General features: G+C 39.2%; 5 protein-coding genes across 5 annotated transcripts; all 5 read left to right on the top strand.

Annotated features, from left to right (window-relative positions):
- The first annotated feature begins 30,417 nt into the window (after positions 1 to 30,417).
- On the top strand, positions 30,418 to 46,432 carry ncaph (non-SMC condensin I complex, subunit H). The gene is made up of 18 exons (XM_028457681.1): positions 30,418 to 30,545; positions 31,430 to 31,652; positions 31,815 to 31,905; positions 32,964 to 33,056; positions 33,262 to 33,379; positions 33,689 to 33,828; positions 34,353 to 34,542; positions 35,018 to 35,100; positions 36,034 to 36,221; positions 37,274 to 37,419; positions 38,144 to 38,250; positions 40,792 to 40,911; positions 41,425 to 41,532; positions 43,068 to 43,211; positions 43,584 to 43,694; positions 43,769 to 43,845; positions 45,576 to 45,651; positions 46,217 to 46,432. The coding sequence occupies exons 2-18, from the start codon at positions 31,435 to 31,437 to the stop codon at positions 46,274 to 46,276; spliced, it is 2,070 nt and encodes a 689-aa protein (XP_028313482.1). The 5' UTR covers positions 30,418 to 30,545; positions 31,430 to 31,434; the 3' UTR covers positions 46,277 to 46,432.
- A 4,901-nt stretch (positions 46,433 to 51,333) lies between these two features.
- vamp8 (vesicle-associated membrane protein 8 (endobrevin)) lies at positions 51,334 to 64,512 on the top strand. The gene is made up of 3 exons (XM_028457686.1): positions 51,334 to 51,693; positions 61,181 to 61,339; positions 62,731 to 64,512. Exons 1-3 carry the CDS (start codon positions 51,679 to 51,681, stop codon positions 62,917 to 62,919), a joined length of 363 nt encoding a protein of 120 aa, XP_028313487.1. The 5' UTR covers positions 51,334 to 51,678; the 3' UTR covers positions 62,920 to 64,512.
- A 6,791-nt stretch (positions 64,513 to 71,303) lies between these two features.
- Positions 71,304 to 83,521, top strand: vamp5 (vesicle-associated membrane protein 5). The gene is made up of 3 exons (XM_028457687.1): positions 71,304 to 71,562; positions 80,898 to 81,041; positions 82,815 to 83,521. The coding sequence occupies exons 1-3, from the start codon at positions 71,560 to 71,562 to the stop codon at positions 82,956 to 82,958; spliced, it is 291 nt and encodes a 96-aa protein (XP_028313488.1). The 5' UTR covers positions 71,304 to 71,559; the 3' UTR covers positions 82,959 to 83,521.
- A 1,127-nt stretch (positions 83,522 to 84,648) lies between these two features.
- On the top strand, positions 84,649 to 120,230 carry gcn1 (GCN1 activator of EIF2AK4). The gene is made up of 57 exons (XM_028458308.1): positions 84,649 to 84,706; positions 88,907 to 89,009; positions 89,089 to 89,152; positions 89,224 to 89,355; positions 89,490 to 89,598; positions 89,682 to 89,780; positions 90,323 to 90,457; positions 90,558 to 90,735; positions 91,159 to 91,233; positions 91,586 to 91,714; positions 91,878 to 91,928; positions 92,007 to 92,105; positions 92,626 to 92,799; positions 92,967 to 93,119; positions 93,202 to 93,294; positions 93,378 to 93,453; positions 94,607 to 94,766; positions 94,973 to 95,162; positions 95,240 to 95,364; positions 95,507 to 95,685; positions 96,656 to 96,749; positions 96,827 to 96,940; positions 97,531 to 97,729; positions 98,025 to 98,177; positions 101,013 to 101,194; positions 101,291 to 101,371; positions 102,239 to 102,382; positions 102,507 to 102,631; positions 102,850 to 103,039; positions 103,127 to 103,197; positions 103,403 to 103,568; positions 103,643 to 103,837; positions 104,316 to 104,562; positions 104,694 to 104,815; positions 104,928 to 105,042; positions 105,332 to 105,511; positions 105,646 to 105,866; positions 105,941 to 106,009; positions 106,347 to 106,485; positions 107,008 to 107,204; positions 107,773 to 107,915; positions 107,996 to 108,113; positions 109,171 to 109,386; positions 109,517 to 109,681; positions 110,081 to 110,242; positions 110,320 to 110,412; positions 110,492 to 110,635; positions 110,753 to 111,022; positions 111,229 to 111,342; positions 111,941 to 112,171; positions 112,250 to 112,443; positions 113,560 to 113,674; positions 113,753 to 113,849; positions 114,730 to 114,878; positions 117,574 to 117,684; positions 117,876 to 118,094; positions 119,781 to 120,230. Exons 1-57 carry the CDS (start codon positions 84,650 to 84,652, stop codon positions 119,904 to 119,906), a joined length of 8,052 nt encoding a protein of 2,683 aa, XP_028314109.1. The 5' UTR covers position 84,649; the 3' UTR covers positions 119,907 to 120,230.
- Positions 120,231 to 122,119: 1,889 nt separating this feature from the next.
- On the top strand, positions 122,120 to 134,843 carry rab35b (RAB35, member RAS oncogene family b). Its single transcript, XM_028458309.1, has 6 exons — positions 122,120 to 122,440; positions 129,133 to 129,183; positions 129,272 to 129,395; positions 133,586 to 133,710; positions 133,808 to 133,932; positions 134,562 to 134,843. The coding sequence occupies exons 1-6, from the start codon at positions 122,389 to 122,391 to the stop codon at positions 134,688 to 134,690; spliced, it is 606 nt and encodes a 201-aa protein (XP_028314110.1). The 5' UTR covers positions 122,120 to 122,388; the 3' UTR covers positions 134,691 to 134,843.
- The last annotated feature ends 6,307 nt before the right edge of the window (positions 134,844 to 141,150 follow it).

A 141,150-nucleotide genomic window follows, 5' to 3' on the forward strand; every position in this document is an offset into this window, starting at 1 on the left:
TGCAGAGCTCTGTCTGTTTATCATCCAATGCATTAATATAATAAATAATCTTGCGCTGTTGCACATTAACAGTGTCAGCAGCTTCCTGCCTGAGTTCTCTCATTCCTGTCAACAGGGTTGTCTTTTGTCTGAATTATGGATTTTAATTATTTTAAACTTCAGCAACCTGGCCGGGACTAAATTATGAAGTGGATCAGATCTGAGCAAGTATAAAAGCTCCGCCTCCTGCTGTGCGCTGCACTAAGTCACTGTTACTCTTCAATGTCATCATGGATTTATATTTATTATATTTGTTTAAGATCATAAGCTGTTCCTCCATTCATTGTAAAAACACTCAGTCTGCCAGATCTCTTCATTGATTGGTCAGATGCTGCATTCTCCCTCCCTTTCATGCGCACGTAGCGAGGCTGTAATCACTTGGCTTATATTAGCGTGTTGTGATTATAGGTGATCGACGGTCGTAAGTTGAAGCCAGCTAACGGAGATGAATCAAATCTACATTCATAGTATAGGACCCTTAGGAGCTCTCTTGGGGCCTAAGATGCTTTGTGAATTACTTAATAAGGAAAACTTCTATGAAAAATCTTAAAATTCGAGGAATTCTAAGACTTTTCTAAGAGTGACATCACTAAGAGCTACTTTTAGCCTTCGGATGCTTTGTGAATACGGGCACAGGAAGCTAACGTTTAAGTGACCTCCAAAAGGTGAAGTGATGCTACGTTACTTTGAAACTTTTAATACTCGCCTTGTATTCTCTTGTTGTTCCAGTGTTTCCTCTCACAGTTTTCTTCTAACTTCACCCTTAGATTCTAAAATACAGTTGGGTATCTAATGCTGTCAAAGTCTTTGAAAGCAGTGGATCCTTCATTGTGGTAAATGTTAGATGTGGATCTTTATCTGTTACATTTTCAACTACATCGTAACAATTCCTGATGGATTTTACAACCTCCCAGCATTTCAGTGAAATATGGGTTATTTGCCAAACAAAACACTTGATAAGATGAGTTCACCTACAAGTAATCTGTAATTCTCTGTTCTTCAAGAAGAGCTTTATTTTTGGTGGGTGGGATGTCCTCCCCCTCTCGCCTCTCTTCCTGGGATAAGACTCTATTATACTGTAGTTTTCACTTCCTTGTATCACTGATGTATACAGTATACTGCAGGATCTCCACTTTAACATTTTTGATTTTGTCATTTAGGGTCATTTTTGTGGGATTGTTTGTGGGGGAAAATGCAGGATTTAGAGAATAATTTCAACAATTTGTGATTACAAGTCATGTGAGTTCTTCCAAATACTTTCAATGAATCTAGGGACTAAGATATCTTTAATTGATTTATTAGGTAATTTGTTTGTTTTTAATGATGGATGTTTTCTCTGTGATCTGTACGTTCTCATACGCGACAAAAACTCAACTACACACCAATGATTGACATCTTCTGTTCATCTATGCAACCCTGAACGCTCAAGACGAAATGATGCTCTTTGATTGTTTCCGCCTGTGCCTTGTAAAGTCGTTTTTTTGTAATGTATGTAAATGATTTGCTTTGTGTTCATTGGTGACAGTCTGCTTTGAACCCTGTTAAGTCAGAAAGAGCTACTCACTCATTTAAAGATTAGTCCAAACCCACATTTTATGGTCTGAGATGAAGAAGAACATAAAGGAGCAGTTAAAGCAAGTAAAAGAGATGAAGGAGGAAATATGCTTAAATGTCATCTGTAGTGCCTTCATAAGTGTGAAAGAAGAAGATTGTGAAGATGCTAATGAAAATAATGACAATGTTTAGGGTGATGACTGTGAGGAAGAAGTTGAGAAGATAATGAGAATTATATAAATTAGACGGTGAAGATGATGATGTTAAAGATGATACGCTTCTGTCAGTATGCCCCAGGGCAGCTGTGGCTACAATGTAGCTTACCACCACCGGTATCACTGTTGTGAGTGACTGGTGTGAATTAATGATGGTTTCTGTAACGTGTTTTGAGTCTCCTCATAAAAAGCACTATATAAATCTAAGTCATTATTATGAAGTCAAAGGTTAAGATGTTAAAAGATGATGATGATGATCAGGATGATGGTGTTAAAGACGATCAAGATGATGAGCACCTTGAAGAAGTTAAATAGTTAGTGAAAAAGAAGATGAGGATTGTAAATATGTTGATGATGATCAATGATGGTGAGTTTGCAAAGAAACTTTTGACATTTTGTCAAACTGAAGTACATCGATGTTGCAGCTCACACACACACACACACACACACACACACATCCAACAAAAGCTAAAGTAGAAGCAAATCTTTGCAAATAGAAAGTAGTTAAATATGCCATCTAGCCCTGTATCACCTTCATTAGTTATATTCCAATACTTTATTTTCTCAGTACTTTGTACACTAAGAACAACACAGACAATCAATATTGATTAACTTTCAGGCATTTTGTGCACGCAGCCGTTCTTTGTTTTACATTTTCAGACTGATTGCAGTTTCTTTTGATTACATCGAGGTAAGGATTTATTATTGGAGCCGTCATTAAGCCACATGTATATTCCTGCAACTCACAGGGTTTCTGAATTCAAACAGAGCACTGAGGGAATTATGCTGTCAGATGCCAAAACAGAGGCACAGTCACATTTTCGGATTAGCACGATGACTGTGTGACTTCACACTGACTGGTCATCTGAAACCACACGCACACACACATACACACACACACACACACACACACATGAGCAACACACAAGCAATATGCAACTTCGTAATCAGTGTTAATTTATGAACGTAGCTGTTCTATGCTGATGCTGCTGAACATGTTGTAGACCTAGGTCTATTTTTGTACGACCCCCAAAAATGCACCAAACGACAAGGCAGTTTTCCACATACAGTATATATATATATGCTATAAACGCTGAAAAATTTTAATCACTATTCATTTTTTTGTTTTTGCTGAAACTGTATTGCGGTCTGTCCCCTTGTTCCTGCATATTGAGTTCCAAAGGGAAAATAATAATACATATCTGCCTCCCTGTAAAGGAAATGTGTATTTAAAAGAAGCACTTTTAACAAATATTGAAATTTAGTTGTTGTTTAGCCCAATAACTTTGCTGGAACAGAGCTTATACGTTCCATTCATATTTTCATTTTTCAAGACACAAAACACAGAGTTTTAGCCAAAAACAGTGATTCATTTTTCATATACATATATATATATGAAAAAACAAGTCCCTAAGAGGTACAGCCAGATGCCCATACCTGAAGCATTGGAAACTGCCAAACAAAGGCTCCAAGCCTTGGCCAGCCGCCTAAAAAGGTACACGAGAGACAATGATGCCAGACAAATAAACAGGCTGTTCGCAACTCAACCAGCGAAAGTGTACGCTCAATGGCAGGGGAGCAATAGCAGAGCAGACCCACCAAGGCTGGAAACTGAACAGTACTGGAAAGGCATATAGGAGAAAAAGGCAGCACACAACAGTGAAGCACAGTGGCTGGTGGCTCTGAGAGAAGACCACAGCAAGCTCCCTGAACAGAATCCAGTCACTGTCACAGTGGCAGGCATCCAAGAAAGAGTCTCAGGTATAAAAAACTGGACAGCACCAGGCCCTGAAATGATACACACCTACTGGCAAAAGAAACTCACGGCATTCCATGAGTGCTTGGCAGCACAAATGAACCAGCTGCTAAGAGATGGGTATCACCCTGAATGGCTAACCAAAGGGTGCACAATCCTGATCCTGAAGGATCCCTAAAAGGTTATAATCCCATCCAACTATCGGCCAAAAACCTGCCTCTCCACAACATGGAAGCTCATGTCTGGCATCATAGCTCAGAAGGGAATTGGTAAAAATACCAGAGGTGCCAAACACCAGCTCCTGGTTGACCAAGCCATCGCTAGAGACTGCAGAACCCGAAACACTAACCTGAGCACTGCCTGGATTGATTACAAGAAAGCCTACAACTCAATGCCACATACTTGGATCATTGAATGCTTGGAGCTATACAACATAAACAGGACTTTAAGAACCTTCATTGCAAACTCGATGAGGTTGTGGAAAACCACCCTTGAGGCCAATGGCAAGCCACTTGCACAAGTTTCCATCAAATGTGGCATATACCAAGGAGACGCCCTGTCCCCACTGCTGTTCTGCATAGGCCTGAATTCCCTCAGCCAAATAATCAACAAGACTGGCTATAGATACCGACTCAGGAATGGGGCCACCATCACTCACCTCCTCTACATGGATGACATCAAGCTGTACACTAAGAATGAGCGAGACATAGACTCACTCAGACATTGGGATGTCATTCGGACTAGAGAAGTGTGGTCGGATGGTGACTAAGCGAGGGAAGGTAGTCCACACAGAAGAGGTCTCACTCCCAGAAGGAACAATAGCAGACATTGAGGACAGTTACAAGTACCTCGGAATCCCACAAGCAAATGGCAACCTTGAAGAGGTGACAAGGAAAGCAGTTACGGCCAAACAACCTCCAACGAGTAAGGCATGTCCTAAGAAGCTAGCTCAATGGCAAGAACAAGTCCCGGGCAATAAACAGCTACGCCCTGCCAGTAATCAGATACCCTGCAGGAATAATAAGCTGGCCAAAGGATGAGATACAGACCACAGATGTTAAAACACAAAAGCTCCTAACCATGCACGGAGGGTTCCACCCCAAATCCAGCACCCTGAGACTGTGTGCTAGCCGTAAGGAAGGAGACTGGGGACTAGTGAGCTTGGGAGCCACTATCCAGGATGAAGCATTCAAGATCCATAAGTACATCAAGGACAAGGCTTTAACAGATGACATGCTCAGTGAATGTCTCAGACAATGGGGAACAGAAGATGCGATGCCAAGCAAGGACAAGCCCCTACATGGGATGTACCACCGAAACATAACTGAAGTGGCAGATATCAGGACATCATACCAATGGCTAGACAGTGCTGGACTGAAGCACAGCACAGAGGCACTCATCATGGCTGCACAAGAGCAGGCATTGAGCACCAGAGCAATAGAGGCCCAGATCTACCACACCAGACAAAACCCCAGGTGTAGACTGTGCAAAGAGGTCCCTGAGACAATCCAGCACATACAGTAACTGCAGGGTGTAAAATGGTGGCAGGGAAAGCTTACATGGAGCGCCATAACCAAGTGGCTGGCATAGTGTACAGAAACATCTGTGCAGAGTATGGGCTGGAAACCCCAAAGTCAAAGTGGGAAACACCTCCAAAGGTGGTAGAAAATGACAGAGCTAAGATCCTGTGGGACTTCCAGATACAGATGGACAGAATGGTAATGGCGAACATTGTGGTGGTGGACAAAGAGCAGAGGAAAGCTGTTGTGGTTGACATAGCAATACTGAGTGACTACAACATCAGGAAAAAGGAACATGAGAAACTAAAAAAATACCAGAGGCTCAGAGAAGAGCTGGAGAAGGCCTGGAGGGTGAAGGCATCAGTGGTGCCCGTGGTCGTCGGGGCACTCGGGGCAGTGACCCCCAAACTGGAAGAGTGTCTACAGCAGATCCCATGAAATACATTAGACATCTCGGTCCAGAAAAGTGCAGTGCTAGGAACAGCAAAGATAATGCGCAGAACCCTCAAGCTCCCAGGCCTCTGATAGAGGACTCGAGCTTGAAGGAAAAAGAGATCGCCCGCGGTGGGTGAGGAAGAGTTTTGGTGTTTTTACAGTACATATATATATTCCAAGTGAGGGATATGGAAACTTGAAGATGAATCTTAATGTGAATCTATTTGTGCAGTCTTCCTCTGATACTGTGAAAGAACTCCAAACCAGCGATCAGTTCCACATGTTTTGGTTAGCTTAGCATGTAGCGACAGTGCTGGGCAGGCTTAAAGGGTGTAGGGGCGGGGCTATGTAATCAGGGTGGATTAAAAATGGAAGAAAATAGCCATTATTGGTCCCAAATTCGTCATGTAAGCTAGAAATAACAGGTGTCCATAATAAAGTGCTGAGTCATTGAGGGAGTGAGACCATGTAAATTCAAACCCGTTTCCTCTGTCTGAGGAACCATTGCCCTCTTTAACCTTGGTAACAAGCTGATGATAAACCCAGAGTTAATAAAAAGTCCTGTATAGTGTTTGTCTGTTGTTAGTGTTTAATCAGTCGCTCAACAGGAAGTGGTTGCGCTTCAGCACACACTTATCGTCCCATCAGAAAATGAGTTTTGTGCTTTGTGTGAGCTCGTCGGACCGACTCGTGTTCGGCAGCTGCGATTGATTATTGAAAAGACGAGTAGCTGAGATTGATCCAACATTGTACGAAGGAGAAAGGGATTTCTGCAACTGCGAATGTTAATTATTTTATATAATATAATATATATATATATAATATATCTTATCCAGCAGCCATTGATCACTGCTCATAAACACTCTAGGTTTGTCCTCACCTCATCCGTCTCTTCTTATTTCCTTTTCATCTTCTTCATACTCTTCATTCTTTTCTCCATTTTTCTCTACCTCTTCATCATCCAACTCATCTCTTTTTTTCCTTCTCTTTTGCCTTGATCTTCTTTCTCTTGCTCATTCTTTTCCGTCTCCTCTTTTCCTTATTACCCTCCCAGATCCTCTCTCTCCTTCTATTCTTCCACCTCTTCTTCCTCTTATTATTCCAGATCACCTTTCTTTCCTCTTCCCCTGCTCGCCATCTTCCTCTTCTTCTCCCTCATACTTGTCATTTTCTTCATTATCCTCCTCCTCTCCTTTCTCTTCTTCTTCTTTCTTCTCCTTCTTTTTTCCCTCTCATCTTTCTACTCTTCCCCTTCTTTTCCTTAATTGTTTTTCTTCCTCTTCATTCTCTTTCTTCTTTCCATTCACAAGCTTGAATTCTTCTTCCTTCTCTTCCATACATGTCCTCTGCTTTTTCCTTTTCCTCCTCTTCCTCCTCATCACAGGCCAAAGAAAAGCTATTACAAGTGTTTCAGAAGGGATTTGTCCATCTGTCTCTTCGCTCCATTTAGCATTGATAAGCATTTCCATTAGGTTAATTGAAAGTTTTTGAACAAGGAGAATAAATTATTCCACAACCACAGTAATCTGTTCTCGCTTAATAAAAACAGTGAGTGCTGAGCCAGTTGCCTGCTGTGAGTCTCAATGTCCATAGATACTGTATAAGGCATTTACAAGATATTCCTTAGGCTTAACAATCCACAACTGGATAGTTTTCAGAACCCCAAAATTTACCTCAAACACAAGTTGTGATCCAAACAAAGGAAAATGAAAAGTTTGAACCAAAATTACTTGTTCTCCCCATACATGCGTGGGTTTTTTCTTCCACCTTTCAAAAACATGCATGTTAGGTTAATTGGAGTCAGTACATTTCCTGTATAAATATGTACTTGAATGTGCACTTTAATGTTCAACACCAAAGTGCACATTAAAGTTAATGATACTACTACTCTATTCATTTTGAGCCAACATTCAAATAAAGATATTTCAAGATCATTTCCACCAGAATATCTCTCACATCTGCTTAATTGTTATTGTCCTTCGTGGTCCTCTCTCCTCTTTATTGTCATCCTGTCCACCAGATGCTACTCCCCCATATTCATTGGCATATAATTCAATGGTTTGGTCAAACCTCAGGGACCTATTGTTTCAGTACTACTCTAAATCTGGACTGTAATTTACAAAACAAGCTGTTATTACCATTGACAGTGCTGGACCAGATGCAGGTGGCCATTCTATGGTTAACAAAAGCCTGTGGAAGTTGGAAGGAGGATCACGCCTATTTCTGTCCGTGCAAGAAACCTTGCAGAACATGCAAATTGCATAATTTTCCTTATTCCTATTTTAGTGAGCTACCCTGTGTCATTAGGGATTTGAAGACAGCACATTATACTACCGGTACAGCATGAGGTATGGGGAGTATGTCTGAGTGGTTGGTCTCACAGGGAAACATGACCAGTCACAAAAATAACAGTTGAACTTTTTGTGCATGCCACCATGACTTCCGCATTTGTTTCGTGCTGCGGACACGACTTTTAAATGTTTTTTGATTCTAAGTTATTTCCTGTGGTTGTGTCTTATTACAACACTTCATTCAGGGTGAGAAGGCTTATGTTAAGGTGATAACTCACATTAAAACCCATTGCTATGCAGTCACCAACAGGAAGCGCCCTAACATTACGTGACACGCAACACAAACTCGACTCACAGCACATGACCATTAGATGCTGTGTGACACAGAATGGTTGCTGTGCAGCATGTAAAATATGCGGAAATCCTGTTGCCAAGCACACAAAATTAATCAAAGTCTTTTAGCTTCAAGGGGAGGCACCGAGAGGCAAAGGTGTATGTAGTCATAGGTCCAACAGTGAACAATTTGTTGGAGCTCTAGGTTTAGCAAAAAGAAGAAATAATAGGGGCATTTGAGGAGCATGGCAAATTGAAAACAGAGCGTGTCAAAATATGCCACACAGAAGAAACAGAGCTTTATGCAGTAACAACAGCATGCAGAGTGCCACTACCCATAATACTCAAGGTTAAGGAGGAACTCAGGAGGATGAGTGTTTAGGAGTGATTGATAAGTCACCCAACCAACTGACTGGTGCAATGCAATGGTGCCAGTGGTGAACTCAAAAGGAAAAGTGAACATCTGTGTAGATGTGAAAAAAGTGAAAGAACAAGTGAAAAGAGAGATTCATTCTAACCACTACTGAGGAAGTCCTGGCCAAGCTGGCAGAGCAAAAATCTTCTCCTCTCTTGATGTGTCCAGCAGGTTCTGGCAGATCCCTTTTCACAAAGAAAGGAGCTTGCTGACAACCTTCCTAACACATACTGACTGCCTTTTGGCATTACCATACCACCTGAAATTTTCCAGAGGAAATTGCATGAGATCCTATCTGACCTTGATGGGGTGAAGGTCTACATGGACGATGTCATTGTGTAGCTCACAGGAGCATGACGCACAACTGGAAAAAGTTCTAGAAAGGACGAAGAGAGCTGGACTGAAATTAAACAAGGGAAACTGCTGCTTCAGAAAGCTCCAGCCACAACTTCCTGAGGCATGTGGCGAACAAGAGATGTGTGCAGCCGTACTCGAGGTGTACTTGAGGTGATTGCAGACAGCAAATGCCAACAAATGCAACTGAACTGAAACTTGCACTGGGGATCAGAAAGGATTTTATTCGCCAGGTACAGTTTAAAAACAGCACAAGGAATTTAACTCAGTAGTTGGAGTGAAAGACACATATTTACACACCAGGGAGCCATTTGCGTTGCCCCCATATTTAGATGAAAAGGTGGGACAAAAACAGGAGGAGAGGTGATGGGGAAAAGGCAAGTTTGAAACTGAATACCCTATTGGAGTAGACAGTGTTAAACTAAGAAAAAAGACCTTGGCAACATGTACATAAAGGCACACCATGGACTTTCTGACACAAATAGTTGGCCCATATGAGTTATTTTAAATGATTAATCAGGCCAATGTACAGCGCTTGACAGTATCAATGCTCCGAGCGGGGCTTCCCTCTTGAAATACCGACTATGTAAGTTTGGAGAGACGGACTGTCTTTGGCCAGGTCATGTGACCTGGAGAATGCCTGGAGAACTTTTCACTTTACGGCAGTCACGTGACCACAAGCTCAGATATATATAGTTCCCACATGACATCACAACGTACGGGCATTTCCCGACCAGGCGCCATTGCTGTGGGCAGCTGAAACAAGTGTAGCCTCTGTTTACAGCCAAAAGAGCACAATATGGTAGTTTTGTGTTGGGTTAATGGTGCACTAATAGCCGCGATAGTTCAGTTAAATGTGGATTCTTTAGTAAGGGAAGTCGGCAAGTCAGATCTGTAACTTTGAGATAAGGATTGGCTCTCAGCCCCGCTTCGCACAGGCTGGGCTCACACCGTGGCTACAGTCTGGCAGTGGTGGCTGCTCCTCTAGCCCATACTCCAGCCCATAGACTGTAGCCGCAGCGCTAGCCCAGCCCCACTCGTACCCCAGCCCCGCTCTCGCCCCAGCCCTTAGAGCCAATCCTTATCTCAAAGTTACAGGTCACCTACTGTCTGCATACACAATCAAAAGACGAAAGGAGGCTGGCCTGACTGACTGTTGATTTTTGCGACAGTGCTGCAGCGCTTGTGGCCACTCGGGGCGCTTGCGTGAAAGTTACGACTACAATGAGGTTCAACATTGCAGCAGAGTATGCGCCTGATAAGACACTGTTGAAAGCACCACAGACAGCGTCACAGAGGCTGATGTTTGCTATGTTTACTCCATCATAAACAGCTTACCCGCATCCTGGTGGAAAATGAACTAGATCAGGATAGCCACTCTATCAGAAGAATCAGAAAGATGACTCCAAGCAGTGGTAAAGATAGTAATAAACTGTTGGCCAGACTAAATTAGCCATCTACACTCCTTAGTGAGACACTACTACCATTACGGAAGGGAGATCTTACAGCATGACCAGCTAGTCATTGGAGGAAGCTGCATTGTGATACCTCAAATAATAAGAAAGCAGATACTAAGTAAAAATCCATGAAGGGTACAAGGGCATCACCAAGTGCAGAAAGAGAGCACAAGCATCAGTGTGGTGGTCTATTGGTGGATTTAAAACAAAGAGAAATGTGGGTTCTGTTGTAAGAATAAGAGGGCACAGAGAAAATAATGTAAAGATTCCTGTAACAAAATGATCCCCTGTTGGCCTTGATGAGCTTCCAAGCAACATCTACTCTGTCGACTTGTGCAAGCCCAGCAGAGCTTTCCATGGGCAGGAACATTCATACAACACTGCCCACCCTGGACTGTAACCTGACATCTAAATGGCGAGACCTGTCTCTCATCAGGCAGAATGTTTGAATGCAAATTGCTGTTGTGAAGAAAATAGGTACCGTTAAAATCTAATGTCTAATTATTCTTAGACAGAGTTACATCCAGGAATAATAACACCCCTCAGTTTTGTTTGAAGAAACTTTGAAAGGGAATGTGTCAAAGAAGTAAGTTGATTGAGCATCTTCACTTACACAAGATCTTTGTATTACATACGTCTAGGACAGGGGTCTGCAACCTGCAGCTCTGTAGCCTCATGTGGCTCTTTGACTCTTTTGCAATGGCTCCCTATAGCTTTCAAAAATATTGAAATAATTCATTATTTTCTTACAGAGGGTATTCATGATTAATGATTTTGACACCAAATGAAATCACGATATCACAATTTGTTAACCTAAAAATAAATCGCATGGTGCAATAACTCGGCAACCTTCCTACTTCACCTCCTGAAACATCTACAGACCATTAACTTTCCCTGCACCTGTGGCTCACCTTCAGTTTTAAATTCCTGGTAAGATAACTAAATCAACTAAATGACTATTCTGGAAGTAAATAAAGACTTTAATTGTGTGGGGACTGATTTATTTAACTGCCAACATGCTGGCTAAATATGCATGCTTGATATGTGGCAGTAAATTAGCATTTAGCATGTGTTGACTGACATTGTGTTGTCAAATTAATGTTATTGTTTTGTATCTACTGTATTATCTAAAAAAAAAAAAATCTATCTATATATATATATATATACTGTATATATATATGTATTTATATAACATTATTCGATAATTTCAACTGTATATAATTTTCTTCACTATGTTGTCATTAAAAAAGTTTTTTTTTTTTTTTTCGGCTCCGTAAGGACATTAATCCAGGTGAGATGAGGCAAAATGGCTCTTTTGAGAGTAAAGGTTGCAGACCCCTGGTCTGGGAGGAGCCCTGTCATTGACTGGGTGTTCAGGAAGAACGTAGGCTGCTGTGCGTGCGTAAAAACACAGAGTTGTTGTTGCACGGTTTGTTCGGACAGTGAATAAAAGGTCAAGAAACTGAATGGCTGCGGCTGTTGTTTTTGGACAGAGGTCACATCCCATTATCGACTCTAAAGCTACAGTGGTTCACTGTCAGCCAGGAGCAGGCTGTTGTTGGCGAGCGGAGATGTTTCACGTTTCATTGATTTAGGAGGAACAGTTGCCAACCTCATTTCCTGGCAGTGCGAGCCAACAGCTGCACTTTGATGATGAAATTCATGCAAATTTAGCGCTGATGAGCAGAAATGTGAGGACAGAATAGGGCAGTAAAGTACGTAGTGGAGACAAACTGAGCTTTGAACAGAGGCGAGGTAACGAGTCAGACAAGTAAAGTAAATGCTTTTTTTCACTCTAGTTGGATGTTTCTGTTAGTGAGTTACTGTAAATCAAAAAGGGTGTATTTAATAGGCCTTTGTCCTTTTTATGTAGTTGACCCACAGGTCCTACATTCAGTCTCATCATCTATACCTGCTTATCTTGTATTTAACACAGGGGATTCTGGAGCTAATCTCTCCACAAATTGGGCGTAAGGCAGTGAAAACTCCTTGGATATGACACCAATCAATCGCAGGGGTGTTAAATAGTACTTTGCACTTTTGACAACAATTGTTTGCATTTCCCAGTGAAGCTGATACCTCTTTCTAGAGGTGTTCAGACAAATGAGTCCCCGGGCATTCAAACAGTTTTTAAACGGTTTGGGAGAGACTATTATGGGGAATATGAGGGAGATGATTGTTGGGTTTTAGGCCTATGTTATGTGTTTTAATTATGACATGTATTTGTTTCTCTATGATAGTATTTATTATATTGTTGTAAATATTACTGTAAGTGTATCTTTTGAAAATAGTGTGGTTGTCAACTTTTTGTAAAACTAATCACGCCTCTTTGTAGGTAGCAGATTGATAATTCCATTGGAGGAAACTATGTAAGTCTGCAATGTCCCTTTTCATCAGACTGACTGTTGTAGTACTGGTATATTTGATTAATTTTATGGAGCCAGGTTATTCTGTGTCACTCAGTTTTGTTTATTGCCATTTGCTGTGAAAAACCACATTGGCAAATAAGGTGCAATAAGGTCAAAGTGCACAGACAACATTTAGGTGGACACACAATGCACAGATTTGAAAGACACAAATGAAACATGAGCACGGTCATGATAAAATCAATAAAAGTAGATCAAACTAAAGTGCATTGTTTAAAGTTGATACAGCCTGTGGGGAAAAAAAAAATCTCTTGGCATGGCAAGATGTTGTACACTTAATGGTTGTCTTTCCCAGAGGGAGAAGTTCAAACAGTCACTGGCAGGATGGTGAGTGGGGTCATGTCCATCCATCCATCCATCCATTTTCAGACCCGTTTTGTCCTATTGCAGGGTTACGGGGGTCTACCGGTGCCAATCTCCGGACAAGCAACGTGAAATTAATAATAAATATGCAATGTGTTGATTTGTAAATAAACTGTAAATATATTAAATAAACACAAGTGCTTCATATACCCATTTATGTTTTTATTTAGGCCGTATATATATATATATATATATATATATATATATATATATAACTGCGCAAATATATATATATATATATATATATATAATAGGTTATTATGTATCAAAATACTAGTTTTAGGAGTTGCTGCTTTTACTTCTCAGAACAACAAGTAAAGCTCAGATGATTAATGAGTGTCACATATTGTGCAGCTGTTTGTTAATAAATGTCCCTGTGTGGCATTTTGCATCAGCAAATTTAACCCAGAATTGTCTTTCTGGTGAGACTTTATTTGATAAAATTATCTAGATTTATATCGTATATCACCATTTTGAGAAAAAATATTGAGATATGAGTTTTGGTCCATATTGTCCAGCCCTAGTAGGAATGTTCACAACATTTCATTGTTAATCAAGGGTGACCTACCAGATTCTATTGTATTCAGTCAGTGGTTGACAAGTGGGTATTTTAGATTTCTTGTACATCTATCTTAAAATATAAGGGATACTGGAGCTTGGTTGGGTGGGTGGGATGGATCGTAGTGGGCGCCAGAAAATTTCCCTTATTTTCAAATCCAACACTTGACAGGTATGGTTTAAAGGGCCCAATCATTTGTCCCGCCCCCGGCCCGGCTCTGATTTGTTCTGCTACTGTCCTCAGGTAACGCCAACTCTGACCATTTCATCGGCCAACGAGCACTTCTGACATCGCTATCATGTGGCATGCGGATGTTTATGTGCCGTAAAGTTGTGTGTGCGCATGCGCGGGCAACCATGCCCATCTGGCACGCTGTTTAACCTACCTCTACCAGCAGGACCATTGAGCCGTTAACCCTCCTGTGAATCTGATGATGACGATCGGGATGCCACAGTGGGGCTGGGCCAAGATGTTGCAGCTGAGTCTCGGGAAAAGTTTGGCATAGCAGCAAGGAAACTGGCAGCCTATCTGAGCAAAACACCAGAATAGTGTTTTTCTAACCATTTTTTGCAAACTCCAAATTTCTGCTTGCCACTCTCCTTGACCCCAGATATAAGGCCAGCTGATTTCTAGACAGTGTTGATGTGGAGGCACTGAATAGGGCATTACTCCTCAAAATGGAGCTCTGTGACCCTGTGGCTACACCTGCAAATAAACACAGAAGAGACACCTGCCACCAGCAGCACTTCAGTCTTGTCTTTCTTGTGGAAAAAGAAATCGGCTATTCCAATGAAGACACATTTACCATCAGGTGATGTGAAGGCCTACCTGGCAGATGGGGACATCAGCCTTGTCAATGACCCAGTGAAATACTGGTCAGGCAAGCTTTAGTGCTGGCCCAATCTTACACGCTTTGCACTGCAGCATCTCAGTTGTCCACCTACAAATGTCCATTCTGAGCATTTTTTTAGCACAGCTGGAAATGTGACCAATCCACAGTGTGAAAACTTAGACCCTAGCCATGTGGAACAACTGGTCTTCATTAAAGTCAATGCAGATCTGAAAAACAGCGTCGGACTATTTGATCCGTAGCACACAACTCGTTTTTAAAACTACTCAGAAAGTCACTTTTCAGAGGGCTATAATTCTGAAAAACAGGCGAGTTTGGGAAAATAAACCTCAAATACTATGTTGTTGGGGTTCTTAGAAGAAAATGGAGATGGGTGAAAAATATCATTATACCGCACCTTTAATGGAGTTTAGTTACTCTTTAAGGAAGCTGTAAGGTGTGCTATTACTTCTCTGTCACTTTTTTGTGTTGAAGCAAAACCAACTACTTAAACATTCATTTATAATGTCGCTCATATTAAATACTAGAAGTTGTTCTATGTCATTATGGAAACACTGGGGTTATTACAGCAAGAGCACAACATTAATATAAAGGATAGAAATGACAGTTACTACAGAAATTGTAAGTAGCAGAAACAATACACGATTCATGTGATTGACAAATCATGCATTAAAACTAAAATCATCTTCAGACAACAACACCAAACTTGTTTACATATAAACCATCCATGATATACCTGTATATAGTTAAAGTGTGAGATCTTGTGGAGGAAATAGTAGTTGTGCACCAGGACGTTTCCCATTTTAATATGTTAGTGGCACTGAACCATGGCTTTGATTAGTGGGAACCGTGGGATATGTTTTATTACTATTCATGCACTGAATTATTAATTCTTGGTTATTACCTTTGAGCGCCACTGAAAAACAGCACCATGGGGTTCAACGTTTGCAGTCTCAATCCTGTGCTTAGGGTTTGGGTATTTGACTTTTCTCATAATATTACAAATGTTCATAATTCTGCTTTCCTGGTGTTTTGATCTAAATTTGGTCAATTTGATTTAGTAAATGTGTTTTTCATTCAAGGTTTAATTGCAGTTTTTTCACTGAGGAAGTGGCTCGTCCTTTCCTCGCTACCTTGCTCTCCTCTGACGCCTAGATGTTCTACGTCCTCACCGGACTCTTCATAAGTCAGGCGCGGCTGCTGATGAACCCATGGTCTCTTTCTCTTGATCAGATTATTTTATCATGCAATAAGCCATAAAACTCTCTCAGTGTCACTTACATATACCATCCAAAATGGAATCATCAACAAAAATCATGTGAACGTGTGATTTCCCAGCAAATAATCTATAGTGAGTGTGCACCATCTTCACTGTTTCATTTATTGTAGACGATGCAATCACTGTGAATTATTGTATATTAATGTACATTTTTGTGTATAATTTAAAGTGTATGTGTCTTTTCTGTTTCATTCTTGGCTCCTTTTTAACAAACCCTCTTCCTGAGAAGTCACCAATGTCATTATCAGTCAGCATGCTGGGCCTAATTACCACAGCTCTGCAGGCCCCTTCCCTTATGAGTTTCGGCTCTCGAGGCTCCCATGGAGAGCCATGTTTGCTGACAAGGTGGAGATAAAGCCTTTTAAAGGCTAATGCTGTTAACAAGGTTGAGGGTTATGTATTTTAAGGGTGTCAAAACACCAGTGAAAACTATGGTAAAGGTGTAAATCCGTTCTGAGCTGCATCGAAGGAGTTATTACTCATTAGAAAAGATCTCATCAATACATAATTTATCTACTGCATGCATTGGCAACCTTTACTGTCATAAAAGCCACATAAGCTCCGCCCACCATATAAACAGGCATCTGAGAGCCACAGATCAATAATTTTGAAATGCCAGAACCATTAGTGGGAGGGGAGGGGGTGTTGTTGGGCCATGCATGGGGGGCAGCCAGGGCGAGCAAAACTGCATGGATCTTGAGGATTAGAACGAGGGAATGACATCCTTCAGGTGTGGAAGTGTGTGTGTGTGTGTGTGTGTGTGTGTGCGTGCGTGCGTGTGTGTGTGTCACATCCTCCAACTAGAGACTGATGCCTGCCTGAGGAATAGACCCTCTGACAGGACCAGGACAGAAGGAATGGGCCGTGTTGGCAACCCTCCCTCCGTACCACCGGTACAATTTTAACACGACTCAGGGAACTTTTTGGCAGATTTACTCTGTATTAATGAGAAGAATGAATGAGTGTTACTAAGTGAACAACTTTATAAAGGTTTTAACAACCTTACTCAGCAGTATGGTGTGCATGTGCTGATGTCCTGCTGAGCTTTCATGCCATCAATAATTGCTCTGTAGCTTTTTGTCTGACCCCTGTTCTAGTGTAAGCTATAATTTGTTTGTCGTTTTTAGGTCTAACTTAATTCTAATATTTAATGTGTCCACAGTTATTCTTTTCTTCTTCTTGCTGCAATTTTCTTTTTTGCTACATTTGCATCTTTCAATTTTCCATCTTTCTGTATCTATTAAACTACTGTGAGAGGCAAATGTTTCCCACAGGGACAAATTAAGTCTTATCTAATGATTTTACATTAATTTTCTACCTCACTAATTACCATGAAGTCAATTGATGAAAGTATTTGTTCTGTGACTAAGCTTTTGTTCATTTATTCAGGTCAGGAAAGTCAAACTCACTCTGTTTTTGTGATTTGGATTTCAAGGGGGCCAGATTGGAGAAATACAATAGCTTTTTTGTAAAATGTATATTTTTTGCAGTAGTTTATCATTTATAGATACAAAAAGCTAATTAAAGTAATACGCAACCCATCACATGAATGCACATTAGATGATAGATGTAAAGTGGAATAATAAAACTTTGCTACCAATACTTGTCTTTGGATTCATTTATATCAACTTATAGTTTCAAACACAACTATTCGTCTTTATAAGTAGGCATCGCCATATTAGAGATTTAAGCAAAATCAGTGTTCTCGTTGTCACGTCAGGATGGCTCTTCATATTTCCACTCTAATTAAAAAGTCTATCTTGAAATAGAACTTCAATTTCACATTATGATTTTAGACGTCGGCGGAACCAAATAAGATTTTTTTTTTTTAATTTATTCAGTTCATTTCCGACATGGTTGCAATCACAGAAATTCATTTTGACATTCAGAGTAAAATCACATCTTTGGTTTTTTTTTTTTTTTTGTCCTTCTGCATGTCGGAAAGGGCGACGGAAAAAAGCATTATGCTTATCCAGATCCGTCCCCTGATTTGAACACAGATAATTTTACATCAAACCTCGTTTCTTCCCTAGTCAAACATTCTCATCTTCTTCATAATTTCATCTTTTCATTAACGTTTTTTTTTTTTTTTTTTTGTCCTTTTTTATGTGATGTGTTCACGTCTGCAGTCATTGTTCCTGTTGTTACTCCTCCTCACTGTCCTTTTTTTTCGTATCTCCTCGAGCTTTCTTTTCCAGTCGTTGTTTACGTTCCTCCAACTCTCCAAACGAAAAGTTCTTCTTCTCTCGGAGTACCTTCATATCCTCTGAAAGTCTCCTCAGCATACGATGCATCAGAAAGGCACATGCTCTATACCACCAGTTCCAGACCAGACATGCTTTGTGTCCCATAGAGGCTGACATGTCGGTGCTCACTTTACTGTCAAGATGGACAGAACAAATCAGCATTTCTGGAATGAATGAATCACGGAAACTGTAAACATTTGTTTTGAGCAAATAATTCCTTTTTTTTGTCTTTTTTAATCTAGGCATCTTCTGTTGACTTCTAGCGCTGTTCTTGTTTTTTTTTTAGTTTTAGCTTTTCTTAGTTTAGAGATTAATAAAAAATGTCAGAAAGAAATAAGATGGATAACATCTAAACTGGAAGGTCTGGACAAGAGACAAACAAAGATGATTAATGAGCATCAAATAACTTTCTAAGATGAGAAAGTATTTGAGAATATTTTTGACAGTCCATATTGAGAGCTTTTTGCTGTGCGATATGAAAAATGTTTGTGTGTTTTTTGCAGTAGCTTGCAATGTCGATGATGATACAGCAGTAAGTTTGGGAAACTGCAATGCAGCAAACACAAAAAGTACAAGTTAATCTTTCCATCCTGTCACTTTAGTCTATTTTATCAATTAAAGTCTTTTAATCCGTTTATGTTGCTGAATGACAGCTCATTCTTCCTCGGTCATCGCTGATTAACAGCAGGAAGCAGAGTTCAAATGAATGATGATTACTCTGCCAAACTGTAATACACAGAGCAAACTTAGCATCACAAATAGAGCTGGTCGATTAATACGGTGGTTCCAAAATTGGTGACATCATTACCGGGGGGTGGGGGCGGGGATGCAAGAATGAACGGCCTTACTGAACATTGAGCATGAGCATTTTTACTCTTCTGAAGTACAGGTATGTATTTGTACATTTTATGAATTCTAAAGAAGAACAGTCCATATTTGAATGTTTTTCATTGAAGGTTACATTTTCTAGCCATTATGTTGAATTTTAGTTGCAAATTTTCTATTTTTCGAAGGGGGGCACATCAGAAAAAGTTTAAGAACCACTGCAATAAAAGACCTGAGTTAAAAAGTCAAATATTTGTACTGAATTAGGACTCACAAATCCCTTTAATGACTCAAGCAATCCCTCGTTAGACCCGCCTTGCACACACCAAGGTAACAGTCAGGACTCAAATAATCAGATTTAAGTTTTTACTGGGCAATGAAAAAAAATTACGACACAAAATGAAATGGCATACTCAATAAATACGGGGATTCAAATTACTCAAATGAACTAGATCTATGAAGTAAGTGATTCATTACCCAGATCCATAAAATTAATCAAAATTACCAGAACTAATGACAAATGACAAGGTTACCAATACAAATCTGCTTAGTGTTTTGAATATGGAACTTATTGAATGGCCCTGCACCATGCATTAAGCATCACGTGTATATGTAAATGACATGACAAATGGCACATATTGTCAACGACTTTTGAACCCTAAATTGGCCCAGTTTACGGTATTTCAGTGGATTTTTTAAACTGTGACAGGTTTGTGTTTAATAGCATCTCATTAAATCCACAGTGTTTAATAATGACTGTTGACAAGGACACACAATCGGTGGATAATTGATTTAGCTTTCGAAACATATGCCAAAATGTCGGATGGAAAATGCACTATTATCCTTTTGATAATGGGAGGGCTGAAGCTGAAAGAAATAAGGTGGTTTGCTGAAAAAGAAGAAATTCCATGGATTTGTCAGCGATCAGACTGAATCTTATGTAACTCTTGTTAGATGAGACAGGGAGGATATTTGTTCATGGTGACAGGTAAACAAGAGGATTGTCATAAGCACAGAGAAGATTATTATTATGATTTTGTTCACCTGGGAGCGTTTCAGAGCTCCTGTGGATCACTTAGAAACCATTACACCTCCTGTTGAGTCCCAGTTTCTGCAGCTGTGCCGTGAACACATTTGAAAGTTGGACGAGATGTAAAACATTAGAGTGTTTTCTGTAATAGTTTCTGCACTATTTTCTGTGACTTCAATGTCCAGATTGACCTGTTTCTCGCCAGTATGTCAGTCAAAATGGCTTGGTGCGGGGCTATAGGTCATTCTGTGAGTTAGGCAAGAGTGGACTTTGCTGCCTCCCCCAATATATATATAAAAAATTACAACGTTTTTTATGTTTTGTTTGTTTTTTAAAGTCTATGTGTACACATTATTATTTATTTTAAATGAAGACGTTTTGTTTTGTCAAGTTTTCATTAATAAAAACCTTCGTTTCCTTCAGTTTTTTATGAGCTGAAGCAATACGCTGCACAGTAAATGCAGATAACCTTTTACATTTGATACGACGTGGCCAAGGTATGTGAAGTTGGTAACATTCTCACCATGTGTCTCCTTTATCTAAACAATGGACCTCAGATATTTTTCCTCTTGTGTAGCATTGAAACACAATGTCTTCGTTTTTGCTATGGAAATTGTTAGCCCAAATCCATCTTGTCTCTCTCTCGCAGATTTTTTTTATTTATTTTGGGTAGGGGGGTGCAATTTGTTACCCCTCCAGCAGATGGTGCCCTAGGTGGCTGCCTGTGTTGCCTAGCAGCAACCAGGTAGTTCCGTAATCTGGTGCATCCATCCCATCCTCATCCGACATGGCAGAGTTTTCTTTAGAGGAATATCAGTGTTGAGTGGCATGTATAGTTAATCAGGAAGCAGTAGCTCATTAGTCTTCTGCTGATCCACTGAGCATCACAACCATGTATTCTGTATAAAGAAGGTCAATGTTGGCCTCAATAGCAACTCTTGACTTGTTCATGGATCTCCACCTACCTCTGGGAAGCTATTAGGTTGGAAGCTGCTTCAACTCATATACACACTGTTTGCTTTCCCCTGATTCCCGAAATATTATCCAAGCTAATTAAACCTACTCTACATCATGCATTATCGTTTAAACCAGGGGTCTGCAACCTGTGGCTCTGGAGCCTTATTTGGCTCTTTGACCCTTTTGCAATGGCTCCCTATAGCTTTAAAAAAAAAAAAAACAATGAAATAATGAGTTGTTATTTTCTCACAGAGGGTATTAATTATTAATGACATTGACAATGAATAAAATAATGATATAACAATTTGTCACCCTAAAACAGATAAATCACGTTGTGCATTAACTCTACCACCTTCCTACTTTACCGCCTGCAAAATCAACAGACAATCAACTTTCATTGCACCTGTGGCTAACCTTAATTTTTAAAACCCTGGTAAGATAACTACATCAATTAAAAGAATATTCTGGAAGAAAATAGAAATTTGAATTGTGTGGGGAACAAAATCAGCTAATTACCAACATGCCGGTTAAATATGCATGCTTGATATGTGGCAAGAAATTAGCAATTAACGTGTGTTGACTCCACCGACATTATCATGTGTTATCAAGTTCAAATTAATTTTTTGTTTCCCTTGAAATACATTAACTCAAAAAAAAATTCGTTCAGATAAACTGAAGTGCGTAAAAATTTGAAGATGCAAGATACTGTTTTGTTGTTATTATTTTATTTTAAACTGTTTTTAAGATGCCATTTACAGGATCAAAATAAATAACTAAATCAAATTAAATGAAATCAAACATTATTTGATATAATTTTAACCGTATAGACTGTATTGTCTTCATTGAGAGGGTATTTTGTTCGACTCCGGAAGGACTTTAATCAATGTGAGATTAAGCAAAATGGCTCCTTTGAGGTTAAAGGTTAAAAACCACTGGTTTCGATTTTCTGATGTTTGATTTTTGATTCCCTGCTGGGAAACGACTTCACCATGACGTCAGCATCGGCAGCATGTCTCCACAATCAATGAGCAATGGGTGATTGACACAAATTACGCCGTGATTCAAGCAGCAGCAACGAGAGATGCATAATTCTCCAACTGCTTCAATTAAAGCTGCAGACAGCATGGGACAATTATCAGTATCTCTACAATTTAGTTTTATTTTTATTCAAAGTGTGATGTGTGTGTGTGTTTTGTTAAAAGAGAGACACTCACACAAGCGGTAAAACAGACGATACACAATAAGCATGCAGCAATCGACTGTCTCACAAGTTTGCTTTAAACTGCAGAAGAAGGGTTAGACCAGGGGTCACCAACATGTTTCACGACAACACTGAGACAAATGTGTTCAAGTTTTGCAGATGGATATCATTAAAGGTGCTGCAGATTTGGTGTTTAGATTTTTTTTTTCCAGAATTAAAAAAAAAAAGTTAGTGAAGTTTCATAAAATTTTACATAATGTTTAAATTGTAAGAACATTTTTCGGTTAGTAAATCAGAAATATGATGATTCCCAATGAAATGTTTCAGAAGTGCTAATTTGAAAATGAAACATCGACATGAATTAAAGAAAAATAAAGTGTTGCATGTTGAAACTTAAGCATTTCCTAACTTTTTAAGTAGATGCAAAGTCTGTCTCCCTTATCTTTCCCTCTACTTAAAGTGAAACTGCATAATTGTAGCAGTATTTCTGTGTGGATCAAACTGGTAGCTTTTTGGATTGTTCAGTAACTTTGAAGAAGCTCACGGTTTCAGAAAGGTTGGTGACCCCTGGGCTAGCACAATGTGTAGAATGACATATAGTTAATATTATAGCATGTATTATTCTTTTTCTGGTCAGCACAACACAAACTTCAACAAAGAAAAACGTGATAAAAACTAAAAAAAAATGTATTCAGTTCCTTTACTGCATCACTGTCAATGCACCCCCCAACAAACACAAATATACGTACATTTGTCTGTCTTATTTCATACATTTTTTGACTTTTATGCCTATTTATATATTACTACCAATGTCTCAAAATATATTACAGTAAAATCTGCATTGTATTAATGGAGAGTGATTCCAAACTGTTACCAAACGTGTTATTTATTATTTCATAAAAGGTGCTATACTATTTTTCTAAAGTTTTCAGACATTAAAGGATTAGGCTGAATCTGCTTAACTTTATTTTTTAACCTCTGAAAAATATGAGAACATTTATTCACATGAGCTGAGCGATATAGAATAAGATAATGTGGTTTTAAATGGATGCAGAAGAAGGGTTTGACCAGGGGTCACCAACATGTTTCACGAAAACACTGAGACAAATGTGTTCAAGTTTTGCAGACGGATATCATTAAAGATGCTGCAGATTTGGTGTTTAGGTTTTTATGTTTTTTTTCCGAAATTTATAAAAAAAAAGTTCGTTTCATAAAATCTTACATAATGATTAAATTGTGAGAACATTCTTCGGTTAGTAAAAGAGTAGTTAGTGGTTAGTAAATCAGAAATATGATGATTCCCAATGAAATGTTTCAGAAGTGCTAATTTGAAAATGAAACATCGACATGAATTAAAGAAAAATAAAGTGTTGCATGTTGAAACTTAAGTTTGTGTGGAAATATAAATGTATCAATACTGTGCCTCACCATATTCTCACCATAAAAACAGTCACAGGGACGGGATGAGCCCAGAGATTTCATATATCAATGCAACGTTTATTCGTCTATTGTTATGTGCATGCCAACACAATTTTCTAACTTTTTCATGCTATTTGGAGCTAAAATATGCTCACCATGAACCAAACCCCTGCTGCCGATGTGAAAGACAGAGACCTTGTTCACTGCACTAACTCCAGTTATAGAAAATAATGTGGTAGTGCAAATAATAAGAAAAAAGGTGCATTTCTATTCAGTTTTTAGAGAGACGAGTCATTGATAGTTAAATTGATCATCATCATTAAAGATCGACTGTGCTGTCAGCTGCAGTTAAATACTTAACCTGAGAGCAAATAAGCGAACATTCATCTCTCAAATTCCACTTTTAGCAGCTTTAATCGATGGATCTAGATATTAAATCAATATACCAGCTGCCACCACCTGCTGTCATGATCCCAGGCATCAGTATTCATTAAACCGCTTTGAGAGGATGTCAGGGAAGGAATAACTTATCTTCGACTGTTCCTGAATGTGATAACAGAGGTAATGTTGGCGAGGCTTTCGTTTGATGGATCAGTTCTGGTTCTGAAGTAGAAACCCAGGAGGTCTCCTTTGGGTGTGTTTGGAGTAAAGCCATAGCAGTCATTAGGGGTAGATCTTCACTTTTAATCAGGAAAAGAAAAAAAACAAATAATGAATATATTAAAAAAAAAATAAATCAATTAATGTTGAGATTTTTTATTTGGTCTATTTGTTCTGAATGTAATTTCAACCATTTTGGTGATTTGCATAATGTGAAATTGGAGCAAGTTGAAGGTTACCTGCATCAATCAATCAAGCTCATTTCGCACAAATAGGCTTTTAATACCAACATATTTGTAGCTGTACAGTTTTGCAGGTTTAAAACCAGAAGAACAGATATATAGAAACAGAACCAACCCGTTCCAGCCTTTTCTGTGAGCATCTGAGCAGCGCTCTCCTCAGCAGCTCTCATGTATGTGCATCACTTCCCCGCCATGTAATTTCATTAAAAGCGTTCAACCAGCGAAGAGTGCATCTCTCTCTCACAGCTCTGGATCTCTGCCACGTCCTCTTCCAGGTGGATTTACCTCACAATCAAGCATGAGCTGATGACTTCTGTCTAAAGCTGCTATGCTAAACAAACTATAAATATATAGTGTGCTCCTCATATATAGATAGAGCGATATAAAATAATGTGGTTTTAAATGGATGCAGTTTAATTCTAAAGCTTATTTTGTGCTGATATACTCAATGTAAGAGTCCCTTCTTTCCCTGTTTCTTTAACTGTCTGCCTCTCACATAAACTCCTCTATGCACAATATGCCAATGGACACACACACATTGTTGCAAGTGTGTGTCTGATATGCGTTAGAGATAGTCAGTCTGCGTTGAACGCTGAAAAACGATTCTTTCTAAAGTTTGGGGCACGACTAATCTGTTGAACATCTCCAACAGCAGCATAAGGTACAATAGAAAGAGGATGTTTAAGTATTTCTGCAACACAGACCGTCACATCCTGCCCCAAAACAAGCCACGTCACAGACTTCTGTCCTTTAGAGCAGTGGTTCCCAACCAGGGGTACGTGTACCCCTAGGGGTACTTGAACACATTGTAGGGGGTACTTGGAAACATCGATGAATCTATTTCCAACATGCTGAGTCATTTTTAAGCCTTTTTCAGACACTGTACATGCTCATCCAACAGCTTTTACACCCGTTGACTATAAACTGCATTAATGGAAAAACAATATTGTGGCCTTAATATCCTACTAAATTGTCACTAATGTGTTATACACATTACTAAAAATGGAGGTAAATATATTCTCTGCTATACAATAATTGTAATGCACAAAATTGATCTTTAGTGTGCGTTAAACAACTGCAAAACAAAGCATGTGCATTCGTGAAAAACCCTGCAAGAGTTCATTCATTATGATACTGTTCTGATTCCATATGTTGAGATGCGCAAAAATATCAAGGTGGGATTTTTGTTTCACATGGCCCAGCCTTAATCTTTACACGACTCATTAGAGGAATATAATTTTAAATCTATAAAGTCATAATAAAGCTATTTTGATGCTCAAAACAAATGTAAACCAATATGAACCTGAATTGACTGTTTTATCTCAAAATCCTAAGTTTCCAAAGGGGAAAAAAAAATAAATTTTTACTCACTTTTACAATGTTCCACTTTCCATTTCAGTTCAGTTTAGTTTCATTATATTTTATTTCATTTAATCTATTTTCTTCAGGATAGAGTATAAAAAAAATGTTTTATAACAGTTCACGTGTGCACAAAAATGGTAGTGTTGCCATGAGTGGTAAAATGGTAGAATGATAGAACAGTTTGGCTGCTCCTGAGTTGAAGTTGGACTATATGTAGCCTGCGTACCGCCTGTTGAATATCCCTATTGTATGTATTGTTCCTGTTAAGTAAAGATAAATAAATAAATGAATACATCCTGGGAGAAGATAGATCTATTAAACGAGCAGAGCCTTTTGCAGAGCAGCCCTTTATGTTTACTGCCCTGCTGCATGTCGCCATGAATGTGAGTAAATGCTTTCATGTTTATGCATGTGTGATGCGTGCACGCTCGTTTCTCTTTTAATGCCATGGTCATACATCACAGTAAAGTGGTGCTCTTTGGAGGGGGAAGAGGCTTCATTACATAAAGACAAAGCTGCTGTTGTTCACAACAAAGACAAATTAAAAGGAGTTTGAAGGAGGCGGTGCTCAGATCAGAATCTATATACAGTAAAAGGAGTGTCCAGTACAATTGCACAATAAGTAACTTTTGTCTGCATTATCATGATGAAAGTGTCTATTTGTACGGTTGCCGTACGACAACCCTCTGTGGTATTGGTACGGTTACCAAAGTACACGTATGTAAGGGTTAGGTTTAGGTTTAGGTTATAACCCAATATTGCAACAACTTTTAGGGTTAGTATTAGGGTTAGTGTTAGGTTTAGGGTGAGGTTTGGTCTTAGTCATGCAACCTAAACTGACCAACAATGACTGACCTTTCATGTGACCTAAACTGGCTACATGGGGCTCTGCGTACGGATAGAATGTCGGTATATTGGTACGGCAATTGTACGAATAGGCACTGCCTATCATGATTGTTAATTGTGTAAGCAAACAGTCCCAGTTGCTCAAGTCGACTGGTTGCTCGTGAAGTGTATTAAACATGTGATATTAAAGGTTTATATTCCTTTTCATAAATAATTGACTCTAGTCAATATGCACATGACTAACATTATGTGTTTAAACCAGAGGCCTTGATTTAAGCAATTATACCATGAGGTATTCCACAAGAATTTGGTTGTGTTATGATAATGTTGGAATAACATTATCTTCAGACTTTGTGTCTACAAATTCCATCTTTGCGTAATAAATATTAAGGCTCTGGATATGCAAAAGTTGACACTAACTTGGTGTGTAGCTCTCTCAGGGAAAAAGAATGTTTATTCAGCTTGTTACTCAATCAGTGGTTCACTAAGACGTATAATGATTTTGTGGATCAACGTGCAATCATTAAGTTTGTATTCCAGTCCAAGTTTTTATTTGATTAATGGACTGTTTTCCTTATATTAGTGCCCAGAACTAATAATATTCCTTATATGGTGATGAGCTAATGTTAAAAAGATGACTCGGGAAGATATTTACGGTTGGTCTTCCCTGAAAGAGCTCAGAATTTGCATCGATCAGCCCGCAGCTCTGAGCAGGTCTCATTTTTTGTTACTTGTTTAGGACTTTTCTTTGTATCAATAAACTGCCTATTATTTACAAATCACATGTCCCGAAGACTTTTTCTACACCACCGTTTTGCCATCATCATCCACTCCACAAGATGCAACACTGGTATGGCGTTCCTTCTCAGACAGCACATTTAACGTCTGAAATACATGGAACACAAAGATTCATCTTCAAGTGTCCTTATTATCCCTGACCTGGAAAGACACCATAGGAAAATGGAACAGCGACTGCACAGGCTGCCAAAAAAAAAGTTGTGAAAGATGTGGTAAAGACAGTTTTTGGTTTCATAAATGTCATTTATTGCAGTTCTTCACAGCTACAGTAATAGATTGCGCGCACAAGAAAGAGGAAAATGTTCTTCTTTCCCAGGGCCACCCATAAACAACGGAGCACTTTGTTTTCTTTAACAATGATCATCATGTGGTGTGAGAATTTTACAGACCTCTTGAAGCATTTTTTTTTTTTTACAAATGAAAAAAGATTTGACAAAACAAATGTTGGCTTAGAAAAAAAATTCTAAATCCCTAAAAATGTTTTTTTTTTTTTCCCCACTCATCTTTTTGACATAACAAATGAAAATGTGAATGTGTTTTTTTGTGGGGAAAAATAGTTTTTTTTTTAATTATTATTAATTATTGGTCATAGAAATTCAAAATTTAGTTTCATCAACTCAATCTGCCACAGTTACCTTTAGGTCGCACATGCCTAAAGTTTACCTGTTTGATTCTGAGCAGTGATCTTACACGAGGTCAGAAATCTTCAAAAAACATAGAAGCAGTAAAGGGAACAACAAATAGAGGGCTGTTGATGTTTGATGGGAGCACAAACCTCTTTTGAAAGGATGCACTTGCTTGTGGAGAGCCCACAGTGTACTCCACTTGTTCTCTTTCATCTCATTCTTCACAAAGCACTCAACCACAGAGTAGTGATTGGACCACTGCAGCTTCCTTTTCCCCACTTTCATTACACTCACTTCTTTTCAAGCTACCTGCAAAGGGCAAAAAGCACTGTATACAAACCAGTGATTGGTCCTTTAGCAACACAGAGCGTGAGGGCGAGTGTGTCAGAGCTTTTGGTTCAAACTAATTCAAAACCTAGATAAATAGCTCATTTAACTCACAAGATGTAGCTCAATTCATTAAAGATAGTCTCACAGAAACCTGAATACTATAACAACGTGTTCAAAAGCTCTAAAGAAATGTATTCAAAGTTAGTACAGCCATGTCATCGTACACATGTCAGTAGGCTGCTAGAAACTGTGATGTATTCCTGCTCCTCAGGGATGGGTTAAGTGCAGAAGACAAATTCCAATAATGTACTAACATTACATGGCCAATTAAAGGCGACAGCCCGATTTAATCTTTAATCTTAATCTTAATCTTAATGTGTTGGCTGTTGTGGCCTTGTACTTTCCTTTTTAATACATTTTAACCTGAGGTCAAGGAGCACTGTTGCTTTTCCCACCGGTGCCTTTTAATATTCCTCTGTGAAAATTGTCTCCGAAGGACTGAAAACGAGTTATCTTAGAACTGAATTGATAAATATGTAATTCTACAGAGTGCTCAACTATCCTTGCAACCTATTCATGCAGCCCCTTGTGGAATTGTGTTTTTGGCACACACACAAAAAAAGACCTACAAAATACACTAAATTACAGAAAAATAAGCAAAATGACAACAAAAACACAAAAAACTAAATCATACAAAACAACAATATAGCCTGTATTTAAGTTTAAGCCTTTTTTTTATTTTATTTTTTTTAACATATTTATTTGACTTGCTTTAACAGTTCTGTCAAAATGCAATTTTAGAAACATTTTCCAAACTCTTGCTACAAAAAGGAAGTTAAATGTATTTTAATGATTGGAAATATTGTCCAAAATGATGCAAAATAAATCAAATTATTAGTACATAGTGTAATATAAAGTTAATACTATTCAAACTCTACTTTTCACCTATCCTTAGACTAACTAATATCTTATCCAATGCCAAACTACATTATAATTGTGTCCCTAAACTAGTAGTTATCTGGAAGACGATACCATAAGACACAATGACATTAAATATAATAAATGATACAGAAAGCTGTTCTCTACTACCATCTAGTGTACGTTTTCTCACGTCGTTCCTCCTCCTTAAGTTAATAACCATCAGTCTTGCTTCACGTCTTCTATTTCAGTCTGTGATTGCTTTGGAATTTATAGACTGTGTTTGGCATAATTTCATCACTAGTCTGGCTGATATGTGATGATGAATATCTTGTGAACAGATGCTAATCATCGAACTCTACTTACAGTGATGAATTATGTTTTATTCATACAAAGATCCTGCAGCAAAAGTTGGCATCGTTATTGAATCATATAGTAGGCCTAAGTACAATTATTTTATGAAACAATAACATAAATTTACACAAAACAGCCAAGATGCACAAAAGTCACTGTGAAAAATTCACAATATCACAGAAAAATACGCAGGACAAAAACATTTACACTAAAATAACTGAAAAAACTAGAAAACTAACAAAACACACAAAATGACTCCAAACAGACACAAAACAACAACGAAAACACATACTATAGGAGACACATATTAAAAAATGACTCCAAAAACACACAAACTGACGAAAAAGAAAAATATTGTTAGGAAGAAAAAAAAAAAGGGGGGGGGGGGGGGGCGTTACAAAATTACAACAAAGACACACTAAAATTATTTGTTCTTTTATGTATTTTATGTATTAATGCTCAGGTTGGTCATCATTCCAAATGCTGACATGATAGTTGATAACGTGACACTCAGATCAGACAATCACATTATTTATTTATTTATTTATTTATTTATTTATTTATTTATTTATTTATTTATTTATTTATTTTATTTTTTTTTTATTTATTTATTTGAAGGTATGGTTGTGGTCTGCTTAGTTCAGATCTTATTTCTGTATATTTTACTCAAATTTCTTTGTAAATCATGCGTTTTTATGAATGTGATAAACTATTTTTGTCAACGTTTTCCGGTTCCTATGAACAATTCCACGTGTTGACGAGCAAAAAACGGTGTTTGTTGGGCGTGGGCTAACGTCATGACGTAGGCTTTAGACGTAAACCGTTCGGTTGGCGGCGCAAGAATTCAAACCAAGAAAAGCCGGAAATCTAAGCCGTGCTGTTTGTGTACTTCATTAGACTTTTTAATCCGTTTTTAGCGAGGATAAAACTCCTCCGTGCTCAAAGGTACGTCGGTGAATGCCAGATGTATAGTTTCAAAAGTTTTATTTTGTGAAGAAAACATATTTTCAGACTTATCTCTCTTGACTGAGCGCATTAGCATCGTTAGCTCATCCGAAGCTAACAGTCATGTACTAGTAGTTGTTATTGTGTTGATTATAGTCATTCATTACATCACTGAACTCTCTCACAAACATACACAAACAAAACCGCGTATAATATGTATATATATATATTAGGTTCTATTTTATCTTGAGAATCTGCATGCTTGTTCATTTTTATCGTCAAGCATGCATGATTTTTGTCAATATTTTTTAACTCGTTCTCATTCTCAATGAGCTTTATGAAGAAATTCGTGACCTTTTCAATGACCTTTTATATTTTAGGATGGGATAATGGGGACTTGTTTTTGTAATGTTTACAAAACGTAGAATGCAGAAATATCAGAAGAAAAGAAATAGTCAAACAAATATTATGTCAATTATAATTTATCCGTTTTAATTATAGCTTGTAGGACGGATAATAGATTGTTTCTGTCATTGTTTGTGTTTTTCTCCAAACTGTATTCAAATCATCTTTTTTTGGTGTTCAAGCTTCATTGATTTTTTGATTTTTTTTTTTTTGTAAAGTTATTCTCTTGTTTCCTGCTAAACTTCCTATGGTTTGTAGTGGGCACTTTCCATATATTAGTATTCAAATAAAAGTACAGCAATTAAAAGAAAAGGCCCTAGAAAACAGTGGGAAAGCAAATAGTAATAAAAAGTTATACAAATATTGAAACTTAAATTAAAACACTGACCTGTGATCTGGATGAGCAGCTGATAGTTAAGTTGTGTCTTAATTTTAAAAGAGTGAATCTTGTTATTTTAATGGATCTTTTTCATTTTCAGCTCAGATGAGTGCTGCCTCCACCCCTCTCTCCAGGGTTCGCGCTGGTTGGGCTTCATCCTCCCTGAAGGACAGGGGTCAATCCCCAGCAGCCTGCAGCACTCCACTGCTGGCTGCTTTTCCTGGAAACGATGACGAGCAGGAGCGTCGTCAGCGCAGAAGGTCCAAGGTTATCGACCTTCAAACAGCCACAGACTCATCCTTCAGTGACTCTGTATCTCACAGGTTGGAGGGGAAAAATTATCCCTTTTATTGTGTCGTGATCTCATTTTTGAGTGCATGTTTTTTTATTATTATTATTTTAAGAATGTGTTTAAATATTTCAGCCTTGAGCGTTTCATCACATTGTTTTGAATTGTTTAATGAATGATTTGGTTTTGTTTGCAGCACTGTGGGGACTCCTGCTGCTGTGCCAAAGCTGTCAAATGCACAGATCTCTGAGCATTATTCTACCTGCATAAAGCTTTCCACTGAAAATGTAAGTGAGCATTGGATTTACTTGTTGCACAGTTTGGAGTCGGACACAAACACACCTGCTGTTGTTTATGCTGCCCGATCTGGTCACGGACTTCCCAGAAATCGTCAAGACTCAAATGATCTGGGTTACGGACCTAGGCAGCAGAAAAAAAATAATTTTAATTTATTTGTTATTTAATAAATGACAATGATACAAATTAAAAAAAAAAAAATAGTGTTAGTATATTGGTAGGGATTTTAAAGAGTCAAATGAACCGGATAATTTTAAATCAGACAGTGACTCAGGTTAACTAAATTGAATCTAATCATTCCACTGTACTAGTACTGGTATACTGTATGTGTGCTTTTGTTTGCCTATTCCAATCCTCAGGTTTTTTGGGGGCGTGTTTATCTTTAATTCCTTTGTCATGTTATGTAAATCTGTATTTTCTTGTTGTTAAAATTTGGGCTTTAATGCAAACTAAGTCCTTCATTTTATTTCAACTTCATGTAACTATGTCTGATGCTCTTCTACTTCTGATTTTCTGCTGTTTGTGATTGTTGTCAGTGTTTACATCAGTACCATTATTCACTTTTGACTAGAGGTTGACCGATATATCGGCCGGCCGATATATAAAAGTAATGATAATAATAGCATGTGCATGGGAGAGGTAGAAGCCAAAAGGCTTGCAAATAAAAAGCCGATATAATGGATAAGGACATAATATAATAGTGCCTGATCAAATATTTTTATCCTATTATATCCTTAATCGGATAAGGATTTTTGTTTTACTTGGTTGTTAGTGTATTTAAAGTTCAATAAATGTTGAGTTTTATTGGTGTATTTAGTTTCTAATATATACATATTATCATATGAGTGTTTCAATTGTCTTTCATAATCAGAGTTTTAAAAAAAAAGAAGAATATCGTCCTCAATATCAGCTTCCAAAATCGACTTTAGAAGTTGGCCATCAACTAAAAAAAGTTTTTGAAAAATCAGTTTCTGCATCGGCCTTTGAAAATCACATATTGGTTGACCTCTACTTTTGACATAAAGGCAGTTTTGTTGTTGTTTTGCAGAAAATCACCACCAAAAATGCTTTTGGCCTCCACCTGATTGACTACATGGCTGACATCCTCAAACAAAAAGACTCCGAGCTCACCAACTTCAAGGTTTTTTTTTTCTTCACAAATTTATGAACAATTTGATCAGTAACTTGTTTTTGTTCCTAAAGTTTTGACCTCCTAATGAGGTTAATGTTAGAGAGTCATTTTTCTTCACTTACTGCCAGTTAGTCATTTTAAAAGGTCAACATTTTATGTTAATCGGTCAGCAAACAGTGTGGTTAATGTCTGGGTTGTGTGCGTCTTTCTTAAGGTGGCGGCCGGCACTTTGGATGCCAGCACAAAGATCTACGCTGTGCGTGTGGATGCTGTTCACGCTGATGCTTACAGAGTTCTGGGAGGTCTGGGAGCTGAGACCAAACCTGGAGAAAGTGAGGAAATAATTATTTTAAAAAAACTGTGATCTGGGAGCCTCGTCGCACTTCTGATTTGAATTTGAATATATTGATTTATTAAAAGGGACAATGCACATTGATAAACAGACATGCTGTAAAAGAGTCAGAGTTAGCCAAAATAGGCTAGTTTTTTTCTGGTGTCCCTGGCCAGATTTTAAAAAGCAACCTAAAATGTAAAAGGTATTAAAATAAAGAGAGAGTGCTACACGACAAAAGAGAAAATGTATGACAAATAACAAAATATTACTGATAAATGCTACCTATTACCTATCTCTGTTCTCACAGGTCACGGATCAAAAGAAGATGAGGATGAGGAAGGAAGAGAGGTGGCAGCTAAGCAGCCCAAAAAGAAACGGCCACCAAAGAAGACAGTGGAGCAAAACCTGAGCAACATCAACAGCGCCGAGTCCGAGAGGAAATGCGAGGTACGGCCTGAATTTCTCTGTGTCACTGTTGTCTAATAATGCATAGGTGACCAATCATTTTAAACTTCTGTGTTCAACAACAAAAAACAAAGATTTTCACCAAATTGTGAAATTTTTCAACAAATTAAAAAAACATTTTTAGGAAGTTTTTCTTTTTGTAATTGTCAATGAATAAAGTATTTTGCTATCTATAAACAAATAAGACGTAGTTCACATTTCTTTATTTATTGTATTCTTGTAGTTCATTACATTTTTAACATGGCTTTAGTAATGTCCCAAAAAATGTTTAGACTAAACCTAGCAATGAGGATCCATGTCAAACAAAATCAGGGTTTTTCTGGTATTAAATCTTAATGTTTTCTTGCAGATTTGACATGCATGCAGCTTTTACTCTAGAATAAAAGAAATTTTAGTCATATTTTTAGCTGTCATTTCTAGAGCATCTTTCCTGGCAAGTTGTCTTTACTCCTAAAATTCCTCCGTCCCTACTGACGTGATCAGGTGTTTGGTTTTTTTCCACCCAGGTGGACCCCATGTTCCAGAGGATGGCCTCGTCCTTTGATGAGAGCAGCACGGCCGGTGTCTTCCTATCCGTCCTCTTCAGTGAAGACAATCGGTGCGAGCTGCTGTTTCCCTCCAACATGACGCTGCTGCAGTCCAGACCCTCATACTCTACACCACCTTCACAGACCTCCCCTGCCTCCCCATTCATGGGTAAGAATAGTTCAGGGTTGGGGTTTGAGTTTTTTATTTAGGTCACTTTAAAAAGAGACCTCATCTCTTTTAGTACCTTTGCACTGTTGTACTTGAGCTTTCTTATACATGCCTTTAACCACTCTTAATATTTGTGTGTTTTTAATTTATTAAGATTTTATTGTTCTGTGTTTATGTGTCGTAATACCACTCCAGGCTGCTACAAATGTTGTTGTATGACTTTGTACAATGACAATAAAAAGCTATCAATCTATCTGTCTATTTCTCTATTCTGCCTGGCTAAATAACAGGTAATTCAAATGTAAATATGAAATAGCATTTTTAGACTGAGAAGAAAATATCCTGGGTAATTATGATACCCGCACAATGATTTATGGTGTTAAAGAGCGTCATCAACAGAGGTGATGATTATATTTGAGGAAAAAGCTCACCTTTAGTAATTAACCCTGCATCCTCTGGACTCTGTGTCTTTCAGCTGGGCTGCAGCGCTCCCAGGAGAAAAGCTCCATCTGCCCCTCGCTGCAGGACTTTTCCTTCACGAGCTGGAACCCAGAGCAGGTCAGAAGATCACGCACTCACACATGCATCCCTCAATCTTCCACCGCAACCTGACCAAAGGGATGGTTATATCGTAGATTTATACAAAGAATATGGAGCAGTTTAAACCTCACATTCAAACTGAATATCACAGATTTGTAAATTAGGTTTAATGATAAACCAACATGTCTAACAGAGGTGAATGTTTCCTTTTTTACTCATTTAGCCTTCATTAACATATTCAAAAAGTAATGTGAAATCTGAGCATCATCAGACCGTGAAGACGCTTTAATGTTTCACTACGCTCAAAATATTACCATAAGCAAACTAAAATGCATTTTTTATAATATTTTTTTTGAGGATTATAGCTACGAAATCAACTGTTGATCACACAGTTCTTCTGGTTACCTTATGGGTCATTGTTGCTGAGAAAGAAAACATTCATTGATGTACCCTCGAGTGTTAGACGCACCATGACATTCATCATAGCAAAAAATGATAAAACTTTGTTATTCACTGGCAAGCACCCGCACGACTGCCCATATTCACTTTTTTATGTGCTTATGAGCCAATTTGAATATTTTATGGTGGGTTTTTTCTCTTCACTTGCACAGCAGCTGTCAGTTAGGTCTCTGTCAGAGATCTGAATTCATCTGGAAATGCTCCAAGACCAGCGCTCGAGAATGAGATCATTTGCATGCTCACATCAGTCCAAACAAACCAATCCTAGAGCAGTTAAAACACCACGATTGGCTAGTGTGAACGTACCCATATAAACTTTTTAGGTTTTCAGCTAAAATTTTGCTCCTTATTTAAAAAATTCACCGAAAGTGTTATTATGAGTTCTAAACTTATCTATGATCACTGTTTATAAAGTTCAGTTCATTTTGTAGCTTGGACTCCTCAGTTTAGTCGAATGAAGCATTCCGTTCCTACTCATACATCTTCTCTCAGACCACAAACCAGTTCCTGGACAAGATGAAGCAGGGCGAGCACGTATTCGACCTCAACGCGGATCCTGAGCCGGAGGACAATGACTGCCCAGACTTTGATGCCGACTATGACGAGGGCGGAGGAGACTGTGAGGAGGGAGCAAAGGAGGAGAGGGAGCGCTGTGAAGCCTCCACCTCTGGGAAAGGACGGTAAAACAACCGGAGAAAGACTTGATTTTGTAGGATGAGCTCATGAATAATAGCTTTGTTGCCATAACCAATTTAAAAGGTGTTGTATAAACAACTTTAATTCAAAATGTACTGCAGCATAAATAAATGTACCTTTAGGTTTGTGTGCTCAACGCAAGAATAAACTGATTGTTCTTTGGGATGATGGTCAATTTTCACATTTTGTTCACCAATGTTTACTGTCATCATTAACAGAGACACACTTGTGATTTAGACAATGAGAAACAAACAGACATCTGATCTTTTCTTTGTTTAGTTTAGTCCTTTCAGATTATGTTGCGGTTTTGTTACTTTTTTTATTTTCTCTCAAAAATGGGCTTTCTGTAGTTCCAAGCAATTTGTCCTTTTCCATGTTCATTGTTTCTGTTTTCCGCTAAAGACATGAATCCAGGAGGGTTTCAATTGAAATCCCCCTTTTTACTGCTGACAATCATCTACACTGTATGATTCGATTTGCTTGAAAAACAACCAATTCTGAAATTAATAAACTTTTTTCCTGTCACCTTTGAGCTATTCTAAATGTGCTGTAAACACATACAGCGCCAAATCAAGTTCATGGAATTACAGTGTTCTATGCCCATTTGGCATGAATTTTAGTACGATTTATGTAAAATCAGTCTAAAAACTGCTGGATTAGTGTCCCTCCAGGACAAGTTTTGGACACAGCTTTATTTAACTATTTGCTTTCAATGGTGGGAAATGAAGTAGCTTATTCCCTTCAGAGGGAACCTATAGATGAGCGATGCTTTTTACATGGTTAGCTAATCCTTGCGTTGTAGGTGTGCTTTCTGAAACAGTGATATTTTTTGTGTGTGTGTGTGTGTGTGTGTGTGTGTGTGTGTGTGTGTGTGTGTGTGTGTGTGTGTGTGTGTGTGTGTGTGTGTGTGTGTGTGTGTGTGTGTGTGTGTGTGTGTGTGTGTGTGTGTGTGTGTGTGTGTGTGTGTGTGTGTGTGTGTGTGTGTGTGTGTGTGTGTGTGTGTGTGTGTGTGTGTGTGTGTGTGTGTGTGCTTCAGAGATGTGATTCCCATCGGAGAGGGAGACATTGCCACCATGTGTCTGCAGCTGTCCTCCCAGCCCAGGGAATACTCATACTTCAGCCCCAGGACGATGGCAGCGTGGGCCGGACCCGGATACTGGCAGTTCAAACCAAAGCACAAACGTGAGTGTGAAGAGATGCTTGGATGATTTGTGACTGCAGTGAGCAGAAGTAATGAGCTCAGAGCAATTTGATTTAATCACAAACGCACAAATAGGCTGTGAATGACACATTTGAGCAGGAAGAATTATGAATAACCCACAAAGCCTCTGGTTTCTCTCCCCACAGAGCACAGCCTGGGTACAGTTTTGTTAGCAGTTAATAGGGATGTACATTGATAAGGATTTTACAATTCCGATGCTTTATCAATTCCTTCTTATCAATCCGTTTTTTTATCGATTCCCAAATAGGCTGAAAAACAAGTAGTACATGAGTACAGAAAAGAATACAATCTGGTTTCTTAAATTAACCTCATCAGTTACTTGAAACATTTGTTTGTAAAGGAACAACTATTGTCCTGTAACATTAAAGGACAGCATTCTGTAGAAAAACAAGCCCTTTTCAAAATGAAAGCACCATATCTTTCAATTATATATGGCCCAGGGAATCAGTGAGACACTAAAAATTAGTCAGCGTAAATCTTTCACTATTAAAATGAACTATTCTGCAAGCAAAGACACTGCAGTGCACTCTAGCTGTTCTGCTTGGTTGAGGTGATGAGCTGTTTGCATTTTTATCAGGTAGGTAAATAAAAACATCCAGAGTGTTTAATGATTTCAGAGCTGCCTGTTAAAGGGTTTTACTGCAAATGTGTTCCTTCATCTGATCTGTGTTTAATTTACTGCAGTGGACCATTTACCAGACAAAGAACCACGGAAGAGGAAACCCAAGAAGACCTTTGAGATCGACTTCAGCGATGATGTCAACTTCGACACGTACTTCCGCACCACCAGGGTAAGAAAGATAATTCACCTACTAAACATATAAATCCAACTTGTGTACAAGCCACACATTTATGCGATAGTTGATAGATTTTAGTTCAGGGGTCAGTGAAGCCCCGCCCCCTCAGTGACAGAGAACGGTGCCAAACAGCAACGTAACTCATGCCATTGAGTATCGACTAGATCAGACATGAGCAATTGGTGACCTAAAGGCGACATGGGAATTGATAAAAATTTAGCGATTCCGATTCCATTATTGTTACTGCTTATCAATTCGATTCATTACCAATTCTGTTATTGATTCTCATTGGGTGAGGGAATTAAATAATACAAATGGATTTGTTTACTTTAACTTTTTATTATATTATCTTTGTCTCTTTCATTTCCTGCAGGGATATCAGCTCTCTTTTAATCCACCAGGTATAGATTGTTTTCACTGGATAATAATATATACAAAAGCACTATATAAAATTGATGTATTATTATTATTACAACATATGACACATTTTGGCTACAAACATTTGAGAATATTTACAGTGCTCCTTTTGAACTTCAACAACTTGATCCAAAACTAATTCAGACATAAAACAAATAGTTATTCTGTAAAAAAAAGAACATATTAACCAAAAATACAGCCGCACTTATTATGTATTTAAACGGTAAAGCTTTAGTTTAGCCTTTGTTTACATTTCTATAAATGGACCTTCAGAGACGCCGTCCCTGTTGTTACATGTGACGTCATCAGCCGTGTGTGTGAACCAGTGTGAAAGAGCAAACTAAAAACAACGATCAGCACCAGTCTGTCTCCAGTGTCTGATTACTTGTTATGAGGACATAAACTTGCGACGAGGTGTGTGTTCTTGTGGAAGTTTGTTGTTTTCGGAAGAAAAGTCCTTTAGAAACTTTAGCGCGAGTGTACAGAACCCGGAAGTGAGTAGCGTAGCAACAGACACGCTACAAACACAGCACGGAGGACAGCGCAGCTGTGGGTGGAGGAGGTGGATTCTCCGCAGTGGACAGCAAACATCTATATGGTGGAAGAACTTCATTTGGCGCTAGCATAAATACAATATACAGGACCTGGAGGAGTTTATCGTTACGTATTTGCGACGTAAGAGGAACCGATGAGCGGAATTGAAATACAAGCAAACAAACAATTCTTAGGAATTGGATTACTGGGAACCGGTTCTCAGAAAGAACAGTTTTCGATTCCCATCCCTAGACTTGCAGCACTCTGTCTAGTTTTGTGCGGCTCCCAAAGCAAATACACAAACAGCCACAATAACACACAAAATTAAGACAAATTGCACAAAATGACAAAAGAGACAAAACGCCAACAAAAATGGACAAAGATCTTTGTTCTTTCTTGATTTAATGTTCAGATTAGTCAATATTCTAAATGCTGACATAAATTCTGATGATGTGGCCCAGAGCAGACATTTAGATTTTTGTGGCTTCTGCTGTAAATGAGGTTGATCGTCTCTGGACTAGTTTGCCAAAGCCTCTCATTCTGAGCCACAATGTGGGATGTTGCAGTGGAACATGGCCAAACCTGTACTGGATGAGTGATGTTTTATATCAACTCATGCCTCGTTTAAACTGGTAACTAAACCTGAGTGTCCACTGGTTGTGCACAGATGTTGGTCATTAGTTAAAATGGACACCAGTTTCACCAAAACTGTTTCTGAGCAAAATTACTCGCAATGTGAACGATTATAAAAGCAATCATTATTGACCCATTATAAAAGAGGTCTGCGACCCACTTTTGGGTCCTGGACCATGATTTGAGAATCTTTAGACTTCAAGCACAAATAGCTAATAAATAAATTATAACCATCTGTTTTATGTGTTCCTGGCTTTTTGACTTCATCCTTTCATGCACCTCTATTTGAAAGTGACCTAAAAAGACATTATGATCAATATCCTAATATCTTATAATAAATTGTTCTCTAAAGTACCTCTCCTGGGACTCTGTACTTACAGTCGTCTGTACAATCTTATTTTCACCTCCTTTATTACCATTTGCCAACTGATTCAGAAGTCAAAGTTGTGTTGTCAGAGTCTGTGACTGGAGTTATTATTCAGCTACTGTGGGACTTTATTGAGCCGTCGTCGTGGCAACGTAGCTTCTTGGCTCTCTGGGGCAATTACATTTGATGGAGCCTGGGCGTCTTTTATGTGTCTGCTCTGCAAATGCAGTTTTTAAATGTCTTGAGTCCTTCAGTAAGATAGATCTCTGACTGTTTTAATGTCGCCCTAAACATTACATCGATCATTTTTCTCTGTGTTCAGGCTGAAATGAGACTTTGGCTCAGCGAGGCCATTTAAGTCCATTAACCTGCAGGACGTTCTGTTCCCTGCTGACTCTTTTAAAAGCTGGATTCAATTTTTGGGTCAATAATTAATGTAACAGACACGGCAGAAGGGTTTTACTGTGTGTGACTGTAACTACATGTCATATTAGTTTATCACTATTGTTTGGACATTTCAAGGATTAAATGTCATTGTGTCTGCATGTGTTCTCCTCCTCACTCTCTCTATCGATTGTCCGCAGGCCGCCACAACAAACACAAAGTCTGCGCTAAGCTCCAGCAATAAGAAAACCAATTTACCTGCAGACTACCAGTTTCCCCCTGAGACGCTTTCCCAGCTCAGCCTGAAACCCTGCAGCTTGGTGAGACATACACACTGAAACAGAAAAGCACCAGTGCTGCCTGATGCAGATGATGATTTCCTGAACATTTGGGAAAATGTGAATATCTCTTTAAAACCACAGATTGGATTCATAGCTATTTAAATTTGCAGCAGTTCACCTTTGTTCATCTGGGTTTGATTCCCGACTAGTATCTGGCAACACTGCCTACAGCAGGGAGACTTCCTGATATTCTAGTTTTTCCTCCTAGATTCAAACAGTGTTGCCAGATTGGTTGTTTTTAATCTGATGTAAAACAGATTTATTTAAAAGCTTTCTTTTTTAACAACTGACTGGAAATCAAGCTGTTCTGTGCATATAAAAATGTAGCAGTTATCATAAGCCTAAAAATTATTTTGTATTCATGATGTATTCATTCGCCCTTGTCTGCTTTTACTCTTCCTACGTAACCTATTTTTTCCATTTTTTTTCTACCCGATCCACCCACATTCCCTGATCTGATGATGGGATGTTGTCTATTGTCCTTTGCTTCAGTTAAGTCAGGAAGGCCAGAAGAGGTTGTCGGGGGAGCTTGGTGAAGGTATCGGAGATTACGACTACAACAACGCTAATGACACCGCCAACTTCTGTCCAGGTCTACAGGTCTGTAAATTAATTTAAATTAAGTCTATTTCATTTATGTCGCACCGATACAACTGTCATCCTACGGGACTTATTATAATACTTTTAAATAAAGTCCAACATGATTGTGCAGTATTCTGACTATTTAAAAAAAAAACCTAATTCAACAGGAAGTAACCTACACTTAGTTACGCTTAGTTTATTCTTTGTTGGGTCCCTATATAAACATTTTTGGATTGTTTTTTTCTTTAGATTTTGAGAGATTATAAAAGCTAGACTCTTTGTGTAGATTGCTTTGTAATAGTTTGATTTTTAAACTAGTGAAACAATGTTAAACAGTAGACGGTTTACATGACCTCCTTTGTAGAGCGGGGCGATAGGGACCATTAGCTATATCTCTATATATTTTTTTCTCAAAATGGCGATATACGATATGAATCTCAATATCTTTAATTCAAATAAAGTCAGGCCAGAAAAACAATTCTGTGTTAAATGTGCTGATGCAAAATGTCACACAGGCACATTTATCAACAAACAGCTGCACAATATCAGCCACTTTTGGCTTTTTTTTCCTATAAGGGACAGCACGTGTGAGTGAGTTGTGTATTGTGGCTTGTTTAGGCAAAGGTTTAGGTTAGGACGCACTCAGCAATTTATCTAAGTGAGCTTTTCATGCTGTTCTGAGAAATAGCGAAAGCAGCGACTCCTAAAATCAGTATTTTAATACAAAATGAGCTATAAAAAATGTAAATATCTATATAGGAGAAATTATTTTTTATATTGCCAAAATAGAAAACTCTTGAATCTCGTTATATTGCCCAGCCCTACACCTTTGGTTTTCAACCAAAAAAAAATTTGTGTTTGTTCCGTTGGACCCTCACAATTATCTGACTGTGGCTCCATCGGGGAAGTATCATGTGTTTTAATGTTTAGTAGATCAATTATGTTCTGGATAATTATTGGTGTAAAGAAACTATTTGCAACCAAAACAAAATCAGACATTGATTGACGTGGGTGAAGTGAGTTTATTAATTAAGGGTTGCAATGACAAAACAAAGTCTGATGTCTGATCATATGTTGCATATTTATACCAGAGGCCCTACAAGCCACAGATGTTTTATTATATTATCATTAAAACTTTAGATTAAGAAGCTCTTTTTCAAGCAAGACCTGAACAAGATAAAAGCCAAATGAAACCCATCGACATTTTCACAAATATAAAACTAACGCACGCACCATTGATCATTCTCAACATTGAGTATCTGGATAGTTGTAATATAGATGTGAGTTTTCAGTCACTTTGCATTGTAATTAATGAAGATGCCGTTTTATCCAATTCAGTGCAAACAAATTGAATTAATTCAAAATGATGAACAAGTAAAAACCAGCCTTTCTGTGAGCAGTCATGTGACATATAAAACAGCATTTAGCCTGAGAGAGGCTTAGTGTGTCTGATGTTATACCCCAGAAAGCCTCGGAGTGACCTTCAGTTAAATAAAACAAACACAAGCATCTTCATGAAGGAAAGATCTGTGAAATATTCCATCCCCTTTCAGGGAGGAGACAGTGACGACGACGCTGAAGGCTTCACTGGTTCAGACGACTCTCAGCCATTGGTGGAAAGTATCCAACCGCCATCGCAGGATCTGGAAAACGTGTCCACTTACGGGGAGGAAGATCTGGTGCCGGAGCCACACAGGGTGAGTTTCGCTTCTCACCCAAAAATACTGGTCCACACAGCGACTAGTGTCACTACCCACATGTTGATTCTCTACATGTGGGCCCGGACCCAAGAGTGGGTAATAAACCAAAACCTAAAAAAAAAGGTTGTGCTTTTATTTTGAAATAGACTACTATCTATTCCTTCTTATGACAGTCTGTTTGATACATTTGTGACTGAATGTTTTGCTTTGAACAGATTATCTGATCTGTAAGCAGTAATCTCTACATTTCTTCTGCAAAAAAGACTTTTTCACTTTACATTGGGGAATCTCTAAATGTCATGAAGGCTAGAACGAACAGAGCAATGTTGTTCAGTCTTTTTAAGACATGTTCCTCTTTTTTCTGTGCAGGTCAACAAGATTGAGATAAACTATGCAAAAACAGCAAAGAAAATGGATATGAAGAGGCTGAAGAACAACATGTGGACACTGCTAACAGAAAGCCCAGAAAAACCAACAGAGGTAGATCCAGTCCAGATCCTCTGTTCTCTTTGTTAAAGGTTTTTTTCATCGTTTTGTTCCTCGTTTTCCTGCAGACCGTTGAAGATTCTGAGAAACCAGGAGTTTGTGGAGAGAAAGTCTTCAGTCAGACGACGAAGACACTGCTTAACAGGTATCAGCAGATCTGCACAGAGACTAGATTCTACTCAGACCTGTCGTTGAAACACCAGCCTCAGTCTCAACACTTATTCTTATTAATCTACAGAATTCTGTGTTCTATGAATAAACAACACAGGCTGTGACAAACACTAACTGTACACATTATTATAAGCACTTTTTCATCACACAAACCAGAGAAATGTGTGACGTGATGACGAGATTTGACATGTTTGCTACACCTGCTAGATATTCATCCGGTTTCATTGCTGGTGATCTCGTTGCTGATTGGTTGCCCTTCTTGCGAGGACTTGGATTTATTGCTGATCCAGTGCGTCCTCATTTCAGGTCCCATAGGTGTTTTTTTTTTTTTTTTTTATCTCGCGTGGCCTTGTTACTGATTTAATTTAATTGCTGTTTATTCTGTCGGCCTTGTATACATTTGTCGCTCGTCTCACTGATGGTTTTCTTGCTGGTCCCATAGAGCAGTTGTTCTCAAAGTTTTTTGGCTCAAGTTCCTCTTTCTCTTTTTTCTGAAACCAGGTACCCCCTTCATTTATAAACAACTATAGAACATAAAGATGAAATGAACGAGTGATAACACACATTTTAAATGATCTCATTTTGGAAATAAGTGGAAAGAAACAGTATTCAGTGCCGTGGTTCCTAACCTTTTTAGATCGTGACCCCATTTTCATACCAACGACATTTTTTTCTAGAATTAGTTTTTGATCGTGTTTGAGCTCACATATTTATTTTGACTGCATTTTAGTTTAACTAGATTCACAAAGTGAAAGTATAGAAATACAGTTGTTTAAGATTGTTTTAATTAAAAAAAAAAAAAAAGAATAATTAAAATATTTCAAAAATCTATTTAAATTTTTCTAAAAATTCAGGCGACTACACATGGGGTCCCGACCCCGAGGTTGAAAAACACTGATATAGCGGCTCCTGAAAAGGTTTATTTTTTATAGTTTTTATCATTTACGGTCATTTCACGGCTGGGGAAGGACCAAGACTGACACTTTATTTGTTCATTTCTCTCTCTCTCTCTCTCTCTCTCTCTCTCTCTCTCTCTCTCTCGTACCCTCTGTAGTACCATCGCAAACCCCTAACGGTACATGTACCCCCATTTGAGAAACACTGCCATAGAGTATTGATGATAATAATGGAATGCGGAATCTGTGACAAAATTCATTCCTGCGTTAACGTGAACGACTCCAGTCTCAGATGGAGCTGGATCAACATCCTCCTCATGGAGTCCAGGACAGAACTGAACATCCTGATCAGTGAGGAATATCTGTCCCTCAATCAATATTTATTTATCAAAGCATTTTGTAATACAATATTTAATCCAGCACCAAGTGCTTCACATAGAAAACAAATACATCATCATTACAATAAACACAAAAAAGAGAAGAAACAAATTCTATTCCTAGTCTCTGTCCCACACACACACATTTGATCGAGAAGCATCTCACGTCCATCACTCGCCCACAGGTCAGAGAGAACTGAGGTCAAACTGTATTGATCCACTTTTTCTTCAGACAGAAACATCAACAGACGCTTTTATGATCTGGATTTTCACTTTGAATTCAGGTTATCGATGCAGACAAGCAGAAGATCTGTCATCATACTTTAAAGGAAGCTTTGATGTGATTCTCCGCACCAGCTGCTACGTTTTTACCCAGCACGACTCTAAAAATAATAATCCATGCATCTTCCTTCTTTCCTCTCCTCGTGCAGACTGCCCAGCACGATGGCACAGAACTTGTCAGTTCCTCTGGCGTTTGTCGCTCTGCTTCATCTCGCCAACGAAAAGGTGAGTGACAACTGCATTTCCAGTTTCCTACTGGTTTATAAACCCACTGTGAGATCATCTAATCACATTAAAGATCAGATGGTGTTTTAACAGTGCCACAGTGGGGAAATATGGTCGTTACAGCTGCCACAAATACATAGAAATAAGAGGAAATGACAAGGAAATAAAAGGAAAGCCTATGAAAAATAGTCGGAAAGCAACTTATATTTCACTTTTCAAAATTAATTGTGGGAATATGTATGTAAACAGTCTTTCTGTGCTTTCCTGTCTATTCACAGTAACGAGAAATTATTGTACGTTCACAGAGACATGTAGTTCATATTTGACTCACTAGATGGTGCTGCTGGATGAAACATCCACAGATATGTCTGGTTTAAAACTTGCTTCCTCAAGTTTAAATGAAGAGATGGTGATTTATTGTCCCAAAATTATTTTAAGCATTAATATCTATACATGTAAATACTTCCACAATGAAAGAATAAGCAGCCATAACATTATGAACACTGAAAAAGAAGGTGGTCTTAAAGTGGAAAGTTGAGTAACTTGTTTTTCCTTTTTGTGTCAGAACCTGGAGCTGGTGAAGGTGGACGACATGTCAGACATCATCATCCGACAAGGCCACTGAGGGATGATGGGAAATGCTCATGCTTTACTCTGTCCTCGCGTTCTCTCCTGTTTAGTGCTGCTCGTCTCTAATTCTGTTTATTTTAGACAACGTGTCAGCAGAAATTTTAAAACCTCTGTGTATTCTTTTCATTTTTTGCTTTTTGTAGATATTTTAACCAACAAAGAAAAACAATTGTCAAAAGAAATAAAGTTTTGTTTTTTTTTTATGTGTGTTTTTGAGGTTTTATTCCTCAGGGGAAGAACTTTTAATTCAGATAATAAGTTCACTCATAAATGTGGATGAAAATGAATTTGCAAATATGTCATAGATGAGTTTAGGTTCACATCATGTTCAAAATATATATTATATGATTAATTTTCTTTGTATCGTTTTACAGTTTTCTCATTCTTCCTTATTTATAATTTTTTGATGGTCAAGTTTTTCTTCAAAAATAGTCTTTTAATTGGATGTTTTTAAAAATATTTTAGTAAAAGGAGCAAGCGGGTCAAAAAATGGATGGATGGAAAAATATAATTCACATTTTTACGAGTGCAAATGCTTGCTTTTTTTCAGCACTACCTTTTGATTTTAAATATGGCATAGCTTTATTGATTTTAATGGTCTTGGTGTGCGCGTTGCATACGTGCATTGATTTTTATGTTGAATCCTTGATTTTTGTTATAGTTTCAATTTTTTTATATGCTGGAGAGGTTTGAAAATTTTCTTTACCTTAAAGATGAATTTATTTTTGCAATATTTGGCTCTTTTTATGAACTTGTTTCAATATTTTTTTATTAGTTTGTTTGTTTTCCTTTTTTAAATTATTATTTTACAGTTTTATAAAACGTAAAAAAAATCTTATTTTACGTATTTTGTTTATTTACAATTTAAGTCAGGGTTATGTTGCTGTGTTCTTAGTTTTTGTCTTTGTGAACAGTGATTTATTTCTTACATTCTTATGTAATATTTTTAATGGCAATCAATAACTTTACAGTCATTATTGCAGTGTGTATGTATGGAATGAGGTTTAGCCACTTAAGCCCAAGTTGCAAGTTTGTGTGTGAGAACAGTACAACTTAAGAGCATTAAAAACACTGAAGATGATTAGTTTGGCTGCAGAAAACAGGTAGTGTGATTCATCTTTAATGGTTATAATAGTCTGCACTTGTACATATTTGCACTGCGTGTCTGGAATGTGAACCGCCTGCAGATGAATGAACGATTTCCCGCACAGCCACGTAAGGACTTTATTACATCACCACCTCGTTCCTGATTGGTTAGAGCTGAAACCGGTCGGACCGGAGGTGAATTTGCGAAACGTAAGATATTAGAGGAAGGCTCCGCCTTTCTTACCGTTGATTGGCCAGAACGACTGTTCTCCGATTGGCTATGGTAAGGTAGGGAGTGACGTCATTGGAAAGTGTGCGTTAAACTAGAATTTTCTTTCTTTTTTAAAATAACCATCTATAATAACTTGTGCATCGAGGAAAACCTTATGAAAAATAATTTTCTACACAGCGAGTGAGCTTTAAAATATTAACAATGACAGCGAAGATGTCATGAAATCATGAAAATACGGTTTAAATGTGTTACAACAAATATGAAAGAAAATCCCAGACAACATTATAAATGGTTTGTTTACATCTGAAAACAGAAGGTAAGTTTTAAATTTGTGTACTGTTTTAAGATTATTTGTTTTGTTCAGTATTTACTTTTAATTCATATTTTTTGGCTTAAAGATACCTGATAAAATCTGTGGGATTTTAAAGAATATCACAAGTATGTGTATGCAAAAACACCAGGAAATTTTTCTAAACTTTTCAGGTTAAAAAAAAAAATGTAATTTTAGTTTAATTTTGTCCATTCTTATTTTATGTATCATACAATGTATTATTTTTGATGAAATTAACTTATTTCTTAAAACATTTATTTACGGAAAGCTAAAACAGCTTCACAGACACACCTCAGTAGTCAGTACTATACCGCCCACAGGTGGAAAGATAGTTAACAACATTAAGGGAAATGGATTTCAAAACAAAAGCATGAAGAAGGATGAGGAAATATATCAAATGCACACATTTCATATTTTAAAGACAAACAGGCATTATAATGAGGTGGGAAAACGCTAACAAGAGAAACAACTAATATTATTTAACAGATATGATATGGTGCTAAACTCACTTCATACAACTATAGGTACAGTTTGATGCAAATTAAACAAAAACAAAAAAATGACATTACAGAATGTAAGCTGCTAGCAAAACTATTCAAAACTACACCATAGTGCAGTTACCATAGAGCTGCTTTGAAAAGATGCAAAACAGACAGTAAGACAACTAGGATGCAAAACAAAACAAGCACTAGGTAGATATAAAGAAGCCTATCTGAAGCAAAACAATGAAAAGACACAAAACTACTATAAACATCCACATAAACCACTTTACCAACCACAAAATAAGAATACAGGATTGTCACGGCAAATTTGCGGTTGACCTCATTTGGATACATGATATATTGCTCTGGTTGAATGATGGAGTCCAGGCGAGGCAAATAGAAAAATATAGGGAACTTGTAATATTAAAAAGCAAAGAACTTCAACCATTTGACCCTCTCTCATGGCAGTCTATTCACTGCGTCAAAACACAGAACAGCTGAAGGAGGAGAGAACCTCCAGAATGATGAAAATCAATACAGTGCTCAACTGGTTGCCTGTCTATCAACACAGAGCGAATATATATGTAAATGAAAATTTATATATATATATATATATATATATATATATATATAAAGGCAGCTTTACCTTAATACTCCGAATTGGTGTTTGAGGATCAACCGATGGTTCGTGGTCCAGTCTCTGTCCGAGGGGCAGACCACCGTGGGGCAGACTCGGAAGTCCCATGCCATAAAAAACTGGCTTTGGGGTTTTAAGTGCGTCCACTCTCCAGTGCTGGTCCACGGCAGAAGCCCCCCAGAGTAGAAGATGGATCCTGTTCGTGATCGCCAATTTGTCACGGCAAATTTGCGGTTGACCTCATTTGGAGACATGATTTATTGCTCTGGTTGAATGATGGAGTCCAGGCGAGGCATTGATGATTTTATAAAAAAAAAAGGTTTATTATAAAACTAAATAAAAAAAGAGTATAAAGATGGACAAAATTAGTGACCGCCCCGGGCGGACGTCCGATGACAAGAGTGGCCCACAGTTCTAACTCATCACGTACATTCCCCCTCAGTCCCCCTCCCTCCTCCCCCCAGGAGATAAAGAGGACAGGGTGAAAGAAGAGGGTGAAAAGAGACAGTTTCTTCTTTAGATCAAAACAACCAGTTCTCTGGTATCTCCTGATTGTCGTGAGTGTTGGAGGTGTGTGCGTGTATGGTGTTTGTGTGTATGAATGGATGTGTATTGGGTGTGTATGTGTGACTATGTGAGTGTGTGTAGGCATGTGAGTGTGTGATGCCACTGTGTCTGAGGGATAAGATGTGTTTTGGGAAGCTGACCTCGAGAAGTGAGCAGAAAACATGAGACAGCAGAAATGAAAAGTCTCAACTTAAAGCCTTAAAAAGAATAAGGTCTATGAGTAAATATGTTAATAAACATAACTAACAATTTTTGCCCTGACAGGATGTAAATCTATAAAACAAGCAGAACAACCACCAAACAAATATGAAGACAAAACTGCAAAGGATTACAAGTACTCAAGTTACGATTATTGAGTTGCTTTTATTGGTACTTGTACTTTTTGAGTATATTTCTAAATCAGTAATTTTACTTGTACTTAAGTACGTTTCAAAAGAAGTAAAGTAATTCATTACATTTCTACACCCAACTACTGAGTAAATAATTTTTTCTTTTGTGATTATTTTCTTTTGGTTTTATTGTCTATTGAGGGCAGATTGAACATTATCCATATGTTCTTAGTCGTGCCATTTCTGATCAACGCCCAGTCACTGCCTTTGGTTCAGGTTGTGGTTTCTACCAATTATGTTGTTACCTACATGGCACATTTGGCATGGCACTGTTTTAGAGTTTGTACATTTAGCTAGGGTGCCTGAGAATTATTATTAATATTATTTGTTTTTTAATTAAATTCATTGGTGTTATTTTATTATTTTTTTAAGAATTGGAAATTTTTATACAGAGGCCTTTGTAGAAAATACACTAATTCCAGTTCCAATTATGCAAGATTTGGTTTCTTCCTTTTTATGTTTATACATGAGATGTTTACTGTATTCAAGGAAGCCATGGCAATTATAATTATTTATTATTGTTACCAAAATGAACATGGATGACAGTAACTAGTTACTTTTAGTTTGAGTACTATCTAACTGAGTATTTTATGTATGACTTAAATGTATCAAGTAACAGCACATCTACATTTCAACAACCTGTGACAGTATGTTCATGCACTCAAAACATGCCCTCACCACACATAAGGTATATATAATAAAAATATACTAAATGAGTAAAATAAAACAAAAACACTAAACAATATCTATTCAAAAAGTACACAAAACGACAACACAAATGCACAAAAATATGCAAAAAGGCTCTAAAAACACACAACATGACTCTGAAAAACATACATTACAGAAAAATACACCAAACGACAACAAAAGTATGAAAATGACTCAAAATACACAAAACTAAATATTTATACAAAAAATACACAAAATGACAACAGAAATGCACAAAACTACACCAAAAATGATACAAATATGCACAGAATGACTCCAGAATCACACTGCAATAGCAACAAAAAGCAATAATTATCTAAAAAAAAGGCACAAAAGGACAACAGAAAGATACAAAAAAATACAGATCATGACTCCAAAAAACATGCATTATAGAAAAATACACCAAACAAAAAAAATATAAAAATGAATTAAAAAAAACCAACAACAAACACATTTATCATGCGCATGTCTCATAGAGTTAAATTATTTGCACCCACAAATATAGCCCTTTATAACACTACAGAGTACTGAGTATGTACACCTCTTTGTACATCCAACCTTCACACACATACTCATTTGGCCATAACTGACAACTCTACTAAAGCTCCTCCCACTATGTGAATACATACTGTACTAGTATCTAAGAATTTACCTGTCTGTGGTAATGCCAATGCTAGATATTTATATATATTTATGTATTATATAGCTCTGTCCCATTACTGTGTGCGTGCGTGTAAGTGTGTGTGCGCGCGCGTGTGTGTGTCAGCAGGAAGTCGCCTCGTTGTGTGTGAACACAAACTTTACAGCAGAGTTCGGACCGAGAGGAAACAACACAACCAGGAAGCACAAAGTCAGGAGGGAAACTATCGACTTTCTGCGTCCGAAAGCTTCTTTTTAAGGTGTTTAAAGTGTGTGTGGAGGGTTTGTCCTTCTCCCAAACCTCTGTACACTCGACCTCCGACAACATGAACCAAGACCCGGTGAGTTAAAGTGTCTTTCTCTCCTCCGTCTTCCTCCATTACACACCGCAGATCAACAGGTTCACCTCCACCTCAGCACCTGTCCGTGGTTCTCTTTCTACTGCTAGCTAGCTACTTATCTGTGTGGATAAGCCGTTAACTAATCACTAACTGTATTTTTAACAAGTTTTAGCGCTCAAACTTTGTCTAAAGACACCGACTGTTCCTCCATTGTGTGCCCCAATACTCCATCATTGTGCCGCCACCAGGTTATACAACATATAAAAGTTAAAAATAAAGTTAATATATAGCAGAAATAAATATATCCCTGACAAAATTGTGTTTTTAAAACGTTGGCTAGTTAGTCCTAATGTAGCAGGTTATGTTTTCTACTGTGGAATAATTTTCTAATCTTAAACCAAACACTTACTACGTTTGAGCTCATATTGACATAATTACTTACTTTACGTTAATACATTTACCTTTAACATACGTTTAATTGAAGTACAGGTAAACGAAATCAATGACGTCATTAGTCACATGATTATTTTTTTCACCTAGGCAACCATATAAATACTAACCAACATGTTCATTCTGATCGGAAAATACCACAAACATAAAGCAAAATTCTCAAAGTCAATAACCATAATAAAAGTCTTCTTAGCTGAAATAAACAATTATATAATCTCTGCCAAACATTCTACTAATAATAAAGCAATATTCTTTATAAATTGATACAGCGAATACGTCACTACAACTTCTATAGAGGGTTTTCACAGCGCGCCATCAACCCGGAAGTCGCCATTTTGGAGATAAGTAGTTGGTTCACAAACAGCACACAAATGAGCAAATCCCGAATTTTGAGAGGAAATGGTGAACTATTGTCGTGTTTTTGGCTGTACTAATCTATCAGACTGTGAAAAACGTGGAGTTTTATAGACTGCCAAAAGTCCTAACAGATCAGAGAAGAACAATGTCTGCATTTTATAGTCAGTAGTTCGACATCAGGAGAGCAGTGATATGAGACTAGCTCACCGTTGTTGCACCAGTTATTATTGGTGTATATGCAAACACCGCCCCCCTCATCTCCCGTCTTACATTTAAATCCAGCTTCAGGTAGTCCAGTTTGTTCTCCAGGGAGTGGACATTAGAACGCGGGATGGAAGGAAGTGGCGTTCTGAGGATTAGCTTTTAGCTTGGTTGCTAGCCCCGCTCAGCATCTCCGCTCCTGCTTCCGATCACACCGCTTACATCTCCTCCGCCGGCGGACACCGCTGGTATGAAGCTCCGCTGCTTCACAGGTCGCTGGATGTAGCCGGCGTAGCATTCCGAGGATCGAGGTCCAGAGTAGTCGCATCTAACAGACTATAACTGTTTGATTTGCCTAAATCTACGATTGCCTGGTGGTCGTATACTATTTAAGAGTAACTTCGCTGCAGGTTCACTGTGAAATTATTAGAACTGACTGAGTTATCTGCCGATATATATCTGTTGCGCGAGCCTCTGCAGCCGCAGTCTACTTGTATTTAGGATAAATTCTGGACAAACTACTGTATTTTTGTGTCTTTGTGCCTGGCTGTATGTCTTTTTCTGTCTTAGTGTGTCACATGTAAAATGTTAAAACTCATAAAGTTAAAAAAAAAGTTAGCTGAGATAAAAGGTGCAATACCATTATGCTTAATACCTGAAAATACAATCCATGGAGAGCAGAGGTGTATTCCATAAAGGAGGGTTAACAAACTCTGAGTCTATCCATAAACTCTGGGTCAACATACCCCGCGATGGGATACTCTGGGTATCGGATTCCATTACAGCTGGTATGAAGTGGGTCAATCAACCCTGAGTGTGAAAACCTTGGGTTACTGACGTGCACGCGCGCGATAAAAAGCCATCATCAATGGATCGAAGATGAGTCGAGCTGCCATGGCAACCACCCTGAAAATAGTGATTTATTCACCGTAATGGGTGAAATAAGCCGGTGTTTGAGGAATATGAGCCTGTCCTAAAGGTGCGTTCAGTCTTCAGTGACACGTAATTAGTCACACTTTTTGGTCGCTTCATCACTTTATTGCTTCAGTGACGTGACAAGAGGTGAATAATATGAATAAAATGTGTCTGAGGAGACGTGGCAGCAGCATAGGATGGCTGCATAGAGAGCCCTCCTGTTACACTGGATATTAAGACAGTAAATGCCGCTTGATATTGCATCATTTATATTGATTTTTAATGTAATGTCGCCAGAGTCATCTCAACATCTTAAAAGATGTCATAAAAAACACTGAAGCGGGACGCGAACCCACGACCCATCGCTTCCAAGAGCAGCGTCACAACTCACTGCGCCATCATAACTTCAAAGAGCCATGATCTACAGATTTACCTGTATAACAATATAAAACCATAATCGAGCCTTAAAAGTGGATTCATTTTAATGATCATCTCTTCCTTTATATTATCCACAGGTTTGTATTCAGGGAACTTTACTACAGACGTCAGTAGATGTTTTAATGCAGATCACCCTCTCAGTGACTTTCACTTAATGCTCTGTATCCACAATGTTATAAAGAAAACTACCGTTTGCACAAAAAAAAAAAAAAAACGTAAAACAACACAACATTAGTAATGATGTGAACACGTCTGTGGTGTGTGATGTTACTAATGTGTTTCAGAAAAAAGTGTTAAGGTTCATTAAAGTGGAGCCAGGTAGAAACCCAGGGTTTCTTTGATAAAACCTGCCAGCGACCAGGTTTAGTTCACGGACAATGTTGCCATGGTAACATACTCAGAGAAGAACATACTTCGCGTTTAGGAATGAGATACTCAGAGTTTCCCTCATTTGAGCCTGAACATACTCAGAGTTTGAACATAACCCGCTTTATGGAATACCCCTCGGGTGTTCTCAGCCAGAGGTGACAAAAAGTCGTTTTCATTATGTTCTACCCCAAATCTCAGATTTTCCTCTTTATTTAAGTTGTTTTAGCACTTTTCTCTACTTTTTTCTTCATATTGTTTTATTTGTTTCTACGGACAAAACTAGGATGTTGTGTTGGAGTTACTTCTGACGTGTCTCAAGCTGAGCTTTTGAGCAGTCAGTTGCACTGTTTGTAGACAAGACGCGATCGCACTACCCAACACATGTGAGTAGCAGATAGAGCGGTAGTCGAGTCAGGGAGGAGGACATTGAAGCCATTTATAGGGCAGAAAATCAGAGAAATAGCCATTATGGAGTGCTAACTCCAGCAGCCTGACGCACTACCAGCATCTAAGAGAAATAAAACAGAATGTTAATCCAAAAGTTAAGAAAATTAAACTTTTTCCATAATTACATGACCACCATTGGTTAAAAAGCTGGGTGTTACTTTTGAAAGGGCTTCAACTTTATCCTTCGTATAAAGAACAAAGCAGGTTTTTAATCATCTTAGTTTCAGAGCCATAGTTTCCCTGCTTTCCTCTGTGGCAAATACTGAGTTGTTGCATGTTAGTGTGTACACACATTACAACCAGTATTTATTAAAAAAAATACTGTTAATCACCAGCATTAAATATTACATACAGTGATCAGGAAGATTGACATGTTCATCACCATTTCCTAAGTTTAATATCGATCAGTATTTGGTCTAATTGAGTTATTTAAAGCAGTGTCTCTCAAATAAGGGTAGGTATACCCCTGCCTAGGGGTACACAATGGCACTACAGGGGGTACTTTAGAGAGAGAGAAAAATTAACAAATAAAAGCAATAAAATATGGGGTTTTAGATTTGTTTTTAGTTGAAAATAGCAATTATAACAATGATGATGGTCCTGGAAATTATCTTGATTAGAACCTGAACTGAAACTACAAGAGTCAGTCTTGGTCCCACATCAGGAGGGAGATGACCGCAAATTATAAAAACTATAGAAATAAATCTATTCAGGAGGCACTAAACTCTCTTTCATTCCACTTGTTTACAAAATGATTATTATTATTTTTTTTTTATTTTTTTTTTTTTTTGCTGTATTCTGAGCAAAATGTTGTAGTCAAATAAAAGGATTACTTGGATTCAGAAATAAGTGAATGGTGGTACTTGAGCCAAAACAGGTTTGAGAACCACTTATTTAAAGGATCCCTGTAGTAAATTTGAGTTGCATTGGCGTCCACCGTCCACGGGAGCAGATAGACAATCAGCGAAGGTGGAGTTACGTTGTTAGACTTTAAATGCCATAATCTACGTTGTTGGACTTTTAAATGCTTTTAATCCATAAGGATCCTTTTATTCTGTCCTACCTGTTGTTTAACTTAGTGATTTACAACTGACAGCAAGTCTATCCCTCCACGTTAAAGTGTATCTCCCATATTAAAGCACATGTATCCAGTAGATCACGTAGAACTCTGCTTAATTTGAGCAACTTTACTCCCTCATTCTTTTTTTTTTTTTTTTTTTTTTTTGTTTTTTTTTTTGTTATTTTTAAAGGATTTTTTTTGGCTCTAGTGGCCTTTATATGACAGTTGCTAGACAGGAAGGGGGTCAGAGAGAGCAGGGAATGACACGCAGGAAAGGGTCCCAGGCCGGGAATCGAACCTGGACCCGCTGCAGGTGAGGAACTACAGCCTCCATACATGGGGCGGGCGCTCTACCCACTGAGCTACACACCGCCCCTCATTCTCATTCTCATTCTTTAAGTTACAGTGGGTGCTGTAAATTTCAAGCTGCATTTTGGCTTTCTTTTGGCAGGTTCATAATACAGCTTTCAAAACTTATGTTACAGAAATGAGAAAAAATAATAATTAAAACTGTTCGATTGGTGCATTTGTACCAATCTAATATTCCCAAGAATGTATATTCGGCAAGAATCTCAAACTCCGCCTATGATTGCAAGCTCTATCAAAAGAAGACATATAATACTCTAGTTTGGTAACTAACTTTTAAAGTCCTTGTAGAGCAGCCAGGAGGATGTGGTCATCAATGAGACACGTTGGCCGCCATTTTGCTCACTTCAAATGCTTGTAGTTAGTGCTGCCAGTGGCTGTGCCGATGTGTACTACTCAGGTGGATTTTCCTCCTTCAAATCACTTCAATGTCCTGCCTACTAGTCCCCCAGTAAGTCCACTTTGTCTTCTATACTCACTGTTGCACAGGACGACCTCCATTAGTCTCTTATATAAACAGTGTCGCTGACTGCCGGCTGTGGCTGCTCCAACACACAACCAACGCTCTAATAACCAGCTTCATACCATGGCAGAAGTAGCTCCAACACACATCCTCGTTTTATCTGTAGTAATAAATCAAACAATGTTAGAGGAAATGGGTGGGACCTAATGTAAACAATGCAACACAATTAATGACTTGGCATCACATCCGGCCAAACGTTGGCGCTCCCAATGGATTGTATTTTAAGGTATAAAAATGTTCAAAACAAGTTCTTTATTACCTTTGTGTCATGTAATATCCCCATTTGTGAAATTTAATCTCATCCTGGGATAACAGAAGACAGTTTGTGTTCATCTTTTGTACCCTCCAATTCTTCCCTCTCCTTTATCAACAGTCTCTCAGTCCAATACATTTATCTTATTGATTAGTCTTCTTTTAACTGCATTGTTACCCAGAATCCCACTCTTCAAATGTTTATTGGTTTGATTTGAACTGATTAATTGTGGTTGTTTTCAGTGCACATCCCTCAATGTCAAGACAAATTATGATGCATGATTATTAGCACTGAACTTGGCATGTATTATGGTTTGTTTTCACTTTAACTGAGCCTCAGGTTAAAGAAAAATATCCACCAAACTTTTAAACACACTCGTTCTGTTCAGAGAGTCACCTGGGAACAGTCGCCAGTCCATCTCAGAGCTAACACCCACACACTTGTTCATTGACTCCTATCTACCAATGTAAACATGTTAATGGCTGGTGGTGGAAACACTGGGCTGGGACTCTTTGGTCTTGCCTATCCTCCCAACTGCCTCATATTTTAATTAAGCCTTTTTTTTTTTAACAATTTTTAACTTTTCAATACTGGACTGGCATCCAAAAGTCAGTTACAGACCAGTTCTAGTTCTAGTCTCAAGCACCTGCTTAGAACATTAACGTGAACTTTTATATTGAAGGCTAGTTATCTATCTAGCATAGTGCCACTGCTAACTGATCTTACTTTTAACTGTAGGGCCTGTAATGTAGTACTTTGTTTTATTAAAGGGGAGTTCAGTGTTTACTTTCTGAAAATATGTTGTAATTCTCTTTTAAATACACTTTTTATTATTTTGTTTGGAGACTGAAGAATTATTCAGGACATTGATTAATTATTTTCATAGAGTTATGTTGGTTGTAAAAGATGTGTACGACAAGTATATTTCACAAAGCTTGCATAAATTGGTAGCCACATCCACTCCTTCGATGAACTGTGACACTAATGATAACATAACTAACTATTATTGTTATTGTCAACAGAACAGTTGAGACTATTTTAGGCATGAGCTGAAGCTGTTCAACTAGTGATCATTCAAACTGGTGACACGTCACTACAGAAACAAGGCTCTAATGTTTCACATTCATTTGAACCGATTTGTTTAGTCATAACACAATGAAAAGACATTTCAGATTACAGCTATGCATTTCTTTTCAGTTACAATTTAAAACCAGTCACAAGATAATTAGATCATTAGTCAAACTGTAACACTCATAATTATAACTCCTATAGTTGATTAAAGTTCAACCTTAGTTAAAAAATGCAGGAGAAGGACGACGAGACGCATTTGAACTTTTTATTAGGCCGGGCTACCGGACTCAAAACACCACTTACTTTCTTCGTCTTGTTGTTGTTGTTGTTGTTGTGTAGTTAAAATAGCTACTCCTCTGTTGTTTGTGAACAGATCGGGCTGAAATTTGGGAGGTATAATCTATTGATGTATACGCAAGTTAGATTTCTCATTTATGTGCGAGTCAAATATAACGACGGTTGGTGGTATCGAATCATTGGCACATACCATTATATAAGTGTATTACCCCGTACGTGTCACGGGGGCCTCATTTTTCAAATTACTACTCCTCCGTTAGTTCTCATTAAATCAAAATGCAGTTTGGTATGAATATGATGAGGCACTCTGAGCCCTTTTTTTTAAATGGGGCCCGGGGGACCACCCCCCATTTACGGTAATTTCCAAATTTATGGGCACATAGTCGTGTGATATATCGTTTCAAAGGTAATTCAATGTAGATTACAATTATGCCTCACACAATTCGATTAGGGGCCCGTGGGTCCCCCCCCACTTTTTTTTGTGGTAATTTCCATTAAAGTGGTTTTCTCATTTGTTTGTGAGTCAAATATTGTGACAGTTGGTGGTACCTAATAATTGACACATACCAATATATGAATGGAGCCCATGAATCCATATGTGCCACGGGGGCCCCGGAGCCCCAATTTGAAATGACTACTCCTCCGTTAATGCTTGTCGAATTGGCCTGAAATTTGATATGGATATTCTATGAGCGGCTGTCAAGAGCCTCTCTGAGACCTTTTTGAAAGGGGTGCGGGACCTTTTCCTGTAATTTCTAAATTTATCGGAACATATGTATTTGTGTGATATATCGTTTCAAAGGCAATTTAACATAAATTAGGATTTTACGTTGCACATATTTATTTGTTTTACTCGATGGAACCGAGTTATTGGACTGAATTCTCGGGAACGTGGTACGTGCTATTCGGTGCGGAGACGTTCCGCGGGCTTGGCTGTAGTTCATCAGAACTTGTTTAGGAGGTCGTCCAGTTGTTTTGGGAACTATGTGCGCCAGATCACGCCATTAATTCACCATGCCCGCGCACAGTATGCAGATTGATCTGGATTAAAGAGTTGGATAGATCAGTTTTGTCTGTTTCTTTTGTTTGTGATATTTTTTATAGTTTGACCCTTTTGCTTCCAATTGTCCTGACTTCACTTTAGGTTATTTTTTAAATCCCTGGCATTTAAAATCTTGGGTGGGAAATGTAGTTTATGGTGAATGCAAACTTCAAAGCTGCATTTAGTGTTATTTCCAACTTTTTTGTAGTTCTATGGGGCTTTTTAAAATACTGAGAATAAGCATTGATAAAGAAAATAGAGGAAATGAGCGTTTGCTGCACACAGCATCACAAATATGTAGATTTGACGTCACTGTGACATTTTTAGTGCCCATGAAAGCCCCAAAGGATAAAATGTAATAAAAACAATAGTTTATTAGACAGAAGGGATAACAGTGTGACATTTGCAGTAAAATGTTGGTTTGATCAGAAATGGGCGAAGCTGGGTGATAGTCATCCGATGACACAGATAACCTGGTTTCCTTTTTCCTGGAGACGCTGTTGTTTACCGTTTGCTGCGGCCTCATGGGAAGTGACAGACGTGTGTTTGTGTTGGCTGTGGCTTTTAATAAAACCCACAATTACCGACACACAAAACTTAAAAATATATATATTTCTGGGGTCAGGAGGGAGTGAATTCCAGAGCCAGTAGTGTTAGACAATGTGAAGAAGGTCAGTAAGGCATTGGATAGTAAAGTTTTTTTTTTTTGAGGGAGTTGGAACAAGAGAGAATTACAATAATCCAGACAGGAGGTGACAAGACTGTAGGGTAGGGGTCCCCAGGAACTGAGTAACCTGTACAGACCACTGAAAGTGCCCTCAGACCTGTTCTAAGAGCAGTATTAACCAATGAGCTCTGTCTAAAATCTTATTTATTTACCAGGCTTCAAACTCACAAAGATAAATACAGATGATAGACAGTACCGTAGTCGGTGCTTTAGTAGAGTTAAATAAATATAGTAGCACTTCATATAGTTTTTGTATTAAATGAACCATCTTTAAATGTTTATCACAGACAGGATTTTGTTAATGAGAGGGAGAGATGGAAGATATGTTTACTTTGGATAATATAGAATATAGATTTATACTACCAGTCAAAATTTGGAGACACTTTCCCATACATTTTAAATTAAAAAGGTACGTCTGAACAGGTTATCTTGAGGTTCATGTATTTATTTCCATGAATGAAAACAGTCCCTACATTTTTACATATTTCCTTTCACCTACATTACATGTTTACATATGAAGCTCAATGTGTGTTATGGTGGAAAAAAAACAAAGAATCAGAAAAGGAATATGTAAAAACCAATGTATTATCATTTATTACATGCACTGAAGAGCCATGAAATGATGACCTGCAGTACAAACAAAGGTGGAAGGTAATGGGTATTGTGGCGGTTTTGATGAATGAGACGACTCTGTGTTATGTATGTTGCTCATAGCGGTAGTTGAAACGTAGCGGGGGTTCCTCTGGCAGAGACCTTGCTGACTGCTATTAGTGTACGATGGTATCTGGCCTGCTTCGGGCAATCAGACCAGAACTAACCAGGAGAGAGTTCTGTAATTAGATATCAATGGGGACTCTCAGGGGGGCTAATTGGGACCTTCAGAAGACCTAATGGGGGCTTGAAGGTGGATTAACTGGGATTTAATGGCTAGACTAATGGGTAGCTTTAATGACTGCTCTGCCTCAATACAGGAGCTGGGCGGGGTGGAGATAGCACCGGACAAGGTGCAGACCTTAAAGGACCAGGTGGATGGAGTGAAGAACATCATGACGGAGAACGTAGACCGCATCCTGGCTCGAGGAGAGCGGCTAGACGACCTCATGGGCAAGTCGGAGGATCTGCAGGCGGGGGTGAGTGGATTTCATGGAGAAACCAGTTTAGTGACTCTGACGGAGATTCGACAGAGCATGAAGAAGCTGCACCTTACTTGTACTTTGACTTTTGATATCTAAGTATCAACATACCAACCACTTTAAAGGTGAAGTGAAACATTCCGACACGTATCCCTGATTAAGTCTATTAAGGTCTTTGTTATACAAGTAGATATTTCATTTATATTACTTGTTCAAGTGTGTTGTTATGGTTGTCTACAGGTAAAGAACAATGTCCCCTCCCACCAGTGATGTCACACACAAAATTGCGGTTCGCAGGCCCACATCGCTCCTAATTTACAAACAACAAAATCCTGATGCTTTATTACCAATTAATCAAAAATAAATACACGTGTCAAAGTTTTTTTGTTGTTGTTGGCTTTTGTTTTGTTTTTGATTTAAGTAATTTTGACCCTATTTATCAGCTTGAAATGATAAGTCATCCTTTATTAAGTAAGAATACTACGTTACTGTACTTAAGTAGTGTTTTTTGGTATCTATACTTGAGTATTTTTTTTGGAAACTTTTTACTTTTACTCCTTACTTTTTAAAACAAATGTCTGTACTTTCTACTCCTTACATTTAAAAAATGAGCTTGTTACTTTTAAGACCTTTGAAGATGACGCCACAACGTAAAAAAAACCACAATTTTGGGTTTTTTAGCTTTTTTCGGTTAGGCAGGTCCCTTAGTTTTAATAATTAATAGTTTTAAGTTTTAAAAAATGTCAAACTCAAAGCTGCTCTGGGTTTAATTGAGTATTTGTATTTTTTTTTTCTAAAAACATTTTTTTAATAAAAAGATATGGAATTTGCTGTTTTATTATTGAAGGGTGACTTGTTTTACTTTATATTTTTTTACTTAAGTACATTTAGTAGCACATACTTTTTTACTTTTTCTCAAGTAAGGGAGCAACTTCAATACTTTTACCAGACTCATTTTTTATTTAAGTATCTATACTTTTACTTGAGTACTGAAGACTAGTACTTTTGCCACCTCAGTCTTTAAAATTTGACCCTGTTCAGCCAGCGCTGCTACATGCTAAGCTAACCAAAACACATGGGACTGGTCATTGGTACAGAGTTCCCTCACAGTGATGGAGAAAGACAGCACATTTAATGTCTGCAATACGTGGAACACAAAGATTCCTCTTCAAGTTTCCTTGAGATACATTTGTTAGCGCAATATGAAAACAGCCACTGCACAGGGGAGGGAAAAACATTTTTCATTGCAGTACACATCTGTACAGCCTTAATGGCTTTTTTGGGTTTTGTGCATTAAGTCGTTTAACTTTGGCAGGAGCAGATCTCCTCCTTTATCCGCCTGTGCACCAGTTCACCGGCTCTCCTTGCTGTCCCACTTCCACTTTCAGGCTCAGCACTTCAAGCAGACGTCTCAGAAAGTGGCCCGAGCCTACTGGTGGAAGAACGTCAAGCTGATCGTGGTCATTGTGGTGGTCGTCCTCGTCATCGTCCTCATCATCATCCTGCTGGCCACGGGGGTCATTCCCACCAGCTCGCCCCTGCCTCCCATCAAACCAATACCCACCACAAAACCATAAACACACACACATATGTACAGACTGACTCGTTACTCCTAATATATACTGCACAATAATATATTAATCACTAGTGTTGGGAGGAATGTGGGCTAACGCATCTTGGAGGTAAAAAGACACCATTGACTTTTGTTGATTTGTTCCATTCTACTTAATCTACTTCTATAATCTGACATTCATTAAAGTAGCAGGGTTTGCCCACCAGGTGGCGCCCACACTGATTACAATGGTGTAATAAGGGGTGTCTGTTTCAGGTTTTTCTCTATTTTTTCATTTTGAGGCATTTTAACGACACGTTAGCTTTTCTAACCCCTTCATTTCTACTGCAGCTCCTGGGTTTTATGAATTTAAACTAAATCTCTCACAGAGAACCAGCTCATCGTCAAAGCAACCAACAATCGCCTCGTCCCAACAAACATGAATTCACACGTTTGTAGGAAGTGTCAAGATTTAGTGTGGTTTGCTGAAAGTTTTTGTTTGTCTTCTTTATATGAAGGAAATCTGCATTGATTGTATGTATCGACAAAGCACTGCTCGTGCTCAGTTCGGATGTTTGTTGGGGTCCAATGTAAAAAAAAAATTATTTTATTCACGGAAGAAAATATCGAGTGTGTGTGTGAGGACCCTTAACACGTACGTCAGACTTGAAACTGATGTGAAGACGGTTTGAGAAACCAAAATGTGGAGGTGGAAGGTCCTCAGAGGAGAAGACAAACAGTTCAGGGACTCGTTCTGTGCGTCTGTCTCCCATTGAGCATATCTACCCCCGCCTGTGTGTATGTGCTAACCCTCAGTTTAATGTGTACAGGTGTCCTGTCTGTGTGTATTTGTCTACGCACACGTGTGTATGTATGTCAACATACACATTTGCATCTATGTGCGTGCTTCTGTTTGTTAGTGTGATTTTTGTTTGTCCTTTGTGTGAGAATGCTAGCATTTGTCATTCTGAGAGTACCCATAAAGGCGGTCAGTCCCACTGATGGTCTCCATCAGTTCCCACGGATGGTTTACATCAACCCCCCACCCCCAAATGTCCCATGTGTACCCCTCAGTCCATCTGAGGGTCCCCTTTAGTCCCCATGAATGTCAGCTGCAGAAATAAAGCCCTGCTGTGGAGGCCTTTTGTTCCCAGCTGTGTCTCCTGTCTGCTCTGTCCTGCTGTTACAATTTAACTCTGCAGAAGTCAAACTTCCAGCGAGGACGTGTAAATAGTCACAATCTCCTCTGATTGTACATTTGCTACAGCTGGTATCCTGTGTTAATAAAAGAGGCTTCTCTGAATGTAATGCTCTATTTTATTATTTTTAACCCATTAATCAGTAAATTAATGTAGAGTTACTCCACTGGTACATGTTATATAGTTGTGTAAATCTGTCTTAGGAGCTTAGAGGTAGTATTGATGTCTTGATGCAGTAGTATTTATGTTCTATTTGATGGTTTTTTCTTGCTAACAAACCTTCTGAAACAGCCGCAGAACTAAACTTGAGCTCAGCAACGTATTTGCAAACTACCTGAATGTTCTTTGTCTTTTTTTGAGGGTTTATGGCAATTAAGGGTTTCATTGTCTAGAATAAAAATAAATGGTGTAACTATTAACCAAGCTGTGTTGTGTTTATTTAGTGGCCACAGGGTGGCAGAGTTGAACTTTCCTTCTTTATAAATAACTAAAAAAAAACCATAATGTGATGTTCACACACTTCCACTGGGACATAATCACAATCCTCAACTCAGGGATCACTTTCAGGCTCCCTGTTGTCTACTGCATGTAACGGATCAGCTCCCACAGTCAGAGGGACTATTGGCTTTCAAAATAAAAGTTGTGGGAAGAGAGCCAGAGTCACATTGGTCTTCTTTCTACTGTTATTGTAACCCTCCACAAATCTAACCACATAAAAAAATATATATATTAGATAAAACTTTCCTCTTCAGGTTACTCCAATGTCCTCTGACATTGGAAAACCATGTAGGCTAGTTTCTTATGTCAGGTGTGCTCAAGTCCAGTCCTGCATGTTTCAGACCTGCTCAAACCTGAAACTAATGATAGTGTCATCATACAAAAAGCCTACTCTCTACAATCAGGTGTATACTGCATTTATATTTAACAGACATTTTCAGCACAAATGTAAATATCTTTAAAACCCTTCAACATTTGTCCCAAGCTATCCTGAAACAGAACATTTAGACATGCTAATATTGTTTGAAAAAGAACATGTACATACAGTATCTTAAGCCTGTTGTGATGTGATTTTGCTTTGATTTTAGACTGAATTGTCTGTTTTTGTGTTAAATTTGTACAGTGGCAGTTTTTAATGATTTAAATAGGAAAAAGTGGTCTTATGTTATTTGTTTGTTTTTTTTTATATTCCTATTGAGTAGTAATATTACATATATACAGTATAATATATACTATACTCAGAGTGATTATGTGTACAGTTCCAGAGGTAAATTAATGTAATAGCATGCGGTTTTTTTCCCCCTGGAGTTTAGGACATGTTTTTGTTTTCAAGCATTGTAGGTGTCACATTACTTCTGTTTATGAAATAATGGAAACACCCTGATTTGTTTAGAGAACAAAATAAAGACAACGTCACTGTTTCGTCACTGTTTTGCAACTGGGATGCAACCTGACTAAAACAGGATTTTCCCCTTCAGCTTCCCCAAAGGTCATGATGCCCCTTCTTCACTTCTGGGTTTTGGATGAAAATGCTCAGAATAATGTGAAGGTGAAAAAATGAATCCGAATAAACAGGAGTAAATGACAGAGGACAGTTTGAAATGATTCACTAAAGGAGGGGTAGCTTTTAAAGCTGAGATCACACATTGATGCTACATAAGATTAGACATGTTAGGGCTTGGTAACTCCTTTTCTGATGGCTTTTGAAAAAATAAACATGTGCTTTAGCAACTTTGTGAATTCTGCTCATTGTTTGCCTCACAGCAAATTAATAACAACCTATTTTTCTCTCTAATTGTTGCATTCCATTCATGTAAAGTACTTTGAGTTGGTTCATGTATGAAATACACGGGGAAAAAACTTCAAGTATGAAGATTCGAATATGTCAAAAATATCAAGAAAAAGAAAATCAAATGCACAAAAATAAAAACAATAACCAAACTATTACATAAAAATAAAAAATAAACTGCAAAAGTAAAAGTAATTGAGCATTAGAAAATTAATTCAAAAACAAAAAACAATAGAAAAATATGATAAATATACAGAAAATGCATAATATTCTTTATATATACATGATAATACTGTTTACGTAAAAAATTCAATCAATCCAAAAATAACAGAATGCACTATCTACATCATTGAAGTCAACTTTTAAAAACTTAAAATATTGTGTTTTATATACCAATGAGAAATTTATTTTGAAAACCCCCTAAATTATTTTCAACAATTTATTTTAATTACTAAAATTGCCACAAAAAAGTCTGGTAAAGCTTTTTTTTTTTTAAATCCTGCACAAGTAAAGATAAACAACTCTAGAGTCTTTTCACAGTATCCTGAAAATCAGTCAAAAGGCTCCCGTCTTTGGTAAAAATCTACCTTATCTCTTGTTGTCAAAACTGATGACTCCGTTCCTGAGCACTGATTCCCATAACCACGCACCAAATAAAGCCAAAACAAAGCCCGTCTGTGCCTGAGGGAAGTGTGCCGGGACTCAGACTGATGTAGTCATGCGGACTGTGAGCTTCCCATCAATGTTCGAGAGTTGGAAATGGACATGAGTGAATGTGACCTTTGTGCTTGTGCTGCTTTTCCCAGAAGAAGCCCGTCATTGGCCTCCACCATGACCGAGCCGACTCAGCACGTGCATGTCAGATGTTTGGATCACTCCCATCATGTGATGGATAGAAGTCCAGGTCATCTGTTTCAGTATTGGCAGTGGTTGTCCGTACGGTTGCCGTATCAATATACCGACATTCTATCCATATGCAGCGCCCCATTTGGCCAGTTTGAGACTAACCCTAACCCTAACCCTAGCCCTAAACCTAACCCAACCCATAACCCTAACCCAACCCATAACCCTAACCCAACCCATAACCCTAACCCAACCCATAACCCTAACCCAACCCATAACCCTAACCCAACCCAAACCCTAACCCAACCCATAACCCTAACCCTAGCCCTAAACCTAACCCAACCCAAACCCTAACCCAACCCAAACCCTAACCCAACCCATAACCCTAACCCAACCCATAACCCTAACCCTAACCCAACCCATAACCCTAACCCAACCCAAACCCTAACCCAACCCATAACCCTAACCCTAACCCAACCCAAACACTAACCCAACCCATAACCCTAACCCTAGCCCTAAACCTAACCCAACCCAAACCCTAACCCAACCCAAACCCTAACCCAACCCAAACCCTAACCCAACCCATAACCCTAACCCTAGCCCTAAACCTAACCCAACCCAAACCCTAACTCAACCCAAACCCTAACCCAACCCAAACCCTAACCCAACCCATAACCCTAACCCTAAAAATAGTTGCAATATTGGGTTATAACCTAACCCTAAGACGCTACGTGTAGTTCGGTAACCGTACCAATAGCACCAGAGGTTGATCGTACAGCAACCGTACAAATAGACACTTTCTTTAGGCTTTTACATACTTGTTCTGAAGTTGTTGCCATGGTTTTTGTTGGTATTGTCCCGCCCTGGGGCAATCTGCATGCTATGTGCGCACGCACTAAAAGAACAGCTTGATATCAAGAACAACATCCTGAAATACCTAAAATGTGTCTTCAATTCCCTTTCCTTTGGTCCTGAAAAACACAAAACTAGTAAAAGCAATTTCCCAGTTGATGTAATGGTTCAGCTTGTGAACACGTCGTCACAGGTATCTGATCTGTGCTGTTGATTAAAACATCAGATGATAATCAATTCTGTGTATTTTCCGTGTCCGTTTTTTTTTTATTTTTTTTTTACATATTGTATAATTTACAGTTTTTCTGTCATTTTGTGTGTTTTTGGAATCATATAATTTGTGTATTTGTTTTTGGTGCCAGACAAGATTAGACCGAGGGCTTCATGTAGCTTGCGGACCTCAAGTTGCCCAGCCATGGATCATCACGACTGTTCTTATATCGTGTGTTTTGTTCTCGGTTACTCATCGACTTTTTGTTGACAGAAGGCTGGTCACTATTGAGACACTATAGTCTCTAACTGCCAGGATCAGGGTTGCCAGACACAGTGGAGGATTTCCTTTACAAAATCTCTGTTAAAGAGAAGTTAAAAATGCCCTCAAATGTTTAGGCTCATCATACTATTAAAGTAAACCATCTTAATCCACCTCAGTGACCTTTTGAACGTGAGATAATTGTCCAAATGATTCGCTCTGGTAACAAAGCACAAGACACACTTTGGGTCACTTTCACCCCCAACATTTATTTTTGGTAATAAATCTCGCCACGGTTCCCTTGGATACAGTAAACATCTCATGTATAAACTTAAAAAGGAACAGACCGAATCTACCACAATTTTACACAAAAAAAAGTCAAAATGTACAATTATTAAAAAAATAAAATAAATAACCCCAATAAATTAAATTCAAAGTAAATTAAAATAAATCTCAGACTCTAAGTATAGCTACATTTATGAACTCTAAACCTGAGAAAATAACCTCCATTCAGTGCTGTTTTGGTGCCGTGCATCAAATTTAATCTGATTAGTCTAGCTATGATGTGATGCATTTGATTGTTGTCTGGTCATTTCAGTTATTGTAGTTTCATACAGTCCATTCGTAATTTTAAAACAAAAAATAATAATTTACTCAGTAACGGTTGGGTGTAGAAATGTAACAAATGGCTTGAGTACTTGTAATCCGGTACTTTCACCTCTGCCTTTCTGAACATTAAGTGTACGTTTGTTGTTGTTTTATTCATGTTTGCAGTCATTTTGTGTGTTTTTGGAGTCATTTTGTGAGTTTTTGTTGTCATTTTGTGAGTTTTTGTTGTCATTTAGTGAGTTTTTGTTGTCATTTTGTGAGAGTTATTTTGAAAACTGTGCATCATTGTTGTTTTGTGTCTTTTCTGATAGTTTGTGTATTTTTTTTTAGTCAATTTGTGTGTTTTTCTTGTAGTTTTGTGTGTTTTAAGAATTCATTTTTTTGTGTGTACCATCTGTTGACACCTACTTTATATTCCAGGGAAGGGCTAGAACCAACACAAGCTCCTGGAGAAATACATACAGTATATACGGTGCAAACCACCAACTCTCACATGGTCAGCAGTCTTGCTACAACCACATGTGTAGTGGGGGGTAAGCCTGTTGCCCTTGTCCGATCTAAAGTATCCGTCTGCCTCATGTTGTGTCTCACATGTTGGACGAATTGGAAAGAATTTTCATTGCTGCCGTTAAAGTACTGCTGTACGTTTGCCAGCTTTTTATCAGCCGCGTGCCACAAGGAAACACTCTGCTGAAGAGACAAAGACACGTTGGTCTTCCTGTGATGTCACACATTTCACAGTTTAGACCATGGCTGTCGTCAAATCACATGTAAATCCTCCAACAGACTGTGGAGCGTGACAAGAGGGCTATTGTTTGGCCGGGCCTTCAAAAAGAGTTGAATTATGTGATGAAATTCTTCTGCATGAAACAAGTAAGACACACATGAAACCACTTTGGAGATAGAGAGTGAACTCACAGGGTAGAGGAGCAGACGCCCTTGTTAAAATGCTGCGTAGTCCACCAAAGTGGGAAACACCCTGGACTGAAGAGGCCCAGCAGCACACACAGCTCTGCAGTCATTCTGGAAAACCTCCACGAGAAGAGTCGAACAATCAGATTATTTCATACATTGCATCATTGTGAAAGACGATATGCACTCATTACACACTCATTTATTTACCCATAGTTCTCTGCGCCAATGGAACGAGACAGCTTGACCGTGAGACAAATGTTTTGGATAATTTGTTTGAAATACTATATAAACTTGGCACAAAAAGTGAGGACATTTGTGTTTGGATGTTTTGTTTCTTTGCTGTAACAATGCTTCTTGGACGTTAACATACAAAGCTCTACATTGTCAAGCTCCTGTATATCTTACATCTGCTTCACGTTTCTGAGAAACGTCTCAATGCCCCGCCCTAAACTGCTCCACTTCCTCCCACTGCCTCTCCCAATTTACCAGAAGCCACGCCTCTACTTTTCCACATGTGCATCATGGAACATAACAAGGTGGCACCGGTCACATTGATATAGATCTATGGGTCAGGTTAGAGCCTAAATCAGATTTACCTGTTTGATGATGTGACGCGTGGCCTTGTTTTTGTGCAGTTCCGCATTCGCTTTGATTGACAGTCTCAAAAACAGGAAGTCAAAGCCTATTGGCTTGGCGATCACGGTGCTCATTTCCATTTGTATAGGGGTCTATAGGACGAAGGAGGGACTTATATACATTAATGTATATGAATGACCATCAGCAGTAGACCATAGTAAAAGACCAGTTAAATATCGTTCAAAAGATTTCTCAGAAACTATGGATATGAGCTTTAAAGAATTCAGGGGAATTTCACCTACAAGTCCATATATCGGCCCGATATATCGGCCGGCTGATACTGTATATCGGTCAACCTCTAGAGATGATGTGAGTAATTGTAGGCTATTTGATATGTCCCATACAACTGTGAGCATCATGGCTCTGGTCATATCAAAATCTCTCCATTGCTTCTTTTTATATGTTATAAATAAATAAATAAATAAATACACACGCACACACACACACACACACACACACGCACACACACACAGCCTTTCTTTTCTCTCTTTCTCATAGTCATGGTGCTGGCAGTGATATTATGAATAAGAAACCTTTCCAGGCCTGAGCTGGTAAAGTGTAAATGGGAGTATGTACAGTATATGTTACAGAAGGTGTGTGGTGTGTGGTGTGTGTGTGTGCGTGTGTGGTGTGTGTGTGTGTGTGTGTGTGTGTTTGTGCGTTGCGTGTGTGTGTGTGTGTTAGCTCTCTTCTCTCATTCCTCACTCAACTTTTTTCTCTTATTAATATATTCTTATAATTTATTATACATTTATCATTATGCCATAGCCTACCTTGTCTTTGTTGGAGCATAATACAAAGTCATTTAGCATGAAACCACGTATATTTCAATGTTTGACTGCGTCCTGTATTGTAACTAAGCCTCAGGTTTTTGTAACAAACTTAACCGTGTGATTAAAAAAATAAATAAATAAATAAATTGGGAAGTTATGATGATTATTGTAATTGGTGGTATACCATCCTCAGTATAAATAAAGGTAGGGCAGGTGCATTGGAGACCCATCCAAGATGGCGGCTGCGCCAATACGTCAGCTCCAACAGGCGGTGTCAGTTGATGAGGCGTCTGTATATTAAATTTTGATGGGTGGAGCCAGACCTTGTCCGGACGGACCGTGAACGTCTCACAGGTTAAAGTCCCAGTTGGGTGAAGTGACTCACAGACAGACACAGACACTGGTCGGTGCGGAACAAACTCATACTTTAACAGACTCGGACTTTATTGGACCGTCTGTGTACAGACAGTACAGACAGTGTCTGGACGCGAACCAGTTGTCGGACTGGTATGTGGTTTTTCCAGTAGAGCTGATAGGAGTCAATGCGTGTGTTGTGGATCCACTGACAGCACCGACAGTCATGGTAAGTTTACACCGAGGCTAAAAAAGTGGGTTAAATAAATTCACAGACTTTATTAACATAAGAGATTTAAAGCTGTAGTTTTAGTGTGACCTTTATAATCAATGTCAGTCCCTGAAGGAGGAAAGAATTACTTTATGTTTACAAAACAAATCAACCTCATTTTGACACCCATAACTATAACACTATAGTAATAAATAAATATATATAACAATAAATACAACCCACGTGTTTGTTCCAGTGTTTTAAAAACATTTGCTTTACCAATAATGTAATAATAATTGTAATTAACATTTAATTCACACTTCTATACTTTTTTTTTTTTTTTTTTTTAACATGTGTGATCTTAAGCGATGGAGTTTATGAACTAATAAATAGATGAATGAATTAATAATATTAATAATCATATTATGTAGCATATCTCTTTTTTTCAGAAATGTATCTAAATTAATTAAAGTAAATAAATACAAAGATAGATGGCTTGATAATAAGTACAGTTTTTTATTTATGTTTATGTTTTTTATTTCAATAAATAGAAACAGGTACATATATATATATATATATATATTTGTTTTGTTTACATATACAGTACCTCTCGAAAGTACTAATACACCTTGAACTTTTGCATATTTTGTCGTGTTTACAACCATAAACATAAAGATTTTATTTTGATTTTTTTACTGAAAGTTCACACACAAGTAACAGACAACTGTGAAGTGAAAGCAAAACGATACATGATTCTGTTATTTTTCAAAAAATAGAAAACCGAAAAGTTGGGCATTCACACGTATTCATACAGCATGAGTTAATACTTTGTGGAACCCCCTTTTGCTGCAATAACAGCAGCAATTCTTTTGGGGGTACGACTCTACAAGATTTGCACATCTAGAGACAGGAAGTTTAGCCCATTCCTCTTTACAAAACAACTCCAGCTCTGTCAAATTAGTTTTCAGGTCTTTCCACAGATTTTCTATTGGATTTAGGTCTGGACTTTGACTGGGCCATTCTAACACATGAATATGTTTTGTTTTAAACCATTCCATTGTAGATTTAGCTTAGAATTTAGGGTCATTGTCCTGCTGGAAGGTGAATCTTCGCCCCAGCCTCAATTCTCTTGCTGACTCCAGCAGGTTTTCCTCCAAAATGTCGCTGTATTTGGCTTCATCCATCTTCCTAGCTATTCTTACAACCTTCCCAGTCCCTGCTGAAGAAAAGCAGCCCCAAAGCATGATGCTCCCCCCACCTTATTTGACACTGGGGATGGTGCACTCAGAACGATGAGCAGTGTTAGGTTTGCGCCATACACAACGTTTTGCATTTGGGTCAAAAAGTTCAATTTTTGTCTCATCTGACCAAAGCACCTTCTTCCACATGGTAGCTGTGTCCCCCATAAGACTTCTGGCAAACTCCAAACGGGATTTCTTATGGCCTCCTTTCAATAATGGCTTTCTTCTTGCCACTCGTCCATAAAGGCCAGATTTGTGTAGAGTACGACTGATAGTTGTCCCATGTACAGATTCTCTCAGCTCAGCGGCAGTACTTCGCAGCTCCTCCAGAGTCATCTTGGGGCACTTGGTTGCCTTTCTGACCAGTGCTCTCCTTGTTCCATCTGTTAGTTTAGGTGGACGGCCGTGTCTTGGTAAGTTCGCAGTGGTGCCATACTCTTTCCATTTCCGAATGATGGATTGAACAGTGCTCTGTGAGATGTTCAAATCTTGGGAAATCTTGGTATAACTTCTACTACATTCATGTAGTTTTTGTTGTGTTTTTTTGTGTACAAATAAATCATTACTGAAGCACCTTCTGTTGAATAAATAAGTAAACAAATAATTGTGTGCACGAAGCAGGATGGCTCAGCACGTGGTTTAGTGATTAGTAGTGGTGCTTTGCAGCAGGAATGGCCTGGCTTAGATTCCCCGTGTGACTGTGGACACACTGAAACCGTTCTGTGTGCAGTTTGCATGTTGTCCTCATGCTTGTGAGGTTTTATTGAGTTGATGTGAATCTCTAAACTGCCTGTGCTTTAACACTGGTGATGATAAAGGAGGTGAAAAAAGATGAATGAACCAATAAATGACACAGAATAGAAACAAACTTTAGAACACAGATGTGTCTACACCCAAACGACACATCTATGTGTGATGTTGTGATGATTCTTTTAAGACCTCAGTAGTAACCCAGTCATACTAGACAAAATTGATTCAGATGGACTGGAAACAAGTATGTTTGGTTCAATGGAGTCTCTAAACCTTAGACAACATGAATACATGTGAGTGTGTATGTTGTGTGTGTGACCTTTTTTACGAACTGGCAGCCAATCAGGGTGTCCTCTGGACTCTGGAAATCCCTGGGAAGGTTTATATAGTACGGGTGTCCCAATACAATGTTTTCTACTGGCGGATATTGATCAGCGTATCAATCATACTTTTATTACTTATGTTGTAGTGTGGAATATTACAAAAGGCTTGATCAAGTGATGTTACTCAGACATTATTAACCACTGGGTTACATAAATTCTAGCCTGTTGCTATTGGTCCGGACCCGAACCTCAGACAAACCTGACTATAGTTCCGGCACTCCCTGTGCGCATGCGTCCGCAACCCTAACCCACCCGTGTCCTTCTAGCTATAGTTGCTTCAGTTTTATTTTAACCCTAACCCAGGAAATACCCTTTTTTTTTTGGTATATGTTTTTTTAAAGGTGAAATTTGCCATGTTAAATGTGTATAAAAAAATACGTCAGAAGTGGGATTCAAACCTACATCAGCGGAAGGAAAAATCCTTGAGCCTAGCGCCTTACACAACTTGGCCATCCTCACAAGATACATTACGCTTATGTGGAAAAGGTCTGGCAGTAACGGAACTGCGCATGAAGTGCCGGAACTATAGTCAGGTTTGTCTGAGGTTCGGGTCTGAAACTATAGACACTTCGTAAATTCTAACCTTAAAGAATGTTCGACAATAAACTAAAAATAAATGAGAAGATCCTGAAAAATAACATCAATAAATCCAATAAAAAACAGTGTATATTATATGAGAGATTCTAGATGCGGGCCGATAGCATCCAAATTTGTTTGCTGATATCGGATCAGGACACCCTTCAAGTGTCTGTGCCACCACCAACACAATGTGCACTTATTATAAACCAAGGATTTTTGTTACAAATTGTCTACGGCCTAAAAAGCGCAGAAGTGACGTAAACAAGGAACGCTTAGTTTGTTTACACGCATACAAGGCACAAAAAAGTTTGACATTCCATCAGAAAAGGGGAAATTTGCTTGAGTGGTGGGTGTAGCAACACCTGACTTGCACAACATATGTGGGTGGTGAAACTGAGGAGAGTCATTGGTCTGGTCCGACCGACAGCGTCTTTTGTTCTGAACACTCCCAGTTGTTTTGAGGTGCCGAACACTTTTGGTTTTGCTTTAGAAATCATGTCACGCATTGCATTGAGGAATGTTTAGTCCCGTAGAGGCATGCATGTACGTGTTTTTATTTCATTCTTACTGTGATTTCTTGCATATACGCCCCAAAAACTAAAATGACTTCCCAACAATTTACTGGTATTTTCACAGAGTCAAAGTTGTTAATGGAAGTAAATTGACCCGAGTCATCACTGGACATGAACGCCATTGGTTCTTTCATGTAAACATAGAGACGTGTCCCTTTTTACGTGCTTTGCACATCATGCACCATTGTTTCTTCGCTTCATCTCAGACACACTACATCTTGTAGAAACATGCTGTAACATCTTCCTTTTGATGATCTTACCCACAGTACGGGGGAAAAACACACAAAATGATAAGAAAAACACACAAAACTACAAGAAAAACTCACAAAATGGCAACAGAAACATACTAAAGGACACCAAAAATACATAAAACGACAACAAAAACTCCACAGAACCATTTTGTTCTTTCTTGTATCATACTACTTAATTTTTCCACAGCCAACTTTACTAAATACCTTTTTAATCTTTTATTATTGATAATCATAATGAAAGTAATGTTTGAATGCTTTTTTTATCATTTGATATGTTTCTTGGTTTTTTTTGCAATAAAAAACTGTGACATACTGTTATCAATTATTGGCAGTTTCATTCATTCATTTTCTGCCCGCATCATTCGTTGTTTTTGATTTTATAATATTTAAAATGGATTGATATTTTGATATAAATCAGGTTTAAAAAACTGTAGTAGTTAGGAACCACTTCCTTAAATAACACATCGTAAGAGTCAGTTTCCATTCGTTCAAAGCAGAAGAGTTTGAACTAAAACTGAAATCATGGAAAGCACGATGAATGAAATGGGGAAGTAGGGGTTGTGCGGAAAGTACCAAAAGATTGAAAAAAGTGAAAGTGAAAGATAGATGTATGTGTGTATATGCGAGAAATGCGGGCCATCAGGTTGTACTTGTTTCTAGGGCTGTAGTCAACCAAGGAAATGGTTGGTCAACCAAGACTATGGCACATGTAGCGATTAGTCGACCAAAAAAAAAAAACGGAGAAAAAGAGAGACAAATATTTAGTTTTGGCGTTTTGTGGTGCTGATTTGCTTTTAAACACAGACCATTCATGATATGAACTTTATTCAAGCTTTGACCAGAACCCGACAAAGCAAAAGTGAAACCTACAGGTCCTACAGACATTGGGTATTTATATCAGAGCCCAACCTGAAACCGACAATTAAAACCTGTTTTTTCCTCATACAAATTTACATTTGATTTAGTGGTAAGCCTGCTTTTATTTGAAACTGTTAATGTTAACATCAGATCAGCACACAGGGAAACAACCGCACGTCAAACACACACAGGTGTGCAGTGTGCCCGCGGTGCCAGAGACAGCAGAGGATCTATTTACATAATCCACGTATCAAATATAAGGATAATTCATGTTCTTGTGTAGAAAAATGATTGATTTAACAGCGGATGCTTGTGTTTCAAGCCTGTCTTAATTTGTCCGCTCTCTGCTGTGATCTGCTCTGACAGCTGAAGCACAACACTTTTTTTTTTTGCAGTGCAGCACTCACAGCTGGACATAGAATCGTGTTTAGGCATTAAATATATTATATTTTATATTTAATCCTTATCATCTATATAAGTGCATTGCTTTTTTTTCTTTTTTTTTACGGTATTGAAACTGATACCACTGCTAGTCGACCATTGAAAATCTTGGTTGACCACAACGGCATCGACCAATTAGTCGACTAGACGGCCAAAGTTGGCAGCCCTTGTAATGTGACTGCAGGCAGGAAGGAAGTGAGGAGAGGAGCCGCAGTGGGCAGCACTTCCTGTGTATTAGGCTTTAAACTGGGCCTATTGTTTGGTTCAATGTGCCCACTCTGAGGCTCCTTTGCTCTCTGAGGAAAAGTGAAACTCTACCAACACTGTGTTTTCTTCAAAATGTGGACAAAAAAAGCAGAGGAGGCATCATTTAGGCATCACAGGTTAAAGATGTGCTTAAGTACATGTTCGACTCAAAGCAAAGAATTCTAAGATCGGTTAGCACTGCACCCATTTCAGACAGAATGACTTTGACCTGTCAGTTTAAATGCAGATTGGATTTTTGAAGAAATACAACAAAGGCAGCGTGAGAGTGTTTTCCTTGGTGTGTTTCACTTTTAACTTCACCCAGCTCAGTTACATTTGTCTGCAATACAATATTTACAACAAAAATATAGCTTCGCTTTTGCTCAAACAGACAAAAAATCTCCATCAAATTATCATTATGTATTCCGTGTATAAAAATGTACTCATGTTCACCAATTTTACTGTTAAAGCTCCTAACAGGAGTTAATGATCCTCATGGAGTGATTCGTTTGCAATGATTACATCTTTTCATTTACCCGGAAGTCAACGACAGTAGCACGTATGCTACTTATACAAAAGCAACAGTGGCCTATGCATCAAAGCATCATGCACCATGAAGCGCCTTACAGCTTTTCATAGTACGTCATTAGCGATACTTTAAACGTCATTTTGCCAAGTTTAAACTTTAGTTCAAGATATCTTCAACTACCTCAACTAATTACATCTTTACATTTAAATGTTAAGATGGTTTTCTATTGGTCACAGTCTAAAATCTCACCCCGAGCATCATTACACCGGGTTTCTCAGCCCCTAATTCTAATGTTTTCCTGATTCAGTAGTACACTGTTGCTGCTGCAGTTAACTGTAACGTGTATGTGCATGACAAAGTTTTTTCTAACCGTGCGTCCACTTTTTATATTGAATTACAGAGCACTAATTTGACTATAGAGTGATTTCATCCATTGCGTCATCAACGCCATTTTGGAGATAAAGCAGCAGGTCTAGAAACAGCACGCAGACAAGAAAATCCCGAATTTCTAAACAAAATAGTGAACTATTACCGTGTTTTTGGCTGTACCAGTCGGTCAAACAGTGAGACACAGTTGGAATTTTATAGATTGCCAAAATTCATAACAAATCAGGGAGAACAATCTCACAAGTTGTGGCTAGCAAAGCTCAACCAGGATCTATGAGGCAAAAATCTGGACAACATCCGGACCGAATTTGTTTGGCCCATTTCTTGTCAAGTAAGTAAATTGTTGTTTGCAGCAACTCGTAAACTAATTTTCTAGTGTGATGATAACAATATACAGTAATTCATATCAATGCCAAAACTACCCATCATAAGAACCGTTTCTTCCCCCAGGTTGTTACTCTAATGAACGCTAAACAGTCAAAGAGTGTCAGACCTGTTGCAATGAAATAACCCTGGAACTAAATTGTAACTGTGAATGTACAAACACGTATATTATTTAATTTAAATGTACATCTATGCACACTTGTTAATGTAAATACTGGAAAAGATAATCACATGTTTACTTCATCATTCTTATGCACTACTCACCACTGCAGGTTAGTTTTTACCCTACTAATGATGTGTTGCTGCAATATTCGGATGTTGTCCAGATTTCTGTTTCTTATCTGTTCATCTGTTTCTAGCTCATTTACCAATTCCTTGTATCGATGTGTCAGCATTTGAAGCCTCTAACATAGTAAGCCCGCCTGCTGTGCATTGCCAGATACCACAGATAGTGTCAAATGTGCCAAAATTCCACCTAGATGTCCTCCTTTCAACACAATAAATTGAACCTTGCCACTCAGCTTCTACAGCAGTTGGCGTTCACGTCATGATTTCTTTGTAGAGTTGTAGAAAGTAGTGAGGCAATTTTCAGCATGGAATTATTGTGAGTAGAAGTTAAAGCTATTTGTGCTAAAGTAAAAAGTTGTTAGAAGAAAAAAAACAATAAAGTGAAGTACAGATACCAGAAAACCCTACATAAGCACAATAACCAAGTTCTTAACTCTTTGGTCTTCTAGCTGCTGTAGACCAAAAAGTACCAGTGATGTGTTGAGCGCTGGCTTCCTGTTTCTGTCAGTATTTAAGATGCTGGTTTCCTCTGACGGCTCCGAGGGTAAAATGTGAAGGAGAAAGCTGACAGGCGACAAATGACTTTGAGGTGAAACGCTGTATGAACATCCGCTGTCTCGCTGACCTCGGCCTAGAGAGTACATGAAGCCTTAAAAACACTCTGACTTTCTTTACCACGCTGCTTTTTTGTGATTGAAACCGTGATTGATTTATTTTTTACTTTAAAATTACCCTCATTTTCAGTGCTGTTGCACACATTAAAGTAAAAGCAAGATCCACCCCTGAAAAAGACGGCCAAAAACGAAGGAATATGAAACAGCTACTGCACAAATAGACAGTCTTAGAGGAAGACCAGAGGTGGGGAAATGAATAGTAGTGTCTCAATACCGATAATTGTATCCATCTGGAAGGACAAAATGTTAATTTAAATAATTAGCAATGTGATGAAACCTAATTATTGTCTAAGAAAACATAGCAGCTGTATTGGCGTCAATAGCTATTCATTCATTTGTGTCAGAGAGTACACGAATCAGAGTACTTCTACATGTTTAAAGAAAAGGGTATCGGCACATCTCTAGAAAACATCTTCAACATCTAAAACAGTGTTTTGGAAGGAATTGTAACAGCCACTGCACAGACTCTCAGAAAAAAAGCTTTTGTGTGGGGGTGTGTGCGCTTGTGTTGCTTGCACACAAACTGCTCAGCAAATACATCACCGCTCCCCCACTGAGTATAAGTATGGGCAATCAAGCACAAAAGCAGAAGGATGCCTTTTCAAAACAAAATGACAGGAATATAGATGAAAATAAAATACATGGATTTTTTATAAACTTTAAAACTTTAGGGTTAGAGTCCACATACCAGTGCAGGGGACCCTGTCCTTAATAGAGGATTTATTTCTGGTTTGTACATTCAGTCATTTCACTTTGACAGGACAGTCCTATAAAAGCAGTTTTTTAGGGAAGCCACTGTTTAGCCACTCCCAAAGTTAATCAAAGGTGCAATGTCATCAGGTCAACTTATTAGTTTAAATTGTATTATGTGGTAAAGCTTGAATTCTTTGACCGTACGGGCTTGGTCTGGTTCTGGCTTATTTTGATCGTTACACCACAGGTCAGGGTTCGGACGCTGCACGATAAATATATGGTCAGGTGATTGTGTTTCAATTAGCGTGAGAAAGACTCATGTACCGTCTGTAGCGTTACACGAAGCTGCTTATTATATTTATAGTGCACGCAGAAGGAGGAGCTAGTAAATAAAGCGGATGTTAAAGCAACTTGCGTTGGACCATTACTCGGGATGTGTCTGGTGAAACAGGTTTGGGCTTAAGAGACATCAGCTTCATTCGGGTCGTGTTCTGTCGGGCTGAGGCTGGGTTGGCTGTTATGTGAGGGACTATATTGTAAGGGTGTGTTTACGTTAGTCAACTAATGATTATTGTGCATCCCTACTAGTAAAAGTTACTGTTAGGCTTCGTACTATTGAGTGAAACGCCTTGTTTTTTAGACTTCACAAACTAAACCTGGCATGGATAAAGTGGCCTACATACTTGCTCTGGACTTGTTAGGGTTGATGGTTCAGAGATAACTGAGATCAGTTGTTTATCCCAAAACTTGAAAATCTGCTGTATCATGTTTCATGTGTGACTCTTTCAACAAGGCAAGAAGACGAGGCAAGGCAAATGTATTTGTATTGCTCATTTCGTACACAAGGAATGTGCTTTACATGATCAAAAAATGCAACAGAAAACATACAACAGCTTAAAATCTATGAAAACATTAAAGTCGGCAAAAAAAAAAAAAAACAATTTAAAATCATCAATAAAATCATGGACAGATTCACTTTTCTCTCATATAAAGATTCCTGTGGTAACACCCAAAGAGCAGAAATCTAGTCCATCATGTCCCAGGAATTAACCGCTTTGTGTGTTGTAATGTGTGCAGGAAAATGGTAGGAAGAGCCTACAGCAGACCCAGGAGGAGGTGGAGGAGGTGAAGGTCATCATGCTGGACAACCTCAACAAGGCTAAGGAGAGGGAGGGCAAACTGGGCGACCTCGAGGATCGAGCCAATGAGCTGCTGGAAAAGGTGAGAGGAGTTCCAGAGAAGCTGGGAAACCTAACATCCCAGCAGGAAGTGTTGTTTATGAAAGTCTGGCCTGTACAGGCAGCACCAGGATTACTAGCTATTAAAGGTCACGGTGAGACCTAAAAATAAACCTTAGGTGGAGCGGCAGAGGAAAGCAAATGTACAATTTACATCCTGATTGTGTTTTATGAGGCTATGTTTAGAAAGGTATTTCCTATTGTTTGCTAAGATGAATGAGGAGAGCTGGTCTCTCTGGGTACCACAGAGAGTGTCCAGGACATGCCAGGAGGCCAGCGTCCGTCTCGGGGTCGGCCGGCAGGTCACAGCGTTCCCACATTGCCCCACCGGATTCTGTTACATGACACTTTTACAGAGAACTGTGAAAACAGACAGGCACAAGGATGGATTTAAAAACACCAAATCTAGAAGCAGAAGCACCTGATCAGACTCAAAACAACATAAAAATGGACACAGAATAATAACTACAATGGATACAGGGTTTCTGTTATGATGTTACATTTAATTTTAGATAATCAAACTTTGCAACAACAGCAAGGATTTGGACCAAGAACCATAAAGCAACTGCTTGTAGGGTGTCCCTGGTCCGCAGTGGTCATTAGGGATTCACAATATTTAGGGTACTAATAATTTATCTGCTTGGAGTCGCTGACAAACCTTTTTTTACTTATTCAATGAGACAATTTGAACTGATAAGTGGACCTGGCAACATAGGCCCATCACTTTACCCTTGACCCTGCTACGTGCTAAGCTAACCCAAACATGCGGGTCTGGTCTCTGATATGGAGTTCCTTTAGTCTCAGCGAGGGACGGAACATTAACATTTGTAATACATTGAATGGAAAGTTTCATCTTTAGGTTTCCTTATCACTCACCTGGAAAGATGCAATTATAATATTATTATTTTGAAGGAATATGAATCAGCCACTGCCATGAAAGCGTTAAAGACTACGTTTTTCAGTCCTTGATTTTCCAGTTAATTAGCTGCATGTTAAATCTGCCTTAATGGTTAATCATTCTCAAAGGCGACACTTGTTATTGACTAATGCACTTAGTTTTGTTAGACATTGATCGTATCAGGGAGGTATAGGTGAAGTGTTGGAGTAGGGGTTGGAGTATCCAAAGTACTCCATATCCAAAGTTACAGGAAACCAAAAGAACACCTGGAAGCAAATCTGAGGAACTCAGAAAGTATCTCGAAGACATGATGAGAGACGATCTAAGACAATGTGCCAGCAAGCACGCAGGGTTTAAGCACAGGAATCAGGAAGATGGGCTTCACGTGTGAGCGGACACAAGTGAAAGATCCAGGCATGTTCTGTCTGTACCTACACACAGACAGAACAGGGGATACTAAACAAACAAGAAGGATGCATATAAACAGAGACTGGGAGAAACACAAACAGAGAAACCACAGAATAAATCAGAAGCTACAATAAAATATGATCAGAAACAGAATAAAAGAAGGTTTGAACCCAAAGCTATCAGACTACATAACAACATAAAACAAAAATATAATGTATAAACTACTTTTTGTTGGTTTTACAGTTTATTAGATTTACTTTGCCATTTATTATGTTAAAAAAAAATATCGTAAATCCTTCTACTTGGATAATTAATACCTATATATATGTAATTACTGATCTCACTGGTTGGAAATGATCCAGTGTCAGTGCATCACTGTGCATGAATCCTACATTATCCTGCATAATGAGATGGTTTCTCCTGTCTTATAATCCTTTGTTTGGTCCACAGAGCGGAATGTTTGAAAAACGCACCAACCAGGTGAAGCAGAAGATGAAAAGTGGCAACAGTAAGATGAAGATCGCGTTCATCGCCGTTGGAGTTTTGGTGGTCATCGTCATTGTGGGAATTATTATTTATTGTACAGTTCCATGAAGGAGGAACGTTGAAGGAAAAAACGTGGAGTCGAACTGCTCGCTGTGGGCTGATATTTATTACAGTTACAAGATTACAATTTCATTTTAGCAGACGCTTTTCTCCAAAACGACGCAAACAGTAAGGCTTAAGGGACTTGCTCAACATCCCACAGTGATGGTCCCAGTTTGGATTAAAACTGGTGACGCTTACAAGCCCGCTTCTTTAAACGTTACACGTCCCCGGGCCATGGGAGAGCCGCTATGTGTCATTAGTGTCACTTACTAAGGGTTTTTCCTCCAGTCTAAATTATTGCTTGCTTTGTACGTCACTTGAGGCAAAAGCTTCTGCTAAATGAAATTGTAGAATTGTGGTGTAATCGTCCTGTTGAAATGGTACCAGTCCTCGCTCAACTGCTGCTTCGAATGGAAGGACACCATGAAACCAGTTCACTGGAGTTTGTGAATGTCATTGACTGTAAATATGGAAAAGATGGGAGGAAACTGACGGAATGTAACAACAGACAAAACAAATGTTCTCCTCCTATCTGAGACAATAAACTTGTGTTGGTTTTTTATGTTTGACTTCCTGATTCTAGACATTTTAATGCCCGCTCTTGGTTGGTTTTGTACATAGTTAGTTTGCAACATTATTCACCAAAATCACTAAACGTGGATCGTTCCCAGATGCATCAATCAGTTTCTCAGATTTTAAGACGAATGTCCTCTTCCTGATTAACCACTCAGTTTTTATTACTTACTACCATCTGAACTAACGACCCACGGGGAAACTCACAGAAAAATCATTTTGTCCTCTTTTTTTAAATAATTTGTTAAAGTTTTATTAATTGAGGCAACTTTTTTCAGCAAATTTTAAGAAAAAAGTTGTCTGAATGAATGAAATGAAAATGATAGCTAAAACAGACGTTCTCAGCACGTTCTCTATCAATAAAGTGTTAGACATTTTAATACCCACTCTTTCTCTGCAATGTAAACAGACTCATTCCTGCTTAATTTAGTTTTTGAATAAATGTTTTTGTTGATCTTCGAAATCTTTCTGTCTGTCTGGTATGAGGTTTGTTGGAGCTCCCTCTGTTGGCAGGAAAATAATAAAGGTTAATATGAATAAAAGTAATTTCAGTCGACCTACTGTAGTGTAAATAAGACCAAGGGCAAAAAAAAAAAAAGAAGTTAAATAAGAGTGAAAGAATTGAAGATTTAACTAATGTGAACCCAAAACTGAATCTAAATGGAGACAAAAATCAATTCTACCTATTAAAACCAAAGAATCACAAGGGTGGAGGGCCATCATACAAGACGGAGTTATTATCAACATCCGGTGGAAGTGACGCTGTGGACACGAGGCCAGCGCATCTTTATGCCTCACTTACGTAATCACACATCATCTTCCTTAAAAGGCGTGATTAGAGATTTCTTCAATAGGCCACGTGGGGGCGTGATATCCCATACTATATGTGTTGTACCTAGTGAATCGACTGAAAGGGAACTGTATATATCTGTATATTTTATTTTTTTCTTTTGTAACAAAAATCAAATTTGAGTAGAAATATTTCTGTAGTTTTGGTAGATTTCAGGGTTTTTTTTTTAAAAAAAAATTATATTTTATCAAAACTCATTTTGAGTACATTTATTTTCATATAACAGACATTACGATATAAGAAGAATGACGTAGTTGTTTTATTTGACCTGGAAATGACGTTGAGAATTTCTTCCTGCCTGAAGACCGGCAACATGGCGGCGGACACGCAGGTCTGTGTGACTAAAATCTGTCTTGATGTCTTCCATGTGTAGTTACGGCCCGTCAGTGTAACACACACCGGGCCGAGGAGCAACTGAGCTCCGGTTCAGCTCCGCTCAGTCCGTGTGAGAAGCTCCAGGTCGGAGACCAAAAGGCCGTTAGCACCATGCTACTATGTTAGCCTCATTGGAACGAACCCAGTGGACGTGAAACTGCTGAGGTTTATCTCTCCTCAGTCAGTGGTAAACCTCTGTCATATAATATTAGTCTCTAAAGAACATTACTGAGTCACTCTCTTTAACTGAAGTTAATGTATTTACAAATTCACTGTTATTCATTCGCTGGAATTAGTAATAGCTCACTCTAACTCCTTTTGAAGGACTAATTTACTCTGAGAAATGCTTATTGATTATAGGAAGATGGAAATTTAACAATGATTCTCAGAATATTTATATTTGGGGACAATATGAATTGCTAAATACATAGTAATATGATCACACAACAGGGATGCGTATTAGGTAGAGGTGTTTAGATGGGTAGATAGAAAGAAAAAGCAGGTCAGATTAGTAAATACATAGTGGTGCAAAACTGTACAATATACTATATAGTGCAGTGAGATAAGAATGTTGTACATAGGGGGTGTGAAAGAACCGTTTTCACGATATATCGCGATTTTCGGGTGCCGATTTAAATCGATTTTTTTTTTTTTTAAATTAAAACAATATATTATTTTTTTGGGGGGGGGTTAATCATTATTTTTGTGAATTTGTGCAATATTGCATTGATTACAATGCTTTCAATGTGTTGCATTGGTTACTTGATGCGCTTGATTTTATGATTGCAGTGTGTAATGCCTGCAACATTTATGTATGCATGGGCATTCTATTTTCATAACTCTGTTGCACTTTATTTTATGATGGCAGTGTGCAACTGCATTTTCTTTTTTTTCAGTGAAAATGTGCAAAAACACTTATAATACATAGGATGTTTTGAAGCAAATGGGTTTGACTCAGTTTGTCCTTTGAATGATTAATATCTTCTGATGGACATATACAGCAACTTGATTTTTCATCTCTACGTTTAATTGTGATATTAACTGGGTAGAATATTGCAATATATTGTGATAATAATGTATCCTTGCCAAAACCCACTTCTTGTACAGTCTTATGGTCAGGGAGACAAAGCATGGAGCAGCTTCAGAGTGCTGTTATTGGTGACATTGACATGGACCTCACTATGCAACACAATATCAATATCACTGTATAATATTGCAGTGGTCAAACACAATTCAGTGAAAAATAAAAGGCAAAGTTTCATATAAATGTTCTATATATGTAGATCAGATGATCATGACAAATCATTTGTAGAACAAGTGAAAACTAGAAAAACACTTGAAGAGGGCAGACCTCCGCCAAGCAGCTCAAGTAGGGCTGGGCGATATGGCCTTTTATAAATACCGCGATATTTTTAGGCCATGTCACGATACACGATATATATCTCGATATTTTGCATTACCCTTGAATTAACACTTTGATGCACAAAATCACACCAGTATGATGATTCTATATGTCTACATTAAAACATTCTTGATCATACTGCATTAATATATGCCAATTTTAAACTTTCATGCAAAAAAGGGGATATCACAACAAAGTCAAAGTTGACATAACTGTGTTTATTAAACAGTGAGTGGCTCAAACATAAAATTGTCAACAGAAAGTGCACGTTCTGTGCAAAATTGTCACAGAGACATTTCAAAACAAGACATTAGTGCAGGATGCAACTCACATGGCATTTCAAAACACAAAATTAAAGTGCACTTTTTGTACATAATGCCACTACAATATTTTAAAACAAATAGTGCCCTTTTGTGCATGTTGTCATTAAGATGACATTTCAAAACAACACTAAATTTAAGTGCACATTTTGTGCATAATGCCACTAAGATATTTAAAAAAAAAAAAAAAAGTCCGAGTTTAACGGTATGGTCATTTTCAACACCGCACAGACTACAAGCTGCGATATATCGAGTATATTCGATATATCGCCCAGCCCTAAGCTCAAGCTTAGCTAGCACGCTCCTGCCATGGTAATGTGGTAAAACTCAGGATTACAATGACTACCTGTCAACATTGAGCTGTGTTACCATGACAACCTGTCAACTCAAAATTGAGCTGTTGACTCTGAGAGAACCTGTGACATCATCAACAAGAAATTCCACAGTGTGGATGGGAAAATTAATGAGATGTGTGTGTATATATATATATATATATATTTTTTTTTTTTTTTTTTTTAATTTTTTTTTTCTTTTGGGAGCCAGAACATGACCAAATTTTAATCACCCGTTCCTTGTCCCATTTATCAATTTACCTGAAAATTTCATCCAAATCCGATCATAACTTTTCAAGTTGTCTTGCTAACAGACGGGGGATAAAACAACCTTCCGCTCTGCGCTTCGTGCTTGGCAGAGGTAATAATGGGATTTAATTTCAAGTATCCATATTATATGTATTTTATTTATTTATGAACTTTATTTATACAGTTTTAGTCCCATTCAGACGATGTCTTGTTTACAACAGAGCGCTGCATATTATAACTATGTATGCACACAGTATTTGTATACACTTTGTACGCACTTTTTAATATAACACATTAAAAAGTGCATATATTTTTCTTTGTTAGCCTCAGTAAAACATCTAGGTTCTGATTTTCCATGATCAGAGAAAACTGATGAAAAACCCAGAAGTCATTTCCTTTAACAGGAGTGACATTACTATTATTATTATATGTATTTTTTGTATTGGTCGACCAAGATTTTCATTGGTCGACCAGCAGTAGTTGCAGTTTCAATACCGTAAAAGAAAAGCAATGTAATTAAATAGGTGATAAGGATTAAATATCAAATATAATATATTTAATGCCTAAACATGATTCTATGTCCAGCAACAGCTGTGAGTGAGTGCTGTGCTGCTGCTGCAAAAAAGTGTTGTGCTTCAGCTGTCAGTGCAGTACACTGTCCTCAGAGCAGATCACAGCAGAGAGGGAATGTATTAGGACAGGGTTGAAACACAAGCATCCACTGTTATATCAATCCTTTTTCTACACAAGAACATGAATTATCTATATATTTGATTGATACGTGGATTATGTAAATAGATCCACTGCTGTTTCTGGCACTGCTGGCACACTGCACACCTGTGTGTTTGACGTGCGTTTGTTTCCCTGTGCGCTGATCTGATGTTGACATTAACAGTTTCAAATAAAAGCAGGCTTACCACTAAATCAAACGTAAATATGTCCTTTGTATGAAGAAATATTAGGTTTTAATTGTGGGTTTCAGGTTGGGCACGGGTTTAAACACAACACCCAATGTCTGTCGGACCTGTATTTTTCGCTTTTGCTTTGTCGGGTTCTGGTCAAAGCTTGGATAAGGTTGATATAATAAATGTTCTGTGTTTAAAAGCAATTCGGCACCACAAAACGCCAAAACTAAATATTTCTCTCCTTTTTTCTTTTTCCGCTTATTTATTATTTTTGGTTGACTAATCACTCCATGTGCCATAGGAAGGAAATGGTTCGTCGACCAACCATTTCCTTGGTTGACTACAGCCCTACAGAAGAGTTTAATCTTTTTTTTGGTGGTTTCATAGCACACAATATTCTTTGGGTCTTGAAAGATTAGTGAAACCATTTAAAATGCCTGGCAACATGGGGTTGGCTGCTCTGAAAATGGCTTGCAGCCTATGAGTTAATGTTGTTACAGAATTGAAATAAATGCACTATTTCGAGCAGCGTTGACTGTCTCAGTGATTCCACCACTCACAAAGCTGAGTTATATTAGGAGACAACTGGACATCTCCTCTGGGTACAATCAGCCTCAGCCAGCCATGCAAAGTCAACAGTTCATTTAACTCTGCAACTGTGTGTCCGTCATGTTTCTTCTGCACTGGAGGTAAATATATATATATTGCTGATATGTTGCCCAGGCCGACCTTTTACCCTTAATTACTTGAATTTCTTTTCTTTTAATGTTGTCTCCAATATTCATCTTTTCAACACCAATCATTTCACATGAAAAAAATAACCAAAGCTTTTGTTTTGGTGCAATGATTTATTACCTTCATGTATGTTTTTGTCGTTAAAACTTTTAGTTTCATTGTTGTTATTGCTGTCGTGAGCTCTTCTTTTCCTAACTCTTACTTCTCCTTCAGGTTTCAGAAACACTGAAGAGGTTTGCTGTGAACGTGACCACAGCCAGCGTGAAAGAGCGCAAGGAGATCTTTGGAGACCTGAAACAGTGTATTAAAGCAAAAGGTGGAAGAATGTGTAATTTATTGGATTTAAAGCTTATTTGTCGTTCACTAATAACATTTTTGTTCCTCTCTTACTTCAGAGTTACCAGAGCCGGCCGTCAAAGGACTGTGCAAGCTCTTCTGTCTCACTCCACACAGATATCGGTAGGATTCCGTCCTCACACATAAAGTGGCGAGCTCACAGTTTTGGTCACAGTGATGTTTGTGCTTCTTAGGGACGCTGCCTCACGCAGAGAGCTGCTGTCTGTCATCGGTCAGCTGGCTGAGACTCAGCCTGACATCCTGGTTACGAGCCTCCTTCACTGCCTGCTCAACAGTGGAGTCCTCAGCAAAAATGGAGAGCCCAGGTACCGAATCAAGTGTCACAAAGGTTTCACACCAGCTTTTGGGCTTTAATCCAGGAGTTAAGAACCCCCGAATTAAAGTACTCTGCGTGCTGTTCAGGAAAAAGGGGGACATGTAAATGTTTGTCTCTCTGCAGTAAATGCACCGGCTCTGCAGCCTTCACCGGCCTGTCTTGGACCTGTTTGTTGGTGCACAGCGTGTTTTCAGCCCCGGAGAAAAGACAAGGACCCACCTGGAAGAAAATGGTCAGCACAGGAACATCTTCCTTTAATCAGTTAAAGGCACGTTATGGTTCAATCCCACCTCAAAGTCCTGCTCTGTCCCTCAGGTGGAAGTCCAAAGCCTCCTCGTGGCTGAAGTGGTCGGAGGAGCCAAAACCACGGCTCAGAAGTCGATCCTGAGGCGTCTCAGTCAGCTCTGGAAGCAGGTAAGGAACAATTACACTGACTGGATGTTCCCAGTGCTAGGAATGATTTGCCACTATTTATTTACGTAAATAATAATTTCCTCTTAATTAATAATGATGTAATCACTGCTGCTTCAAAAGAGACCATTACCAAACTGATAGTTGGCATTAGCATTAAGTGATATATTCAGTGAGATGAGTCTGAGCATCAGTTTTTTTTCAGTCAAAAGCAGCGCTTTTAAATTTTAAATAATAATAAAAAAATTAACAATTTTAAATAAAACATTTTTAAAATTAAATGAAAAAAAAATAATTGAAGAATTTGAAATGATCTTAATCCTTAATTTCTTCCCGACTGATTTCATTCTAACCTTTTTTGAAAAAATGGGTCCCAAATCATGAAACAGTAAGGAACGATTACTCAGCTTTGAAAATATTATGATACAATGACGTCATCATTGCCGTGTACATTTTAGAGGATGAGACATTTAAACCAACAGTTGGGGTTAGCATTAGAAAACGGCCATGTTGAGTAAGTTGGTGTTTAATAATGTGTTTTGCAGAAGGACGGTCTTGTGGACGAGTACATGAGTGCCCTGCTGACTCTGGACCAGAACCCGACCACTCTGGTCCTGCTCGGTGTGTGCTTGGACTTCTGCTTGGCTCAGAAAGACAAAGCTACGATTGAGAAGCACAAGGTGAGCATCGTCCTGCATCTCCTCTCCTGCTCAGGAAGTGATTCAAACACTCAGCGGCTCACCTGCTCTTCCTCCTCCTCCTCCTGCTGCTGTGTTTCAGAGCGCTGCGTTGGACCTTTACATTAAATCAGTCCTCATGAGCAAAACCAAACCACAGCAGCACATTGTGGACCACAGCGGCTCTCTGCTGAGACACGTTTCCCACTCAGATTTCAAGGAGCTGCTGCTTCCCACCATGCAGAAGACGATGCTCCGCAGCCCCGAGAATGCCATGAAGAGTGAGAAACCTGTCCAGGCTTTGTGCTTTGGGTCAATTGTTTGCTTCAGTGTAACATTCCATACTAGATCAATATTCCGGACTATACCTGGGTTTAAAGTGGCAAAAGGCTAGATTTTACTCCTGGGATACCGTGATCTAGGCCGATTCATACTCGTTTGATCCAGATTATACCTTTAAGATATGATAACCTATTAACATTGATTAGGGTTTCAGCTTGGCAAGTTCAGTGAGAAAACCAATTTACTTAAATCCTAAAGCTTCAAACTTAGCTGGCGTAGCATGTCTTAACACTGAGTTGAGTGTGAGCTGTTGACAAATCTGTTTTTGTGTGAGAATTTATGTTTTAAAATGCCTTACCGGTCTTGTTTAAAGACTCTGAGGCTGCAGTTGATCTAATGTGAGTGTCTCTGTATCTTTTTAGCCGTCTCCTGCCTGCTGTCAGCCGTGACTTTGGACCTCAGTCAGTATGCCATGGACATCGGGAAGGCAGTAGCAAGTAAGAGCAGAACTGATCCTGGAAGGATTTAATGTGTAACAAAAGAGTGACATTGAAATGAAGTTTAACATGATAAACACACTAATACAGATTCATAGATTACAGGAATATAAAAACATAGTAACGCGTTAATGATGGATAAAAACGATGAGGGATATGATAATGATAGTTGTCATAATAATTTGATAAAGATAAAATGTATAACTAATGTAATATATGATATAATAGTAATAATGATTATATATTTAATGATAACCATAATGTATTTTGTCCACTTTTGCTGAAATAATTAAGATAGGTTGTGGGTGAAAGTCTAAGCTGTCAGGCATTTACTGTTGTTTGTGTGTTTCAGGTCAGCTTAAAGCCAACAATGCTCAGCTGATGGAGGAGGCCGTGGAGGCCATGCAGAATCTGACCCGACAGTGCAGCGACGCCACCGCCGTGCAGGACATTGTCACACATCTTTTCAAGATCCTCGGAGGTGAGCGAGCTTTCATCTTCCATTATCTTCTTAGACTAGCTGTGATGTAGCACACTGATCTGTTATTGTTCATTAAAGGAGTCTAAACACTTTGTTAGTGTACTTGAATTCAGTTGCTTACTCGGACATAGCTTCCTCTGCTGAATGCTATTTGTGTTTCTAGGGTCTGAGGGGAAACTCACAGTCGTCGCTCAGAAGATGAGCGTGCTGTCAGGTGAGCGCGCTCTTGAGTTTTTATCCTCTGCGTGTTCGAGTGTTAGTTGTTTCTGAAGTCTTTACTGTCTTTCTACAGGCATTGCCAGCTGCAGCCATCACGCCGTGTCTGGAACCTCCAGCCAAACTCTAAGCTCTGCCGTCAGCGTCATGTTCATCCCGTATTTACAGCAAGAAGGTGTGAATGGGAGTGTTTGTGTACACTGTAAAACATGACTTTGGGGCGGGATTATGAGTGTTTCATGTATATACAGCATGTTTTATGTATGTATTTGTGGATTAGAATCAATTGGAAAAAGAACAGTGCTGATTCTATGGTCATCGCATTAACTTAGAAAAAAGAAGAGTAAATAATAGTGAATATTAACTGTAACGTCATCTTAAAATTAAAGTACAGCCATGACTCATTTTAACTGTAGTAGAATGCAGTAAGTTTACTACATTAACAGTAAGAAGATAGAATCAAACTGTTAAATATCCTAAAACATACACAAATATATAGTAAAAAGGGCAAAATATGCATAATTTGAATAAAATTTAAATTTAAACAGTATATCCAACGTGTAAGAAATGTTTCCAATGATAAGAATGAGGGAAAGATCTAAAGCTCACTGGTCACTTTAAAACTAAAAGACTTCAGAGGCAGAGGTGTGTTTGTGTCTCAAACCTTTTGGCTTGACCTGGTTTCTGTTTTTCAGTTCATGAAGGCACTTTAGTGCACGCTGTGTCTGTGATGTCACAGTGGAGCAGCCGCCTCACTGTGGAGGTTCCCACCGCTCTTCTCGACTGGCTGAAGAAAGCTTTCACCCTCAAGACTTCCACGTCTGCGGTCCGTCACGTCTATCTACAGGCCGTGCTCGCAGCCTTCAAAGGTCGGCCCCTCTCTTCTGTGTATGCACGTCGTTTCTGATGATGCTTTACAGCAGGAGTAAAATGCTGATTGAGTTTTGTGTCTCTGAGTTGATGTCAGTGCACGCTGTTGTTTATAAATAAATATGAGAATCATCTATTCACTAAAGCTTCACTCTTTGTCCCACAGGTGACACTCTGAATCAGGCCTCAGGCTTGGTGCCTTGGCTTCTTCAGACTGTGGAGAAAGCTGCAGCACAGAACTCCCAGCATGCTCTGCTGGCAGAAGGAGTGGCTGCCTCAGTTTTACTGAGTTGCCTTGCTCTGCTGGAAACGCAAACAGGTGCGGGTTAATGATATAGGAGGAGTTGAAGTGTCAGTTTGAGCTTTAGAATGTCATCATTTTTCTCTCTTTGTCTCTGCAGAAGCCAAATTCACCAGCTTCTGGAGCCTGGTCTTAGACGAGAAGAAGCCTCTGTTCACCACAGAGAAGTTCCTCTCTCAGGCCGGGGAAGAAAGTAAGATCACTTCAGATATGCAAAGCTAATTGTTTAGCAACAGTTCCACTTATTGTGACTCATCTCTTCTTCTCTGCTTCTAGCCCTGCTCACCGTGCTACTCCTGTGTGAACGACTGTTTCTAGACCACGCCCATAAGTTGAACACCAGCAAGTCTGAGTGAGTGTCCCCATCAGTCAACCCACGAGGATAGTTAAAACTCTCCATATGAGGAAAGAGTCCTTAATGTAGCTTATGATGGTTGTGAAGTAGGCGTGGGAAATACATGACATTGGGCTCACAAGATTGGTACGAAATTTTGAAACAGAAAAAAGATACATTTCATTAATTATCATATTTATTAAATTGAAATTGATGTGACTTTGAACTTTTTATGATACACAGAACTTTTAAAAGAGCAAAAACTTAAAATTTCACCACCAGTCTGATACTAGAACCACACAGCTATTATAAAGTCATCAACATGACATCTTTTAAAAAAAAAAAAAAAATCCACACAGTCTACACATCATATACAGTTTATGGGCCACACACACTTCTTTGCTGACCATTGGGGGCAACAACATGCCTCTGCTTTAGCTCATCTACTAGAGTCAGCATGTCGGAATCTAAATAAACGGAGGATGGATAAAAGATGGATAAAAGGGGGCGGTGTTTAGCTCAGTGGGTTGAGCGCCCGCCCCATGTACAGAGGCTATAGTTCCTCACCTGCAGCGGGTCCAGGTTCGATTCCCGGCCTGGGACCCTTTCCTGCGTGTCATTCCCTGCTCTCTCTAACCCCCTTCCTGTCAAGCAACTGTCATATAAAGGCCACTAGAGCCAAAAAAAAAAAAAAAAAAAAAAAAATCCTTAAAGATGGATAAAAGAACACCGACCCCTGGCACCAACTGTTGTGGTCTAGTCCCCATTTTGGGGTGCACTGAGGACAGTCCTTGCCAGTGGTTAGGAGGGTCCATCTCTGCCGTAGAGCAGAGAGGGCTTAGCGAGGTAACCATGTCCGTGGTCCATGGCAATTATTATGATGGTGCTGATTAAAAAAAGGAAAAAAACAACAGAAAATCTCCCCTACGTAGCTGAAAACTGAGCGCTCCATAGGGGTACAAAATTACAATGACAGGGGCCACTATGCTCAACAGAGCTGGTGAGAACCCTGGTCCCACCCCATCACAAAGTTCTTTGATACTGCAACACAGTGGCAACAACACAGCCATCTGTAATACTTGCATGAGCCGATTTTCAAAATAAGAGCAGCTAAAGCAGAAAGTAGACTTCAGATCTTAAGTCACCCCTAAAATGTAATTTTTATGTTCAGGATGTATTACCGGGCCACGGAGGCTGTCCTGCTGTCGCGGAGCTGGCATGTGAGGAAGAAGGCGCAGCAGACGGTCAGGAAGCTGCTCTCCTCACTGTCTGGTTCCACTCTGGCCCACGGCCTCCTGGGAGAACTGCAGGCTATCATCAACAAACACAAAGTAAGATCAAGACGTGCCAAACTGTCTTAAGTCAAAGCAACAGTTTATGAACAGACTTTCAACTTATAGAGGTGATTGGTGTTAGAGGAGCAGCAGCGGCTACACATCGTAGATGCAGTGAAATATAGACTTTTATCACAGAGCGTTGACTGTTTGGGTCAGTGTCTGTTAGTCGTGTTGTCCCTCACTGCTGGCTGTACTCTCAGGTGTTGCCTCAGGACGTCCTGCTGTCAGAGTCTGGGGAGCTGACTGAGCTCGGTCGTACCTACGTGCCTCCTCGAGTTCTGCTGAACGCGCTGTGCGTCATCTGCTCGTCTGCCAGCCAATGGGGTGATGCCGCCGAGGCCAAGAGTCTGGCAATGGAGACGCTCATCGTTGCTCACCATCCCTCGATTGGTAGGAGATTGGTAGTTCCGCAGGGTTAGGTTGGGGGTTTGATTCCTCGCAGCTCACTCTGGATTGATTTCTTTCAGTGGAGGCTCATGCTGCTCTATGGCCTTCCCTGCTCTCCTCCATGAACCTAACGGCTGAGCAATTCATAGATCAGAACCTGGAGGACATCCTTCCTCTTTTACTGGAGGTCAGCGTGGACAATCAGGTCAGTGATTACTGTTTTGTCCTCCTGTCTCACCCATGAATTCACCAAAATTCACCAATATTAAATCCACATATTAACTTAAGCTGAAGAATTAGAGGAATGTGTGTTTGGTCGACTGTAACCATCTCCTTTGTGTGCTCAGGCGGTAAAAAATGCCGTCGGCGCTCTCTCCAGCCTCTCCCCATACAAGCTGCTGCCGCGAGTCATCAGTTATGTGACCCTGGAGCTGTCCCGACCCGCCCTGGTTCAGGTCACCCGGGAGGAGTACGCTATCATGCAGACACCTGAGAATGAGCTGTATGACAACAGCATCCTCCAAAGGTAGAAGGGTTTTTTTCTTCTATTTTTCCCATAAGTAGGTGGTTGAATCATCAATATTAATTCATATTGTGAGTTGAATACGAGCAGAGACAAAAATGTAAAATTTTGAGATACATAATTCCTGATTGCACCTTCTGAAATGGAAATGGCTTTAAGACACGGACTAAACCTTCAACTAGTCTGAAATCTTTCGCCCCATAATCTCACCTATTTTTAGTGAGACGTTACCTTCGCAAATGTGATGCATAGAAATACACTAGTGAACTTATTTAACCATATTGAGCAGGTATGGCATAGTTTTGGTATGTTTAATAGCCCTTAATGACATCTAATTAGGGAATGGATGAAAACAGAAACAAAACAGTAAATGAGGTGAAAATAAGGAACGGAAAATCTGAGGCTCTTCAAACCTTTGACATAATGAACATCAAGTGCTTCTTTGATTGGACTCTTACTGTCACTGCAAACACAGAAATTCCTCCACTGCACACAAACGTACCATCACTGTTTTCATGACGACTCCAGGAGGAAGTATTTCCCCTTAGAGTCAGGATCAAACGCTTACTGATGAAGTACATTAAAAAATGTTTTCCTAGTTTGTCAGTGTTTTGCTCTTTCTGCTTACTCAGCTCTTGTCTTTACTGCCTTTCTGCTCCTCCCTCATTCTGTCCTCAGAGAGCACGCTATAAACTGTATCTACCAAAACTGAATCTATAAACACATGTGACTAAATGTGTCAGTAATCAAAGGTATAAAGCAGCAAAAAGATGAATTTCTTTTTCTAACGTTATGAACTGTTTAATGCTGCCCCCCTGTCTAATATTTTTACAGTTTAAAGGGGTAAAACAATGACTAGATATGTTTAAATCACGACGACTCCTCGAAAATAATGCCATGATTTTTCTGTTCAGGGTAGATAATTCTACGAATGTGCTTTTGATATCAGACTTTTATTCTAAACTCTCTGCAGCGCTCAGAAGGAAAGCACAAAGAAGGGGAACATGAAGAGGGAAAACAAAGCTTACTCCTACAAGGAGCAGATCATTGAGCTAGAGTTACAAGAGGTGAGTTACGGCCGTCGTCATCATTAGAAAATAAAGAATGGGCTGAACTTGGTTTTTCCCTATGTTTGATATAACAGGAGATAAAGAAGAAAAAGGGCATCAAAGAGGAGGTGCAGCTCACCAGCAAGCAGAAGGAATTGATGCAAATCCAGCAGGAGAAGGAGTCAGCAATACGCAAGAGACTCCAAGAGGTAATGTTTCTAACGTCATTTTTGTTAGGAGACTATGTACGTATGTCTGTTAGTATTATAATCTGTTGTCAGAGTGACGTTAATGGTGTTGCTCTAGTTTACATGATATTTCCTCAATTTGAAATAAAATGGTAGCGATGAGTAGTAAGCTTGCTTCCATCTAATTAAAGATAACAGTAAATATTGAAAAAGCGTACATTTCAGCGCCTTATTCATGAAAGACTGGCCTGTTCATACCCTTTAACTTAAGAAATTATATAATAACAAAGCAAATACATTAAAAATAAACACATTTTTAAAATTTTAAAAATTTATAAATTTAGACAGTAATTTATCTCAAAAGTAAAATTGAGACTCCATTTGCCAAAGAATATGGCATCCATTATTTCATGTTTAGGCAGTCTGGAGTGAAATCCTTCAAAACAGCCTCACCAATAAACTACCATTTAAAGCAGGTTTGGTTGTTTTGAGCAGAGCCAAAGTTACTTAATTGATCCGTTAATTATTTTTACATTATTTTGGTAGCAAATAATTTCATTTTCATAAATGATGCTTGAAGGTGAGCTTCTGTCTCTCTTTCCTTTCCTCAGATGGACATGGAGTTGCAGAGTGTGTTGGGTTTGCTTTCAGCTGTTCTCAGAGAAGGACCACCTCTGGTCACCAGGGAACTCCCGGCCGTCCTCCAGGTTCTATTGCCCCTACTCCAGTCCCCTCTGGCTGCTCCTCGCATCCAGCAGCTCTTCTTGGACATCGGCGTGTGTGTGATGCCCAAACACATGCATTCACTGGGTAAGAGGCTTCATTTTTTATTTAATTATTTATTTTTGCCTTCATGTCAATGTAATTTTTTACATTTATTGAAGTGACTCAGTAACATCTTCCATCTTCTGTTCAGTTCTGTCTTTTGAGGGGTTTTTTTTAATCAAAATTTTTCAAAAAGACTGCGATAAATGAAGTTTGATTGTTTTTTTTTTTTGTTTTTTTTTTATAATGATTGCATGTAATAAGTTCTCTCTGTAAAGTTTGTTTTCAAACTGTATGTTTGAAAACACTGATCTAAAGCTCTGTTTATCACTTCCTTCAGCTGTTCTCGTAGGCCACGTCACGCTGCGGCTGCTGAAGCCTGAGTGCAGGCTGGATGAGGCCTGGTTAGAGGAAGACCTTAGCACAGCAGTTCAGCGCACCATTCTGCTGCTGCACACCTACACCGTCCCACAGCGAGAGGGCAAGAGTGCAGGTGAGCACAGAGAAAGAGGCAGACATCACTCTGATAGATGAGTAGTGTCAAACTCATAGTTCAGGGCCCACATGCTCTTTAATTTGGATCTAAAGTGGACCAACCCAGTAGAATCATGACATAATAACTTAGAAAAAATGACAAGTCAGACAGTTTTGCTTTGTTTCAGAGCTAATAAGTAAAGGTAGATTCTGAAAGTGTTTACTTTTTTGCAAGACATGAACACAAGGCATTAAGTTTCAATAGGTGCATGTGTGTAGAGTTAGTGGAAAGGCCCATTCAAGGAATATCACTCCATCAGAAAAACAGACAAACAGCTGGTCACACAAACGCACACTCTACGTGAATACATAGACCGCACTTAAAGGACACAGGGAATGTAATGTAACCTCCCTTGCTCCTCAGACGCAAAAGGAGGAGGGCAAAAGCCATAGAGCTATGGGTTGAAGGGATGAACTTAGGCATATACGCCGCATTCGGGCGTAATGTGACCTTGGAACCATCTGAACTGAACTTGGGTACAAGAGGGATGCACAGATAAGGCATGAAGGTCACGCACTCGCTTCACGGAGGTCAAAGCAAGGAGTGGTGCAGGCTTATATGAAAGAAATTTCATATCCACTGACTCAATAGGCTCAAATGGGGAATCACAAAGAGCATCCAGCACTGCAGTTAAATCCCGCAGCAGGATCATAGATTTCGCCACAGCCCTCAGCTGGTGAACTTCCTTTAAAAAATGCATGGCAAGTGGGCGTGCACCTGGCGTCATTCCCCTGAAGCCAATATGACAGGCAGATATAGCCGCTAAAAAAATATTAATAGGGTGCCGATGCATTGCCTGATAGGTCTGCAGCATGGTGCTCAATGCCTATCTGCGCTCTGTAGATCTTTTCCAACTGCGAGAAAGAGAATCTACAGTGCATGGGCAGAAGCGTTATGGGGCTGTACATGCCATGGTTGTGAGAGGGGGCCAGATAAGCCGCCAGAGGAGGTTTCAGAAGCGTAGGATTAACTAAGTCAGCCTCTTCAGCTCCATCCAAATCCAGATGCTGTCTATTGCCAGGCACTGGGACGTGGGTAGACAGTGGTTTGTGCCGTTTCGATGATAACTCCGAGACAAAATCTGGGAACATGGGCAGGCTATTCTTAATCATTGTAGGCTTGGGCGGAAGGAAAAATCCTGTGAACAGCGACGGTTTCTGAGCTGGGGGAGGAGAGGGCCACTCCACCTCCAGTCTCTCAGCTGCACGGCAGTAAAGCAAGATGGATGTATCGTCGTGGTTAACCGGCGCTGCGGCACACTGACCAGGCGACAAAGCCTCCTGCTCATCCTCTGACAAACCATGAACCTCCAAGCCGATGAGCGCCAAAGAGAAGCCGTACCCCTGAGGACAGGAGCAAACAGAAGACTACTACTTCGCTTTAGCTTTCGTGCTTATCCCAAAACACTGAAGCTTGGAGACTCAGAATTAGTGGTCCGCAGGCAGCAGCAGCTGCTACCACCACCAAGAGGGGCAGTTAAACTAATTCCAAGTAGGCAGTAGCCAAAGCAGAGACGGAGCTAACTAGCAGCAGCTTGTTAGCCCCACTCGGTAGAGGTGTTCTTAGCGAGGTGAAGAGCGTAAGTACTGAAGGATGATTGTGATGACAGCCGTATTTATTATGCAGGCAGAGCCTCACATACGTCATCACAGATCATCTGCCTTAAAAGGCGTGATTGGAGGTGTCTTCAGTAGGCCACGCGGGGGCGTGTTATCCTCATATTTTGTGTTTTACCGAGTTAATACATTGAAAGAGAACTACAACTTTGTGATGGAGTTGTTTCCAACTTTCAGACTTGCTTACCTGTCATCAAATACAAAAACGTTTCACATACAATCAAAATTCCTACGACTTCAGACATAATAATGTGTTTAGACTAGACAGGGTCAAATCGAACGTTGGGAAACATAGTACTGTGTATAGAGCCATGAACCTCTGGAATAGCCTTGATGCAGAGACACAACAATCCGTAAATCTGACAAGATTTAAGGAGAAAACACGGAGGATATTCCTACACTCATACAGGTCCCAAGTCAACTCTTCATCGAACAATACAGCGACGACATGGAACTCATCAACTGGTCATTGAGCGCCATCGACTCAATCTTCACGACGAGGCGATTACTACAGCACGAACCAGCGCGTCCAAAGGACACATACCCAAGTGGATATGTCATGGATGCACGAGGGAGAAGCCAGATGCTCTGTCTCTCCCTGCTGACAGTGGAAGATGTGGAGGACATCTATCTGCTAGGGGTCATGATCTTTGGCCTGCTAATGATGGGGGTATGTGTATGTATGTACATGTGCCTTTCTGATGTATTGTATGCTGAGGCGACTTTCCGAGGATATGAAGGTACTTCGAAAAGAAACTAACTTTTCGTTTGGAGAGTTGGAGGAACGTAAACAACGACTGGAAAAGAAAGCTCCAGGAGATACAGAGAAAAAGGACAGTGAGGAGGAGTAACAACAGGAACAATGACTGCAGACGAGAACACATCACATTAAAAAAAAAAAATGTTTATGAAAAGATGAAATTATGGTATGAAGAAGATAAGAATGTTTGACCAGGGAAGAAATGAGGTTTGATATAAAATTATGTGTTCAAATCAGGGGACGGATCTAGATAAGCAAAATGCTTTTTTCCGTCGCACTTTCCGGCATGCAAAAAAGACAAAAAAAAAACGATGATGTGATTTTGCTCCGAATGTCAAAGTGAATTTCTGTGATTGCAACCATGTCGGAAATGAACTGAATATATAAATAAAATGCTGTTTTGTTTTGTCCCTTCAGACATGGCTCGGCTCTCTGCTCCAGCTTTCTCCTTCTGCTTCCCTCTCCTCAACGCTACGCTCAGGGATTCTTCTGGAAGCAACGAAGAGTCTGAGAGCTTGATGATCCGAGCACTGCAGGTTGTAAACGAGCACTCGCAACTTCGTGCTAACACGGACAGTGACGATATCTTCATAGATGAGGTAAAAAAGAGCCCATGTTTAGTTACTCATAACTGTTGTAAACCAAGCTCTATGACCTAAAGGACAACCATTATAATACTTTTTTTCTAAATGCAGAACGGTCCAGAACTGCTTCCACGGGTCAACATGCTGCTTCTACTGACCAGAATCATTTCTACAGCCACACCGAGACTCCAGGTAAGCAGCAGGATCATTGGACTAAAATAAAGCTGTAATTCAAAGTGTGGATGAATAACAGCCCAGCCATTAGTTTTCTACGTAATGTTTTGGTTAGTTAGTCGCATCCTTTTGTTGAACTGAGGGGAGAACCGCTTGGATGAGATGAAACTACCTGAGTTCTGACAACAACAGAGGCAGTTTTTTAGCTGATGGAGGAAAATGTCAGGCTGGAAGGTTTGAGTCACTCAATATTTACAATAATGTGAACCAATTGGTCAGTCACAATACAATAACAAAACACTTCAGATGCTGTGGATCGATACTAAATGTTTTAAGTGTATCTGTTTTTGTAATCAACACCACAGTCAGAAAAACCACAGTCGGTCTATACCGGTCTGTGTTGAAGTGTCCTTGGGCACGACATTGAACCCCAAGTTGCTCCCAGTGGTTGACTAGCGCCTTGCATGGCAGCTCTGTCCCATTGGTGTGTGAATGTGAATGAGCTGATATGTAAAGCACTTTGTGCCTTGCCTGTGAAAGGTGCTATATAAATAAACATTACTTACTTTATTTAGTTAATTTATTAAACCTAACTCAACTTTGTTCATAATTCAATATAGCTGTAACTTTAACTAATGTAAACTGTAACTGTAAAAAGAGTACAAACAAATAACTATAAAAAAATCAATGAAAGCAAACAAAAGCACAGTTTAATGCTGCGCCAAAAGCCAAAGAAAAAAGTTTTCCTTTTTGCCACTTTCCAAGAATTAAGTTGATATGAGTCTGCTAAAGTTTATTTTCTGTTGTCTGGATTCGAACCTGAAACCTTTTATTTTGGACTTGTCCACCTGTGTTGATGGATGCGTGTTTCTGTCTGTGTTTCAGGTGTTAGCATCTCAGTGTCTCACAGCTCTGTGCATTAGCGCTGGAGGAGGAGACGGCTGCACAGTGGCAGAGCAGTCGGAGATCGATGTCCTGCTTGAAGCGCTGCTTTCTGCCTGCTTCTCTGTGCGAGACGCCGCCCTCAGGGTAAGCCTCAAATAAACATTTCCATCACATCCCTTTAATGTTTCAACAAACTGAATGATATCCAATCAGGAGGCGCTGCCTAAAAGGTAGCATTGTGTGTGTGAACATGTGCTTTTGTGTTCAGGGCCTGCTGGAGATGGAATTTGCTCTTCCTACGGACAATACCGAAGAAAGTGGGTTGAGTTTGCTGCGCCGACTTTGGGTTGCCAGGTTTGACGTTGAGGAAGAAGGTCAAGCGTTAGCGAGAAGGTGACAAAAAATGTTTGTTCTTTGACAGCAGCTCCTTTAGCCTGCTGATACATGTAGCTCATAAAGCTAATGGTGTTGAGCAGCACTTTCTTCTTTACCAAAAATAAACATTAATCATCATCATCAGACATGATTTAAACGTTTCATCAATTTTGCTATTCCACCTCCCTGCTCAAAAACCACTAAGTGTTTTTTTTTATGGCTTTCCTCCTCCTCAGGCTGTGGGAGTCTCTCTGTCTGGAGTTGGTACCTGAACTTTGCGCTCTGCTGATTGGTGACGTCACTCACCACGAGGAGGCCATCCGGTCAGCTGCAGCTGAAGCCCTGTCCAGCGCCGTCTCCCAGTACAAAGACCAGTCAGCCACCGTGCTCGGACAGCTCACTGAGATCTACCACCAGAAGCTCTATGTAAGACCCGAAGCATCCAGAGTTCTGATGACAGTCAGAGAGGAGGAACTAATTCTCTTAATCAATGTTGTGTTGGGTTTCCTACAGAGGCCGCCTCCTGTGCTGGATGCTCTGGGCAGAGTCATCTCTGAAGCTCCACCAGACCAGTGGGAGGCCAGGTAGAAGACACCAGTACAAGTTCAAGGGTTGGCAGGTTTAGTGCACTTCCATGTGCGGTTGAAATAAGTTTAAGACTGACTGACTCGAGATGTGCATAGTTTTTGGAAGTTAGATATAACAGCCTAAACATATCGCAGCAGGACTACAGAAAAATGTTGATGTCTTTTCCGTTTAATTGGAGTTTTCCTCATCTGTGTTCTTCAGGTGTGGCATCGCTCTGGCCCTGAACAAGCTCTCTCAGTATTTGGATGAATCTCAGGTCACTCCTCTGTTCCTGTTCTTTGTACCTGATGCACTGAACGACCGACACACTGAGGTGCGGCGTTGCATGCTGGACGCGGCGCTGTCTGCACTCAACACGCACGGGAAGGTACAGTTTACACCTTTGATAGACGTGCTCTGGGGTTGGTGTGCAGCCATGGTTTCATCTCTGTTCTCTGTCAGGACAATGTGAGCTCATTGCTGCCGGTGTTCGAGGAGTTTCTGAAGAACGCGCCGCAGGACGCCAGCTACGACTCCGTGCGTCAGAGTGTGGTCATCCTCATGGGCTCTTTGGCTAAACATCTGGACAAAAGTGACCCCAAGGTCAAACCCATCGTGGCCAAACTCATCACGGCGCTCTCAACACCTTCACAGCAGGTGGGCAACTTACTGTTTCTCCCATTCTTCAATCTGATCTCTACAGAAGGTGGCTCATCTTCACGATCATGTTTGTTCATCAGATCTGCCAACCTGTAACTGGTCTGAAGATAATACATTTGAGATGTTATTTATGTGAGATAAGGTTAAAGAATAGGAAGAAATCTGCAATGGATTAGCAAAGTTCATGATAAAGTCAAATTAAGCACAAAATGTTTTTTAGCTTATTTTTTTCTGCATTCATTGTGCATTGGTGGATTTAAACTAATGCTGTTTGACCACTGATTTAAGAAAGCCTTTCACGTTGACCATCTGATCTACTTGTAAACAGTAGTAGATCAAAGCAGGATGGGATGAAAGACAGAGGGTTTAACCTAAATATCTTTTACTCGAGACAACTTTACAACCAAAAAATCTAAACAGTGTTCTAAGTCCCTGTGTTTTTTACTTGAGTCTGTGATGTTTGTTTCTTCAAAAGGTCCAGGAGTCGGTGGCTGGCTGTTTACCTCCGCTGGTTCCAGCCATCAAGGAGGATGCTGCAGGCATCGTCAGAAACCTGCTGCAGCTGCTGCTTGAGAGCGATAAGTATGCAGAGAGGAAGGGAGCGGCGTACGGCCTGGCCGGGCTGGTCAAAGGACTCGGCATCTTGGCGCTCAAACAGCAGGACATCATGACCACGCTGACGGACGCCATCCAGGATAAGAAGAACTTCAGGCGCAGAGAAGGTCAGTGATGGTTGGATTCATTGGGGAGATGAAAATAAATAAATGCAATGAACGTCGTCTCCTCCATAACTTTCACAGCTTTTACTCACAGTCTGATAACTAAGCACCTTCATTCTCTGTTTCTGTTACAGGAGCTTTGTTTGCCTTCGAGATGTTGTGTAACATGTTGGGCAAGCTGTTTGAACCATACGTGGTCCATGTTCTGCCGCACCTCTTACTCTGCTTTGGAGATGGGAATCAGTATGTTAGAGAGGTAAGAGAGCCACTGTGTTCACTACAATAATGATGACCCCTAATAACATGCTTATTTTACCCTTAAAACTCTAATTTCCCATAACCTTCTGAGCACTGTTTATTTACCACAGGCTGCAGATGATTGTGCCAAAGCTGTGATGAGAAACCTGAGTGCCCACGGAGTGAAGCTGGTCCTGCCCTCCCTGCTCGTAGCTCTGGAGGAAGAGTCATGGAGGACAAAAGCAGGTAAAGAGCAGTTTTAACCTCGAGGTTAACAAAGGGCTGAAATACTCTCTTGGACACTGAACTACAGTGTAGCTGAGTCTCTTAGTAGGAAGCACGGTTACTTGTCCATATTTCAATCAGCAGGGTCATCAAGTGAATAAATTGGAAATTGGTTCTAATTTGCTTGATTGTATAGGTCGCACCATTAACTCAATTAGTGACAAATGTGGCAACTTATATGCCTAGAAATCCAGGAAGTTGTAATTTCTTCCTGTTTCCTCCCTGTGACTCGTTCGTCTCCTTCCTGCAGGCTCGGTGGAGCTTTTGGGAGCAATGGCTTTCTGTGCTCCAAAGCAGCTTTCCTCCTGCCTGCCCAGCATCGTCCCCAAGCTAACAGAAGTGCTGACCGACTCCCATGTAAAGGTGCAGAAGGCAGGGCAGCAGGCACTGCGACTGATCGGCTCCGTTATCCGTAACCCTGAGATCCTGGGTGAGTTATTGCTGTGACACACAGTAGAATCCTCCCCATTTTCCACAATCTGTGTTAGGTATAAGGGTCATGAGAGGACTGCCCTGCATCTGCTGCTATATAAATAAGATGGACTGTGATTTGTCCTCTTTCAGCCATCACACCCATCCTGTTGGACGCTCTCACCGACCCGTCCAGGAGGACTCAGACCTGCCTGCAGACGCTGCTCGACACCAAATTTGTTCACTTCATCGACGCCCCATCGCTCGCCCTTATCATGCCAATTGTCCAGAGAGCCTTCCAGGACCGCTCCACCGACACGCGCAAGATGGCCGCTCAGATCATCGGGAACATGTACTCGCTCACTGATCAGAAGGTATGAGGCACACACCTCACCGTGGAATGAAGAACGTTTACAAACCAGTGATGTAACAAGATTTTCTCTCTAAGGATCTGTCTCCGTACCTGCCCAGTGTTATTCCAGGCCTGAAGGCATCTTTGTTGGACCCTGTGCCTGAGGTGAGTTTACACACTCCCTTTTGAGCAGACATTATTACAATTGTGTACCTGGATCTTGTATACTGTATTATTTTGAACATCTCTGTTGGAGTTTCCTGTGCAGAAAGAGTCTTTTTGTTCCTTTTGTTTTCTTGTCCTTGCTCGAAAAACTAACAAATAAATTAAAAATGATTTTTTATTTAAAGAAATAATAAAATGTTAAAAAAAAGAAAATTATATATATATTAAGTGTTCTTTTAATTATCATAAATTGTTTTATTGTTCAGTATATTATATTCATTTATCTGCTCTGACTGGGTGACCTGAAGCTGTATCTGCCTGTCCTCTGCTCATTCAGGTGCGCACAGTCTCAGCCAAAGCTCTGGGAGCAATGGTGAAGGGAATGGGTGAATCCTGCTTTGACGACCTGTTACCGTGGCTCATGGAGACGTTGGCCTCTGAACAGAGCTCTGTGGATCGCTCCGGAGCTGCACAAGGTTTGGGTCCTCATCTACTTACTTTTACCATTTACTGCTCAGATCAATCTGCAACCAATCACTGTAAAATGATAATTTAAAAACTGTTTAATATGAGTTCTCATGAAAGCCAATTGGTGGTTAATGTGGATTTAATTCTGTATCTGAAGAAAAGGTTACATTTGCTGAAATGTTTCACTACTCTGTTACATTAAATACCCCGGGCATTTATTTGAAGTGTTTGTGTTTCAATTGGTCTTGTTTCTTTAACTTTCCTCAAATCATGCAAATGACATTTGAATGGCGCAACCTCACTTCATTTTACAACCTTTCAAAGACGTGAATATTTGTTTTGTCTAAAGTCCACTGTGTTGCCTTTTTGCATGTGTTTTTTGTTAAATCCTGAGAAAAGTAAGGGTATGGATTTGCTGGTAACACTTTGATAAGTGTGATCATCCACAAAAACATTTATTTGAGCACTTTCACAATTTACTCTCCCATACGAGTTGTTTGGTTGAATGGTCAGTGATTGTTCTGTTTCAGGTCTGGCGGAGGTGATGGCCGGACTGGGCGTAGAGAAGCTGGACAAGCTGATGCCAGATGTGGTGCAGACGGCCAGCAAAGTAGACATTGCTTCCCACGTCAGAGATGGCTACATCATGATGTTCATCTACCTGCCTCTCACCTTCGGGGATAAGTTCACTCCCTACGTTGGACCCATCATTCCCTGCATCCTCAAGGTACTGTAGGTTTTAAATTTTACATCAAAAATCAAAGGGTTTGTTTCTGTTCATTTACTTTGCTAATGGCAGCCATATTAGAGTAGATGGACATTTTTTTTTTATTAAATAAATTACATTTTACTGTCTGCTGGTAGTTGTAAGGTGAAAACCCTGAAGGAATGAGGTTTCTGTGGCTAAAAAACGTCTCAACATCTTCTAGAATACTTGCATTATATGTATTGCAGACGAGTGAAGGAACTTCATACTAGGGACCAGCCCCACATGTTTTGTTAGCTTAGCACATAATTGCTGGCTGAGAAATATTATTCAATATATTATCCAACCTATAATTATTTCAAAGCAGGGAAATCACAGGTGATATGATCCATCTCAACACCAACAGCATCATATGTTTGTAACATGATACCTCCCTTTACAGTTTACAAAGTGAGGTCACTTCATAATATGAGGCGGGTGATTATAACATAAGGGCTCTATGTGTACACTGAATTCATTACACAATGTTATTCTGGTGTTCAGGGTGCTGGCTGCAAGTCACAAGTAGTTCTTCCCGTTTGTCCACCAGGCTCTGGCCGATGAGAACGAGTATGTGAGAGACACGGCTCTACGAGCAGGCCAGCGAATCATCAGCATGTACGCCGAGACCGCCATCGCACTCCTGCTTCCTGAGCTGGAACAAGGCCTGTTTGACGACCTGTGGAGAATCAGGTGGGTCTCGTACACACAGCGACTTGTTATCAAGAGGAATATTTGTCTTGGTGCTGATCAGTGTTGGGATTGTTGCACAGGTTCAGCTCGGTGCAGCTGCTCGGAGACCTGCTGTTCCACATCTCCGGCGTGACAGGAAAGATGACCACAGAGACCGCCTCTGAGGATGACAACTTTGGAACGGCGGCTTCCAATAAAGTAAGAGCACATCTGGTCCAAGCTCATATGGACGAGTGGTCTTTAACCACTCTCGAGCTAAATGCGGTTCTTTAGCTCCTCTGCTGAGGCTTCATCACTGATAGAGTGAGAAGCCAGTTTCTTTCTCTCTACATGCAAGTTTTGTCCAATCGCTGCAACTTTCTTGCACTTTTGATTAATCACCGTGTATCTCTAACCATCAAGTAAGCCATCAAGACTCCTTTGTGATGTTTTTTGATGAAATCTCAACATTAAAAGAAAAGACGGTCCTTTTTGCTTCATGTTAAATATGTAAGTAAGGTGTGTTCATCTGACAGGAATACGTGATCCTTCAGTGATGGAGAGCAGAGCCACACTGCAGTTTAACTTATGCTGTTTAGTATTGACTAGACCTTATTAAGAGTTGCTCGGAGTAAAACTGGTGACGTGTGACTCGAGTGATGTTTTAAATCCATTGTTGCTTCAATTTATCTGCTGTGTTAGTTGCTTGTGATAAGAGGGTAGCCATCAGTTAAAATAGACACCAGTTTCACTAAAATGCCAGTAAAGCTCAAAACTTCTCGTGTTCCATGTCATAATTAACCACATTGGGAATGATTATTCCTCGTTTATTGTTAAACATCATTAAATAACTAAGTCTTTCGTGGTGACATTCCTCAACAATTGATATTAAGGAACTACTGTATGTTTTATAAAGTATCTGATGACAGGAGTAAGATAGTTGTAGGTGTGTTTGTTATGACTTGATTTTAATGTCCAGGCTTCAGTGATTCATGATGAGATTTTACAACAATCAGGCTGATAAACAGCACCCAGCAATGCTGAGTATTAAAGTTATACATGTGTAGGTTATTGCTCAGTTCTTGTATTTATATGTGCTGCATTGTTGGTTTCATCAGCCCCACTGTGTGTTAATATGCATTTCATTAAATTGTTGCCCTATCTCCTGTTTCCTGTTGTTTGAGGGGTGGGGCTTAAAGAGCTCTTTTGACATTGAAGGTTGTCGAGGAGGAGTTGTATCTGTCTTTTATTTATTATTCTCTCCTCCTCAACACAGGCCATCATCTCTGCTCTGGGTGGTGAGCGCAGGAACCGTGTCCTCTCCGGCCTCTACATGGGACGCTCCGACACTCAGCTGGTGGTCCGACAGGCCTCGCTTCACGTGTGGAAGATCGTGGTGTCCAACACACCCAGAACCCTGAGGGAGATTCTTCCAACGCTGTTCACACTGCTGCTGGGCTTCCTGGCCTCCACCTGCCCCGACAAGAGAACGGTAAACCAGTCTTTAACAGCACAGCCAATGATTCTAATGATGAGTGATGCACCAGTAGGGATTTTTTTTTGCAGGTGCACTATGGTATCTGTAGTAGACTGAAATGTTTAAAATGTGTCTGTGGCTTTAGATCGCTGCTCGGACGCTGGGCGACCTGGTGAGAAAACTTGGAGAGAAGATCCTCCCTGAGATCATTCCCATCCTGGAGGACGGGCTCCGCTCCGATAAGAGCGATGAGAGGCAGGGTGTCTGCATCGGCCTCAGCGAGATCATGAAGTCCACCAGCAAGGATGCTGTGAGTCACTCAGTTGTTTGAAATCCTGAAAAAGTTCAAATGTTCCCTTTAATGAATATCCAAGGTTTAAACTACTATAATAGCTATACTAAAATAGCCTTCTGGATAAATCTGGTACATTTTCTATCTGGATGTTAATGTACACTGTCCCTGTTAAATAAACCGATAAATAAATGAATTAAACACACCTATATGTGAGATTGAGAGATATTAATCAATTGATCACATATTCACTGACATATGTAGAAATGCACACTAGGAAAGAGTTAATTACTTAGCTTTAATTGTGTTCTTTACAAAGTTCTGTTTTTCTGAAGTGTGTAAAAAGTCCAAGTGAGATTAGAGAAATAAGCTTTTGTGCAGGTGTGTAAGGATAACCGCAGTCCGTTATTTTTGCAGGTCCTCGTATTCTCCGAGTCGCTGGTTCCCACCGTCAGGAAGGCTCTCTGTGATCCTCTGGAGGAAGTCCGAGAAGCCGCCGCCAAAACGTTCGAGCAGCTCCACGCCACCATTGGTCACCAGGCGCTGGACGACATCCTGCCTACGCTGCTCAAACAGCTGGTGAGGACTCGGCACTGCAGAGGAAAAGCTTAAAGCTCTCCTCCAACACTGCTGAAGGTTTGTTTCCTTCTCCTCAGGATGACGAGGACACTGCAGAGTTTGCTTTGGATGGCCTGAAGCAGGTCATGGCGGTGAAGAGTCGCTCGGTGCTGCCTTACCTGGTTCCGAAGGTAAAAGTTCAACTTGTGTTATATCTCTGTTAAGTCAACAGTGTGTGACTCTAACAGTTTGTCTCTGTGATGTTATTAGCTAACGACTCCTCCTGTAAACACGCGGGTGCTGGCCTTCCTCTCTGCTGTGGCTGGAGACGCTCTGACCAGACACCTCGGGGTCATCCTGCCCGCCCTGCTGTCGTCACTCAAAGGAAAACTGGGAACGGAGGAGGAAGCTCAGGTCAGTGAGGCTTTAAGGATAATCTTTACTCTCAGGTTTAGAGGATCAATGAATGGATGTCTAAACATTTAGAGTTTCTGAGCTTTGAAAATGCATGCTGCTTCTTCTCTTTCTCAGGAGTTGTGCAGCTGCCAGACTGTGATCCTCTCCGTGGAGGACGAGGTGGGTCAGCGCATCATCATTGACGACCTGCTGGAGGCCACGCGTGGCTCCGACCCCGGCCTCCGACAGGCTGCCGTCACCATCCTTAATGCCTATTTTGCACGCACACGCCTGGACTACAGCATGCACACACGCAACCTGCTGTCTGGCCTCATCCGTCTGCTCAACGACTCCAACCAAGACGTCCTGCTGCAGAGCTGGGACACCATTAACTCCATCACCAAGGTAGCCTCGACAAAACTATTTAATAATGATTAATACGCGAAATTGGGCATTATTTGTCTGTTTCCTACACTTTCTAGACATTAAATCCCCATTTTCTGGGTAAAAATACTGTGTAAATGTGTGATTGTCTCAAAGCATGTGAGGTATTTGTGTCGTCATTGAGCCCTGATTTTGAATTTCAAATTACTGTTGTTTCTACTGTACAGAAACTGGACGCGAGCAGTCAGCTCGCTCTGATCGACGACCTGCACAGAGATGTTCGATCAGCTGCAGCAGATGTGAAAGGTCAACATCTGCCTGGTTTCTGTCTACCTAAGAAGGTAATAGATTTACATTTGATAAATAATAATCATAAATAAATGTAATAGTGTTAGCAACATTTTGGTTATGGGGTTAAATGACATTTTATATTAATAATCAAATTTAAATTAATAATTACGATGTCCATGTTAGAAACTAATAGTACCTTTTTTAGTATTTTTATTTTGGTCTTTAAGAAAATGTCAAAAGGAGCCACAGTGTGTCTTTATAGCTTTAGAGAAAGGGTATGATATGAGTCGTCAGACTGCAGTAAGGTGTGCTGTCAGTGTAGGTTGTTGGACACTGAGGATTTAAAAAAGGAAGACATTAATTTAAAAAACTAGACATTATGTACATGATATAGAAATCCAAAGAAATTTTTGTTGTATACATAATTAGTTTTATTTCCAAGTAGTTTTAAGACAATACAAGGAATTTTACTTGGTGGATTGTAAATAACCAAACAGTGTTATAATAAAAATACATATAAATGATGAATATAAATATAAACATATATACAAGTAGTGCAGATAGTATTACAGACTAACTTTAGAGAGAGAAAATAAACAGTACATTTACTGTAAGACTTTATCCCATCATGCTCTGTGTGTTTGTAAGGGTGTGACCTGCATCCTCCCAGTCCTGAGGGAGGGCGTCCTCACTGGAAGTCCTGAGCAGAAGGAGGAGGCGGCCAAAGCCCTTGGAGCGGTCATCAAACTGACGTCTGCCGAGGCTCTACGACCTTCAGTCATCAACATCACTGGACCTCTCATTAGAATCTTGGGCGACCGATTCACATCGACGGTGAAGACGGCTCTGCTGGAAACTCTGACTCTGCTGCTGGCGAAGGTCTGAGGCGTCGTTTCCGCTCAGAAACACTTCCTCTTCCTTCACTGATGACCTCTGACCTCTGCGTTGCTCTTGCAGGTTGGCATTGCTCTGAAGCCCTTCCTGCCTCAGCTACAGACCACATTCCTGAAGGCGCTGCAGGATTCCAGTCGAGCTGTCAGGCTGAGGGCGGCCGAGGCTCTGGGACAACTGGTTTCCATCCACACCAAGGTCGACCCGCTTTTCACTGAACAGCTGGCCGCCATCCGCAATGCAGAGGACTCTGGAGTCAGGTGGGCTTTACATCCAACGCAGAAACCAAGATTATTACTTGGGCTGTCACTTTAACGCATTAATTGCGATTAATTAATTACAGTTTAAAAAAAATAACACAGTTTATTGCTTTTTTTTTTTGCACTCTAAACAACGTGGAAACTTTTTCATTCAAGAGTTCCCGATATACCCATAATACTGATGCACAGACTACAATACAGCTTTGTTTGTGTTAATTTTGGCTTTTAAAAACACTGGATGGAAAACTAAAGCCTAGTTGTGTGCAAATTGTGCAAAAAAGAGTTTGCCTTATCACCAGAGCTTTGTAGCCTCTGCTACCACCTCAATGCTAAACACGTAGCAGCTAGCATGGACCGCTAGTGCGTACACTCGGCCAGTACAAAGCAATATGACGCATGTCGTGGGACGAGTTTCAAAAACAGTGGAATGTAAATGTCTACTCTTGCATCTGTTTAAGACTGTTAAAAAGAAACAATTTATTGCTTCATCAAACCACTTTGTTATATAATCAGTGTTTTGATCTGCCACAATAATATAATTTAAATTAAAATACCTCAATTTGAGGGCGTTTTGCAGCAATTTTTAGGTGCGATTAAAGAGATTAGTTAGATTAATTAAGCACACAATTTTATTAATCTCTTGACTAATTATTACATAATTTTTCAGCATATAAATCAAGATATTTTAATCTAAATTGAGGCTGCGACTTATACATCAATACTTATTAGTGAGGGCGGGGGCAGAGAGTCGGTGCAGAGGAATTTGTGTCAGAGAATGATTCAGTTAGGGAGGAGAAGATAAAGTTGCGACTCTTAAAACTACTTCAGTGCAAAATCCGTTTTAAAATAAAGCTACATTGGTATAATAGATAATGTTGTTTTCTATATGGCGTATGAGAAAATGACTCAGCACTGAGTCTTCCAGTTTGATAAACACAATGGAGTATAAAGTGCTTTTGCAACAACAAAACATTTATTGAAATACTATTTTGCTGAGCATTATATGAACTAATGGGTAGACTTAAAATAAGTTTTCTGATATAGGGTGAAATTGTATTGCCAGTTTTGTCTGCAGCCTTTTTAAACTCCACGTGTGTGTGTGCGTTTTTCTCACAGGGAGACGATGCTCCAAGCTCTGAGGTTTGTCATCCAGGGGGCCGGATCTAAGGTGGACCCTGCCATTCGCAAAACCATCACCACCACACTGCTCGGCATGCTGGGACATGATGAGGTATGACTGCAGCAGAGCATGTAGTTTTCAGCCTCCGTCACAATAAAAGACATGGAATGACTGTGTGTGTGTTTGCAGGATGCCACTCGAATGGCCTCGGCCGGCTGCCTCGGGGAGATGTGTGCCTTCCTGTCAGAGGACGAGCTGAAGATGGTGTTACTTCAACACATCCTGGGTCGGTCTACAAGAACTTTATTTTATTTCTACACCAAGTCGTATTTGTTTATTCTGCGCGTTACATTTTATTAACTACTACTGACATATGTTTTTATTTAAACCAAAGTGTATTTTGCTTCTTCTTTACCTTTGCAGTAAATCAAGCCGAACCTCATAATTAATAGATTATTGCTCAATGAAGCACAGTGCATGTTTTGGAGATGTGTTCATGATCTGCAGCCTCTTTATCACAGTACTGTGTGCAGATAAACACAACTCTTTTAAACGAAACTAAATCCAAATATTTTAAACAATGTTCGTAGTTCCCAAAACTATTAAATAATATACAAAAACTTTTCAAAATAAGAGACAATGATTACAATTTAAGGGGAGAACTTAACTTTATTCATCCAACAATCCAAAAACATGGGCATTTCTGTTTGTGGTAAAAACTTTGGAACAAACTTGATTCTAATTTAAAGTCTTGTAAAATATCAAGTGATATTTAAAAACCAATATAAACTCATTCTAATGGATTCATAGGTGCATACTGAGTAAGGAGATCACTGTCCTATTATTCTGTGTGCATGTGTTACGATATTGTTCACTATATGTGTTAGAATGCATTTGGCTGGAATGGACACGAGTTGACCACTTTGTTGAGAGTTGGTCACTGATATTAAGGAGGGTCAGGACTAGATAAGCTTATGCTTCATCCTGCCCCTTCTCAAACTGAAGGATACATAAGTGCATTTTTAACTGTATAGTGATTAGAACATCTGTATTCAATGTTTTGTTTTTGTTGTTTTGATGTTGATTCTGTTGGGAAGTTTAAGACAAATAATAAAAGAAAAATACTGTCCATTAACTCACTGATAACCTGCTCTCTCTCCTTTCAGCTGACATGTCTGGCGTGGACTGGATGGTGCGTCACGGTCGAAGCTTAGCGCTGGCCATAGCGATAAAGTCAGTCCCGGAGAAGCTTTGTGGGAAGGAGTACTGTGACACGGTGACGGACATGGTTATGGCCAACGCCACGGCAGACAGGGTAAGGTTTTCTACAGCAGAAGACATCCAGGAGGGTAATGGCAAAGATAGTCTGTACAACCTGAGTGATAGAAGAGAACTACAGAGATTAACATTTTTGGAACTGGAATCTAGAGGCTTTTTTGTTTTTGACAGTCTGTTCAACAGCTGTTTCATACTCTTTCTAACACCATAATTGAAATGGCATCTTTTCAAGGAAGCATGAAGTTGAATCTTTGCATTTCACAGTTAATGTGCTTTCTTCCACTGAGACTGTGAAGGAACTCACACCAGCAACCAGTCCTACATGTTTTGATTAGCTTAGCACAGTGGTTCCCAACCTTTTTTGGATCCTGACCCCATTTTGATATCAATAATTTCTGGTGTCCCTCAATGTTGTTACGTCTAAATATTGTCTAACTCCATTTATTTTAGTTAAAAAATGTTTAAATGCATAAAAACATACCAAACATGTAGTAACTTAGTAAAGTAAGTGGGTGTATGCAGCAAATATCTCCCCGGTGCGAGTTCGACCTGAAACTCGGCCATCGGATTCCAAATACCCCGAGTTTGTGTATCTGTTATCTACCTATAAGAGCGAGGGAGGTGTGTGTGGATGTGTGTGTGTGGAGCAAATATCTCCCCGACGTGGTGCAAGTCCGACCTGAAACTCGGTCAACGGGTTCCAAATACCCCGAGTGTGTGTATCTGTTATTTTGGAGTAATTTATTCATTTCAAAATGTTTATTTTAATTTTATTTCACTTCTGGACGGCCCCGAAATGAAACCTATTTAGCTTTTGACCTCAGGGTGTGAGGGGGCGCTAGCGCACCATCTGTTGAGAGACGACTTACGGCATCCGTCTTGATCACAGTTGAGACGACTTCCGGTATCCATTTTGAAGGCGAAACAGATGAACTGTGAATCAACTGCTATTCATCCACGTTCAAATACCCCGAGTGTGTGTATCTGTTATTTTGGAGTCATTTGGTGATGCAAAACGGTCAAAACATTAATTTTATAATTACGGCTCCCTCGGTAAGAGTGCGCTACTTCCGGTTCCGGGCTCATGACGTCACCATGTCGCAGGTTGTTTGGGTTAAAAAAAAAAAGGTCAATATTAAAAACGTTTTTGTACTGCTAAAAGTCATTAAAGTTGATATTTCATGGTTATTTAATATTATTTCCGTGATTCCAAACTTCCTTTAAATCTCTGGTCATGGACTTCACTTCCTCCTTGTCTCATGACTGTGAACAGTGGCTGTGCTGACGGACGTTAGTCGACCTTATCACAAACTATCTGGTTATTCAGACAGAGGAATGTAACGTTTTTGTGGGTCCACAAAACGGCTCTACTTTGATTATTGTTTGTTCTGCGCAAGGGTAAGTGTTCTTATATTATTCTATGTGCTAAGAAAGGATGCTAGCAGCTACAATGTAAACACACGCATGCACACACATGGCTGAGTTGCGACTTTGGTGTTGCAAAACGTTTATTTTTCGCGATACTTCCGTGTATGTAGACACACACACAGTATTTCTAATAAAAATATACTAAATGAGTAAAATAAAACAAAAAACTAAACAATATTTATACAAAAAGTACACAATTACAACAGAAATGCGAAAAAATATACAAAAATGCTTCAAAAACACACAAAATTACTCCAAAAAACATACATTACAGAAAAATACATCAAACAAAAAAATAAAAAATGAGTATTAAAAAAACAACACGTGTGTGTGTGAAGATAACGCATGGATGAGATGGATGTAGACACACACACACACACACACACACACACACACACACACAGTATTTATAATATAAATATACTAAATGAATAAAATAAAACAGAAAACTAAACAATAGTAATACAAAAATGACTCTAGAATCACACTACAATGGCAACAAAAAACAATAATTATACAAATAATGCACAAAAAGACAACTGAAAGATAAAAAATACACAATGATGACTTCAAAAACATACATTACAGAAAAATACAACAAAAATATGAAAATGACTCAAAATACACAAAACTAAATATTTATACAAAAAATACACAAAACTAAATATTTACACAAAAAATACACAAAATGACTCCTGAATCACACTACAATGGCAACAAAAACAATAATTATACAAAAAATGCACAAAAACACAACAGAAAGATACAAAATTACACATACACATATACTCCAAAAAACATACATTACAGAAAAATACACCAAACAAAAAAATATAAAAGTGAGTAAAAAAACAAACACATTTATCATGCACATGTCCCATAGAATTAAACCAGGAAAATGGCACCCACATTTTGCACCCGCAATTATACCCCTTATGCTCCCACATGAATGCATACTGCCGACGGGCACTGTACTAGTTATTATTAATAATGAGATTTATATTTTACAAAATATGAAATACAGTTGTTTTAATTTGAAAAAGAATAATAATTTGAGAAAAAAGAAATACTGATTAGAAATACTTTTGTGATTTTTTTTTTTAATTACTAGACATTTCAGATGACCCAATAGGATCATGGCCAAGGTTGAAAAACACTGGCTTAGCACATAGCGGCAAGCAGAGTCAAAGGGATTTCATACCCGAAACTGCTGCAGACTGTGTAGAGTTCAAGAATGCTCCACTTAGTTTGTGGGGCAGTGATATCCTCACTGAGTCTGCTTTTGTTGCCTTCTGCTCTTTCAGATTCCCATCACCACCAGTGGGATCAGAGGGTTGGGATTCCTGATGAGGCACTACATGAAAACAGAAGGTGGTGTCAGCGTTTTTCAGCGTTTCATCCCACAGTTCATCAAGGTAAAGAACAAAGTGGCCTTTATGATGCATCTTTCAGCCTTTCTTTGTCACTCTGTGCAGTGGCTGTTTCGTATTCTTTCCAAACACAATACATTTTCTGCATCTCTATTAAAAACTCAACTGTAATAGGACCTGATCATCATAAATGGGTATCAATTGATCACTGAACTCCCTGACGTGTGACTTTGCAGAGTCTTCAGAACCAGTCCAGTGACATCAGACTGGTGTCGGAGCACGTGCTCTGGTGGGTTTTCAGGGAGCCATCGCCGCCCGTAGACGTCAACCTGCTGAAGCCGTTGCTGAAGACCCTGCTGGACAACACCAAGGACAAGAACACCACGGTCCGAGCCCAGAGCGAGCACACCATTGTTAACCTGCTGCGACTCCGGCAGGGGGAGGAAACCATGCAGGTGAGGCCCGACGGTGCAAGTTACGCCAGCCTGTAAATGAATCCACACAGGTTGATGTGTGACACATCATTGGTTAGAGCAGTTGTAACTACTGAGGTTTGAGCATATCAAGGCCATGAATCATAGAGATGTCTTTTAATATTTATTTCTCTTCAGTCGTCAGATACTGTGAAAACTACAATGTAAAACACATACAAACATTTCAGACACAAAGCACTTTTAACAAATATGAATGACTGAAACTTGAAAGTCACAATTACTGTGTGCGCGCATCTCAAACCACACAGAATATTTCGGGGTTTTTGGACTTACCAGTTTCCTCTGCAGCAACGTAAAAATTTCCCTCTGCAGCCATATTGCATCTGATTGATTCCACAGGTACACTCTTCTGATCCTTAATAACCTGTGGTCACGTGATTAGCCTCATTCCCATAAAATAAAAAAAGTTCACATTTCAAACCATAAAAATTGAAATGCTTATGAAAACAATCACAGAAACCAAAAATCTAAAAACTCAAAATGAACTGCCTCCTGGACAGCTACAACGGTTTTGGATGAATGAGGAAGTTAACCAGAAGGGTGGGTGCGTCTCTGACTGTGAATCTGCTGCTATTTGGTGCTTTATATGTGTTGCTGATAGCAATAGTCAAAACATGCGAGAGTCTTGGTGCAGAGACCTTGGTGTTTGTTATCAGTGTGCTGTTCTGGCCTGCTTAAGGTAGTTTGACCAGTACTGACCAGTTCAGACAAGGAGAAGGAGTTCTGTACATTTCCATATTTTTATTTACTGTGAGTACAGTTCACAGATTTGGGAGAAAAAATTATAATACTTGGTCCAGTACCATAGATATTAAAGCAGTCCATTACCTTAGCTTCAATGGTGCCAGACTACACTGGTGCCTAACCACCATTGACACTAATGCAGCAGCCCTATTCTATCCTGCTGAAATCAGCTGTTTAGGAGCAGAGTAGACTAATGTAAGTAGAACGTCCATCCCCAAAGACTAGAGTAATGCTGTCTTACAGTTGTTTTGGTTAAAGGTCCAGTATTATGCTATTTTCCACCCATCTGCAAGTGTTCTTAGAACCCCAACAAAATAGTATTTGTGGTTTATTTTCCTAAATTCACCTGTTTTCTGTAGTTTTAGCAATCTGAAAAGTCACTTTCAGACCGCTTCTAAAAACAGGCCATTTTTTGGGCCTTCATGCATATGCATGAGTGTGCTTAAACACACACACACTGCTTTAACATCAGATCATCCCATAAAGGCAATACAAGGCGATATAACGGCTGCTAAAAGTGAAATCGATTGTGAGCGCTCACGTTGCGCTTCGGATTATCTATATATGTAAAGATAGTAACCTTCCGTCGCTATGTTTGTTTTACCTGTGATTTAGTTTGAGAGGGAGGAGCTCACATTATTTTGTAGGGTAGGAGGAGCGAGGAGTGTCAGGAGGAGGAGTTGCCACCTTATGAGTCATAAGGAAGGAAAAATCAAACTTGCTCATTTGGAGCTGACTTTTTACAAATCGTGGAATAGCGAGGGAGGAAACAGAACTTTTTTAACTTTGGCCCTCTGAATGAGGCTAAATGGATGTATGTCACTGTAGCAAAACCATTATGAAGTTAATTTTTCATAATACTACCCCTTTAATAGTCTGTGCTGTTTGTGTTGTCCTTCTCAGAGTATGACCTCCATCCTGGACTCTGCCAGTAATGACTTACTGTCCGAGTGTCACCGCCGCTCTTTGAAGAAAATCGCCAGCATGGCGGACTCTAATGAAGAAATCGACGACACCATCCTGACATGATGAAGGCAATCAGACGAGCTGTTGGTCCTGTTGCCTTTCCAGAGCCAGAAAACCCAGTTGGTTTTCTTCTTTCAGTGTTGTTTTAGCGGCCTTTCATCCCGTTTCTCACCGGTTCTTTTATCAGCATTCTTTCTGGAGAATGAACTGCGTGAGGACGACTCCATGCCAAATCTATTTTGATATTTTACCAAATTATTCTGAAACTCCCGTTCTTTGATTTTTATTTGGAGATTGTGTCAGAGCTGACGAGGACATATGGGGGGCTCTCGCCTTCGTCTAACGGTTGAAAAAAAGGCAAAACAACATTAAAACATGTTGATTTCATTGTGCTGTGTTTGTCTATTGTTGGATATTTATGAGTCAGAACTGGAATGTGAGGAATGTGTTTTATTTACTGAATACAAAACCATTTTAAACACTCTTGACGGCCGCATACCTCAGGTTTATCATACTGTGCTGTATCAATATTAACATAGGAGCAATATCTCATGGTTACATTGTTTACAAAATGTTACTATGAAGAGGTGAGAGTATAATTTACCAACCTTTTTTTACCTGTGATTAGTTACTGACAGAAGTGTCTCATTAAATACATTAGTATTTAGCGGTCTCACATCACGAAATAAATGCTTCATCTACCAAAGAAACTGATCAGATTCAATATGAAAGTAAAAATCTGTCTTCAGTTTAAAATTCAAGAACAACAAAAATCTTATAGCGAATAAACTTTTGGAAGTCAGTCAACCCGAAAGACAGACGAAGAGTCAGAGATCTTGAGCTTTTATTGTGACAAGACAACTGAAAAACTGACTTTTTAACATTACCCACAGTAAAGTGACCAAACTAAGTACGGCACTATGAAATACCTGTTATGCCACTAATTGGCTTGTTTGTAGTCAGATTTGCTGGCCTATTGATAATAAATAAATTTGGATCTAATACTGAACCCCTGGGGACGCCACAAACAATGACTCACCAATTGTTTCCAGTCCCATAGTTAACTTCTCGTTCAGATCAATGCTACCAATTGATCCCATACCATTCCAATTTATTGATCAAAATGTTATGATTGATCATGTCCAATGCTTTTTGAAGATCCATTAATACTCCAGCTGTGTATTGTCGAATTGACTAAAGAAGTTATTCTAACCCAGTGTTTTCAAACTCTTGGTGAAAGTGGAAGCCCTGGGGAGTCGCCACAATATTCTAATTTTCTGAGATATTCAGTTTGGGGTTTTCATTAGTTGTTAGTTATAATAATCAATATTAAAAGAAATAAACACTTGAAATATGTCAGTCTGTGTGAAATGAATGTATACATTATACAAGTTTCACTTTTTGAATGGAATTACTGAAATAAATCAACTTTTTCATGATATTCTAATTATATGACCAGCACCTGTATACTCACAGCATAATTTCAAAGGTTAAAATACATTCATAGTACCAGGTTAACATTGCATATCTATAATTACCTGCAAGTACAGGTAATACTGGAGGTGTTTAAAAGGCTTTTATAGATTTCTTCAAATCTAGTGTTTGTACTTTAAATGCTGTTTCCATCTTAGAAAAACGATGGTGAAAACTTAACTCCCCGAAAGCAAGATAACAAACACAGTTATCTAAAAAATAATAATAAAAGTACACGTACCTGAAAACACTAGTTAAAAAATGCCATGAAGGCACAATTAACATGCCACTGTTTTAATATGAAACTGCAACTAAAAGAATTCATTCTCCACAGTCTGTGCTGTGGCTGTTTTAAATCTCTTCCAAACACTGATTTATGTCAACTTTTCAGGTGTGGTACATTTACTGTCGGAGTTTAGCACATGGCAGGTTAAAAGAGCAATCTGTCCAGCAGGAAGTTTCGCCCCTTAACAGGAAGTACAAAGGTCGGCAAGTCTGTTACCATGGTAACAGAGTTACATTTATCTTCAATACTTCACTAAAGTTTTGGTTCTTCTATACAGTGTTCTAGAATACATTAAGGAATGAGTATTAACACTACACTTTCCTATTTAATAATACAATTTATAGTTATAGTTTTGCCTTTTCGCTTTTTTCCGTTATTTCTTTGTCTAAATAAATTGTTTGTGTTATTTTTATAATACGGCTGTGGTTTAAATTAAAGCTAAATATTTCCCGATGAGGGTTTCCCTGAGTCAAGGCTTCATGACCGGGCCGGGACGCGGCGCTGTGACCGGAGCCTGCGCAGTGAGACCCGGCTACCCTGGGTGCAGCTCCACCGGAGAAGGAAGCGGAGGGAGAGGACTGCTGACGCCGCGAAACCCCGAAAACCAACTTCGCCGGACCGGTGGAGGCTCGCAGGGTCTCGGCATTGGTAGTATTTGGCCTCTTCCGCATTGGGGCATCCGGGGGTGTTTATTTATTTATTATACCGACGGGCCTGAGGGAGTCGTGGAGCGCTGACCGAGCAGAAGGAGCGGAACAAGGCGGGCGTGAGCCACCAGCTGCCGGCATGGCCAGGGACTACGATTACCTCTTCAAGCTGCTCATCATCGGTGACAGCGGTAAGGAGAGGTCGAGGATGCGGGACGGGAAGTAGGCCTTAGGGTGTTTTTACAGGGGTAGAAGCAAAAGTAAGGTCTTGTTTTTGTTCTGCTGAATCCTTGCGTGAATGGGAACAGCTATAATACATTCACACAGTGGGAGTTTTTGTGGAATCTGCAAATCAACTGCATTTCGGTGTCCGTGCTGGGGCGGATGATGTTTGTTCCGGGCTGTGCATGTCAACCATTGAGACCGATGTTACGCATCTAATGGTTTTCATGATAACTGAAGTCTGGCCGATGGTGCTACTTTTAGTTAAATATCTTCTTTATTTGTGACCCTAAAAACAAAACTAATTATTAATTTCAGACGGATGGATAAATAAAAATATTATTATTATTTTAAATCGTATTCCTAAAAATAAAATCCATATATTACTTTATTGCGGAGGAAATGTACAAAAATGTATGTGAATGCTTGGACTCAATTTTAAAGGATGGTCAAACAACATTTATTTCTATGGTTTGCAGATAGGTTTGCGGCACACTATCAGCTGATCCTTAAATTCCTGGAGGTTTTCAGCTTAGTTTGTTTGTGGATCAGACTTGTTTGTCCAGAACATCCCAGATATGTTGATTTTGGAGAATGTGAAGAATTTAGAGGAAACGTTAACTGGTTTGAGTGGTCCTCAAACCAATCCTGAAGCTGTATTGTCTTCTTCCAAGGCTGGCAGAGCTATTCCAGTATCCCTGACCATTGGGAAGGCTTTTTGTGGAGCTACAGAGGTTTAAACACAACATTCAGACATGTATTTTACTAAATGATGCCTTATGTGTCAGAACCATCCAACATCACAGGACAGAGTTATGATTTTATATATATATAATCATAATTTTTACACAGTGATGCTACATACAGTGGGTCTTCTACAGCCAAGAGAATAAAGTAGAAGTCTGTTTAAAAAAATGAATTAATAAACGATAAAGACACTTGTGTCCGTGTAGCACACCGCTCTGCGGTAACCAGCAGCAACCATTGACGCAGACGGAAAGCAGTCACCAGTTAGCTAGGGTACCCGTAGATCCACAACACCGGATACCGCCTCCGGACACCCGTAGCTAGCTCCTAAAAATGAACCGTGTTGTTAAAACATAGTGGGAAATGTTTGTTTGTACTGAACGTTAAACATACACAGTTATATGAAGCTCTTTAACGCTGGTTGTTTTGGTGTTTTTGTAATTTCATTGCTCAGTTGTGTCCTCTGCTAGCTGGAAGCTAGGCTAACTAGCTAGGCTAACTACAGTCGTGAAAGCGCTGGTTTGGTGTCCTTTCCTAACTGATGGTCTATAAACACGAAAACATGCTTGCTTAGACTGTAAATGTATCATAAATAACGAGTTTAGAAGCTTTGTTGAAAGGCGTGTATATTCGTGATAGTATTTCTAAACTGATTTGGCTTTAGTTCTCACAATAACCATTAAAAACAAGCTGTGATCCAATTGAATGAACGTTTCACAGTTACATGATAATGTGGTGCAGTTTGATATAAAACATTTATCATCCCTGTTCATCACTGAGAGAGCTGTGAAAAATTAATATTGTCAGGTTAATTTTATGTGTTAGACACTAATAAATTCAGGTACTGTCTTACTGCTTTACTGTTGAAAAAAGATTCTACGGCACTGCAAAAATACATCTACTTCAAATTAAAAGGTCATAAATACATCTACTTCAAAATAAAAGGTTTGTTCATTTGCTTTTTCTTATTGGTTACGTGGACATGATGAGTTTGAGTTTCTGTTTCAGGTTTAAAACAGGAATAGTTTAAGTACAGCACTAAAGAAATGTTTAAACACACAAACCCATTCAAATGATGTACTTACAATAATATGTTTGTCAGAAACAGGGAGGAAGGAAATTAAGATATTTATTTGTGTTTCTGAGTCTTAAAGTGTTTATAATTAATATACATGCTACAGTTGTGAGTATAACTACATCCATATAATAATGTGTGCATGTATTCTTCTGTGTGAATTTACAAGAACATTTAACCTTTGCGATAATATTGTAAAGAACTTTGTCACTCGAGTACACTAGGTGTTGATAGGTTGTGATTCAGTTATTTGAATTTCTTTATCTTTTTCATGGTCTTGTATTATTTCATCTAGGGATGCAGAAGGTGTTTGAGTACTTATATTTCTACTACTCACCAATAATATTACCCATTGACGCAAATTCAGAAAATATATCTGAAAAATTCAGAGTTTTGTGTGTATTGTAAATGTATTTAATTTATGAACACCGCAGCCACTCTGCGTACAGTGTGCTTATTCAAATAAACATGGTCACAGACTAATGTCTAAATGGTCAACTCAAGGCTACAATTGCATCAGTGCTAAATCTCCTACGTGTCAAATTATTATTACAAATTAATGTAGAAATTACAATTAGAATGATTAATTTAATGTAAAGCTTCACATTCTTGCTTGTTGTTTAACTTGTCTTTATGGGTTCACGCTGTGATATTTATTGTTATACTGAGTACAAGCTGCTCCTTAATATCATGAGATGAGCATTTGAATTGTTCATAGAGCTGGTTCGATGTTTGTCCCAAATATGCTTATAACAAGCATCGAGGCCCAAATAGATGAGATAAATAATGCATGAAATGGTACCGAGTGGTTAAAATAAAAAGTGCATGTAGTAGCTACAGGTGCATGCTAATGCTAACAGTGAGTGAAGGTTGCAGCTCCTCCCTGTGCGTTGTCTTGCAGCTCAGCGGTTTTGTGAGCGATCTTTGGATTCATTGACCATCGTTCAGTCAGCTGCTCCGAGTACAGGCGACACACACACACGCACACACACAGAGTCACAGTGTTTATCAGCATCTGCGGTGCCAACCATTCACACGTATTCACATGATCCGTTCAGATTGTAAAGCTATGATGCTGATTAACTGCACATACATCAAATAACTCACACACTGATAGTGGATAAACGGACTAAATGGTGTAAAACGAGCAGGACTGAAAGGATTTCTGATCAAATGTGACTGATTTCATCGATGTCGATATTCTGTTTCATTTCACTTCGGATCCCAAAGGCTTGTCTGTGTATTTCACTGATGCTGTGGTTTAAAGCGACCCCTGGCTACAAAGACGTTCTTGTCCTCTATGATCAATGTTTGTACCAGCTTTATAAAAACCATATTGAAATCTCTAAACTTATCTAGGTTTGTATGAAATTGGAATAAAATGATTTTCACTTGTAGGCCGCTATTATTTCTTTTGTTGCAATGCTGTCTGGGTAATGACGTCGTACCAGGCTCTGTCCCATTCATTTTACCCTACAATGAAATTGAATTTATTGATTATTAAAAGGGGCAATGCTGTAAATCAGCCAGAGTTAGCTAAAAGAGGCCAGTTTTCATCTGGTGTCTCTGGTCAGATTTTAAAAGGCAACCTAGAATGTAAAAAGTATTAAATACAACATTGACGAAAGAGAACAGTTGTGACACATAACAGAATATTGCTGATAAAACAAAGCACTAAGCCTGGACTAAAACTCTCAGAATATTTCCACACAGTGTATTACAACAGGAACACAGTTCAAACAAAATAGTTAATCCATACTTAGGTCTATGTCATCTGTGCAACCTTTTTAATTAGAGCCTGAGAGAGACATAAGCAAGGGGGGAAAACCCTGAAGACACCAGCCAAAGGAGGAAGAGGGAGGTCCCATTACACACAAGCAACACCTAATTACTTCAAACCCTCTCAAGCTTCAAATCAGATGTTTGGCTTCAGGTCATTCAATTCCACTAACTTGTGAACTCACATAGCCATACCATTGACTGGTCGCTATCATCTGCTGTACATGTTATGTACAGCAGCAGCATCATTGTTAAGCTGCACTTTTCATTTTTCACTGGATGATATTAGAACATTGTACTACCTACAGGAAATGTCTTTGCTGACTTTATGGCCGAAACTCTGAGCTGACGAGTTCTTTCATCTTGCTTTGAAGCCTGGGTAATTGTTTTCACTGAACGCCGCAGAGTGTGGAGCTCGCAGCAACCTGAGAGCATTTAGTGTCAGATCAGTCAGACATGAGGCGACAGCAGCACAATAGTCAGCCGCAGGCTAGCAGTGACATTGTCGTAGCGTGCAGTCACGGGTACTTGTGACCTCAGAGACTCGTGGAAGGGGATGAAAGTCGAGCTGCTTCTGACTTTAAAGTTTAAACCACCGTTGGTCGGACGTATGAGAGTTCAATGAGCTGTTGTGTAGAGACAAGGACCTGGAACTCTTGAAGGAACTTGTTTTTGTTTTTTCCCTTTTGTGTAACAAAAAACACACAGACTAATACCACCATAAAGTGAGTCAGGATGCAACCTGAGACTTTGAAGTATGAAAGCATTTAGCGCCGCACTGAACTTTATAAAAAGCTCTATTTGTTTGATTTTACTTGAGATTTGAGGTCAGAGATTTAACTTCATCGAGAATGTAAATCATGTGTTGATGAAAGCTGAGCTCGTGCCATTTAACCTGAACTGTTCAGACCTGAAGCAGGGTGACAGACTAAACCTCCGTTGGATGTCTAAGATTTAAGCAACCTTTTGAGATGGCGGTTTTTAAAAAGGTCGTCTTTTATTAAAGTGGCTGATGTGCTTCAAATTGAATAACTTTAATACTTTGTAAAGCTTAGACTTTCCTCTATTTACCCCTGAGGACGGTTAGTGAGAAATCACTGCTTCTTAATTCTTACCCTTGAAATGAAAACGACACAATTACAGGATGAGTTTTTTAATTGTTATTAAAACAATGAGATCTCATTATGTATATGTATGTTTATTTATTAGATAGGGACACTATAGAGCTGAGGTGTCAACATGTTTTTATCAGCTCCAAAACTAATTCCCTGACCTGGTTTTGAATGCATTTTAGATTTAGAATGGCATTTGTTATTAGAGCTGGGCGATATGGCCCAAAACTCATATCTCGATATTTGTTCTCAAAATGGCGATATATACCATATACATTTTGGTCATTTTAATTCAAATGAAGTCTGATCAGAAAGACAATTCAGACTCAGAGATAAATATGCTGATGCCAAATGCCACTTATTCACAAATAGTTGTACAAAATGTGCCACTTTGGGCTTTTTATCCTATAAGGGACAGCACATGTGAGTGAGTTCTGTAGTGTGGCTTGTTTAGGGGAAGGTCTGAGTTTTAGGACTCACTCAGAAATCCATCTTACCGTGCTTTTAATGCTGTTCTGAGAACCAGTGAAAACAGCAACTTCTAAAACAAGTGTTTTAAAACAAAAGAAGTCATAAAAGACAAAAATATCAATATAGGTAATATTGTAATTTTCTATATTGCCAAATAAAAAAAGTTGATACATCTTAAATCTCGATATATCGTCCAGCTCTATTTGTTATTCCATCGATTCTCCCGTAGGTAAAATTTAAAGTAAATAATTTATCACTGCCAACTCCAATGATCAGCACCCTATGTTTATGTGTAAAGTAGATTATTAATTTATGTATTGTTACTATTCTACTGAAGGACATTTTTGAACGTGTACTTTTTATTCACTAACTGCACATCATTGGTGAACATCGTGACCTTGTTTTCTCCTCCAGCCATTTCATTACTTTCATTTGAGTTCTTAAGTCTTATTACTTGCCCGAGGGCTTCGATGAATGAATCAAAAAGCAGACGATCATAAACTCCACAGCTCTGCCTCGAGCCACACTTTAAGGTGAGTGGCTCAGAAAGATCCTCATTGATCTTAGCACAGGCTGTGGCTTTATCAGGCAAGGAGTGAATGACCTTTATGAAACACCATGAAAGCCATGTTTTGTTTAAGAAGCCCTTTCTCACTGTGCGAAGCCTTTGATTGATTCTTTTTCTGCTGTTTGATGTGTGCTAGTGCAGTGCCCGTAGGAAGTATGTATTGTGGTTAAGTAGCTTTTTCATGGATGGCCAAATTAGGTTCTGTTTGAAGGTGGGACGTCAGGAACATATAGGTTTGTTGTGAAATGTATAGAGTGATAACTATTGTGTTTTCATATATTTAAATGAATAAATTGGGAAAAAGCGATGCACCAGCATGAAGTTATGCCTGGAGAAACACTTTGAGACACTCATGTTTACATGGGAGCATTAATTCCTCTGTAATTCAGAATAAAAGTTAAATCCTCTTGACCTTGTAAACACTTAATTCCTTTTGCAAATGTAATTCGGAATGAAACAAACACACACGGTTCACCCAAAGCAAGCCAAAAGTGAAGCCACTCCAGCGGAGTGTTGGTGCTCTGCTGGCCAGGACAGGCCGCATCCAACCAGACCAGCTGTGCCACTGATGAAAGCCAGCAAAGGCTCACCAGTCCTACCGCCACAGTGATGATGTCATCAGTCCCAGCTCTCCAGTGATTGGCTCTGGCGCCACGTGACTGTGCTGGCTCCACTCCTGGTGGACAATTTTAAGAAATAATTGTTGAACAGTATCATTGCAGTCCAAACAAATCCGACGTTGCACACCTTTGAACCAAGCAGCAGCCATGTTGAAAGTCCCAGGTCATTCTGAGCCTGATCTGCAGAGATATTTGAGGAACACACACACAGACAGTGATTGCTTGCTTTATAGGTAGATGAGTGTATGTAGAGTCCTTGGGCTCACGTCTCCTTGTGTTTCCTCCTCAGGAGTGGGGAAGAGCAGTCTCCTCCTGCGGTTTGCAGACAACACATTCTCAGGTGTGTCTCTCGGCAACAATTTCAACCTTTTTTTTACATTTATGTTGTTGAGAAAGACTAATTTATGTGTTTGTGTGCCGGCTCACAGGTAGCTATATCACCACGATCGGCGTGGACTTCAAAATCCGAACGGTGGAGATCAATGGGGAGAAGGTGAAGCTCCAGATCTGGGACACGGCAGGACAGGAACGCTTTCGCACTATCACCTCGACGTAAGTACAATCGGATGACAAAAAATACAGGTGTGTGGTCAGAATTCAAATGTGGAAAAGAATGGACTATTAACTAATTGACTGCCATTGATGTCTAAAGACGTCACGTAGAGTCTAAAGACGTCAATTGGTTTAGTAACGTTGACTGCCAAAGACGTCAATTGGTTTAGTAACGTTGACTGCCAAAGACGTCAATTGTGTTGCTAGGAGACAGTGTGACGAAGCTCTCACGTGAATATCAAGCTTGTACCATGATGTAGTGACCAACAGGTGACATGTAGGTGGTAGCAGCGCACCTTTGGATGAGAGATAACCCGTAATGGGCAGAGCTCAGAGGAAGAGGAAAAGAGTTTACGAGACAGAAAATGGCGCTACGAGAGTTGATGCTGAAGTTCCCAGCAGTGCACACTCGACCAGAGCATGTGTAGAACTAAGTGGACTATTGAGTGTTGCGATAGTGAGATAAAACGATCAAAAAAATGGGGCAAGCGGTGAGATTCGGCATGTCTGGGAGAAGGAGGAAGTGGCGTGTGGGGAGAATGACGGGGGGAGACTTGAAGCAAACAATTCATTTCTCACCCAGATTGCCAAATAATAACAATGTTGCCATCAAAAGCCTGGTTTCAGTGTTGTTTTTTGGTTTTATAGAAGGAAACGGATGTTGAGGTGTCACTAAAGCAAAAAGTCACTGACTTTTTCAGAAAAAAGCTTTTTTTTTTCAGCTTTTTGTCACAAACTGGCGATTTGTGTGAAATGTGCCTCTATTCAACTGCTGAGTACAGAAGAACGAAACAAGCTATAAACAGAATTTTTTTTTTTTTGATGAAAGTAGAGAGTCTAATCTTTCAGAATCTGATCACAGATTGTCATAGTACAAAATGTTCTGTGGCTCTTGAAAGATCAGTGAAAATCATCTAAAACGACTGGCATTATGGGATTGGCTGCTCTGAAAATGGCTGGCAGTAAATGAGTAAAGATAATAATACAGTAAATCCATTAAAAAAAAAAATATGCGTACTTTGCCACTTCTACGCAATTCTTAATAATATTTACAGAAACGTTCATGATATCAAAATACATTTCATTTTTTAAAAACTTCATTCTTTATTTGCGGCCCAGTACCCAATGGTACACGAGCCAGTATTGGTCCATGGCCCGGTGGTTGGGGACCAATTTTACTGTATTGTTGATTTATTTCAGTTTAGTGTCTGCTCGTGCAGTGTTAACAACACACTCAGACATTCATGTGATACTTTTTCAGTCCTCTGCAACTCGCATGTTACAGATACGTATAACACCCTTCTCCGTTACCACAGCAACTAACTGCGGAAGTCCATCACCAGTTAAGTTGGTCACCACTAAAATTATCACACTAATTTCATACAGAGTAAGCACCATACCAACAATAACAATAAATGCACTTTATTTATAGAGTTACGTACATACAATTAAATTCAAAAAGTGATGCAATGTTGAATCTATTAAAAGTTGTGGTTGTGTATGATGTAGCGATTGGACTAATTGATTCATTAATGGTTGACTATTGAAATGCTGTCAGGCCTGATGAACACTGCTCTGTTCTAATGTCACAAACAACTCACACATTATCTGTTTCATGTGAAGCTGCTTTCATTTCTACTGCAGCTCAAACCACCAGCAGCTCTTTGTGGTCTGCAGCTTGGCCGTGATATGAGGAAGCAGTTTAGCGAGAGCTGGAGTAAAAACTCCACTGGTTTGTCAAACTGGGAGGAGTTACTCAGAGATCCTCTAAATTACAGATGTGAGAGCAAAGCTGCCTCATGGCACGTTTCCATCTAATCGGTGATGCATCCATATGGATATTATTATTCTGACTTGTTTGGCTGAAAACTGTCAAACCCAATATTCTGATTTTTAAACAAAAAGTTTAGTTTCCCCCTAAAGGTTGATACGTTTTCAGAAAAGTACATTTGTTAATCAAGACGTTCCTCCCTTAAAGAAATTACTGTTACTGTCATTTGTTCACATATTTCGTGTCTTTTTTCACAGCCTGTGCAGTGGCTGTTTCATATTCCTTCATATTGCTTCTATTTTTAAATTAGGAAATATAAAGGTTTTTCCCTTTCCTGGAATTCTTCACAAAGGAACTCGGTACCAGTGAGGTGCGCCATGTGTTTTAGTTAGCTTAGCACATGAGCAGGAGTAAAGTTATGTTATCAGGTCAACATTTCAGTTGAAAATGTCTGAGGTCAATACAGAGCGATTAAATATACTGTACCATTTAGGCCTATAAGTTCTGCGACCAATAATAGTTTTTGGTGTTTAAGTATATTTCTCGTATAGATAGTTTATTTAATGTGTGATTTTCCTGCTTTCCCAAATCTTCTCAGTAAATACAGTATCTGTGCAAAGTATTGAACTTTGCGTCCGTTGGTACAATCATGCTTTGTACCATTGACGACCTGAAACCATCCAAACAATGTCAACCCTCAGCTGGGCTGTGTTTTAGCTGGTATCCACTACGCCTGTTATTTAGCTGCAGCTGGTTGTAGATGTTTAGGCAGATTGTTTGTTTCTATCCTAAACATACAACCACCAACATGCATAACATTTAGCCTTTGAGCAAAGAACAAAATGTTTAGTTTAGTGGTGTTTGTTCATGCGTAATCCTGAATGGATGTTATGGTTCTAGTTTGTACATAGAGTCTTTTTGCCTTGACAGGAACAGATCTATTCTTTATAAGTCTGTGCAAATGCAAAGGAACAGTTATTCTTTTATGTTCAATGTCAAGCATTGAACTTTGTTGTTTTATGTGGAAAATATCATGACCTCTTTTCTGCTTTGTTAGGTATGAAAACAAAAAAACGATGTACACACAAGTGTGAACTACAAATTATAATACATTTATTATACGGGAACTTGACACTGGCACTGGTGTCGTTACTCACGTACACACACATAGACAACAGTCCCCTTGTGTGTTTTCTGCAGAGGATGCAGCACATTTCACATGAACAAAACATTAATTAAACTGTTGCAGTGTCCACATTTCACTCAAACTTCCCCTGGTGGACAATCCAAACAATTTCAAAAAGTTCATGCAGTGGATATCAGTGAGTACGAGTATATCAGTGCAGTATCGGGGCTAATATGTAATTAGATTTTCCTGGTTTATTTATTGCATACAATTGTACTGGATTGAGATGTGTAAATGTTCAGCCCAGCTCCAATTGTTTGTGTTAAAATGTGACCCAGGTGAAAATGTAGTTGAACAGCTCTGATTTAAAGACTTTTAATTTGTGCTTCAGTTGACATAGAGGTTTTCAAATTGTGTAGGTTTAGTATTTTTCAATCTGAAATGATTAAAATGTCTCACGTTGGATCTGTCTCCCTCTGCTGGCCTTGTTGTTTTATAACTTTGTGGTTTACTTATACAGAATAACTGAACACTCCTCTATGTGTAAAATGTAGTGTGTACCCTTCGTTTTTTTGGTAATTCCGTTTCAAAAACCAAATCAAAATAACAAATAAACAGTGTGGTTATTTTGGTTTTACTGACTTAAAACCAAAACAGAAATGCAGAAGAATCAGAAACCAGACGAGCAGCGTTTCTCTGTTTTAAAATTAAATCTTGTTTGTGCGATATTTGGATATTTACGGGGAAACTATGGACGAGAGCTCCATGTTTTAAGCTCACCACACAGAGTGGACCCACAGACGGGGGGTACTCTTCTTCTAGCATGTTGTCCACCTCACACCAATGGCAAAGAGGTGTAATTTGTGTGTCGGAGACGTTTTGTTAAAGAGTTATTGATGCTGGAATTCTGAATCTGTGAATACTGTATTTGCCAACTTCACCGAACAGTGTTACGGTCCAAATAGTATCCAGATAAACTGTTGACTGACTATCTACTGTGAGGCTGGTGTGAAGAAAAATAAATGTTAGAACTTTTTGACACATTTGACACTTTTGCACAAACAATTACAGCTTTTTTGAGGGTAGTAAAAAAATTGCCAGTAACGGCAGCCGTCAACACAGACGGAAGTTTATCACAAGAAACAACGAGCACCAGTAGATTCATTACACCACATCTGGTTTCTTTAATCGCGTCATGTACATGCTTTTGGTAACATCCATTTTTGTATGTATTTATAACGTTTCAATTCACCAGTTCATCGGTAATGTGACTTATGCGTTGTGTGTGTTTAGGTACTACAGAGGAACACACGGGGTCATCGTGGTTTACGACGTGACGAGCGCAGAGTCATTTGTCAACGTAAAACGATGGTTACATGAAATCAACCAGAACTGTGACGATGTGTGCCGAATATTAGGTGAGTTTGATGGTGTCAACACAACCCTTTCACCGCCATCGCCTCGTTCTCCTTCTCAGAAGCACAGACTAATCTGTGACACGCTTCTTCCTCTCAGTGGGAAACAAGAACGACGACCCAAACTCAAAGGTGGTGGAGACGACTGACGCACAGAAGTTTGCAGAGCAGATGGGAATCAGCCTGTTTGAAACGAGCGCTAAAGAAAACATCAACGTTGAAGAGGTAACGCACGGACATGTGGGCTATCAGCTGCTCTCTGAGCTTTAAACCACAGTAGATCATCCTCTCATCTAATACAGATAGAATATATTTGTCGATGAGGGAAACGGGACATACGTTTAAAACACGTAGACTTATGAGGCTACAAAGCTGATGGATATTTGAGCTGCTTTTTAGCTAAATAATTTAAATTCACCTTTTACCATTGCACCGAAAACATCTGGAAAGATTTTAGATTATTTTATTTGTTTCTTTGTGTCCACGAAACTGAACGAAAAGTCTGTAAAATTAGAAAAAAGCCAATGAAACTGAAAACTCCAAAAGCTCAAATCTAAAATCATTCACGAAAAGGACAAATCCATCTTTTTACTCATGAATATAATGTATAAATTTTGATTTATCAATTTGTGGTAAATTTAGGTTGGGTAGGCGATTTTCGAAAGCCAGCATGATTTTGAATGTAGCCTCCCCAACGGCTCCGCCTTTACCCCCCCTTTAGTTTTTTACCTCCTCGGTTAATTCAGCTTTTATTGTTTCATCTGAAAAAATCCTAATACTGATGATGAGGGTTTCTTCATTCTGTTAATTCACTGTGTGTTTGCGTGCGTGTGTGTGTGTGTGTGTGTGTGCAGATGTTTAACTGCATCACGGAGCTGGTTCTTAGAGCTAAGAAGGAGGTTTTGGCCAAACAGCAGCAGCAACAACAGAACGACGTGGTCAAACTCACCAGGAACAGCAGACGGAAGAAAAAGTGCTGCTAGCAACCTCTGCACCTTCCTCACACTGACACACACACACACACGATGATGGGACTTGGTGCATCTAAATTAAAGAGCAAACAAAGTTTATAAATATGCAGTGAAAGATTAAAAAAAAAGAAAAAGAATAAAAATGAAAAAAGTCCCTTTTGGACAGAAACGACTCATGAAGACTTTAATTACAAATGTACAGATTTTATCAGATGTCAGATCGTTTTATTCGGGCATGACAACAAACCCATCCACTCATCAGTGTCTCATCTCCTTGTTTCACTGCACAGCGACGCTCCTGAGGAGGAGGAGGAGGAAGGACTGTCTTTGTTTCCTTTAGTTTAGTTCCTTTTGGGAAGGGGAGGGGGGTCATGTCAGTAAAATCATGAACTGCTAGCTTTTGTATTATTTGACTTGACAATGGAATTGATCACATGATGAATGGTGGTGATGATGATTGGTAGACGACCTTTAGCAACAAACCCAATGGACAGAGAAGGGGACTTCACACTTTTTCTTCTTTTCTTTTTTTTTTTGCCAAGCCCCCCCCCCCCCCCCCCCCCCCCCCCCCCCCCCCCTCCACCCATGGCCTCTGTAGTGCTGAGCCATTCACACCTAGTCCAACCACTCCTACAGCTCTGCCTCAACCTTCCTCTGCAGTTTGGTTTTAAACCTTTTTTGTCCTGTTTTTTAAACCGTGATGCTGCCAATGATGAAAAAGGAGCTCAGCGACGCCTCCTAAAGACTTGTTGCCAATGTCTCCCTTCCCCCATTGGTTAAGAAAGGGCGACTGAATCGGGATTTCACTGGACGTTGACGAAGCTTCGCCAAGAGCTTCACGAATCCGGTGAAACGTCAGTGCATCTTAACCAAATCCTGTGGATCGTCTTCAACATATCAGCGTCACTCAGAGAGCGGGGGACTCGCCTCCATTAGTCCAACGTGTCACTTTGTGTGAAGACAGTTTGAAAAAAAAAAAAAAGGTGCGTTCACTGTCCAAACTGTCCTGTAATGCTCTGAAGTCTTAACATCGTGTCTTTGGGTGTGGAGGAGCTCCAGATCTTCTTCACCTCTGTGAAACTTAAAGATGAGAACGCACCGTCACTGAAAAATAACGGACCTTTATTTTTCCACGTTTCCTTTTTGAATTGGGAGAGAAATAAGAGATAAACGCAGAGTTTAACGCTCAGGATCCTGAAACGCGTCAAACGTCTCCCTCAGTGATTGGTCTTCATTATGTGTATGTATATATAGATATATTTGTGTGTTTATATTCGATATAGAGCATACACACATAATTAGCACACGGAGTGCGTGTGCATGTGTCAAACATGCCCCCCCTCCTTGTGTGCCGTGGTTAAAATACACCCGTCAGCTGTGGTTTGCTGTACACTGGAGAAAAAGATGTACTATTAATTTTTCCCTTCATGAATTAATAATAATCAGTAATAAACGTTTTAACAGAATACATATTGGAGGCAGAAGGACTGATGTCATTTGTCAGCGACTGACCATTTAAATCTGTATTTTTCTGTGAATAAAATTGGGACGAACAGTAAACCCTGGTCTGTGTTTGTGACGAGTAGAAAAACAAATGTAACTGGAATTAGTGGGAGGAACATTTTCTAATCTTTGATCCCATTAATGACTTCTACCACTATTTTAATCCATCAAACACAGGCTAAAAGACAAGGAACTTGCATTTTCATGTAAGCTGAAAGTGCAAATCAACATATGTGACTCATCCTTACCCCTTCCATTGACCTACCCTGACTCCCTCTTCCCTGTTCCTCTCCCCTTCACCTAGGTGTAACACTGCCCACTCTTTTTATATTCTCTAAGGTTTTTTTCACCCTCCGAGTCCCTTAAGAAGTGCTGGTGATGTTCACAATTATGCAATACAATAAATGTATTTATTTTCAATAACAAAACATGCTTTGTTGTTGCAAAAAGTTTGCACTGCATGTAGTTTTGACCTTCGACAGCATTTGCAGTAAAGCAAAAATACTGCCACCTAGTGTTAGAAACCTGAACTGTAAGCATTCAATAGGACATTTGAAAAAATATATATATAATGTAATATTTGTTCTTCCTCCATAAATGTGATAATTTTAACTGTCGGGATTCTTACAGAAGCACTTTTGGAAATTTCTGTTAAAATCAGGTCAATATTAGCGATAATCCTTAATTCGATCACCTTTGTCATCGGCTCACATGCTGCAGGCAGTGACTCAGCAACTTTCTCCATCCCTCCCTGTGCTCGGTCCTTACCCAGTGTCAGTCCTGTCCTCCCACCGTGCTTGGCAGGTGAGACCTGATGACCTGTCGGTGTCTGTGAAGCTCATCTAGGTCATGTTGATTCACGTTTCTGGAAGTTTACGTCTTGCTTCAAGATAATTTACCTCTCTTTTAAGAGACTTCTTCAATTTGTGCTTTTTCATCAAAAGGCCTGATAACTTTAGTTCTTTACTTTCTCATAGAGACACTGAGGATTCTGGGAAAGCATCTCAGCTCTGTACTCTTTGAGTGCGCGACTCACTCTTGGGTCCTGATCCACCAGTTGGGAACCACTAACCTCTGCTTTAGACACTGAAGCTCTGGTGGACACAGATATTCAGGAGAAACACTGATGGTAAAATATTTATTAGTACAAAAAGAAAAACTAAGACAAATACAGTTTCATGAGACGTAGTTTGAAAAGTGAAGCATTTGCTGAGCGACAAAGTGCCTTTAGTCTGCGATGATTGAAACTGAACGCTGAAACACTCTAAAAGCAGCGGGTACAGAATAGAGTCTTCCTGATGAGTCTCTAAATGCTACACCTTTGAGTGTATTGATGGATAGACACGAAAAGTATATAAACAGGGTCTGTTGGTAGCACGAGTCACTACTGGTCAGAGAAAGATCGTATTCATCTGTTCTTGTTTATGGAGCTGAGTGCAGAACTCGTCCTGGGTCATGGTTCTACGTTATGTTCTTGTTTGGATCTGTAAAGCATGCACACTACGTGCAACCGTATTTAGCGCAGATCTTCCTGCCTTTAAGTGATTTAATTCTGTTGCACGTGCAAATTCCCAATAGTTTTGGAAGAATTACTCCCTGACTTTGTTAAAACCAGCATTCACATGATATTGTACTTTCATTGCAATTTATGTGTTTGGTGGAAATTGGACTCTTTCATGAACTGAGTTTCCAACGAAACATGGTAAATACAACTGAGTGGCTTTCTAGCGTTTCCGCTGACATTCTAAAACTAAATATTAATCATCCTCTAAGGCAGGGGTGTCAAACTCATTTTAGTTTAAGGGCCAAAAACGCGATTACATTTTTTCAAGGGCCTCTTGTCGTGTATTTTTCAATGAACACAAGCAATAAATCAACTTGTTTCATAATAAACAATTTCAGATTGATTTAAACTTTAAATAAATATAAAATATAAATTTTAAAGCACAGATTACAACAATAAAGCAAACAAATCTGTGGCTTTACCTCTTCAACGTATCTAACTGACTTCACGTTTCATGAAACATGTAAACATGTGGACTGCACTTCTTAAACACTCTCTGAACTTAACAGGACAGGACAAGGCAGGACAAGGAAAACATTTAAAATTGGAGCCTTTGCGATTAGAAAATTGTGTTGTTTGATATTGCGATAATATCACAAATGCAGTTAATCGTTCAGCCCTACTTTACATTGCATTATTCTTTCACTCCACCAACAGTGATGGGTACCTGCCCAAGTTTGCACTTCTAGTTCCAAAATGGACATTTATTTATTCTTTGACCAATTTTTATTTAATTTGGGGAGATTTTGTGGACTAATTTGAGGAAAAATTGCAGGATTTTGGAAAAAATTAGTCTTTTCAATGACAATTACAACTGAATTATGTGGTCATTTACACAATGATTCATGTTTTTTCTGTCATTTTCATTTTCTCCTGTGGGCCGAATGGGATGCTCTGAAGGGCCGGATTTAGCCCCCGGGCCTTGAGTTTGACACGTGCTCTAAGGGATCACAGTCCTATTTACTAGTTAAACTAAATTATGAAAAGGAATACATGAATAAGGGAAGTCAGACAGCAGAGAGGTGTGTTTATTCATAATACTTTAGTTTTGAATGCTTTTTATCCATCAGTAGGTGTTCTTTGGTTGGGATAGAACAGTTTAGATTCTTATCAGTGAAGAATTGCTAATTAAAGTTTCTCACCAGTTTTGACTCGTGCCATCACAAAGAAAGTAAATACAAACAAAGCATGAGCAATCAACCCTACAGGTTAACATAGAACAGTGGAGAGGTTTTCTACAAACAGCTTATGACTTTCCTTCATATAAATATATTTATCCAAGCCTTTTAGACTTTATAAAAATCACTCTTTGGGTTGATCCTCCCAGACAAACAGAAACATGTGCATAGGTGGAGCTCAGCACTCGCATGTGGAAGCTCAGCAGCTCACGAGAACGGAAGTAGAGCTTTGACAGGAAGAGGCGGAGCTTCCATCAAACCGCTGCCTCAGATTATGCTTAGAATGAACTCAAATGTTGATCTATAAATGCATTGCTTGTTTGATGATCAAGCAAGTGAAATAAACTCTGAATTACAAAAACCAGTGGGTTTAAATAAAGAGGAGAAAAACATCAAAAACCTGAGAGTTACCAGAGTCTGAGTTAAACTAAACTGTTAAACTTCAAATTTGACAAACTGAACTTTTAAAAAGTACATCAAAGTATGTTCTAATGATGAGATGAATTAATAAACTCTGACTTAACAAAGCCCAGGCTGAGAAACGACATGTGGAACATTCAAACCCATGATCTTCGAGACTGGAAATTCAGAATTTAGTTTATTAAAATCTGCGTTACACAAGCTAAATTGAGAAACTCAGAATTGCTAAACGTGAAAATAAAAACCTGTGAAACTACGTTCCTACTGGATCTAAATCGACAGACTTTAAGAATAAGATCTTGTGAGTTAAGTTTAACTCTGAATTAATCAATGTCTATAGGGTACGTCATTACAGATATCTATCCTGAGTTTTTGTACTCTGAATAAAAAATAGTCTCCCTAGCACTTATTTGTTAGCTCAATTTTGTGAATTCTGAGTTTCGACTTCCATATTTCAAGGAACTACTATTAACAAAAAACTAATTCAGACTTTACTAAACCTGCTCTCTGACATGAGTTCAGCCTCCTTCTCACGTCCATGTAAACATTTGGTCAACTTGGAAGATGACTGACATCACGTAGACGTTGGAGAATTTTGTTTGTTCGTCACAAACATGAGTTTCAATGTGAAGCAGAGAAATAATGACGATACCCGCACAAACAGCGTGAATGACCTTTGACCTCCCACAGGCTTATCCAGGCTTCAGGGGGAACACGGGGTCACGTCTGTGTGAAGTATTTACACGTTTATCCCATTCAAACCAGGAGATAACGGTTACCACAGGGACACAGGGTGCATTATGGGACATGTAGTCACCAACATCACTCGCAGGCAGGGTTGGGGTCAATTACATTTTTCAGTTACAATTACGTTTTCAATTACCCATGTTTGATTACAATTCAATTACGATTACAGTGACCGGCATTTTTTCCCAATTACAATTAAATTACAATTTTTTTTTTAAATCCTCAAAAAGTCATTTACAATGACTTTCTCAATTACTAAAGTTCAAATACAATTGATCACAATTACTGAGTCTGAAATAAGTAATCTAATAAGACTGAACCTTCCTCTTGTGTTAGCTTTCTGTTAGCATCTCTTATGATAACGGGTCCTAAATCATCTGTAAAATACACTAAAAACAAATATCATCTTATTTCTGTCCTATCTATTGGTTACCTTATTAGTCTTCCTAATCAATGAAAATATAAGTTTTAATATTTTTGGTGTGGGCATCAGTATACCCTTAGATTTACTGTATATATTCTTTAAATGGTAAAATGTGGGAAAGCTTGATATGAAACATATTTTAATAATTGTTAACTACATATGTGTAGGACTGTACATAGAACTGTAACATGGTTCTCCAACACGTGGTTCTCTCGTAAATATTCCTGCCTTTGGTTTGATTAGCGATTGTCAGAGAATTTACCAAAAAAAAACATAAAAATGAATTGGCAGCTAATAGTAGAAATTGAGATATAAGGAAGACAAACGTACGCATAAATATTTCTGTAAAATACCTCATTTTACTACCAATGACTTTGTGAGACCTCTGGGATTAAAAACCCAAAGCGTTGAAAGATAAAGTGCGGTGGTGACAGACACGTGTTCCCCCTGAGCGGATGAATAACCCTGAGATGTGACATGGGTTGGTCCCGTCATGTCTCCTTGCGTCCCATAGATGTGCCTGTGTGTCTGTCCTCAGACCCCTGATGGCTGGGACACAGTGGGACAGCGTAGAGTTGGCAGTGGGACGGTGGAGACTGGTTTAGGCACTACGAGGACACTTTCATGACCCGCATC

The sequence above is a fragment of the Gouania willdenowi genome, chromosome 9 (assembly GCF_900634775.1).
Source record: "Gouania willdenowi chromosome 9, fGouWil2.1, whole genome shotgun sequence".
Taxonomy (NCBI): Eukaryota; Metazoa; Chordata; class Actinopteri; order Blenniiformes; family Gobiesocidae; genus Gouania; species Gouania willdenowi.

Excerpts from the sequence above, each read along its gene's own strand:
- ncaph (XM_028457681.1), top strand. The coding sequence starts at position 31,435 with ATGAGTGCTGCCTCCACCCCTCTCTCCAGGGTTCGCGCTGGTTGGGCT. Across the intron at positions 33,057-33,261 it reads CCGAGCTCACCAACTTCAAG|GTGGCGGCCGGCACTTTGGA; the intron begins GTTTTTTTTTTC and ends GTCTTTCTTAAG. Across the intron at positions 40,912-41,424 it reads GCCTGAAACCCTGCAGCTTG|TTAAGTCAGGAAGGCCAGAA; the intron begins GTGAGACATACA and ends CCTTTGCTTCAG.
- vamp8 (XM_028457686.1), top strand. Across the intron at positions 61,340-62,730 it reads CGGAGGATCTGCAGGCGGGG|GCTCAGCACTTCAAGCAGAC; the intron begins GTGAGTGGATTT and ends TTCCACTTTCAG.
- vamp5 (XM_028457687.1), top strand. Across the intron at positions 81,042-82,814 it reads CCAATGAGCTGCTGGAAAAG|AGCGGAATGTTTGAAAAACG; the intron begins GTGAGAGGAGTT and ends TTTGGTCCACAG.
- gcn1 (XM_028458308.1), top strand. The coding sequence starts at position 84,650 with ATGACGTTGAGAATTTCTTCCTGCCTGAAGACCGGCAACATGGCGGCG. Across the intron at positions 101,372-102,238 it reads CAGCCACACCGAGACTCCAG|GTGTTAGCATCTCAGTGTCT; the intron begins GTAAGCAGCAGG and ends TCTGTGTTTCAG. Across the intron at positions 107,916-107,995 it reads GACGACCTGTGGAGAATCAG|GTTCAGCTCGGTGCAGCTGC; the intron begins GTGGGTCTCGTA and ends ATTGTTGCACAG.
- rab35b (XM_028458309.1), top strand. The coding sequence starts at position 122,389 with ATGGCCAGGGACTACGATTACCTCTTCAAGCTGCTCATCATCGGTGAC. Across the intron at positions 122,441-129,132 it reads GCTCATCATCGGTGACAGCG|GAGTGGGGAAGAGCAGTCTC; the intron begins GTAAGGAGAGGT and ends TTTCCTCCTCAG. Across the intron at positions 129,396-133,585 it reads TTTCGCACTATCACCTCGAC|GTACTACAGAGGAACACACG; the intron begins GTAAGTACAATC and ends GTGTGTGTTTAG.